This window comes from Mobula birostris, chromosome 9, assembly GCF_030028105.1.
Source record: "Mobula birostris isolate sMobBir1 chromosome 9, sMobBir1.hap1, whole genome shotgun sequence".
Taxonomy (NCBI): domain Eukaryota; kingdom Metazoa; phylum Chordata; class Chondrichthyes; order Myliobatiformes; family Myliobatidae; genus Mobula; species Mobula birostris.
The window spans coordinates 126,492,747-126,636,925 of record NC_092378.1 but is presented as its reverse complement, the minus strand read 5'-3'; the positions used below and the strand labels follow the sequence as shown (position 1 = coordinate 126,636,925).

Genomic DNA, 144,179 nt, shown 5'->3' with positions numbered 1-144,179 from the left:
TTTCTGTCTGTAGGGGACCTACATTTGTCTTCACCAGTCTTTTCCTTTTTACATACCTAGAAAAGCTTTTACAGTCAGTTTTTATGTTCCCTGCCAGTTTTCTCTCATAATCTTTTTTCCCCTTCCTAATTAAGCCCTTTGTCCTCCTCTGCTGAACTCTGAATTTCTCCCAGTCCTCAGGTGAGCCACTTTCTCTGGCTAATTTGTATGCTGCTTCTTTGGAATTGATACTATCCCTAATTTCTCTTGTCAGCCACGGGTGCACTACCTTCCTTGATTTATTCTTTTGCCAAACTGGGATGAACAATTGTTGTAGTTCATCCATGCAACCTTTAAATGCTTGCCATTGCATATCCACCGTCAATCCTTTAAGTGTCATTTGCCAGTCTATCTTAGCTAATTCACGTCTCATACCTTCAAAGTTACTCCTCTTCAAGTTCAGAACCTTTGTTTCTGAATTAACTATGTCACTCTCCATCTTAATGAAGAATTCCACCATATTATGGTCACTCTTACCCAAAGGGCCTCTCATGACAAGATTGCTAATTAACCCTTCCTCATTGCTCAAAACCCAGTCTAGAATAGCCTGCTCTCTAGTTGGTTCCTCGACATGTTGGTTCAAAAAACCATCCCGCATACGTTCCAAGAAATCCTGTTCCTCAGCACCTTTACCAATTTGGTTTACCCAATCTACATGTAGATTGAAGTCACCCATTATAACTGCTGTTCCTTTATTGCACACATTTCTAATTTCCTGTTTAATACCATCTCCGACCTCACTACTACTGTTCCTCTAGTCTCTCATCCTTGAAGATTGCATAGCGTCGCTCACCAATCTCATATGCCTTCATCAGGTCGAAGCCAATGTCCTTGGGGGCTGCCTTTGCCGTATAGATGCTAATGAGGTCTTGCTCCTCTGCAAATAGGTTGACCCATTCATGTATGAGGCTAACCACTGCTGAAACTGCTTCCTCATCTTTCTGGATTCGTGGCTGCTGTAGCTCCGCATGACAAAGCTCTGATTTGTTGCCTTGCACCATCTCCCTGAACTGTCCCAGGAATGCACTGCGGTGCTCAGCTGTTATGTAGTAACGCTTGATAGCTCCAGCATTCAGGCTGAACTGTGATGTGCCTCCAGGAGTCTGTGCGTCTTTGTTCACTGTGGCTTCAATAGCCTGGTCCACAGGGATCTGCCCAAAGGGGTTGTTACTTGACAACTGCACTGAGAATTGGCCTGTCTTGAAGGCCTCACACACAGAAGGATTCTTCTCTGGGAGGTTCATCATCTGAGCAAAGTTAGGGGACAGGTACCTGGCATAATTCATTTTAACATAGGCAAAGCACCATGGGATCATGGTTCGTATAGCATGGAGGTTACCATGCAAGCTACCACCGATGCAATGCTATCACATATTTTCTAGCACTAGGGGTGTACACCTTGCCAAAAATCACTATAAGAATTATTCCTCCCAAATGGTACCAGTGGCCCAAATTTGGGGTCCTGGCTCACAGACTAATAATGAATTATGTGGAAAGGATAGAACATAGGAAAGTTTTGATTGGGAGATAGACTCTCTTTATAGCCTTCCACTTTCCAGTTCCTGCATAGTGTTTCACAGGTTCTTCCTCCTCTTCAGCTTTCCCTTTCTTTTTATTTTCCTGCTCAAGCTATTCCACCTTTGGCAACTTTCATTTGATTGGGAAACTGTTGGCCATGCAGATAAACAACATCAGATTTAATTCTTTGCTCCATTTACAGAGTAGCCCAGGCAACAGATCAGTTGCTGCAGGACATTAATGTTATATTTAATCAGAGTGTTTGTTGTTGCCTGTCACTCAGAATTTTGTTACTCCACATTTGTGCCCATGGTTTTTGACAGGGTCAAGGTTGGTTAATGAGGACATGCCTTGCAATCTGGTATGTGCTGATCTGAGTGGAGCACAAGGCTGTATGTGGTTTGGCACCATGTGAGAGCCTCATTGCCTTCTGAAGACACAAACTAGATGAGCATTTAGTAAATGGAAGCTCATCGTGTTGCAAAGCAGAGCCGGTTCAGGATGAGTAACCTGTTACTTCCCAGTTTCTTGGAATCAGAATCAGAATCAGGTTTGTTATCACTGACATACAGGTATGTCGTGAAATTTATTGTTTTGCGCAACACATATATAAAAAATAAGTTACAATAAGAAACACAGTAGATTCTGGTTAATTGGGCCATTGATTAATCAGGGCATCTGCTTATTTGGGACAACACTTAAAGAACCAAAACCAGTTGAGAAAGTGGCTGGGATTCCATTTGTTTATTTGGGACACTATGCTGCTTAATTTGGACAGTAGACTGTTGCTGAACAGTTTCTAACTAGCGTCACTTGTGTGGTTATTAGATACTACATCGTGCTTAGAGCGAACAGTTTTCAATTGCATCAGTTGTGTGGGTTTGGTTCAAAAAAAGCAGTGAATTTTGCCACTGATAGTTGGTAAGAAATAATCAATAAGACAATTCAGAACTGTTTTGCTCATTGCAGTGTCAAACATTCAGGCTGGAGATGCTAGAAATGCCTAGGAGTGAAAATGAAGCCATTTCAGTGCTTCAGCAAGTTAGGAACTACGGAAAATTTGAATGTATCTTGAATATTACAACAAAATGAAGATTTGGAGGATGCAATCATTGAAAGTATTGTATGAAGACAGTCCATTATCTGCACTAGGTGTCTATGCTGATTTTGTTCATTTTAGAATTTATCTAACTCTTACAACCATCCCACAAAGTGAGGGAGTAAAAATCTTTGCGTTATGACTTCGTTGCAATGTACAGACATGTGAATTTAAGAGTCCAATGGCTTGTAGAAATAAGCTACAGACAATGCAAAGAACATGGCAGCACACACTCGATGGGTTCCTCTGTTGATAGCTATTACGAACTAATACACAGTTTTATAGTACTGTAGTAGTATTGGTACTGTTCTAGTTTGTTATGCATTTCATTAAAATACATAATTTGTTACTCAGTTAAATAGTATTTTGTCTTTCTTTTATACCTTTTTCACTATTTCCATGAAATTTTGGTCAATTTGAGCAGTTGCTTAATTGGCCAAAATGTACAGGCTCCGACGTGTCCCAATTTACTGGAATTCATTGTACATGTATATAAAAAAGTAGTCTAAAAAGAGAGCAAAAGGCTAAGTAGTGTTTGTTCATGGTCTGTTGAGAAATCTAAATATTGAGTGTGTGCCTTTAGGCTCCTGTACCTCCTCCCTGACAGCAGCAATGAGAAGAGGGCATGCCCTGGATGATGGGGTCCTTAGTTATGAATACTGCTTCATTCTCTCCACCTCCCCCTTCACCTGGTTTCACCTATCATCTCAATACACACAAAATGTTGGAGGAAAATGAGGAGATACCCGGTGTCCCTCTCCCAGTTGCTTCCACATCTACGAGATTCTCTCTCCACCACCTCCAATGGACCTGTCAGATTCCTCCAGCGTTCTCTGTAACGTTCCTTTGATTTCCAGCATCTGCAGATTATCTTGTGTTTGTGGTTCACCTACAGTATGATCTGCCTGCTTGTACTCTTCCCCTCCCCACCTTAACTTGCTTCCTCCTCCTTCCTTTCCAGTCCCAATGAAGAGTTCCGGCCTGAAATGTCTACTGTTCATTCCTCTCCATTGATGCTCTCTTGCCTGCTGAGCTCTTGCAGTGTTTAGTGTGTGTATGTTTGACTGCCACTGACCTTTTTAAAATTAACTTTTGTTTTTAATGCTCTTGTATTAGAAAGACTCATTTTTTTTCCTTCATTCAAAACATTGAGGGCCTTTGCTGCAGCAATGTTCCTAATTTTGGAGTTTCAGTGGTAATTACTGCAAAATTTTGCAAGTCAGAAAGAAAAGTCCATGAAACAAGCATGGTACACACAAACCCTTAATACAAATGTATTAAATGAACAGCTGCCAAATCAATAACAAATGTGGATCAAACATTCCTTATAGATATACTTTAAAGATGAGAGCATTCTGTTAAATACCCCTTGTGAAATTGCTTGCTAATTGTTGCAATCATTGTTTCTCAGTCTGCCTTTCTTCTGCATCAACACTTGTATCTAAATAACCTGGAGAGGGAACATACAACATCAATTCAGTGAGAGCTCACTCAACTGGAGTGCATTGTTGAATTTGGACAAACTTGTCATGTGATTTCACTTTTCCTTTCAAAATTTTTATATAAATTTCAGTTGATTTAAAGAAGATAATTCAATCAAACAGAAAATATGAGAACATAATAGTCAACACACATCAAAGTTGCTGGTGAACGCAGCAGGCAAGGCAGCATCTCTAGGAAGAGGTACAGTCGACGTTTCAGGCCAAGGCCCTTCGTCAGGACGAACTAAAGGAAGAGTTAGTAAGAGATTTGAAAGTGGGAGGGGAAGGGCGAGATCCAAAATGATAGGAGAAGACAGGAGTGGGAGGGATGGAGCCAAGAGCTGGACAGGTGATTGGCAAAGGGGATATGAGAGGATCATGGGACAGGAGGTCCGGGAAGAAAGACAAGGGGGGGGGGAACCCAGAGGATGGGCAAGGGGTATATTCAGAGGGACAGAGGGAGAAAAAGGAGAGTGAGAGAAAGAATGTGTGTATAAAAATAAATAACAGATGGGGTACGAGGGGGAGGTGGGGCATTAGCGGAAGTTAGAGAAGTCAGTGTTCATGCCATCAGGTTGGAGGCGACCCCGACGGAATATAAGGTGTTGTTCCTCCAACCTGAGTGTGGCTTCATCTTTACAGTAGAGGAGGCCGTGGATAGACATGTCAGAATGGGAATGGGATGTGGAATTAAAATGTGTGGCCACTGGGAGATCCTGCTTTCTCTGGCGGACAGAGCATAGGTGTTCAGCAAAGCGGTCTCCCAGTCTGCGTCATGTCTCGCCAATATATAGAAGGCCGCATCAGGAGCATCGGACGCAGTATATTACCCCAGCCGACTCACAGGTGAAGTGTTGCCTCACCTGGAAGGACTGTCTGGGGCCCTGAATGGTGGTAAGGGAGGAAGTGTAAGGGCATGTGTAGCACTTGTTCCGCTTACAAGGATAAGTACCAGGAGGGAGATCAGTGGGGAGGGATGGGGGGGACGAATGGACAAGGGAGTCACGTAGGGAGCGATCCCTGTGGAAAGCAGAGACAGTGGGGGAGGGAAAGATGGGCTTAGTGGTGGGATCCCGTTGGAGGTGGCGGAAGTTATGGAGAATAATATGTTGGACCCACCACTAAGCACATCTTTCCCTCCCCCCCCCGCTTTCCGCAGGGATCGCTCCCTACGCAACTCCCTTGTTCATTCGTCCCCCCCAATCCCTCCCCACTGATCTCCTTCCTGGCACCTATCCTTGTAAGCGGAACAAGTGCTACACATGCCCTTACACTTCCTCCCTTACCACTATTCAGGGCCCCAGACAGTCCTTCCATGTGAGGCGACACTTCACCTGTGAGTCGGCTGGGGTGATATATTGCATCCGGTGCTCCCGATGTGGCCTTTTATATATTGGCGAGACCCGACGCAGACTGGGAGACTGCTTTGCTGAACACCTACGCTCTGTCCGCCAGAGAAAGCAGGATCTCCCAGTGGCCACACATTTTAATTCCACATCCCATTCCCATTCTGACATGTCTATCCACGGCCCCCTCTACTATAAAGATGAAGCCACACTCAGGTTGGAGGAACAACACCTTATACCCCGTCTGGGTAGCCTCCAACCTGATGGCATGAACATCGACTTCTCTAACTTCCGCTAATGCCCCACCTCCCCCTCGTATCCCATCCGTTATTTATTTTTATACACACATACTTTCTTTCACTCTCCTTTTTCTCCCTCTGTTCCTCTGACTATACCCCTTGCCCATCCCCTGGGTCCCCCCCGCCCCCGGTCATTCTCCCCGGACCTCCTGTCCCATGATCCTCTCATATCCCCTTTGCCAATCACCTGCCCAGCTCTTGGCTCCATCTCTCCCCCTCCTGTCTTCTCCTATCATTTTGGATCTCCCCCTCCCCTCCCCCTCCCATTTTCAAATCCCTTACTAACTCTTCCTTCAGTTAGTCCTGACGAAGGGTCTCGGCCTGAAACGTCGACTGTACCTCTTCCTAGAGATGCTGCCTGGCCTGCTGCGTTCACCAGCAACTTTGATGTGTGTTGCTTGAATTTCCAGTATCTGCAGAATTCCTGTTGAGAACATAATAGTCATATATTTCAAAAAGAGAACAGTTTCTCTATGAAATTAAGAATAGACTTGCGAGGCAAGTCTGAAAGAGATGATTGAAATGCACATACGTAGGTATGAAGTTAATGCCTTTTTAATTGTAGTGCTGGGATCTTATTATCAGATAGAAATAATGCTTTTGATTTCTGTAAATAACTATTGCAGGTGCCTACCAAGAAATTGGGTCAATAAAACATCACAATGATGTCTGGCTGTGGGGTATTCATTTTATACTCAGTGCGATTCAACCCAGCTTTTCTCAAGTATATTGAATGTCATTGATGTGAGAGAAAAAGAAAATAAAAATATTATTAAAAGTGACTGATTCTTATTACTAAAATTTCCAAATATGTTAATTACCTACTGTAAAGATATGTTAGTTGAAAATATTGTTGTCAGATAGGTTGAAACATAATTTTGTGTAGAATTTGTTAAAATTTCAAAATCAAGGTAAATTTTTGTACACCATTTACAAAAGGATGAAGCCGCCATCATAATATTGGCTCTTAAAGCTTTCTTTATTTTCACTTCATCTGGCTGGAACTTCCTCTCAGCTAATTTCTAGCCTTCAGCTATTTAACTTCTGCATCTGGTCAAGGTTCATTGAATCAACAGATACAGTTTCGAAGACCTGTGAGATGACCAATGTTCCTAAAAGAGGTCAAATTTTAAATATTGTCATGGTACCATCATGCCTTGCAGAGGTTCTTACTCAGACTGTGACAGCAGTTTGGTCACGTAGATGGTGGAGAAAATTGGCAGTCTGCCAAATGTACATGATCATTTGTGTCCATTGTTATTGTAATTAATTGTGACTGAATAGTTTACAAATGAAGATCAGGAGGGATTGTGCAGCAAAAGCCTTTTACTTCAAGATGAAAATGACATTACTATATTTACTCAAAATTGCAATCATAGGTGTGTGAATAATAAGACTTAAATGACTATGTTACTGTTTTATTCTGAGAATGTAAATATAGAACTACAAACGTTTGTAGGTACCCTTCTGCTGAGATGTTTCATTTGACTTTCATAATTTAACTAAGACCTTTCCAAAGTTTTCAGAAGGTGTTTTGTGAAGCCAACCCACTTTGTGATATTATAATGGAGGAAGAAACAGGTCAATGTATTTCTTTGTGCAGAATGATCCATGGGTCCTTTGCTACCCTGCTGAGAAGATTGTTGTTAAAAGTTTTTGCTTCTGCATTGGGCTTGACTATGTAGCAAAGAGGTCAGTGAAAAGGTTAGTCTATTTTCCAGGGAACTACATGGAGCTCTCTGCAACTTAAGTACGAGAACAGGAAAGGTTTGCACACATGAAATCACTAACAATAGAGGAATCCACAATATTAAGCTTTTAGCCAAACTGCAGCATTTAAGACAGGTGATATGATGGCTTAATGGATTTTCAAAATATTCAGTTATGTCCTCAAGGGCTTCTATGACTCAATAGAAGGGATCACAGAGGTCCTTCTCAACCATGTGAACTGAAAGGGATCTTATTCCATGCAGGTGCTAGTGTGACACCACTCAAAAGATCCACTTGGTGCACCTTTGAACTTTTTTATTACATTTATGAGATCGTTAAACTAGAAAGAGTACAGAGAAGATTTATGAGGATACTGCCAGGAGTCGAGGGCCTGAATTACAGGAAAAGATTGGGCAGGCTAAGACTCTTTTCTGTGAAATATATGAGACTGAAGGGTGACAATTTAGAAATGTATAAAATGGTGAGGGATGTATATCAAGTGGACACTTTTATTGAATATCTTGTTGATATCAAAGCAGAACATTAAACAAGTGCAGACATATCTGCCAAGGTGAAATGTTTAAGGGGAACATGAGGGGAAACTTCTTCACTTCAGAGGATGGTGAGAGTGTAAGTGGAAGAATCGGGTTCATTTTCAACATTCAAGAGAAGTTTGGATAGGTATATGGGTGGGAGAGGTATGGAGGGCTACAGTGCAGGTGCAGGTTGATGGGACTGGGCGGAATAATAGTCTGGCATGGACTAGATGGGCTGAAGAGCCTGCTTCTGTGCTGTAGTGCTCTGTGACTCTATAACACACATGGTCCCTTTTCACAGGGAATGGAAACTAACAGGGCATGGGTTTAAGGTGAGGGGTGAAGGATTTAAAAGGGATCTGAGGAGAAACTTCTTCACACAGAGAGCAGTGCATTTATGCAGTATTGTGAGCAGTTTTGAGTCCTTTATCAAAGAAAGGCTGTGCCAACTTCAGACAGAGTCCAGAAGAGGTTTAGAAGGATAATTCTGGAATGAAAGGGTGAATGTATAAGGAGAATTTGATAGCTCTGGGCCTGTACTTGCTGGAATTTAGAAGAATGAGGGGGGATCTCATTGAAACTTTTCGAATACTGGAAGTCCTAAATAGAATGGATGTGGAGAGGGTGTTTTCTAAATTGGGGGATGGGGTTTGGGACAAGAGGCGTCAGAATAGAAAGACATACCTTTAGAACAGAGATGAAGAGGCATTTCTTTAGCCAGAGGGTGTTGAACCCGTGGAATTCATTGCCACTGACTCCTGTGGAGGCCAAGTCATTGAGTATATTTAAAGTGAAGGTTGATAGGTTCTTGATTAGTAAGGGCATCAAAGGTTACAAGGAGAAGGCAGGAGAATGGGATTGAGATGTATAATAAACCAGCCTTGATGGAATTGTGGAGCGTACTCCATGGACCAAATTGCCTAATTCTGCTTCTATGTCTTATGGTCTTACATATGTAATGACCTTCTAGGGAAAGTGATTTTCAGTGATTAGAATATCTTAAAGATATTTGGATAAATACATGAATAGGTGTTTTGAGAGGTATGGGTCAAACATAAGCAAATGGAATGGCTTGGTGTGCAACATGGTTGGCACTGACAATCTCCCTTTCTCCATTTTTGCACATTTACATCAATGGTAGAAACATGTCTGGTGAAGGGGCAAGCTCCTGCCCTATACCCTCTTCCCTTTCCCCCATTTTTCACTTTCTATTTCATTTGAAATCATCCAAATACTTTGTCCGGTGCCACCTGCTGATCCAAACCTCAGCTTGGAGTGCTTTGGCAATGATTTTAATGATGTTGGATTTCAGCGGCACAAGCTAAGTTTGTGACATTGTTGAAGATTAAAGAGACTGCAGATACTGGAATCTGGAACAAAAGTGAAATGCTGGAAAAACCCAGGAGATCAAACATCAGCCGAGGAGGCAAAAGGTGCAGAGTGACACTTCATGTCGTGTTCTTGCATCAGGATTAGATGCAGTGTCTTGACCTGAAACATAAACTTATACAGCTGCTGCTTCATCTGCTGAGTTATTTTGTTTTGTGTGTGATATCTATCTCTTGTTGTCCAGCAGTCACTTTTCTATATGTGCTTCCTGGTTCAAAGAGACCGGGGAGACTGGACAGCTGAAAGATAAAGGCATTACTTGCCCGGGACTCTCATGCACAGCTGACTAAAGAGTCTCATGGCTGTACAGCGGATGCACATTAAAAGGTTGTAAGCCCTTGCAATTGAGCAATATCCTAATTATTCCGAGGTTGCCTGGCCTGGCTTGCATATGAGGTCATTGACACCCTATGGAAAGCCATCATGAGGGCCCATTTATTCTGACTTGCTTCTTCGCAGGTACCAATCACCTGCCAGATTAGTTCTGTACATTGACAGGTCAGAATCCTCAGAGGATCTGAGGGTAAAAGTGCTGCGAGCTGATAGGTGAAAGAACCTACACATTCAAGCATATTATATTTGTGGATTCAACTCAGATAGTTCTTTTCATTGTTGTTATCCTACATGGAAAGACTAATGCACACCAAACTCTTTAACTTCAGCCACAACTCACACACTCATTGTTTGTTTTGTGCCTTGTTGATTTCATACACTGCTCACCCTGGTGATTGCTTCAAGGAGTCTGTTTCCATGTCAACAGATGATCACTCCATCCACATTTCCCTTGCAGTTGCTGAGGTTTAACTCTTCAGAAATCTCTACTTTGGAGGCGACGCTCACAAAAGGTATTTATAATGGAATATGGTAACTTTTGAAGGATTGGAGAATTGAGGGCTATGCAGAATTACCATGGAGGAGGGATTAGACCAAGGGTAGACCATCCACGACGATATTGAATGGGGCATGACAAGGATGGTGGGGATGGTGATAGTAGAGGTGGTACTGGCTTGAGTCCAGGTAGCCTACTTCTGATTTTGTTTTCTTGGACATACTCTGAACCTTTGTAATTTATTTTCCCACAATAATATAAGGTTATAAGATATAGGAGCAGAATTAGACCATTTGGCCCACTGAGTCTGCTCCACCATTTCATCATGGCTGATCCATTTTTCCACTCAGCCCCAGTCTCCTGCCCCTCTCCCATATCCCTTCATGCCCTAACAAATCAAGGATCTATCAACCTCTTCCTTAAACATACATGAAGACTTGGCCTCCACAGCAAAATGTGACATCGAATTCCACAGATCCACCACTCTTGGGGCTAAAGAAATTCCTCCTCATCTCTGTTCTGAAAGGACACCCCTCTACTCTGAGGCTGTCTCCTCTGGTCTTAGACTCTCTCACCACTCTATCAAGTCCTTTCACCATTCGATTAGCTTTCAATCAGGTCACCCCTCATTCTTCTGAATTCTAGTGGATGCAGGCCTAGAGCTCTTCATATGACAAGGCATTCAATCTTGGAATCATTTTCCTGAACCTCCTTTGAACCCTCTGCAGTTGTAACACATCCTTTCTAAGATAATGGGCCCAAAACTGCTCACAATACTCCAAGTGAGGCCTCACCAGAGCTTTATTAAGTCTCAACATTACATCCTTGCTTTTATATTTTTGTTCTCTTGAAATGGATGCTAACATTGCATTTGCTTTCCTCACAACAGACTTAACCTGCAAATTAATATCAAGGAACCCTGCACAAGGATTCCCATGTCTCTTTGTGCCTCAGAATTTTGTATTTTCTCTCCGTTTAGGAAGTAATTAACTCTTTCATTTCTTCTACCAAAGTGCAAGACCATACACTTTCAAAACTGTATTCCATCTGCCACTTCTTTTCCCATTCTTCTAATCTAAGTCCTCTGTTGCCTCTCTACTTCCTCAAAACTACCTGCCCCTCCACCTATCTTCATACTGTCTGCAAACTTTGCAACAAAGCCATCAATTCCATCATCTAAGTTATTGACAAATAACATGAAAAGAATCAGTTCCAACACAGACTGCTGTGGAACACCATTTGTCACCAACAGAAAAGGCTCCCTTTATTCTTTGCCTCCTGCCAATCAGCCACTGCTTTATCCATGCTAGAATCTTTCCTGTAATACCATGGACCTGTATCGTGTTAAGCAGCTTCATGTGTGGCACCTTGTCAAAGGCCTTCTGAAAATCCAAGTACACAACATCAACTGATTTTCCTTTGTCTATCCTGGTTGTTATTTTTTCAAAGAATTCCAAAAGGTTTGTCAGGCAAGATCTTCCCTTGCGGAAACTATGCTGACTATAGCCTATTTTATCATGTGCCTCCAAGTACCCCCAAATCACATCCTTAACAATCAACTCGCATATCTTCCCAATTACTGAGGTCAGACCAACTGGCCTATAATTTCCTTCCTTTTGCCTCTCTTCCTTTTTGAAGAGTGGAGTGACATTTGCAAATTTACAGTCTTCTGGAACCATTCCAGAATCTAGTGATTTTTGAAAGGTCATTACTAATGCTTCCACAATCTCTTCAGCCACCTCTTTCAGAACCCTGGGGTGTACACCATCTGGTCCAGGTGACTTAACTACCCTCAAACCTTTCAGTTTCCCGAGAACATTCTCTCAAGTAATGGTAACATCACACATTTCATGACCCCTGACATTTGGAACTTTCACCATACTGCTAGTGTCTTCCACAGTGAAGACTGATTTATTCCATTCATCCTCCATTTCGTCATCCCCCGTTACTACCTCTTCAGCATTGTTGAAAAACTAAGATATATGTCAGAGTTACTTTTCACAGAGAGTGATAACTCTTCAGAAATCTCTGCCTTGGAGGTGATGTTCACAGGAGGTATTTATATTGGAGTAGATTAATTTTTGAAGGATTGGAAAATTGAGGGCTAAGCAGAATTGCTATGGAGGAGAGATTAGACCTAGGGCAGACCAGTTGCAATGATATTGAATTGGGGATGACAGAGATAGTGGGGATGGTGGTGGTTCGGCTGGTACAAGCTTGAAGGTCCAGGTGCTTGCTTCTCCTGTTTTCTTGGGTGTTCCCTGAGTCTTTGTAGTTAATTTTCCCATAATAATATGATAATAATGGGGTTAAAAATGCTGTCATATAATCTTTAATTGTCATCACTTTCATGTAAGAGGCTGATATTGTGGCGACCCACTTTCCAGCGCACACGAACCGGCGCGCTCCGGCAGAGAGGCCGTCTTCACCAGCAGGGGGAAAATCCCGTGCGCAGGAAGGGTCTGTGAATATGCATTCCCCACAGCAGTCCCGCCCAGGGAGGGCGGGAACGGGAAGGCTTTAAAGGAGGCCGCGAAGTTTGAATAAATCTCTTTTATCGCAACTCCAACTCACCGACTGCGTTTCGTTATTCTAGCGTTGTGTGTAGCACACCATTACAATTGGTGACCCCGACGGCCCAAACGATATTTGGACCAGAGATGACTGACGCCACATCTGTTCACGCAGTTTCGTTAAAACTGCTAAGCCTCTGGACGCTACGACCCCGCTTATGGTTCGAACAAGCAGAAGCACAATTCCACATTTGGCAAATAACCTCGGATTCCACTCGTTACTACTACGTGGTGAGCTCCCTCGACCAGGAGACAGCTGCACAAGTTGAGGAGTTTATACAGTCACCCCCGAAGAACGGCAAATACACAGTATTTAAAGCCCTGCTCATAAGGACTTTTGGACTCTCACGGCGCGAACAAGCTGCCTGCTTACTGTACCTGGATGGTTTAGGAGACAGGCCGCTGTCAGCATTAATGAACTAAATGCTGGCCCTAGCTGAAGGACACAAACCCTGCCTCATGTTTGAGCAGGCGTTCCTAGAGCAACTGCCCGAAGATATATGCTTGCTGCTGTCCGACACAGATTTCTGTGACCCCCGGAAGGTGGTGGCCCGGGCAGATGTGCTGTGGAATGCCAGGAAAGAGAGAGGGGCGTCCGTCGCACAGATCACCAAGCCACGTGCCCAATGGCAGACCAGACCAGGCCCGGCAGCAGAACCCAACGAACAATGGTGCTTCTACCACCAGCGGTGGGGCACAGAGGCCCGCCGCTGTAGACCACCCTGCAAATTCCCGGGAAGCGCCAAGGACAGCCTCCTGTACGTCTGGGACAAGCAGTCCGGATGCCGCTCTTTGGTTGACACCGGAGCGGAGATCAGCGTCTTATCTCCAACAAGTTACCACACCCGCAACAGAGAACCAGGACCCACCCTGAGGGCCACAAATGGCAGCACAATACAGACCCATGGCACCCGCACGGTGCGGCTACAGTTCAGCTTCAGCCGGTTCACGTGGGACTTCACACTGGCCACTGTGGCCCAACCACTCCTGGGGGCGGATTTTCTTCGAGCCCACAGCCTGCTGGTCGACCTGCAAGGGAAGCGATTAGTCCACGCCAAGACTTTTCAAACATTCTCCCTGGGTGAAGCCAAGTTGCCCGCCTCACACCTGGACTCCATCACGCTGTCCAACGATGAATTCACCAGGGTCCTGGCGGATTTCCCATCAGTTCTGACACTGTAGTTCATGGTAGCCATGCCCAGACACGGAGTACAGCACCACATCCCGACCCAGGGACCACCCCTCCACGCCCGTACTCGAAGGCTTCCCCCGGACAAGCTCTGACTGGCGAAGGAGGAGTTCAAGATGATGGAGGAATTGGGGATCATGCGACTGTCCGATAGCCCATGGGTCTCCCCCCTGCACATGGTGTCCAAGGCAACGGGGGGGCTGGAGACCATGCGGCGACTACCGCAGACTGAACGAGGCTACAACGCCAGACCGTTACCCTGTGCCGCACATTCAAAACTTCGCAGCAAACCTACAAGGCGCAAGGATCTTTTCCAAGGTAGACCTAGTCCGGGAATACCATCGGATCCCAGTACATCCAGACGACATCCCCAAAACAGCACCCATCACCCCGTTCGGCCTTTTCGAATTCCTCTGAATGCCGTTTGGCCTAAAGAATGCCGCACAGACGTTCCAGCAGCTAATGGACGTGGTGGGACACAACCTGGACTTTGTATTCATCTATCTGGACAAAATCCTCACAGCCAGCAGTAGTGGTCAGGAGCATCTGTCCCACCTCCGTCAACTCTACTCCCGACTGAGCGAATTCAGCCTTACAATCAACCCAGCCAAATGACAGTTCAGACTCGACACCATCAACTTCCTGGGCTACAGGATTACTAAAGATGGGGCAACCCCTCTGCCCGCCAAGGTAGACGCGGTCTGCCACTCCCCCCGACCCAACACAACCAAAGGCCTGCAGGAATTTGTGGGTATGGTGAATTTCTACCACCGTTTCCTCCCCTCAGCAGCCTGAATCATGCGCCCCCTGTTCACCCTGATGTTGGGTAAGGGCAAGGATATTACCTGGGACGAAGAGGCCACAGCCGCTTTCGTTAAAACCAAAGAAGCCTTGGCAAACGCCACGATGCTAGTGCACCCCAGAACGGACGTTCCTACTGCCCTCATGGTGGACGCATCCAACACAGCAGTCGGTGGAGTGCTGGAGCAACTCATCGAGGGTCGCTGGCAACCCCTGGTGTACTTCAGCAAACACCTACGACCACCCGAACTCAAATACAGTGTTTTCGACCGGGAGCTATTGGCACTATACCTGGCAATCCGGCATTTCAGGTACTTCTTAGAAGGTAGACCCTTCGCCGTGTTCACTGACCACAAACCGCTTACCTTTGCGTTCACTAAGGTGTCCGATCCCTGGTCATCCGGCCAGCAGCGACATCTGTCCTACATCTCCGAATACACAATGGACATCCAGCATGTCTCGGGAAAGGACAACGTCGTGGCGGACGCACTATCCAGACTTACCATACAGGCCCTGTCCCAGGGAGTAGACTATGCAGCGCTGGCGGAGGCACAGCAGGCAGACGATGAGATCCCTAGTTACAGAACTGCAGTCTCCGGTTTGCAGCTCCAAGACCTCCCCGTAGGCCCAGGTGAGAGGACCCTCCTGTGTGACGTAGCTACCAGCCAACCCCGCCCCGTCGTCCCAGCAACCTGGCGGTGGCGAATTTTCAACTCCATTCACAACTTAGCGCACCCCTCCATCAGGACAACTGTCTGGCTGGTCTCCAACAGATTCGTGTGGCATGGACTTCGTAAACAGGTCAGTGAATGGGCCAAAACGCGCATGCCGTGCCAAACGGCCAAGGTGCAGCGGCACACCAAAGCCCCACCGCATCAGTTCAAACCCACCCGCCAGAGGTTCGACCACATTCATGTGGATATCGTGGGGCCCCTGCCAGTGCCACGTGGAGCGCGGTACCTCCTAACTATGATAGACCGGTTCACCAGATGGCCAGAGGCGGTCCCGCTCACTGACACCAACACCGATTCCTGCGCCCGAGCACTGATCGCAACCTGGGTAGCCCGCTTCGGGGTACCAGCCCACATTACCTCCGACAGGGGCACCCAGTTCACCTCCAGCCTGTGGTCAGCTATGGCCAGCCTTTTAGGAACACAGCTACACCACACAACTGCCTACCACCCACAGTCGAACGGACTAGTGGAGCGTTTCCACCGTCACCTGAAGTCGGCTCTCATGGCCTGCCTGGAGGGGCCTAACTGGGTGGATGAACTTCCCTGGGTCCTGCTCGGAATCCGCACGGCGCCCAGAGAGGATCCCTGGTAGTCCCAGGAGAGTTCATACCAGCCTAAAGGGGGCAAGAGGAAGAACCCCCAGCAGTCCTGGACAGACTACGTGAGAGGCTCGGTAACCTGGCCCCCATACCCACTTCACAGCACGGACAGAGCCCGACCTGCGTACCCAAAAACCTGCAGAACTGTAAGTTTCTTTTTGTACGACAGGGCGGACACCGGGCACCGCTACAGCGGCCCTACGAGGGGCCGTTTAAAGTGATCAGGAACTGGACATTGGGGGGAGAGAGGACCGACTCAAACCGGCCCATGTGGACTTCGGCGCAGCCGGTCCGTGCTCAGGCACCGCGGCGCAGGGGCAAACCTCCCAAACAGAGGCCGACCTCCGAAACAGTGGCCGATCCAGACTGTGGACATTGGGGGATGTATCGCCGGTTCTGGGGGGGTTATGTGGCGACCCACTTTCTAGCGCACACGAACCGGTGCGCGCCGGCAGAGAGGCCAGCCCCATACAGGGCGCCAGGCCATCTTCACCAGCAGGGGGAAAATCCCACGCACGGGAAGGGTCTGCGAATATGCATTCCACACAGCAGTCCCGCCCAGGGAGGGCGGGAATGGGAAGGCTTTAAAGCAGGCCGCGAGGTTTGAATAAATCTCTTATCGCAACTCCAACTCACCGACTGCGTGTCGTTATTCTAGCGCTGTGTGTAGCACATCGCTACAATATCTTCATTGAAGTATAATTTTTTTTTCTTTTTGACAATAAATCTGTGTTTGGACAATAAAGCTGTTAGTCTCATTAAATTACTGTCCTCTAAAACAGTTCCGAGGGCTCCATTCCAATTCTCCAATTTGCAATATGGTTTATCTCAAAGCAAAAGGTGAGAAACAGGCTGAAGTCCCCTGAGTTGATGCTGAAGTTAGGTTTTGGCCACTAACATCTCTTCTCTTCCGATGGAATAGAAATCTGCATTTTCCCAACCCGGGCCATCACTGCATCCCACCTGAAATAATTAAAGAAAGTTGAAGAGTAGATTTACCTATTTCTATATTTATTCACTCTGTTGTTCCAAAGCATGCTTTGAACTATAGAATCTGCTGTGCTCTGATTTCTGCTCCACAGCTCAGAGAGAAATAATATGACCCTTCAGTGTCAATACTTCACAATCACATTTTTCTTATATACTAGAGTAATCTGTAGGGAATAAGAAAAAACAGAACAAAATATCTGAATTAGAGGCAGGTTAAAAGTTCAAAAAACTGAGGATTTTGAACACCAGAATGAACAGCTAGGGGAAGAACATGCTTTTTTTTAATGTAACCTATTGAATCACTGAAAACATTTTCCAAAAACTGTTGTCATCATTTTTTTCTCAGCAACTGTGAATTACACTATTTGCAATAACATTTTAATGTTCACTAAAATTATCGATTTGCTCATTAAAGACTCTGCCTGTTATATCATTGTTTGCTTTACCCATGTTGTATGTAATACATTTTATCTGATTTCAGAGTATCATATTAAAGCAGCAGGCTATGTTGTACTTCATGCAAATCAATGTCTTTTTCGCTGGTTTGCAGAAAGATTAAATTAAAGTTAAGTGAGAAGTAAAACTTGGTTGCCATGGGAGATGGTCTTCTCATTGTAATTAAGTTCACAGCTTTTATCTTGAATGCGTTTTCCCATCAGTAATCAGCAATTAATGTAATACACTTCATAGAGTCATAGAAAAGTACTGCACGGAAACAGGCCCTTTGGCTCATCTAGTCCATACCGAACCATTTAAATCACCTACTCCCATCGACCTGTGCCTGGACTATAGCTCTCCAGACCCTTGCCATCCATGTACCCATCCAAACTTCTCTTAAATGTTGAAATTGAGCTTGCATGCATCAATCACTTCGACTGGCAGCTTGTTCCACATTCTTACGACCCTCTAAATGATGAAGTTTCTCCTCATGTTCCCCTTAAACTTTTCATCTTTCACCCTTAACCCATGACCTCTAGTTGTAGTCCCACCCAACCTTAGTGGGAAAAGCCCGCTTGCATTTACCTTAATTGTATCCCTCATAATTTTGTATACCTCTATCAAATCTCCTCTCAATCTTCTACATTCCCAGGAATAAAGTCCTAACCTATTCTATCTTTCTTTAAAACTCAGGTCCTCCAGTCATAGCAACATGCTTGTAAATTTCCTCTGTATTCTTTCATCCTTATTTACATCTTTCCTCTAGGGAGGTGTTGAAAACTGCACACAAAACTTCAAATTAGGCCTCATAAACGTCTTATACTACTTCAACATAACATCCCATTTCCTGTACTCAATACTTCTATTTATGAAGGCCAACATGGCAAAATCTTTCTTTATGACCCTATCTACCTGTGCCACTACGTTCAATGAATTGTGGATTAGTAATCCCAGATACTCAGGGCCCTACTGTTTACTGTATAAGACCTACCCTGGTTGGTCCTATCGAAGCGCAAAACCTTGCACTTGTCTACATTAAGTTCCATCTCCAATTTTTCAGTCTATTTTTCCAAGATCCTGCTGCAAGCTTTGATACTTCCTTGCTGACAACTACACCTCCAATCTTGGTGTCATCCACAAATTTACAGATTCAGTTTACCACATTATCATCCAGATCATTGATACAGATGATAAACAACAATAGACCCCAGCACCGATCCCTTCAGCTCTCCACTAGTCACAGGCCTCCAGTCAGGGACACAACCACCTGCTACCACTCTCTGGCCTCTTCCACAAAGCCAATGTCCAATCCAATTTGCTACCTCATCTTGAATGCCATGTGATGGCAATTTTTGAGCAACTTCCCATACGGGACCTTATCAAAAGCCACATTAAAGTCCACATAGACAACATCCACTGCCTTGCCTTCATCAACTTCCCTGGTAACTTCCTCAAAAATTCTATAAGATTAGTTAGCAATGACCTACCATGCACAAAGCCATGTTGACTATCCCTAACCAGTCCATGTCCATCCAAATACTCATAGATAACCTTCCTATAGCTTTCCCACCTCTAATGTCAGGCTCACCGGCCTATAATCCCCTGGTTTATTTTTAGAGCTGTTCTTAAACAGTGGAACAACATTAGAACATAGAACATAGAAATCTACAGCACATTACAGGCCCTTTGGCCCACAGTATTGTGCCGACCATGCAACCTACTCTAGAAACTGCCTAGAATTTCCCTAGCACATAGCCGTCCATTTTACTAAGCTCCATGTACCTTTCTGAGAGGCTCTTAAAAGACCATCTTGTATCTGCTTCCACCACCATTCTGGCAGTGAATTCCACGCAGCCACCACTCTCTGTGTGACAAACTTACCCCTGATATCTCCTCGGTACCCATTTCCAAGCACCTTAAAGCTATGCCCCCTCAAGTTAGCCATTTCAGCCCTGGGAAATCAATACAATCAATGCCTCTCATCATCTTATACACCACCATCAGGTCACCTCTCATCCTCTGTCACTCCAAGGAGAAAAGGCCATGATCACTCAACCTATTTTCGTAAGTTACACCCTCCAATCCTGGCAACATCCTTGTAAATCTCCTCTGCACTCTCTCTATAATATCCACATCCTTCTTGGAGTGGGGTGACCAGAAGTGATCACAGTATTCCAAGTGGGGTCTGACCAAGGTCTTATATAGCTGTAACATTACCTCACAGCTCTTGAACTCAAATCCCACGGTTGATGAATGCCAACACACCATACACCTTCCTAACAGCACTGTCAACCTGTGCAGCAGCTTTGAGTATCCTATGGACAAGGACCCCAAGATCTCTCAGATCCTCCACACTGCCAAGATGCTTACGTTTAATATTATATTCTGTCTTCAGATTGGACCTACCAAAATGAATCACTTCACACTTATCTGGGTTGAAGTTCATCTGTCATTTCTCAGCCCAGTTCTGCATCCTATCGATGTCCAGCTGTAACCTCTGACTACCTACCAGACTATCCACAACACCCCCAACCTTTGTGTCATCAGCAAACTTACTACCCCACTCTTCCACTTCCTCATCCAGGTCATTTATAAAAATCAGAAAGGGGAGGGGGGGGGGTGGTCCTGGAACAGATCTCTGTGAAATACCACTGGTCGTTGACCTCCATGTAGAATACGAACCATAGCTATCCTCCAATCCTCTGGTATCTCACCTGTCACTTAGGATGATTTAAATATCTCTGCTAGGGCTGCTCCACTTACCTCCTTCAGATTTTGAGGGAACATCTGGTCAAACCCTGGGGATTTATTCACCTTAATTTGCCTCAGGACAGCAAACACCTCCTCCTTTATAATCTGTACAGGGCCCATGATCTTGTTGCTGCCTTGCCTCATCTATAATTTCTGTGTCCATCTCCTGAGTAAATACAGAAGTAAAAAAATCTTTTTAAGAGCTCCCCCTTTATCTTTGTCCTATTTTTCTGCTTGTGCAGAACATGACAACTTTGGATGCAGAGGAGTACGAAATAATGGTTGAATAAGCTCCCTCCTGTGCCAAGTTATGTGATACCGTACCCAGGAGGACTGGAACTTTTACAATGCCTTTATCCAAGAAGAGACTGGTTTACAGTAAGGACATGGATTGAAGCCCATGAATTTAAAAACTCTTATCTTCAGAGGATGTGTACATAAATTAGTATGGGGGTTGTTTATGTGGCATTTGGACACAGCTGTAAATGACTTAGGACATATAGCCTTTTCCCCTGCTGTGCACAGGATGTAAGGATAACCTTGATGTGATTTAGTAGATTAACTTGCTGCATCCTGGGAACTTTATGTTCTTTGTTCATCTAGTTCATGGCAATCTGAGGGGGTGGGAGGTGCAAAGTGTTTGAAGGCAATGAATGAGTCAGAGGGAGAACCAGGTAACTAGCACAAAGAGGAAGATGAAGAGTCTGCTCACGGTCAGTGAGGGCATGCAGTGCTTCAGTGGAGTACAGCAGGTGGCACCTCATCCACAACCATATCCATAGCACTCTTCGATCAACGTCAGCAGTAGTGAGATATCTACCATTCACGCAAGTGTAGTGACATCTTTGAAGGATTTTCTATGGAGACCTGTGCATGCCAAGCATAGGGTTATATGTCAAGCATTAAAAAGATTATTCTAGTTTATAAAACAGATTTGTAAATGACTTAAAATAGTTCACTAACTTCCAAAAGTTATTTTCAGGTCATTTAAAAAGAAATACCCTTTTCACCCTCTCATGGCAGACCACAGTACGTGTGCTTGCAACACTGTGTGTCTGACAGAGTGATCAGCAGCACTGGGGCTCCACAGGGGACTGTCTTGTCTCCCTTTCTCTTCACCATTTACACCTCAGACTTCAACTACTGCACAGAGTCTTGTCATCTTCAGAAGTTTTCAGATGACTCTGCCATAGTTGGCTGCATCAGCAAGGGAGATGAGGCTGAGTACAGGGCTACGGTAGGAAACTTTGTTACATGGTGTGAGCAGAATTATCTGCAGCTAAATGTGAAAAAGACTAAGGAGCTGGTGGTAGACCTGAGGAGAGCTAAGGTACCGGTGACCCCTGTTTCCATCCAGGGGGTCAGTGTGGACATGGTGGAGGATTACAAATACCTGGGGATACAAATTGACAATAAACTGGACTGATCAAAGAACACTGAGGCTATCTACAAGAGGGGTCAGAGCCATTTCTATTTCCTGAGGAGACTGAGGTCCTTTAATATCTGCCAGACGCTGCTGAGGATGTTCTACGAGTCTGTGGTGGCCAGTGCTATCATGTTTGCTGTTGTGTGCAGGGGCAGCAGGCTGAGGGTAGCAGACACCAGCAAAATCAACAAACTCATTCTGTCATAAGGGCGGTGGCTGGGAACAGACCCAAATGCAAGACACAGACACTGAAGTACTAGGGACAGGACTAGGATTCAGGGCGATGGCAAGGACATGGACAGGAAAACCGGGAACCTGGAACAGGACTGAACAAGGAAGCTAGGAGCCCAGGCTTGGACTCTGAGCCAAAGACTGGACAAGGACCCAGTACCTGGATCTTGCCTCTGGTTCAGGCCCCAGAACTAGACAAGGACGAGGCTTGGCAGGCAGGCAGGATGAGGCAGAAATCTAGAGGCTAGAGGCGTGGAAAGTCTGGCTCCTCCTGGGCAGGGCACAGATCACCACCTAACAGAGGCAAGGGACAGGAAGGGACAGAACCAACCCCAGGTAACAGCAGGACAGCCTGGCTTACCTGGGCAGAGGCAAGGGACAGGAAGGGACAGAACCAATCCCAGGTAACGGCAAGATGGCCTGGCCTACCTGGGCAGAGGCAAGGGACAGAACCAACCCCAGGTAATGGCAAGACAGCCTGGCCTACCTGGGCAGAGGCAAGGGACAGAACCAACCCCAGGTAATGGCAAGACGGCCTGGCCTACCTGGGCAGAGGCAAGGGACAGAACCAACCCCAGGTAACAGCAAGACGGCCTGGCTTACCTGGGCAGAGGCAAGGGACAGGAAAGGAGCTAGGAACAGGGTGGCTCCAGAACAAGACTGTAGGCAAGAGTTTCCGGCGAGGCAAGGAAACAGAAGACTGAGCAAGGGATCCAAGGAGTAGAGATAAGCATACCCTGGTCTCTGGAGGTATTTATGCAGCCAGCCCCAATTAGCATCAGCTGCCTTATTTAGCTCAACAAGGACAGAACAGGGTAGAAAGGAAAACCTGGAGCAAGGGTCGATGGACCGGACCATAAACCAGAATATGGACTTCACGGACCGGACTGTGACACATTTGTAAGGCTAGTGATGTTGTGGGGATGGAACTGGACTTTCTCACAGTGGTGTCTGGAAAGAGGATGCTGTCTAAGTTGCATGCCATCTTGGTCAATGTCTCACACCCACTACATAATGTTCTGGATAGGCACAGGAGTACATTCAGCCAGAGACTCATTCCACCGAGATGCAGCACGGAGCGTCATAGGAAGTCATTCCTGCCTGTGGCCATCAAACTTTACAACTCCTCCCTTGGAGGGTCAGACACCCTGAGCCAATAGGCTGGTCCTGGACTTATTTCATAATTTACATATTACTATTTAACTACTTATGGTTCTATTACTATTTATTATTTATGGTGCAACTGTAACAAAAACCAATTTCCCCCTGGATCAATAAAGTATGACTATGACTATGGCCAGTTCTTAACTTAGTCCCCATCTTGATCTTTTATTATGGCATATATCTGAAGGCCTCAAATGACTATTGACCCTTCTCATTGTTACGTCTTTTCACTATTGCCGCAATTTAAATCAGTGAAGGAAGAAAATCCATTTCACAACATTCACTACAACTTGCTCTGCTCCAGCAGCTTCTGCACTGATTTTACACCTAAATCACAGCAAAAAAAATGCATAACCAATTCTATTCCTATTCCGTCAATCCTTCCTGCATTTATTTTCATCCTTTTTCCCCGTATCAATAGGCTATGGGTTCTGGTCCCTGTTTTATTGCTTATCTTTACTTTCTCCATTTGCTATTGCTGATTTTCACTTTCATTTTCTCTCCATTCAGTTCCAATCTGAAAGAGGTGAACAGAAAAGACTTGTGGAAAAAATTTGAAATTAGGTTAATGTTCACACAAAATAATCTGCAGATGCTGCGGTCAAAGCAACACTCACAACACGCTGGAGGAACTCAGCAGGTTGGACAGCATCTGTGGAAAAGATTGGTCAACGTTTCGGGCCGGAACCCTTCGTCAGGACTGTAGGGGGAAGGGGCAGAGGCCCTATAAAGAAGGTGGGGGGAGGGTGGGAAGGAGAAGGCTGGTAGGTTCCAGGTGAAAAACCAGTAAGGGGAAAGATCAAGGGGTGGGGGAAGGGAGGCAGGGAGGTGATAGGCAGGAAAGGTGAAGAAAGAATAGGGGAAAACACAGTGGGTAGTAGAAGGAGGCGGAACCAAGAGGGAGGTGGTAGGCAGCTGGGGGAGGGGGCAGAGTGACATAGGGATAGGGGAAGGGAGGGGGAGGGAATTACCAGAAGTTGGAGAATTCTATGTTTGTACCAAGGGGCTGGAGACTACCTAGACGGTATATGAGGTGTTGCTCCTCCAACCTGAGTTTAGCCTCATCATGGCAATTAGAGGAGGCCATGTATGGACATATCTGAATGGGAGTGGGAAGCAGAGTTGTAGCTATGGGAACTCGCATGGGCCCTAGTTATGCCTGCCCCTTCATTGGTTATGTGGAACAGTCTGTGCTCCAAACCTATTCTGGTACTGCTCCCCAACTTTTCCTTCGGTACATTGACAACTACATTGGTGCTGCTTCCTGCACCCTTGCTGAGCTCGTCAATTTCATCGACTTTACTTCAAACTTCCACCCAGCCCTCAAATTCACTTGGTCTATCTCGGACACTTCTCTCCCCTTTCTCGATCTCTCAGTCTCCATCTCTGGAGACAGACTGTCCACTGACATCTTCTACAAGCCCACTGACTCTCATAACTACCTCAACTGTACCTTCTTCCACCCCACCACATGCAAAAATGCCATTCCCTGTTCCCAGTTCCTCCGTCTCCGCCGCATCTGCTCTGAGGATGAGGTTTTCCGTTCCAGGACATCTCAAATGTCCTCTTTCTTTAAGGATCCTGGTTTCCCTTCTGCTGTCATCAATAATGCCCTCACCCACATATCCTCCATTTCCTGCACTTTGGCTCTCACCCCATCCTCCCGCCACCACAACAAGGACAGAGTTCTCCTTGTCCTCACCTACCACCCCACTAGCCTCCGGATCCAACACGTTATCCTCCGCAACTTCCGCCACCTTCAACAGGACCCCACCATTAAGCACATCTTTCCCTCTCCACCCCTCTCCGCCTTCCGCAGGGATCGGTCCCTCTGCTCTCCCTGGTCCATACGTCCCTCCCCACAGATCTCCCACCTGGCACTTATCCCTGTAAGCGCAAGTGCTACACCTGTCCCTACACCTCCTCTCTTGCCACCATTCAGGGCCCCAAACAGTACTTCCAAGTGAGGCAACACTTTACTTGTGAGTCTGTTGGGGTCATCTATTGCATCCGGTGCTCCCGGTGCGGCTTCCTCTACATCGGTGAAACCTGACGCAGATTGGGGGACCGCTTCGTTGAGCACCTCCGCTCCGTCCGCCGCAACAGACAGGATCTCCCAGTAGCCACCCACTTCCACTCTGCTTCCCACTCCCATTCAGATATATCCGTACATGGCCTCCTCTACTGCCATGATGAGGCTAAACTCAGGTTGGAGGAGCAACACCTCATATACCGTCTGGGTAGTCTCCAGCCCCTTGGTATGAACATAGAATTCTCCAACTTCCGGTAATTCCCTCCCCCTCCCTTCCCCTATCCCTATGTCACTCTGCTCCCTCACCCACCTGCCTATCACCTCCCTCATGGTCCCGCCTCCTTCTACTACCCATTGTGTTTTTCCCTATTCTTTCTTCACCTTTCCTGCCTATCACCTCCCTGGCTTCCCTCCCCCACCCCTTTATCTTTCCACTTACTGGTTTTTCACCTGGAACCTACCAGCCTTCTCCTTCCCACCCTCCCCCCCACCTTCTTTATAGGGCCTCTGCCCCTTCCCTCTACAGTCCTGACGAAGGGTTCCGACCCGAAACGTCGACTGATCTTTTCCACGGATGCTGCCCGACCTGCTGAGTTCCTCCAGCAGTTGTGAATGTTGCTAGGTTAATGTTCTTATTTTTGGTAAAATGGGAAATGTTGCCACAGAGAATACAATGCTTTCTGGCATTGATCACCTAAGGAGGAACAGGGATGGTTTATTAATGTTGTGATGAAGTTCTCCTATTCATTTATGATGATTATGCTGAAAACTGTTGTAACATGAACTCTATTCCAGTAGAGAGATGGGAAATTTAGCTTAAAGCTATAGCTGAAACCTTTCTATTGAAGCAGGCCTAACATCAGACAAAAAAGGTACAACAGAAGCTGCTTTCGTGCATCAGCCCCTGGCTTACTTCAGAGGCTAATGCAGCATTTCTATTGTTTTAGGATAAGCCTGGAATTACATAGAACATAGAACATATAGACCAGTTCAGCATAGTAGCGGCTTTTTGGCTCACAATATTATACCAAACTTTTTAACCTACTCCAAAATCAACCTAACCCTTCCTTCCTACATCATCATACAACTTTTGTTTATCATGTGCCTTTCTCATAAATGACCCAAATGTATCTGCCTGTCCCATCACCTGGCAGTGCGTTTCATGCACTTACCACTCTATATGTAAAAAACCTATCTTTGACATCTCCGCTATGCTTTCCTCCAATCACTTATAAACTATGCTCTCTTGAATTAGCCATTGTTAATCTGGGGAAAAAAAAGATGCTGTATGTCTGCTCTATCTATGTTTCTTATCATCTTATTCACTTCTTACAAGCCATCTCTCATCCTCCTTTGCTCCAAATAGAAAAACCCTTGCTCGCTCATCTTTCCCTCATAAGACATCCACTCTAATCCAGATGGCATTGTGGTAAATCCCTCTAAAGTTTCCACAGCCTTCTATAAAAAGGGGACCAAAACAGAATACAATATTCCAAGTGTGGTCTAACCAGTTTTATAGAGCTGCAACATTATCTTTTGGCTCTTCAATTCATTCCACTGATTAATGAAGGGCAACTTTCCATATACCTTCTTAACTTGTGACTGAACTTTGAGGGATCTATGCACATAGACTCCAAGATCCTTCTGTTTCTCCGCACTGTTAAAAATTTTGCCATTAACCTTATACTATGCCTTCAAGTTCAAACTTCCAAAGTGAATCACTTCACATTTTTCTAGACTGAACTCCATATGCCGTTTCTAAGCCCAGTTCTGCATTCTGTCAATTGGTACAAACACTGTACTGATGCCACAACCTACAGATGCACTTCCAAGCACTCCAGAGCTCATGTCTCAATATAATCTATCTATCTATTTTTTCATACTTGTACCGTTTACCTTCTTTTATCCTTTGGTTGTTTGTCAGCCTTTGTGTGTAGTTTTTCACTGATTCTTTTGTATTTCTTTGTCGACTGTAACTGTCCACAAGAATCTCAAGGTAGCATATGGTGACATATATGTACATTGATAATAACTTTACTTTGAACTTTAATCTATATTCTATAGTTCCTCAGTGACTACACCTACAAAACTCTCCATTGGCTGTAAAACATTCTTGGAATGCAATGGGCATTGAAAGCTTACTCATGAGTAGAAACCTTACTCGCTCAGGTTACATTCGGACATCATGGGACATGAAAGGCTTTGTAACTACATGGAGATGTGAAAGATGTTATAAAGATACCACGCATCCTCCTTTTATTTTACTATTTAACACACATAAAGTATGATAAAGTACATATGTTTTAATTCTCCATCTCCTTACCATTCCTGAAAGCCAAGACCAGTATAGACAAACATTGAAATACCAGGGATGCCAGATGGCAAAAATATAATCACGTATTTCTGCAGAAATTCACAGTAAAATGAAAAGAAAAACTGAATGTTTTGAACATGGTTCTTCCTTCATTATCACAGAGGAGGATGATGTGACTATTTAATTGTACTACATGGATCCCACTGTGCTTAAACTGACAGCGTACATTACAGTGGGAACCAAATTCTAAATAGTTTGTAAGCTGCTCTGAGATGTCATGAAATTGTAAAAAGATGCTTTACAAAAGGCAAATCAATTCCTTCTTTCCAGCACTTTATTTAAAAAAAACAATATCCATATATTCTACACTGTAAAATACAGAAGCATTAAAGACATATACAACTGTCAAATATACTGTATTCATAATTTAAATCAATTCAATATTAAATGTTCAGATATTTTGTTTAATGCACAAGCCCCACATCTTAGTCTACTGACATTTTTCATTCAGTACGGTTTTTATTCATAACAGCATGTGATAATAAGAACACAGTAATTTAATTCAAAGACTAATTTCTGTAAAATGCCTGTCTGAAGTACGCAGGAGCAGCAATGTTAAGTAATCCATGAGAGGAAAGAATGTACATAGCGAAACATGGATACGTTCTATTGATAATGTTTTGTTATGGCTCTTCTTTTTCTATCTCTATTATTGATATTTAGTTTACAATTTACAACAGTGGAGTCCCAGGCAATTGGAGGATCCATGAATAATCTGGAGATACCTAGCTGTTATTGATATCTATAGATGTTGATATCCTAATGATATACATCATCTAATGGGACCCTAAAAGGATATTAATAATATACTTTCTGTAACTGATTAATATTGAAAAAGTTCACAATTATATTTTATGCCCTTTTTTATATTTTGCAATCAACTTTAAATGTACTCTTTTGGCAACAATTGGAAAAGTCTTTGTTCATTGATGCCAGTACCTTGAAATAATGCAATATAATACTACCCATTTCACATTCTGTTCAATACATCCACAGTATAAAATATGCAAAACATTTAGATCCAAGCATATTGTTATAACGTATTCTGTAAATATATGATACTTTAAACAGATGATTTTAATCATTTAGAAAAGAAGTTCACTATATGCTTATATTTGGTGATTTGCAGTGGGGAGTGTACCAAATGCCAGGTTTTGTTTTAAAATTAAAATATGCACTCCCATGCTGACTGGAAAAATTTCTCTACAAACACAATAGTTAGGTTAGAAAGTAAATTCACATGTTCAGTTCTGATCAAGTTTAAAATGTTCCCAGACTAAAATGATCGAGTTCAATACATGAGCAAAAGGAGATTTGAATGTCAGAGAAGTATGACCAAACAAAGGCAATTAACTCTGACTCGGTGTAATTTGTGAAAGTGTAGGCTTTGGTATCTCTTAACAGCAAAAATCTAGCTTATGCGAATCCTATTTCCAAATTAAAAAAATGTTTACAATTAAGGCAATAAAATCATTTAAACTACTAATAGTAGCCTCTAGGCAAAAAATTAACATTTAGTGAATATATAAAATCTTTCAGCTACCATTCTTTTAAGTTTATTGTGCAAATTGTCATAAGCAAGAATAATAGTGTTCAACGATCACAGTGCATTCACATTACAACTATTATTTACTTTGTTACAAACAAGTATTTAAAGTCTTATTCTCATTTTATGGACGTTGTGAGTACGGGAGAGAATATACAATCTTTTCAACATGTGCAGAACTAAATCCTGTACCCATTCTGCACTATTTCAACCTTTTAAAAATAAGATTACTGGATTATTATGTAAATGGAATACAGATGAGAGTGTTGCAGCAGACTGGAACTACCATTGAGCTCTTTTATTTTCTAATTATAAAATGAGCACAAATATTATACTTCACAATTTTGTAAATAACACGATTACAAAATCTGTACTTCAGTAAACGTCTGAAGTGCTGCTAACAGATCAATCACGTCTCAAGTTTTCAAAGTGCAACTGGTGTTTGCTGACAAACTGTTTCTAATTGATTGTTACGAAAAGTTCAATAAACTCCTGTATTCAGGATAAACAATCAAAGACAAACTCTTTGCCTCTATCTAGAATGTCGACACAACTGTTAAAATACATTCTCTGAAAATGAATCTTTGTCTTTGTAAAACAATAGATTACAATAAATTGCTGTGCACTGCTCCATGAGCAGCTGTCAACTGTTACTAATTTGCTTAACCTTTCAGAACACAAATTGTAAGTGGCTCTGCGACATCCCTTTATATAATTCATTGTTAAAGCAAATTTCTCCGAATTTGCAGAAAATACATATTTAAAAACTCAAATTAAAACAGACCAGGCAACACTTTTAAATTTACTCAAATATTTCACCTGAGTGCATCCCTAAACAATTCAAATAACATAATAAATTGACTATGTAATACATTAGCAGAAAGCATTCTCCTATATCTGCACTGTAGATCTTGACAAATTTCATCAGTTTAAATTGTACTATAAAATCCTTAGCATCTCTAGAGAATACATAGCATACAATCTTTTGGTATATGTTTGTAAATTACAATCTAAGTAAGGTTATGCAGTCTGTTATTAGTTCGCAAGTATTTTTGCTACCTCTTCCACACATTTCTTTTTTGCTCTGTTATTCATGCAAAGATCTCACAGTGACTTCCTGTCAATGCAAATTTGCTCTTGGAGAAGTTGCTATTAATGCCAAATGTGTAGAAGTTGTTAATAGCTCAAAGGTGCACCAAGTTGTGTTATAATGGTGGAAGAGGTAGAAGTTGACATTAAACTATGCAATCATTTGAATGTTAAATGATTGAATACTGTGATCTTCAACCAACAATTCAGATTAGTTTCCCACTTAGACAGCAACCTTTCAGCTCATGGAGATATCTTCAGAGGCTTTCCATCCTTATCATATTGGTATACAAGCATCTTAATGCAATGGGAGTTGGCAGGTGAGATCCATGGACTGCTGGTGATTGAGAAATTATGGTTTGTATAAAATTGCACCGGCTGTTTCTGGCACTTAATGAAGGCCTTTAGTGTTCCAGCTGCCATTGTGCGGAAACGTTTACTGATGAAGCAATATAGGAAGAAATTGATGGCTGTATTCAGGAAAGCAAGCATGTTGGCTATGTCTGATACTATGTGCACCAACCATCCATTGTTTATAGGCAAAACGTAGAGGTGGTAGAGAATCATCACCATTCTTGGGGCCCAGAGTATTGCAAAAATGGTTGTTATAGTGAGCAAAATAGCTGTTGTCTTCCCTGTGGAGTAGCCTCGCATGCGAAAGTTGCTTTTCCTTTTCAGTTTGTGGATAATGATTGAATTCAGAACAAAGAATATGGAGCATGGGATCAGGTATACGGTAAAACAATGAACCCAAATCAGAATTTGATGCATGGAAGTACTTGTATAGTTTTCAGTCCAAATATTTGGCCACCAGTAATATGGAATACTGGTCAAAAAACATGTGACATAGACACTCATTATAACTTTCCGGGTGCGTGCAGGATAAGACACTGTATGATACTTAAGTGGATGACATACAGCAATATATCTGTCAATGGTTAAAGGAACCGTTATCCAGATAGATGTGTGATTAGCAGAGAACTCCAGGACTCCGATGATCTTATCCAGAACTTGAGGCATCTGCTGGCCGAGAATGAAGTCTTCGAGCAGAAAATCAAGAAAGACAATGAAGAAAAGGATGAATATGTCAGCAGCAGCCAGAGCCAGGAGATAATTGTAGGAGGACTTCTGTCTCCGAGCTACCAAGCGAGAGAGGATGATCACTGTGAGTATGTTAGCTGGGGGAAGAAACAAAAAAAGTTTATTTACTCATTCATACACTGCAATAGAAATTAATATTTTAAAGATTTTACTGCCTTGTGATTGCTCTATTTACCTGAAGAGGAACTAAAGGGTCAAATGTGTAATGTGTGCATTAAATTTAGAGTGCTTATCTTTGTTTCTGCAAATGGAATTTCAAAAGTAGAATTGTGCTTGGAAAACTGCATTAAAAATAGTACATATCTCCATCTTTGCTTTGAGGTAATAAAGTTTGTTTGGCTGCTCCCTGAAACTGCATACACTAGAAGGCTAATAGCGGTATTAATTTCTGGGCCCAACGTATTGATGCAATTACAAAGAGGGCACAGCAGTGGCTATATTTTCATTAGGAGCTTGAGGAGATTTGGCATGTCAGCAAATACTTTAGAACATTTCAAGAGATGTCATGGTAAGAGCATTGTAGCTGGTCGCATCACCATCTGGTATGGATGGGCTACTGTACAGAGTGGATAAAGCTGCAGAAGGTTGTAGGCTCAGCATTTCTATCATGGGCACTAGCCGCCCCACCATTGAGGGCAACTTCATAAGGTGATGCCTCAAAAAACCAGCATCCATCATTAAGTACACCCACCACCTAGGACATGTCCTCTTCCCATTGCTTCCATCAGACAGGAGGTAAAGGAGCTTAAAGACACATACTCAACAAACGGATTCTCTTCCACCACCTTTAGATCTCTGAATGGACAATGTACCCATGAAAACATCATCATCATCATCGTCACCTCACCATTTTGCTCTCTTTTAGTACTTAGCTCTTTCATATATATTTCTTATTACGATTTCTCACAAATTTTATATATTACACTGTACTCCTGCTGTAAAGCAACACATTTCACGATGTGAGTTAGTGATAACACACCTGATTCTGGTATTATTACCATTAGTGCCTTGGAATATTGGCCTTTCTGTTTATGTAGGTCAGTCTCATATTTTTGGAAATGTTGCTCCAGTTCTCACTTGTAACTATAACTAACTAATTACTCTCAGCCTAGAAATAATTGGTGAAACAGTTAATAATATAAGAAAAGAGTGCTTAAGAGTGCTTAAAAGAATCCCAGAGTGCTTAAGGAAGTAGCCCAAGAAATAGTGAATGCATTAGTGATAATTTTTCAAAACTCCTCAGATTCTGGATTAGTTCCTGAGGATTGGAGGGTGGCTAATGTAACGCTGCTTTTTAAAAAAGGAGGGAGAGAGAAACCGGGGAATTATAGACCGGTTAACCTGACATCGGTGGTGGGGAAAATGCTAGAGTCAGTTATCAAAGATGTGATAATAGCACATTTGGAAAGCAGCGAAATCATCGGACAAAGTCAGCATGGATTTGTGAAAGGAAAATCATGTCTGAGGAATCTCATAGAATTTTTTGAGGATGTAACTAGTAGAGTGGATAGGGGAGAACCTGTGGATGTGGTATATTTGGATTTTCAAAAGGCTTTTGACAAGGTCCCACACAGGAGATTAGTGTGCAAACTTAAAGAACATGGTATTGGGGGTACGGTATTGATGTGGATAGAGAATTGGATGGCCGACAGGAAGCAGAGAGTGGGAATAAACGGGACCTTTTCAGAATGGCAGGCAGTGACTAGTGAGGTACTGCAAGACTCAGTGCTGGGACCCCAGTGGTTTACAATATATATTAATGACTCAGACGACGGAATTAAATATAGCATCTCCAAGTCTGCGGATGACACGAAGCTGGGCAGCAGTGTTAGCTGTGAGGAGGATGCTAAGAGGATGCAGGGTGACTTGGATAGGTTAGGTGAGTGGGCAAATTCATGGCAGATGGAATTTAATGTGGATAAATGTGAAGTTATCCACTTTGGTGGCAAGAACAGGAAAACAGATTATTATCTGTATGGTGGCCGATTAGGAAAAGGGGAGGTGCGACGAGACCTGGGTGTTATTGTACACCAGTCATTGAAAGTGGGCATGCAGGTACAGCAGGCGGTGAAAAAGGCGAATGGTATGCTGGCATTCATAGCAAGAGGATTCGAGTATGGGAGCAGGGAGGTTCTACTGCCAACCCCAAATAGGAGTTGAGGATGCCATCATCTACCTGCTGAACAGTGTCTACGCCCACCTGGACAAGCCAGCGAGCACTGTGAGGGTCATGCCTTTTGACTTCTCCGGTGCGTTCAACACCATCCACCCTGCTCTGCTGGGGGAGAAGCTGACAGCGATGCAGGTGGATGCTTCCCTGGTGTCATGGATTCTTGATAACCTGACTGGCAGACCACAGTACATGTGCTTGCAACACTGTGTGTCCGACGGAGTGATCAGCAACACTGGGGCTCCACAGGGGACTGTCTTGTCTCCCTTTCTCTTCACACTTACACCTCGGACTTCAACTACTGCACAGAGTCTTGTCATCTTCAGAAGTTTTCGGATGACTCTGCCATAGTTGGATGCATTAGCAAGGGAAATGAAGCTGAGTACAGGGCTACTGTAGGAAACTATGTCACATGGTGTGAGCAGAATTATCTGCAGCTTAATGTGAAAAAGACTAAGGAGCTGCTGGTAGACCTGAGGAGAGCTAAGGTACCGGTGACCCCTGTTTCCATCCAGGGGGTCAGTGTGGACATGGTGGAGGATTACAAGTACCTGGGGATACGAATTGACAATAAATTGGACTGGTCAAAGAACACTGAGGCTGTCTACAAGAAGGGTCAGAGCCGTCTCTATTTCCTGAGGAGACTGAGGTCCTTTAACATCTGCCAGATGATGCTGAGGATGTTCTACGAGTCTGTGGTGGCCAGTGCTATCATGTTTGCTGTTGTGTGCTGGGGCAGCAGGCTGAGGGTAGCAGACACCAACAGAATCAACAAACTCATCCGTAAGGCCAGTGATGTTGTGGGGATGGAACCAGACTCTCTCACGGTGGTGTCTGAAAAGAGGATGCTACCTAAGTTGCATGCCATCTTGGTCAATGTTTCCCATCCACTACATAATGTATTGGGTGGGCACAGGAGTACATTCAGCCAGAGACTCATTCCACTGAGATGCAGCACAGAGCGTCATAGGAAGTCATTCCTGCCTGTGGCTATCAAACTTTACAACTCCTCCCTTGGAGGGTCAGACACCCTGAGCCAATAGGCTGGTCCTGGACTTATTTCATAATTTACATATTACTATTTAACTATTTATGGTTCTATTACTATTTATTATTTATGGTGCAACTGTAACAAAAACCAATTTCCCCCGGGATCAATAAAGTATGACTATGACTAGTTGTACAAGGCCTTGGTGAGAGCACACCTGGAGTATTGTGTGCAGTTTTGGCCCCTAATCTGAGGAAAGACATTCTTGCCATAGAGGGAGTACAAAGAAGGTTCACCAGATTGATTCCTGGGATGGCAGGACTTTCATATGAAGAAAGACTGGATTGACTAGGCTTATACTTGCTAGAATTTAGAAGATTGAGGGGGGATCTTATTGAACGTATAAAATTCTAAAGGGATTGGACAGGCTAGATGCAGGAAGATTGTTCCTGATGCTGGGGAAGTCCAGAGTGAGGGGTTACAGTTTAAGGATAAAGGGGAAGCCTTTTAGGACTGAGATGAGGAAAAACTTCATCACACAGAGAGTGGTGAATCCGTGGAATTCTCTGCCACAGGAAACAGTTGAAGCCAGTTCATTGGCTATATTTAAGAGGGAGTTAGATATGGCCCTTGTGACTAAAGGGATCAGGGGGTATGGAGAGAAAGCAGGTACAAGGTTCTGAGCTGGATGATCAGCCATGATCATACTGAATGGCGGTGCAGGCTTGAAGGGCCGAATGGCCTACTCTTGCACCTGTTTTCTATGTTTCTATGTAAAAAAAAAGCTTAAACATCATTGGTGCAGTTATTTCTCTTTCTTGGACAGTCCCAGTAGGATCACTGGAATCCAAATGGGTTTGGTTACACCTCTCTTAATTAGGTGTAAAACATCCAAAATTCCAGCAGATTATACTGATTTCTCACTGACCCAAAATACCAGAAATCTTTGATGAAATTCAGTGAAAATTGCTAATTAGTTTACAAAATGTTTTGTGGTAGTTTGAAAAATAAACTGGCTTGCGAATTATAGCACTGGCCAAATTCCCAGATGTAACTAATGAATTTCAGCTAATTCCTCACACCTTTGCTTTGTCATAGTGCCTAGAAAGGATAAACTGATTTTTCTTGGGCACATATTTATTAAAAAAACAACTGAGTATTATTTTATTTTTACCTGCTCTCAGAATCTGACTGTTGTAAACTCATAACATGCAACTAATTCTGTATAATGTCATAAAGTCATTTTCAGTTATTTAATTCAGCTTCCATTCAGAGATGTCTGAACATTTTTTGATAAACACATTTTAGCTATATTAACCAAACTACACCAAGATAATACACTTAATATAAAGTGAATTTTTGTTTTGCAGAAATTATATTCTAAAACAATAACCAGGAACACTAGTTTGCAGTGGAAATTGTATCCAGTGATAATGCAATTGCATTTGAGTGGAAACAAGCAATGAAACCACTTATTTTGGGCACAGTTGAAAATTAATTAGTAGTTAATGACTAGCTTACCACTGGTGGCCCAAAATGAAAACTCTGTTCTGTTGAAGGAGGACTCAGCGATGAGGATCCTGAACATAAATTGAATTTTAAATGGAGGATCAAAAATATATCTCCCAATTTTTCTTTAACAGTCGCATTTTGATAAGACATGAAGTATTTTGCCAAAGGCACCAAGAGTATCAATATAAAAGGAATCACTAGAACTGAAACCTATAATTACTGATTAGCTTTGGGTCTGACAAATTAACTCCAGTTGGCAATTTGCTCTCAAAAGCAATGTATAATTTATTACCAACAATTTTAGTGACAGAATTGTGACCGAAGATATTTATTTGACCGACAACCCAAGTGATCTTTTAGTATTAGTTCAAGATGAATGTGGAGACTGAGAGAATTGCAGTGAGGGAGGGATGAGACAGGACAGATATTATAGTATGATCATAATATTAACTTTTTATTGGTCCAAGTGGGGAAGTTGTCCCTGTTGTTAGAGGGTTGGTGGTCTGTGGAGTGGGATGAGGGGAAGGTAGGAGGACCCCTTTCATTCTGCATCTCTCTGGCAGAAGACTGGGACAAGAAGAGTAGGCATAAGTCTCTTATCCAAAATATGCAGAACTGGATGTAGATTGATATCAGTGTGTAGAACTTTATGTAGATAGTCCAAAAGTGGACCTGTTGTAAGGTAATGATCCTGGACAGGTGACTGATCTTTCAGTGGGAGAACAGTTAAGGAACAGTAATCACTACTTGTTAAGTTTTAAGATAGCTATAGATAAGCATATGTGTGAAACTTGCATAAAAGTATTAAATTGGAGCGCGGAAAATATGACAGTATTAGGCAGGAAATAGTGAAAATTAATTGGGAATGGTTGTTTTTGGGCAAGTCCAAATCTGACACGTGGATGGTGCTTGAAGACCAACAGTACAAAGTACAAGTCAGGTATGTTCCAATAAGAAGGAAGCACAAGGATAGCAAAGTAAGGGAACCTTGGAATTTAAGACAATCTAACATGGACCCACACCTCCTCACTAGTCAAAAGGGCACAGTAGCATCGACACTTTCTAAGGAGACTGAGGATTGCAAGGCTCCCCACCCCCATCAGTTATAAATGTCAATAAACTGGACATAACTTTGACTTATGAGGTTTTGGGAAATCCTTGCCTGATTAAGAACAGCAGCATGTCTTTGTGCAGGGAAGGTCACGTGTTACTAATTTGATTAAGTTCAAGGAAGCGATGAAGGTGATTGGTAAAAAGTAGAATTGTGCAGGCAGAAGGGATTCATTTAGTTGGCATTTGATTACTAATTAATGAGTCCTGCATGCCATTGTCGGAGGAAGGTCGGTTCCTGTGCTATTCTGTTCCATGTCCTATGCACTAACAGAACTGGAGGAATGATAATTTAGTAATGCAGCTTAGGGCAATAGTCTTCCATATTGGCAAGACAGAAACAAACTGCTGGCTCTGTGTTGGGGAAGGGTGACAGTGGTAGGCTTACAACTTACCAAGAACTCCAAAGACTATTATGATCACCTTTTCCCAGTATTCAGTATGAGAAGTACCCCTGAGAAATTCAGGTGATGTTAAGAGAGCGGAATGCCAATAAACATTGTGGAGAGGACAGATACTGCTGCATGGAAGTTCCATTGAGCATCTTCACTCCATCCCCCACAACAGGCAGGCTTTCCCAGTGGCTATCTATTTTGATTTTCTCCCCATTCTCATTCCAACATATCAGCTCTCTACTGCCACAATGCAGCATCGCTCAGGGTGGAGGAGCAACTCCTCATATTCCGTCTGTTTATTTGCCAACCTGAACATTAATCTCTCTCACATCTGGTGTCCCCTTTCTTCTTCATTTTCTCATTCTGGCTCCCCTGTTATCCCTTCTCTTCTCCTCACCTGCTCATCAACTCCTTCTGCTGCCCCTCCTCCTTCCCTTTCTCCATGGCCTACTCTTCACTCCTATCAGATCCTTTCTTCTTCAACCTTCTACCTCTTCCACCTCCCATCTTCTCACTTCTTCCCCTCTTCTCCACACATCCACCTTCCCCCCTCTCCTGGCTTCACTTATCACCTGCCAGCTTGCACCCCATGCCCCACCCCACCTTCTTATTCTTGATTCTTCCCCCTTCTTTTCCTGTCCTGGAGAAGGGTCTCGCCCTCAAATGTCAAATGTTCATTCCTCTACAAAGACGCTGCCTGACCTGTTGAATTCCTCCTAATTTTCATGTGTATTGCTCTGGATTTCCGGTATCTGCATATTCTCTTGCGTTGTGCGATTTTCTAGCAAACACAATTTCTTTTCCTCTTTTAGTTTAGCCCTTCCAAGTATTAAAGCAACACTGGAATTTGGGCGCCATAGTAACGTACCAGTTATTGCGATGTTATTACAGTTTTCTGGAGTTCAGAGTTCAACTCAAGCACTGTCTGTAAGGTGTTTGTACGATCTGCCCATGAAACTCATGTGCTTCCTCTGGGTGCTCCAGTTTCTTCCCAGAGTCCAACGACAGACCGGTTAGTAGGTAAATTGACTATGATTAGGTTAGGTTTAAGTAGGTGAGATGCTGGGTGGTGTGCTCACTGGACCGGGAGGGCCTGTTCTGCCCTATATCGCTAAATAAATAAAGAACAAAATAACTAAATTAAGTTTGAGAAATCAAAAAAAAGCTGCAGGTGCTGAAAATCAGAAAATGCAGTAAACTCTCAGCAGGTTCGGGTCAGGCCACATGCTGTGGGAAGAGAAACGGAGGTAATATTTTGGACTGAAGGCTATTTGTCAGAGGGAAAAGGAGACAAAAGGAATTTGATAAGCTGTAACTCAGAATCAGAATCAGGCTTAATAACACTAGCATATTTCATGAAATATGCTGTTTTGTGGCATAAAGAACTATAAATTACGATAAGAAATTATATATATTGAATTAAATCAGTAGTGTAAAAAGAGAGCAGAATAAAAAGGTGAGTTAGTGTACAGGGGTTCAAAAATCAGATGGCGGAGGGGAAGAAGCTGTTCCTGAAACGTTGAGTGTGTCTTCAGGCCCCTGTACCTCCTCCTTGATGGGTAGCAATGAGAAGAGGGCAGGTCCTGGGTGATGGAGGTCCTTAATGACAGATGCCACATTTTTGTGAGCCTGATGAACAGTCTCGGACCGGAACACTGACAATTGACACTTTGTTCATTTCCATCGATGTTACCTGACTGGTTGTGTTCTTCCAGCACTTCGTGTGTGTTGATAAGCTGCAGTTTTCTGCCTTCTCCATTTGCCTCCTCAACACCCAAGTTTGAATATCTCGTATGCAAAGCACCTCTGACAGTATAAACAGTCAGTTTTATTGTGTTTATTTGTTTATTTGTATTTTAAATCACATACATTAATTTTTAGTATTTATTATCTATTGTGAGTATTTCATGTTATGTTTAACTCTATGTAGTGTGGTGCTGTGTATCTTCAGTTCCTGGCACTGCACAAATGAAGTTCCTCGCGGAAAATAAAGTGAATTGACTGAAGGTGGGGTGTCCACAACAAGGCAAATCTGGAATTATTATGGAGATAAGGTAATCAATGTTTATCTGGTCAGTGGGTGAATGGGAACAGTGTCAGGGAGGGAACACAGCCAAAAAAATATTGTCAACAAAATCAGAATCAGATTTATTATCACCGCCATGTGTTGTGAAATTTGTTAACTTAGCAGCAGCAGTTCAATGCAATACATAATATAGAAGAAAAAATAATAAATAAATAAGTAAATCAATTACATTATTGTATATTGAATAGATTGAAACTCATGCAAAAACAGAAATAATATATACTGAAAAAGTGAGGTAGTGTTCACGAGTTCAATGTCCATTTAGGAATCAGATAGCAGAGGGGAAGAAGCTGTTCCTGAATCGCTGAGTGTGTGCCTTCAGGCTTCTGTACCTCCTACCTGATGGTAACAGTGAGAAAATGGCATGCACTGGGTGCTGGGGGTCCTTAATAATGGATGCTGGCTTTCTGAGACACCACTCCCTAAAGATGTCCTGGGTACTTTATAGGCTAGTACCCAAGATGGAGCTGACTAAATTTACAACCCTCTGCAGTTACTTTCGGTATTGTGCAGTAGCCCCCCCCCCAACCCCCATACCAGACTGTGATGCAGCCTGTCAGAATGCTCTCCACTGTACATTTATGGACGTTTTTGCGTGTTTTTGTTACAATACCAAATCTCTTCAAACTCCTAATGAAGTATAATCACTGTCTTGCCTTCTTTATAACTGCATCTATATGTTGGGACCAGGTTAGGTCCTCAGAGATCTTGAAACCCAGGAGCTTGAAGCTGCTCACTCTCTCCACTTCTGATCCCTCTATGAGGATTGCAATGCGTTCCTTTGTCTTACCCTTCCTGAAGTCCACAATCAGTTCTTTCGTCTTACTGATGTTTAGTGCCAGGTTGTTGCTACGGCACCATTCCACTCGTTGGCATATCTCACTCCTGTGTGCCCTCTCGCCACCACCTGAGATTCTACCAACAATCGTTGTATAATCAGCAAATTTATGGATGGTATTTGAGCTATGCCTAGCCGCACAGTCATGTGTATAGACAAATGTAGGAACTGCAAAATGCAAAGCAGGAAACCATGCTCAGCAGGTCAGGCAGGGAATATCCTTCACTCCCAGAAGAAACAAAATATGGAAAAACAAAACTGGCCACATTGCAGCCTTCTGCACTTTATATTGAATTCTCTAATTACAGGCAGCTTGATTTCTCTGCCTTTTTCAGTTCATCTGTGATGTTGACTTAGATTGATTTTTTTACTCCTTTTTACCAATCTGAGAGTGAGGGGCGTGCTCTGTCTGACCTGACAAGCATGTCCTCCTGCTCTGCATTTTGCAATTCCTACGTTCTTTTGTCTATGTTCTCTCACACTCTCTCACACTGCTCCTATCGACTCTTTGACTAGCTTATCTGCAAAGTTTTACACTGTCCGACATCCCGCCTTCTTCCATCCTCTTTGCAGCTTTACAGGCTTCTATTCTCTCCTGGAAATGATTAGCCGCTGGAGGAACTCAGTGAGTAAAGTAGGAACTATGGAGGCAAAGGGACAGTCAATGTTTCAGGTCCAGACCCTGCCTTACACAGGATCACAGCCTGAAAATTTGATTATCCCCTTCTCTCCACAGATGCTGCCTGACCCATTGAGTTCTTCCAGCAGTTGCTTTTTCTTTGCTCCAGATTTCTGCATTCACAGTCTCTTCTGTCTCCTTTTCTTTAGCCTCCTTCCCAGTTTTAATGAAATGTCTTCAACTTGAAATATTAACTTTGTTTCTCTTCTGACAAATGGAGCTGGACCTGTTGAGTATCTTCAGCATTTTTTGCTTTTATACTCAAATGAAGTTCTAGTGGAGATGGCAGACACCATATAGTAGGTGTCTGAAGGATTTAATTGCAAACTGCTTCAAAATAGTTCCATAAAAATGTCATCCCGGTTCTGAACCAAGTGATTTAGATTATTTGCAACAGGATTTAGAGAATAATAGATGTTTAGCAAGGAACAGAAGGCAGCAGTTTGATTGAGCTGTTTAGATGTCCTCATAAACAATTGTGTAGTGTTGAATCAATTTATGAATGCCAGTTCAGCTCTTCGTTATTACTGCATAAGAATGGTTTGCAACATGCGCCATTCAACTTCTTCGATCTCTCTACAGTGGGATTAGTTTGGCACCTTTTGAATAATAGTGGTAACATGGAAACAGTTCTTGACAGAACTCTGAAGAATATAGCAATGTTAATATTTAAAAATCTAGCCAGAAGTTTCTTAGACAGCTTTCAAAATGCAGTTGACATATATCGTATAGCCAGTGAAAAGCCATCAGTCTGAAGTGAGCTTACATCCATGTCTCACAGCATGAATATACTGCTAATTATTCAACTGTGTTACTTATATCACCCAGATATATAGTACTGGAAGCTCATACTTACAGGACCAGGGAGCAAACAACTAGAGTAACACACAAAAAACACTAGAGGAACTTAGCAGATCAGGCAGCATTTACAGAGGGAAATAAACAGGTGACATTTCAGCCTGAGACCCTTAATCTGATGACCATTCATCCTATTATGGGTCTCAACTGTTTACTTCCCTCCACTGATGCTGCCTGACCTGCTGAGTTACTCCAGCATTTTGTGTGTGTTGCTCAAGATTTCCTTCATCTGCAGAATCTCTTATATCTTTGCCAAACTAGAGGTGAGGCAGAAAGATAGGATATCCATTTGTCTCCAGGTGTTCTATGTTGGTATTGGATCTCCAATAAATCTGAGCTGCCAAGCCCAATTTTTTTACAGAATTTATTTCTGCTATGGATTTCTGTCCTACCTTCCAGACTCCAGCTTATTTCTTGCTACCTTGACAGAGAAGGAAATATAATCATAATAATCTAGATACCAGAATATTCTATTCAGAAAATATTTTAATTAAGAGCCTGAATGTCTCCTAGACATTCAAAATATCTTAAATAGTTGAAAACATGACAGCAAATGAAAACATAGCAATGAAATTGTGTGTCTAAGGTGTACCCTTCTCCCTCACAACCATTCCTCTCCATTCAATGGACAAGCTGTTGTAACGTCGGTTTTGTGGTTTGGTCCCCAGTGTAACTGAGTGTTTAATCAGAATGTTTGGAACATATGTGACTTAAATCTCCTGATGAATGGCATCAGTTAGATGTAGAATGGCCAATATTTCTAAATAAGTTCTGGCAATATGTTAAATGTACTTAAAAAATAAGATAAGCCCAAGCCGATAATATATTAACACATTTCCATTTAAAGTTCATTAGTTAAAGGAGGACGTCTATCCTTTTAAGTTCCTCCAGAATCAATTTCAGTAGTTTCATGCCTCGAGATGGACTGCAGCCACTCTAGAGTTATACAGACAATGAAGTAACATTGTGCTTATGTTACTAGACTAATAAATATAATTTTTTATTATTATTTATACGATTAAATAGATGTGTGGATGTAAAGTCCAGCGATATGAGCCAAAAGTAATCCCATAATAACATCAGCAGCATTTAATTAAGTAGATTATAAATAAGAGGCTAGTTACCAAGAATTAGTGTATATCTGGATTGTTACCAACCAGTAGACTGTATGGTTACATCGATGCATTATAATGTCACCAAAATATTTAGCTTTGAAGCCAATGAACTGAATTTTAAACACAGAGGATAATTTGCTAAGGATCAGTACTACAAACCAGAAATCAATTTCTAAGCAAATATCAGTGACGGTGACTGTGAATCTAGGATATTGATGTAAAACAAAGACAGGTTCACTCCTGTCCTTTGATAGTGGAAATCTCAGTCATTATATGAATCCAGGCCTGTAGTAAAGAGATGAATCAGAGCTGCAAGTCATTCAGTTTATGAGCAGCTATGGATGGCTGATTGTTACACACTGAAGAAAAAAAAAGGGGAATTTCAGCTCATCCTCCCTTTCCTGCTTTTTGAAAGCCAGACCCAGCCAATCTGTTGGATAGACTTGAGTGATAAGGCTGGCCAAATTGGCATGCACCTGGGCAATGCACAACATTTTTACTTACTTATGTGTGAAGAGGGATTTAAATAAAGTTGAAGTAAATAATATTTGATATAGCTCCAATAGTTTCTAAGATTTTTTTATTTAGCAGTATAAATATGCCAAGAGGAACATATTGCTCAGATTTCTGCAATCATTTAATGAAACTATCAACCTATTCTCTACCATTTGTCAAACTCATTTATCCTTAATCACAACTATCACCCTCAAACTAGATTTCTGCATCTTCACATCACTGATCCATAACTACTGTATCAAGGGCAGTTCACAATTATAATCTTTAATGGGCATCCAGCGGCTCGATTTCTTAGGAAATGTTAACTGATCACTTATCCTGACCATTGTCTGCTGGTAATTTTCCACTATTTATTATTCTTCACGTAAACTTATTTCTCTAAAAGTCAAACAATTTTAACTACTTACTTCAAAGTTCAAAGTGAATTTATTTTCAAAGTGCATATATGTCACCATATACAACCCTGAGATTCATTTTCGTGCAGGCATACTCAATAAATCCATAATAGAATTATAACCATAATAGAATCAATGAAAGACTGCACCAACTTCGGTGTTTCACCAGTACGCAAAAAACAACAAACTGTGCAAATACAAACAGAAAAAAAAACAATAAATATTGAGAACATGAGATGAATAGTCCTTGAAAGTGAGTCCATAGGTTGTGGAAATAGTTTGGTGATGGGGAATGTGAAGTTGAGAGAAGTTATCCCCTCTGGTTCAAGAGCCTGATGGTTGAAGGATAATAACTGTTCCTAAAGTGAAGGAGGAGAGCCCTGAGACCCCTGTACCATCTTCCCAACAGCAGGAGTGAGAAAAGAGCATGTCCTGGGTGGTAGGGTTCCTGATGAAGGATGCTGTTTTCCTGCGACAATGTTTCGTGCAGATGTGCTCAGTGGTGGGAGAGCTTTACCTGTGATGGACTGGGCCATATCTACTACATTTTGTAAGATTTTCTGTTCAAGGACATTGGTGATTACGTACCAGGCTGTGATCCAGCCAATCAATGTACTCTGCATAGGATGGTGAACGCTTGGAACTCTGTACCACAGAGGACTCTAGAAGACAGGTTGTTGAATATGTTGAATAAGGGGACTTTTGGACATATAAAGCATCACTTGGTGTGTGGAGAGAGCAGGAACATGGTATAGATAAAGTATCAACCAAGTGGGCTATAGGTAACCCTTGGTAATTTCTAAAGTAAGTACATGTTCGGTATAGCATTGTGGACCGAAGGGCTTGTATGAAGAATAAATGTGCTGTAGGTTTTCTATGTTTCTATGATCATACTGATGGTGGATCAGGCTCAAAGGACTAATTAGCTTATTTCTACTGTATTTTTCCATGTTTCACCTTCTAAAAAATAGAATTATTCACAGGTTTCACCTATGGTATGTGTGCTTAGCCTACTGCTCTGCTTTCTCCACACTCTTGACTGTATGGCCAGACACAAATCAAATGCTATCTCTAAACTTGCAGAGTTTCAGATGGTGGCGACAACAGTGTACACGAGCGAGATAGATCAGCTAGTTGAGTGGTATTGTAGCAACACCTTTGCACTCAACATCTGTAAGACCAAAGAACTGATTGTGGACCAGAAAAGGGATTCAGAAGTGGAAAGAGTGAGCGATATTCAAGTGCCAATATCTGTAAGGATCTATCATATCCTACCATATCATATCATATCTATCCTGGACCCAACGTATTAATGCAGTTACAAAGAAAGCACGACAGTGACTATATTTACAGTAATTAGGAGTTTGATGAGATATGGTATGTCACCAAAGACACTCGCAAATTTCTACAGATGTACTGTGGAGAGCATTCCAATTGGCTGCATCACCATCTGGTATGGGGAGAGGCAGTATTGAAGTAAGCTGCAGAGAGTCGTAAACTTAGTCAGCTCCATCATGGGCACTAGCTTCCAAAGTATCCAGCACATCTTCAAGGAATGATGTCTCAAAAAGGCAGCATTCATAAGGACCTCCATCACCCAGGTCTTGCCTTGTTCTCATACAGGAGGAGGTACAGAAGCCTGAAGGCACACACTCAATGGTCCAGAAACAGCTTCTTCCCCTCTGCCACCCAGTTTCTGAACTGACATTTGACCCACGAACTTTACCCTACTACTTTCTTATTTTCACATTTGCACTACTCATATATGTACATACTTACTGCAATTCATGGTTTTTCTATTATTATGTATTGCACTGCTGCCGCAAAGACAACACTTATCACAACATATGTCGGTCATATTAAACCTGTCTTGGATTCTGGGGTCTGAGCATACCTATGTATATATATACATATTTAAGTGTATAATGAACAATGGAATATATTCATACAATTTTTACAGGTTTGCTGAGTGGAACTTTGGGAATCTAAAAGAACATGTAAAGTAAAATCATTGAGTTGTTTATTCAGATCCAACACTTAAGAGACTGGCGACATGGGTCGAAGTGATAGTAGAGCACTTCCTAAATTGAGGGCTGCTCTAACTATCCAGTTAGGACTCAGGCAGGACTCTTATTAAACTATACATCACTATGATGTACGTACACACATTGGACACTTTATTAGCTACACCTGCTCGTTTATGCAAATATCTAATCAGCCAATCATGTGGCAGGAACTCAAAGCATGAGAGCATGCAGACATGGTCAAGAGATTCAGTTGTTGTTCAGATCAAACATTAGAATGGGGAAGAAATATGGTTTTGACTGTGGAATGATTGTTGGTGCCAGACAGGGTGGTTTGAGTATCTCAGAAACTGCCTATTTCCTGGGATATTCATGCATAACAGTCTTTAGAGCTCACAGAAAATGGTGCAAAAAAACATCCAGTGAGCAACAGTTCTGTGGGCAAAACAGTGTTAATAAGAGAGGTCAGAGGTCAGAGGAGAAAGGCCAGACTAGTTCCAGCTGACAGGAAGGCAACAGTAACTCAAATAACCATGCATTATAATAGTGATGTGTAGAAGAGCATCTCAGAATGCCGAACTTTGAAGTGGATGGACTACAACAGCAGAAGACCATGAACATACACTCAGTGGCCACTTTATTGGGTACATGAGTGTAAGATCTCAGTACAATCTCAAGCTTAGACTATTCTGTCTCTGAACTCTCCTTGAGGGAATCCAACAGATAGCATGGCAGCACAATGCCTTGATCATCGCATACTGTATATTCTGCAAGCTCCATCTGCTGTACTGGGCATTGACTGCCTTCAAAAATGATCTTACAGTGACTGATGTTAAATGCTCCTAAAGCAGTCAAGAGTTTTTTTCTCTAGCCAATAGCTTTTTCCTGGTTCTCTGAAATTGAAAATGAGTTCTCTTTCCCTCTCTCTCCTCTCTGATGACAAACAGCTCCATGGCATTGCTCATTCATAGCGAGCAACTCGCTGGGAGATGGAACTGAATCTTAGGTTTCTTAGATAGCATGCCTAGATAGCTGGCACACCTGCTGTTTGCTGCCTGCCCATTCCCAACTGGTTGTCAATGTTTCCTTCCAATTGATTTACAAATTTTCATAAGTATATATTTATCTTCACGCATAACAGAAAATTGGCAGCCCATTTTGTATTTTGCCTGAATTTGTTTCACATTTATTTACATCAAGCTGTGTGACTTTTTGCTAGTGCACATTCACACTGGATGAATATATACGTTGCTGGAACACGCCTGACATGCAGAGCATCTTTAGAAACTTGTTAATTATTTTTCAATTTTTTCTGTTTTGAAGGTTAGAAATTCTGCTTCTTTGGGCTTATGCATAATTAGGCTCAGCTGACCTCTGTGTTTCCTACAAATGGCATAGCCTTTAAACTTCCCCGTCACAACCAGTTTGCCAATTTAATATAGTTGTTAAAGGTTGTTGGTTGGCAGTCAAGATTATAACTCTTAAAGGGGAAGAAATACCCAGACTGCTGGAGAATAGTTGATCTTTTGGGTCATAACCCTGTATCAGGGCTTTATCCCTTTACGTCCATAGGTGCTGTCCGGCTCACTGAGTTCCTCCATTAGCTTGATGTTTGATCCAGATTTCAGCATCTGCAGTCAATTGTGTCTCCATTATAAATCTTAAAGATGCCTCGTTATTTTTTGAAGTTATTTTGTGGCAAGAAATGGGCAAAGAAATACTTTCACATTGTACAATGATTTTATGCTCCACCTGATTCAATTTTATCAAGAATCTAATTTATGCACGATGACATCACTCAAGCGACTGTTCAGCATATGCTGATACTGGTGATACCAGTATACCTGTACTGACTTGACTCGGGGCCTACGAGTCAGCCAGAGGAACTACAACTTCAATCGTTTTCGATGTTCCAGAGATCATACATGTTGAACTAAGTGAATCAATTATTTTAGCTATTAGTGGGCTGGAGGAGGGTTTGCAGGTGCATGACCCCCATAAACATGCCTGCCTCTGTCAGCAGAAGTTCCTATTTGCTGTACAATTGTTGCTGTAGGAGGACAGTGCTGGTCGTCATTTCACCCTCACCGCAAAGATTGTGGGCAGCTCTGTCCCAAAGTAGCACCACTGGTTAAACCAACTCATTGCTGGAATCCAAGCTTAGAAAAAAATCCATGGTGCTAGTTTGTGGGGTCATTTTTGTGCTTCTATTCTCTTATGTGTGATTAGCCTCTGGGATTTGCTGATCTAGCACCTACAATGTGTTATATATTATGTGGGGTAAAATCTTTATACATTACACTTTATTGTCGCCAAACAATTGATACTAGAGCGTACAATCATCACAACGATATTTGATTTTGTGCTTCCCGCTCCCTGGAGTACAAATCGATAGTAAATATAAAAAATTTAAATTAGAAGTCATAAATAGAAAATAGAAAATAGAAAGTAAGGTAGTGCAAAAAAACCGAGAGGCAGGTCCAGATATTTGGAGGGTACGGCCCAGATCCGGGTCAGGATCCGTTCAGCAGTCTTATCACAGTTGGAAAGAAGCTGTTCCCAAATCTGGCCGTATGAGTCTTCAAGCTCCTGAGCCTTCTCCTGGAGGGAAGAGGGATGAAAAGTTGGTGGGTCATGTCCTTGATTATCCTGGTAGCACTGCTCCGACAGTGTACGGTGTAAAGTGAGTCCAAGGACGGAAGATTGGTTTGTGTGATGTGCTGGGCTGTGTTCATGATCTTCTGCAGCTTCTTCTGGTCTTGGACAGGACAACTTCCATACCAGGTTGTGATGCACCCTAGAAGAATGCTTTCTACAGTGCATCTGTAAAAATTAGTGAGGGTTTTAGGGGACAGGCCAAATTTCTTTAACTTTCTCAGGAAGTAAGGGCACTGGTGGGCCTTCTTGGCAATGGACTCTGCTTGGCTGAACCAAGTCAGGTCACTTGTGATATTGACCCCAAGGAAATTTTGACCTGTTCCACTTGTGCACCACTGATGTAAATGGGGTCATGCGGTCCGCTACTCCTTCTGAAGTCAACAACCAATTCCTTCGTCTTGCTGATGTCGAGGGACAGGTTATTGTCTTCGCACCATGCCACCAGGTTCTTAATTTCCTCTCTGTACTCAAACTCATCATTACCCGAGATACGGCCTAAAATTGTTGTGTCATCAGCAAACTTGCGCCTTCAAACCAGACCGGTGTAGGTTTCTTTTATGGCACAGCTTTCAAGCCATTTTCATCCACGAGAAATTATCAAGCCATGGGGAAGTGCAGCAGTTATAGTGTTTGATGATTGATGTTAAAAGGAATGTTGAATGTGGAGTCATGTCGCCTTTATCTCCCATCACACATTCAACTTGATCCGTGGGCTCTGGCTCAGCAATGTAGCAGAGACAAGGGGAAATTATTGCAGTACACAAAAGGCTGGTACACATTCTGCAGGAGTGGTATAACTACCCCCTTTTTCAAAGTAATGATAGCTGACTATGGACACTGCAATACTGCATTTCATGCAAACAGTTACTTGGAGTCCCAGCTGAGAGCTGCATGGCAGGTGGGGACCAAAAGTGGACGAGCTGCCTCTGGCTGGAGGATGAAAAGCCCACCACCAGAGGCGCTACCCCTCCCTGGACATCGCACATCCCAGTAAACCAGGTGAGGGTGGCAGGGTACCTCTAACCCCGGCGAGATAGGAATATGCCTACCCCAGCATGCAAAGCCGGTTGCGGCAGACTGGGTGGATGAGGTCAACCACAAGATCCAATGGCCAAAAAGGCGGTGCTGCAACGCTTCGTGGAGATCGAAGGGCATAACAAGGCACAGAAGGTGTCATGGCTATTCATTGCAGCCGAGGAAGTCTCCAGTCATGGTAGAGGCAAGTATATTAGAGGCTTTTAAGAGATGTTTAGATAGGCATTTGAATGTGAGGAAGATGGAGGGATAAGGACATAGGGTAGGTAGGAGGGATTAGTTATTTTGGGGAGGGGGTTGATTTATTTTTTGGCTGGTTTCGCACAACACTGAGGGTCAAAGGGTTTGTTGCTGTGCTGTACTATTCTATGTTCTATGTAAATGACCTGGATGAGGAAGTGGAGGGATGGGCTAGTAAATTTGCTGATGACACAAAGGTTGGGGGTGATATGGATGGTGTGGCGGGCTCACAGAGGTTACAGAGGTTACAGTGGGACATCGATAGCATGCAAAACTGGGCTGAGAAGTGGCAGATGGAGTTCAACCCAGATAAGTGTGAGGTGGTTCATTTTGGTAGGACAAATATGATGGAAGAATATAGTATTAATGGTAAGGCTCTTGGTAGTGTGGAGGATCAGAGGGATCTTGGGGTCTGAATCCATAGGACACTCAAAGCTGCTGCGCAGGTTGGCTCTGTGATTAAGAAGGCATACAGTGCATTGGCCTTCATCAACCATGGGACTGTGTTTAAGAGTCGAGAGGTAATGTTCCAGCTATATCGGACCCTGGTCAGACCCCACTTGGAGTACTGTGCTCAGTTCTGGTCACCTCACTACAGGAAAGACGTGGAAACTGTAGAAAGGGTGCAGAGGAGATTTACAAGGATGTTACCTGGATTGGGGAGCATGCTTTATGAGAATAGGTTGAGTAAACTCAGCCTTTTCTCCTTGGAGCGGTGGAGGATGAGAGGTGATCTGATAGAGGTGTATAAGATGATGAGAGTCTATGATTGTGTGGATAGTCAGAGACTTTTTCTTAGGTCTGAAATGGCTAACATGAGAGGGCACAATTTTAAGGTGCTTGGAAGTAGGTGCAGAGGAGATGTCAGGGGTAAGTTTTTTACGCAGAGTGGTGAGTGTGTGGAATGGGCTGCCGGCAACGGTGGTGGAGGCAGATACAATAGGGTCTTTTAAGAGACTCCTGGATAGGTACATGGAGTTTAGGAAAAATAGAGGGCTATGGGTAACCCTAGGTAATTTCTAAAGTAAGTACACATTTGGCACAGCATTGTGGGCCGAAGGGCCTGTATTGTGCCGTAGGTTTTCTATGTTCAATGTTCTATGTAACACATGTGGCACATTCTAATTCTGTTGGTTCTATTGAAGTCAACTAAGAGTGATTTTTAACCAGAAGTGTTAATGATTGCTTCCAATTGGCCAACCTGCAACCCTTCCTCTGTACTGCCAGCTGAACTTGCACCTTCTAAGCAGAGAGACTGAAATAATTTCCAGTGTGAAATGATTTTAGATTTAATTTTGAAATATACAATGACTTTGTTCCCATATTGATTTGTATTCAAAAGAAGAATTTAATTTGATGAAATATGAGCATAATTTGTGGGTTCTAAGGATGTACTTTGTGTTAGACAATATGGGATAGATAATTGCTGTATAAATCTGCAGGAAAATATTATCTAATATATTATTAGTCTGACGCTAACCTCTCTGACAATAACGTCTTAATAATTTCTTTCCAAGGAGGGTGATTAAAACTTGGTTATTATTTATCTATGGATGGAATGTGATTTTTACTATCATCCAATAAAAATTCTAATGCAGCAAAAGCAGAGACAGTGTCAATGGATCCATTTTAAATCCAATATTGTAAAAATAAAGTTAAGAAATTAATAGTTCTCTAAGTATTAGATTCTATTTACCTTTTCTAATTGTAGTCTGATCTCTTATCATGAAACACAGTTCGAGGCTTTAATATCTTTTCAAAATCAGCTGGTAGCTTGTAGTTCTGAGGAAGTAAATGAGTCTGCATGTACCTTAGAGTTATCAATACCCTCTATCTCTCTCTCACAACAGGACTGAAATCAATACTGTAGGTGAACTCTATGAAACACTCATTCTGTGCTGGAATAGCCTATTTAATTTTATTTGTGGGAGCCATTCACATTTTCATTTCCTTCTTCCTTCTACCCCCATCACAGAAGTCTTGATCACAGTGTGTGGCTTGTCTGTATGGATCACCAAACATACTCCTAAACTTTCCCGAGATGAATCACACTGATTGTTATCTTTTCTTTTGTACAGCATTGTACTGGTCGATAATTCAGCCAAAGAGGAAAGACTCCTCAGTCTTCCCCAATTCATTGCCAACTAAGTTATCAAATAAATCCCCATTGACTAAGCCAAATAACATTTTTGATTTGAATGTTGTTTTGTTGTAGAATGCTTAGGAGTTTTTGCATTCTTCTGTTTCAATTTTAAAAAGTTATTCTGAATTAACAACGGAACACAGGGAAAACTTTATGCCGTTCGGTTCGTATAAATCCATGTGTAAGAGAATAGAATATTGTTTGAAAGGCAGAGATATGCAAATGTAGAGGCTGAATAGTCAGGTATGATGATGATTTCTTATATTTGCACAGTAATTTTAAATGATAGTTGAGCTGATGTGTAATACAAGATAAAAACAGGCCCTTCTGCCCACTGAAGTTACACTGACCATGAAGTACCTAGCTACACTAACCTACCAGTTTTGTTTTATTCACCTGCACATTCTAACAGCAGATTCTATTCACAGATCAGAAGCCTGTGTTCAATCCTGAATTAGGGTGCTCTCTGTATGGAGGCTGCAGAGTCTCCCTGTTACAATGTGGGTTTCTATTTGTAAATGGACGGCTGATGCTGATGTTCAGCATGCACTCAGTAGGCTGAAGTACTGGTTTTTATACAGTATCTCTCCCTGATTACTACTACACTAACTTACACAGTAGAAGCAAATTACAGTGGGTAATTAACCCACCAACTAGTATGTCTTTACCAGGTGGAAAGAAACATGATGCAGGCAGCTCCAGAGGTCAGGACTGATTATATGAGTAGGAAACACACACAAAATTCTGGATGAACTCAGCAGACCAGGCAGCATCTATGGAAAAAAGTACAGTCGGCTCGAAACGTCAACTGTACTTTTTTCCATAGATGTTGCCTGGCCTGCTGAGTTCCTCCAGCATTTTGTGTGTGTGTTGCTCCGATTTCCAGTACCTGCAGATTTTCTTTTCCATATGAATAGGAATAGTTTTTTTGCTTATCAAATTAAAATTAATAAAGCAGCATAAATTCATATCACCCAGTAGCTTAGATGTTCAATTTTATAACATTATGTTTTTCTGCACTATGTATTTGAAAATTTTTTAAAGTAAAATGTAATCTTGACCACCTCTGACCTGGATCACATCACTGTTCCTGGGATAAGTCACTCTTGCACCCCTCATGTGATTTCTGGGTTGAGGATATGTTAAGTCTGGCAAGCCAAGAAGATTTCAGGGTCAAGGGGATTGAAAGAGATGTATGGAGTGATATAATTCCCCATCCTTTTGAAATATTGTGGAGGTGTTCAGATTAATTTATCCCAGGATAGCTAGGGCCTCTTAATGCAACAATGGAGTGGGAGTTAGTCTCTGTCTCTCTCTCAGATACTGAAAGGCAGTGATTCAAATTGACAACAAGGATATTTCAGAGAACTTCACCACGAAGGACAGTTATAGCTCAGTTCTAGGTTGGCATGTTGCTTCTGCCCAGAACTACTACCAATCTTGAAGAGATAGGCACCCAAGGTTACATAATCTACATGTACTCAGTGGCCACATTATTAGGTACCTAAGTGAATGTTTATGTTCTTCTGCTGCTGTAGTTCGTTCAGTTGAAGGTTTGACATGTTTTTTGTTCACACATGCTGTTCTGCACACCACTGTTGTAATGTGTGGTAATTTGAGCTACTGTTGCTTTCCTGTCAGGTTGAACCAGCCTGGTCATTCCCCTTTGATCTTTTCTATTAACAAGATATTTTTGCCAACAGAATTGCAGCTCACTGGATATTTTTTTAAATTTTTCGTATCATTCTCTGTAAACTCGAGACTGTTGTACATGAATATCCAAGGAGATTTGCAGCTTCTGAGATACTTACACCATCCCGAATGGCACCAACAATCACTTCACAGTCAAAGTCCATTATATAACATTTCCTCCCCATTCTGACGTTTGAACAACTGAACCTCTTGACTATGTCTACATGCATTTATGAATTGATTTACTGCCACATGATTGGCTGATTAGATGTTTACATTAGCAAGCAGGTGTACAGATGTACCTAATAAAGTAGCCAGTGAGTCTAAAATACAAGACAAATTTACATTTCTGGTTTGGCTGATCTCCACAATGCAAAGGTCCTGACCATCACTTGATGTTGCTCTTAAACTCTTGGCAACCTAACTTTGACCCACAACCCTCCTTCACCCCACCTCTCCAGTTCTTCCTAACTTCCTGGAGCCACTGATACACGGATCTCTCAAGGCCTCAATCTCCATCACAAATGCCTAACCCCTCCTTAATTCATCATCATAGTGGATCCCAACAACAGATCCCTCACATCCTTGCCTTTCTAACACAATCCACTACAACATGTTGTCCTGACGAAGGGTCTCGGCCTGAAACGTCGACTACACCTCTTCCTACAGATGCTGCCTGGCCTGCTGCGTTCACCAGCAACTTTGATGTGTGTTGCTTGAATTTCCAGCATCTGCAGAATTCCTGTTGTTTGCGGTTAAAAAAACAACTTGTTACTTGTCTTTATCCTACATCTCAGTTCATGAAAGTGACGATGCTAGATCTCCTCCCCTCCTTAATTTCCAGACCATCTCTTCCCATCCATTGACCCAGGGTTTTGATTGTACTCACCCCTCCCACTTCTTCTCAGAACATGACCTCAGTTCCAATTACCTGGCAGCTGAATATGAAAATATGCAATGCAAGTGCAGTTGCACTATGACCATTAGTGATGTTCATTGAGAAATCAAGTGTCTGGGATATTACTTCTAACCACAGGAAGAATGATGACCTCAGCTCAATAAGGCAATTCCAATGGACAGCAATAGCAGTGCAACAGAGAACCAGAAATTCTGCTTAAGTGTCCAGAAAGGGACTTAAACTTGTTGACAGAGGTAAATGTCATACCAACTGAGTCGTGGCTAACTATAATTACTGCACATTAGAATTCGTATTCAAATAAGGTAAGTTAGTTCATATTTTTTACACTACAGCTCTTGCGAAAGGTCAGAAAAGAGCTTCATACAGAATATAGCGATGTAATTTGAAATATTTAAATTACTGTGATTTCGATTAACTCAGCAGATACTTTGCATGATAATTCCATGTCATCTGTATTCACCTGAACAACTGGACTGTAAAGATAGCAGGTTAGTTAAAAGAATAAAACCTGTCACTTGAACACTGGAGTATTCACTCAGAGATGAAACTCACTCACATTTATCGTATCAAGGTTTTTATATATTAATAAATTAGTGCAGAACAATTTATTAATATAATAGCTTTTTAGTGCCGATTCATTGGTATAGCATTGGTATCTACAGAATAAAGCAATGATTTTGAATTCTAAATACTGTGAACTATGATGGATTTTGTCCCACCTGCTTTCTCCAAGAACATCTAGAGTGTCAATTAGCCTATGCATTTGGAGATTATCCATGGAAATCCTTTCAAAATATGTGCTTCACCAGTTATTCTTTGAATGTTTGAGGAGTTCTAAACTATTAATATTCCATGTTTGGTATGGTTGACTGAATCAGAAAGTCAGCAACAACAAATGAGGAGGAGTTTTATCGAATGGATATCCACCTACTTTAAGTGTCTCCTTGTAATAGGATACTTCAATCTTTGTTTAAATATACATTTGTTGGTTTCCTTCATGAGTATATTTTTCCTAATGGCCAAATGTACAGAATTTCAATTATATTAACAGATTGCACTATCATAGATGGGTACAAGTCCCACAACAGAGGCTCAGACTTAAAATTTAAACTGTCACCTTAATAAGCATTGAGTATTACACTGATGGAACAAGATGATAAACTGAAATCCTTAAAGGGGCATGGCAGTCTTTTGAGAGGGACAAGGAGAACTATTCCTGGTCAATGTTTATCCCCCATTCAACATCATTGAAGTACCACATTAACATTCTGGAATCTTGCCAAGTTCAGCTTGCCAACTGAGACATTTCAGAACAGTGCCTAGTTGGCTGCAAATGCCCTTTGAAGTGCCCTGTGGTCATAGAGCACTCACCGATTATCTATGGCGTCCCCTATCTCGTGTCAAGAGCTGAGAATGGACTCCACCAAATAAACACAGCCCTACTGCGCACTGCCATACTCAGCTGAGAGACCTCTAATGAGATTGCTAACAGGGCTGCTTGGTCACTGCCCACTACTTACTGTGAGCGCTAGCACTGCGCGTTGTGCGAAGTTCAAAGACCGATGTTTATATTTTTTAATCATGATCGCTCCTGGGGCCCCTAGCAACCTTGCGCGGATCCCTGGGCTACATCAATCTTTATTTATATATACATTTGTTGATACCCTTCATGACATATACAGAAAACTTTTTTTTGTGAAATGGTCAGGGAATTTGTGTAATATAAATATAATCAAGCTCAGTGTAATTTTGATAATATTTGATAAAAGAAAAGAATGGGAATGGTGGCACTGAAGGATATTAATAACTTTACTCTGATTTTTGGGGGGACAATTTCAGCCAATTATTACATGGTTATTGTGCCTAACCCACTGCAATAAAAATCTGGAACTAGCTGCACATCTCCACATAATACAAAGAATTACTATTTATATACAACATAAAGAAGCTCTAAGCACATAATATGAAGACTGTATTTGTCTTAATACTGTTGCATTGCTACTTAATAAAGATTGGTATAATAAAGAAAGGTACCAGAGTAATGTTACAATCTAGAAAAGGGGTTCCCAATCTGGCATCCACAGACCCTTCTGTTAATGTTGGGGTCCATCGTGATCTTGGGTGAATCTTTAGTTTTGGAGCATGAAATCATTTTCAGATGAAGTATTATTGCTGCTATGGGTTTTCACACGTTTCATGCTACTTTAAATTGCATTCAGCTGTTCTGCTCTGCTTCCTGACTCCAGACAGTGAGCTGCCTACTGGGTTTCATGCTCTCTGCTTATTGTTCATCAACTGCAAAACAATGGGATCTCATAACAAAATCAATAGTATCAACACTCATTCCACCACGCTGGTTGATTAACATGGTACATCAAAATCAACCCTGCAACATTATAATCAAGAACCTCACAATTAGTGTAAGATTAACTTATACGTCTGAATTTATATGAAAAAATAAAAGGCAAAGTAACAAAACTGAATTTCAACAATACTGCTTTTTTCCCTAAAGGCATAAAATATGTTACTATTAATGTCAAATATCAGTTAATGCAATGTTTGAATCTTACCATGATTTCAGTGAAACTTGGCTTAGTGCCAAAATATTTGATTCTGTTTGAGAAGCCAAGGTGCGTACTACACATTTAGCAGGTTACCAACTAATGAGCAAGAGTGATAATCTAAAATTTTTGGAAAAGCAGCTGCATTTCTACGCCAAAGAAAACTCGGCAGGGTCTACAGTCAGAGAAAGTGAAAACATAAAAATGTTCTAAATCACACTTTTGGCCTAGGTATTTGGGTAGAGTCCATTCATAACATAGAGGGAGGTGTATGACAAATAAACTCTTCTCAGGCTTCCAGCCAGGTACAGGTATTGATTTTAAGCAATGTTTTGAAAGACAAACTCTGCCATCTTCATCAGGAATGACACATGGGCATGTCCAGTCTGATGGTATTTATACCTCTGTCGTCCATTCCTCCTGATGGGTTAGACCACATCCAATTAGGTTTCCACTGTCCCACCTTGTTTACAATCAAATTCTAGTTCTTACTCAGAGCGAGGCCTTCACCTTTGTTAAAATTCTTTCCCTCTAGTTTTATTTCAATGGCTTCCTTTACCAGACAGTCCCAAAAGCCATTGGAGTGGCACAGTGGCTTTGTGCCGTCAAACTCAATCCTATGGCCATTGTGAATGCAAGATTCTGCTACTGCTAATTTCTCCAGGTAACCCAAAAGGTGTGTTCCATCTGGCTGACATATGATGCTTTGCTTTCACAGGGAATCCTGCAAACGCCAGTCGTCTTGAGTCCCAGGTCATCTCTGACCTGCATAAGCTTACATCAATGCACTTCCTCTCTGGTGTTTCATATACTGGCCAGATGGGATGCACGGTGGACACCTGCATCAAGGAGCACGGGAGGTGTATCTGTTTGGGTTACCCAGAGAAATCAGCAGTAGCGCAACACTGCATTCACAATGGCCATAGGATTGACTTCGATGGCACAAAACTACTGTGCCATGCCAATAGCTTTTGGGAATACCTGATGAAGGAAGCCATTGAAATAAACTAGTGGAAAAGAATTTTAACAAAGGCAAAGGTCTCGCACTGGGTAAGAACTGGAATTCGATTACAAACAAGGTGGGACAGCAAAAACCTGATTGGATGAGGACTAACCAATCAGGAGGGATGGATGACGGAGGTATAAATACCACTGGACTAGACATGCCCAGGCATCATCCCTGATGAAGGTGGTAACGTTTGTCATTGGTTAAAATCAACGCCTGTACCCGAGGAGAGTTTATTCATCATGTACGGCGGGAAAACACTAGATCAAAGGTGGTCAACTTTTCACATTCCATGCATCAATTTTTTCACTCACGAGTTCAGATGTGCCATACAACTCTTGTACCCCCATTCAATTCTTGTAAAAATATGTTAATGTAGAATTTGTGCATGAAAAAATTGATGCATGGAATGTAAGAGGTTGGCCATCTCTGTACTAGATCCTTTTTCTTTCAAGTGATGATTGGACTTACACTTCCATCACATTGCAAATAATAAAAGCAAGGGACATATCATTAAGGACAGTCCTAGAAATTGAATACTCTTTATGCTTAAAGTGTGAAGTCAGTTAGCACTATGATTGGTTTTCAACATATAGTGCCGTATTATAAAATAGCAGTGAATCAGCTAAAAAAAGGTGTAAAACATTGGCCTCTTTCTTTCAACGTTGCAAAATTGTGTGTGCCTTATTTGATTTGTTCATCTTCATTCATTTTTCAGGATAATTGTGAAGCTTTAAGTCACTTGAATTAGGTCTGTGTAGATTTTTGCAGATAAGGCTGTGCAATGAATTCAAAATAAAATTCAAATCTGCATATCTCAGATTAGCATGATATGATCATATTCATTAAGAAAGTAATGAGGGGAAAAAATGTTAAATATTTACTGAGCAACAATATGCTTGAAAGCCAGTACATGGTCAGAAGGAATTTGTCTTTAATTCTGGCACGGTACTTACTGAATTTAAATTATCTCAAAATACATTTGTACATTGTTGGGACTCCCTTGCTTTCAGAGGTACACTGTGGAGACGGGCCCAAGTTTGATAAATGCCTGAGGTTTTACTTTAATTAGTTCCCTTTCCATCAGGAAAACCCTGTCCATTACTGTGGCAACTTTCCTCATATGAAAGATGATGGACCAAAAAAAAATTGCAGTGGTGCAAATGGCCCCACAACAAATGAGGTAGAGCATAATGTCTATTCATTCTGGCAGTATGAGGCTGAAACAGCTTTGTTGTGAAGGCTGTGTAAATCCTACTGCGGAGGGTGAGAGGTGGGAACAGGAAAAGCAGAGTGTCAGATTCAAGACCAACTTTTCTGTGTCGCAGGCAATAGAGGGGGGGAAATGTAATGCAATAGACGAAATTAACACTTGATTCTTTTGCAATTGTAATGATTTCGATGCAAACAAAATAACAAAGAGCATTGGGGGGGGGAGAACGCCGACTCAGACCATGAGAGGCCTATGTCAGGCACTTTCATGCCTTACAAGGCGCAGATTGGAAGTCTGTGTGGGGCGCCACTCCTCGCACAGACTAGAGCAAGCACGAGGAAATCTGCAGATGCTGGAATTTCAAGCAACACACATAAGTGTTACTGGTGAACGCAGCAGGCCAGGCAGCATCTTTAGGAAGAGGTACAGTCGACATCCCGAAACATCAACTGTACCTCTTCCTAGAGATGCTACCTGGCCTGCTGCGTTCACTAGCAACTTCTATGTGTGTTGACAGACTAGAGCAATGTGTGATTAAGTGCCTTGCTCAAGGGCACAAACACGCTGCCACAGCTGAGGCTCGAACTAGCGACCTTGAGATAACTAGACGAACGCCTTAACCACTTGGCCGTGCAAAATCTTAAAACATGAGAAAAATACTGATGGAGGCTAACTCATTGAGCTCTGAAAGGACTTAGAAAGAAATATTAATTGTTTAAATCCACTTGTTCTTTTTGAAGACACCTGTAAGTATTTTTTTGTATGCTATGAAGCTATGCTGAGATGCAATGTACCAGTCTAATTAAGGTTTCAAGTGATTCTGATTTCATTGACTTTTCAAGGAATCTTTTGAGATCACCACATCTTAAAAATGTCTGCTAATTCTTCCAATGATTTTATATCTACATCCCTTGTCTACCACCAGAAACCATTTTCTGTATAACCACTTTATCAAAATACCTTATGATTTTAAATATCTCTCAAATTCATCATTAACTTTCCCTACACAGAGGAGATAACCTGAGTTTATGAAATTTCTCATTCCCAGCGCCATTCTGGTTAATCTGCTGGTGTCCCAACATGAACAGGATACTCTGGCTAAAATGTAACCAATGGCTTGGAAACACTTAGGATAATTCTATGCATTTTTACTCAATGCCTGTTTTTATAAAGTCCCACATCCCTTTATGTTTTCCTTTAGTAGTAGCTTTTCAACTTATCCAACCTATATTTAACCTATATTATCATTAGAGTGAGTTTTTGGGTAGATGATTCATTTACACTTAAATGACTCTGGCTACCAGTCTTCTGTTCTTTGACAAAGTACTGTGGATTGAGTTCATAACAATGCACTTCCTAAAAGCTGTGAATCCAGTTCATTTGTAACAATGCCATTCCTAAAAGCTGTGAATACCGGAATATGCTGCTGGCGCCTGGGGGTATTTTCGAAGACAGCCTTATCTATACTTTGTAAATATGGATTGTCCTTCATTTTAAGCACGTAAAATACCAAATAAATGTATTGTGGATTCAGTTTGGAACAATGGATTCCTGAATACCAGCCCGAATGCTGCTGGCACCGGTGGAACGGATTTAATCAAAAGGTGTGAAAGCTTCAAAAGAAAGCATTGTCTATAATTGTAAATATGAATTGTCCTTTGAGTTTAGCAAATAAATATCAAGCCCCATCACAGGGCTGACAGACCTTTCCACCAGAAGCGTCTCCGTCCGTATGATGCCTGCTGAACCTTGTTTTGTCGAATAAAGAAGCTGCTTTGTATCTACCAGTAACTTTCCGGTGATTTCATTCATGCTACAACGTTATAACCTGTCGTCCCTAGATTTCCACGGTTTCTGGGAGAGTCGCCAGGATCCTGAAGAAATACCGGATTAATACCATCCACAAACCCGTAAGGAAGCTCAAATCACAGCTTATGTGGGTCAAAGGTGACTTAGAACTCAGGTCATCTGGCGTTTACAGGATTCCCTGTGGATGCAGAGCAGCATATATTGGCCAGATGGGACGCACGGTGGAAACACACATCAAGGAGCATAATAGGTGTATCCGTTTGGGTTACCTGGAGAAATTGGCAGTAGCAGAACACTGCATTTGTAATGGCCATAGGATTAACTTCAACGGCACAAAACTACTGTGCCACACCAATGGCTTTTGGGACTGCCTGGTAAAGGAAGCCATTGAAATAAAACTAGAGGGAAAGAGTTTTAACAAAGACAAAGGTCTTCCTCTAAGTAAGAACTGGAATTAGATTGTAAGCAAAGTGGGAGAGTAGAAGGAAACCTGATTTGATGAGGACTAACCAATCAGGAGGGATGGGATACGGAGGTATAAATGCTACCAGACTAGACATGCCCAGGCATCATCCCTGAAGAAGATGTCAGAGTTTGTCATTAAATTTAGGTTATAATTGATATCTGTACCCAGCTGGAACCCTGAGACAGTTTTTTTTTATCCAACTTCCTTTAAAATTGTACTAATTTGCCCATATTGTGTTGCGCAATTTTCCTTCCAAAATACATATGTATTTGAATTAGTTCAATTGATTAGTGATTTTTCATGACATGAAACAACATAAAACTATAAGTTTATGAGAAAGAGCAGGAAATTCATGATCAAAGGGTTTTATTGATGAACTTCACCCTGAACACTAATTTGGATGCTTTTTGAATTGTGCATTATGCAATAGGATTGTGCATTGATTGGAAGCTGGACAAGTTCATTTTTTATTTGTTTTTGTATTCATTTGTATATAAAATTGCTGCTTTGATGGAAATGCTAGAAAAATGCATGCTCATAAACCGTGATCAGTACAGTTGCATTCTATAGTCAAGAGCTGTCCATGGTCAAGAACATAAAACTAAAACTGAAGTGTAATGGTGAGACTAAGGCAGTCAGTTCCTGTCTTTGTAATAGCCATTATTCACCTCAGTTCTGTCAGCCTGTAGATCCAAACAAAGAGAAGAACCATAAACAGAATAAAAACTGTCGTATTTCCAAATGATATGAGACAGGTAGATCTCATAGTTTAGAAGTTCATTCTGATATTGAGAAATGGGAATAGTCAAAAACCAGTGATTGCAGCAATAAGATTTTCAAGAACAGGTGCTGATTAGCAACCAAGCTGTGTTGGTCAATCTGATACTGCCACATCTAGTGCTAATATATCAAGAAACTTACTATTGACAGAAAGCACCCTCACATTAAAAACGTATCTTGTATAGATTTTACAAGATCTTATAGCACAGTCAGGAATTGGCAGGAATGATGTTGTGGGCATCGCTGAGTCATGGCTGAAAGAAGAGCACATCTTGGAGCTTAACATCCAAGGAGACACATCATATTGAACGGACAGCCAGGTGGACAGAGCAGTTAGAGCTGCTCTGTTGGTTCACAAAAATGAAAACAAACCCTTAGAAAGAAGTGGCATGGGATAAGGTGATGTCAAGTCATTGTGGGTAGGACTAAGAAACTGCAAGAGTAAAAAGACGCTGATGGGAGTTATATACAGGCTACTGAACAGTGTGAGGCACATATTTTAAGGGCATATGGAAAAGGCATGTAAAAATGACAATATTATGATTGTCACGAGGGGTTTCAATGTGCAGGTGAATTGAGGGGAAGTCAGATTAGTGCTGGATCCCAAGAAAAGGAATTTGTAGAATGCCCATAAGATAGTTTTTTAGAACAGCTTGTGGTTGAGCCTTCTGGGGGGAAAGCAATTCTGGACTGGTGTTGTGTAATTAATCCAGATTTGATTCGGGAGTTTAGGTAAAGGAATCCTTAGGAGACAGTGATCATAATATGATAGAATTCACTTTGCATTTGAAGAGGGAAAAGCTAAGACCAGATGCATTATATTGGTATTACAATGGAGTAAAGGAAACTACACAGACATGAGAGAGTTGCTGGCCAAAGTTGATTGGAAGGCTAGTGGCAGGGATGATAGTGGAGTAGAAGTGGAAGGAGTTTCTAAAAGTAATTCATAAGGTTTCGAATCAGTTCATCCCAAAGAAGAAGAAGCATTCAAAAGCAGAAATGAGGCAACTGTAGCTGACAAGAGAAATCAAAGACAGCAAAAATGCAAAAAAAAGCAGAAAATAGTGGGAAGCTAGATGATTGGGTAGCATTTAAAAATTAACAGAACGCAATTAAAAACAGCAATAAGAGAAAAGATTAAATCTGAAGGTAAGCTAGCCAACAATATAAAAGAGGGGCCTAATTGTTTATTTCAGATACCCTGTATAAAGAGTAAAAGAGAGACAGGAGTGCATATGGACCAATGGAAAATGGCGCTGGAGAGGTAGTACTAAGGGACGAAGAATTGGTGGATGAACTCAATAAGTACTTGGCTTATTGTCATCATTATGGAACACACCAGCAGTATGCTAGAAATGTGACAGTGTCAGGGGCAGAAGTGAGGGTATTTACTATTGCTAAGGAGAAGGAGCTTGGGAAGCTGCAAGGTCTGAAAATAGATAGGTCAGCTGTACCAGATGGACCATGCCCCAGGATTCTGAAAGAAGTAGCCGAAGAGATTATGAAAGCATTAGTAGTGATCTTTCAAGAATCACTAGGTTCTGGGATAGTTCCGGAGGGCTGGATAATTGAAAGTATCATTTCACTCTTTAAGAAGGGAGGGTGCCAAAAGACAGGAAATATAGAGCAGTTATCCATATTTCAGTAGCTGGCAAGATGTTAGAGTCCGTTATTAAGAATGTGGTTCAGAGGTATCCATATCATGGTCCTGATCGACTATTCCCTGGTTCCCTTTAAATTTCCTTTGTTTCACAATCGGGACAGCTGACTCCTTGTTTTCCTTTAATTCATTGTTTCTCCGTGTTTCTTGGGCTCTTTAATTAAAGGCACTTGATTCTCAGCTGAACAAGCAGTATTTAGTGTCCGGCTTACAGCTATTTGGCGCTAGACCGTCACCTAACGTCGTCTCACGTCACCGAAGCAAGTGCGAGCAAGTCACCTTGCTGGAGTGAGTCAAGTCACTTCGCCAGAGCAAGTCAAGTCTCCTCTCCAAAGCGAGTGCCAGTAAGTCGCCTCTCCTTGCCGGACCCAGCCTGTCAAGTTACCACGCCTGAGCAAGCCTGCTATGCTACATCACCAGAGCAGGTCCATCAAGTTAACCTGCCGGAGTGAGTCAAGAACCGCTGTCTGTAGTTCTGGGGCCGAGTCGCAAGCTCGCCGCTACTGTGCCAAGATAAAAGAACTGTCTATCGTTGTGTGGTTTTGTCTCTTCATGTCCTCGCCTCCGCTGGGCAGGTCTGGCCGTTTACCACTACCCTGAGTTGGAAACTGTCTCTTTGTGTCCTCACCTCCGCTGGGTAGGTCTGGCCATTTGCTGCTACGCTGAGTTGGGAACTGTCTCTTTATGTCCTTGTCTCCACTGGGTAGGTCCAGCCATTTGCTGCTACCCTGAGTGGGGAACTGTTTCTTCGTGTTCTGTGTTCTGCGTCCTGTATCCAATAAGAGTCCCGGCTCTGTGTCCTATATCCAAGGAAGAGTCCCGGCTTTGTATCCTGCGTCCAAGAAGAGTCCCAGCTCTGTGTCCTGTATCCAAGGAAGAGACCCGGCTCTGTGTCCTGCATCCAAGAAGAGTCCTGGCTCTGTGTCCTGTGTTCAATAAGGGTCCCAAGCTCTGTGTCCTGTATCCAAGAAAGAGTCCCGGCTCTGTATTCCGATGTTCCGAGTTCCAAGTCCAGGCTCCAATGTCCAGAATCCCAAGTCCAGGCTCCGATGTCCCGAGTTCCAAGTCCAGGCTCTGATGTTCCAAGTTCCAAGTTCAGGTTCCGATGTTCCGAGTTCCAAGTCCAAGTCTGGGTCCCGAGATCCCTGGCCAAGCCCAAGTCCAAGTCCAGGTCCCGAGTCCCAGGCCAAGCCCAGGCCATGAGTCACAGTCTAAGTCCAGGGTCCGAGCCTAACTCCAGCCACGCATATTCCCGCTTCCGCTTCATTCCCTCCTTGATGTCTGTCTGTACAATCCTTGCTTCCCTGCTTTCCTAGTAACTATTAATAAACTCTATTTTCGTTAACGCTACAAAACGTGTTTGTGTCCTGCGTTTGGGTCCACCCGTGCTCTGCACCTGTGACAATCCAACGAGATGACCTCTGTCATTGAAGCCAAATGTGCAACCCTGTGGGTATATGTTCACCAATTGAGAGGAGCCTACAGAGCCTCAGGGATGCTAGAAGTAAAGTTCAGCAGACTGCAGGGTGTTGTGCCAACGAGTATTGAATGCAACAGTGAAGACATCCAGACCACAGCACTAACAGGCAATATTAGGCGTACGAATGATGACATCAGGAAAGCCCTCGGCCCCTCTCAGAGCAAGATGTCCCTGCTCAAGTCCATCAGTGGGGAAGTAATCACAGGCAGGGGTAAACAGAAGGAGAGATGGCTATAACATTGCTCTGACCTCTACTCCAATGAGCAGTGTCACCACCTCAGGCTTGGACATCACTGAGTGCCTGCCGACAATGGAAGAATGGGATTAGCCGACCCTAGGTGAGCTCAGCAAGGCCATTGGCAGCTTGGATTCAGGGAAGGCACCAGGCAACAATGGAATTCCCCCAGACCTGATGAAGCACCTCGTGACTACCCTACTGCATGTGCTGTGTGAAGTCAGGTTTGCTGGGAAGGAACTGTACCACAGGGTATGAGGGATGCCAAGATCATTACCCTGTACAAAAAAAAGGTGGGAGAAGCAACTGTTACAATTACAGGGGCATCTTCCTCTTTGTTGACAGTGTTTGCTCGAGTCTTCTTGGTCTACCTACAGAAGTTGGCTGAAATTGCCTACTTGGAGTCGCAGAGTGTCTTCCGTGTTGGAAGGTCAACTGTAGACATGATTTTCTCTCTCTTCCAACTCCAGAAGTGCAGACAGCAAAATAAGCCGCTACATTGTCCTTATCGATTTCACCAGGGCATTTGACTTGGCTAGCAAAGTTGGGCTCTTTCAGATCCTTTCCAAGGTAGGATGTTCACCAACACTACAGAACCTGGTCAAATCGTTCCACAACAACACGAAGGGGACACTGCACTGCAACAGCAGCTCTTCAGAACCCTTCAACATAAGCAGCGGCATCAAGCAAGGCTGTGTACTCGCCCTAACGCTCTTTGGGATCTTCTTTGCCCTTCTCCTGAGGCACGCATTCGGCACTGCATCAGAGCTGATCTGCCTGCACACTAGACCAGATGGCAGGCTTTTTAACCTGGCTGCCTAACAGCCAGAACCCAAGTTTGTGAGGCTGTGATCAGTGACACGCTGCCTGCTGATGCCGCAGCAGTTGCGAACACCACTCCGCAGCACCTCCAGATCTTGATGGATCGCTTCTGCCAGGCCTGCAAGGAATTTTGTCTGACTATCAGCCTGAAAAATGCAAATGTGTTGGGATAAAACATGGAGGCATTTATACGATTGATAACTTCCATCTGGATGTTGTTGATCAGTTCTGGGGTCTATCATCAACGACAACCTCTCCTTGGATGCAAAAATCGACAAGTACATCAGGAAGGCTGCAACAACTCTTGTCCACTTCACTACATGTGTCTGGGAGAACTCCAAACTCCCAGTCAAAACAGTGATGGCAGTGTACAATGCTTGTGTCACCAGCACACTGTTGTATGGCAGTGTGGCCTAGACAACATATGTTAAACAAGAGAGAAGGCTCAAAACTTTCCATTTAAGGTGCCTTCATCACATATTGGGCATCTCCTGGAGAGACAGAGTGTCCAAAGCTAAGGCTCTCTCTCATGCCGGCCTTCCTAGCTCAGGCAGCATAGACTGCGGTGATTGGACCACATCTTCCGTGTGCAGGATGGCCGCATCCCAAAAGACATCCTCTAAGGTGAGCTGGCACTGGACCTCAACATTGAGTCCTGGAACGAGCTTACAGCTGACCACACTGGTTGGAGAAGCATCCTGAAGCAATGCCTTAAATCAGACAAAGAAAAACCCTTGAAAGCTGCAGGAGACTAATGAAAAAGGGAATGCTGCAGATCCAGCAGAGCTGATGAAGTTTATAGGTGGGACCTTTGCAATAGACATTGCCACTAGCACATTGGTCACAGATGCCGTTGCACCAACAACATAGTCATATAGGACTCAACCTCCATAACTGACTTCGACCAATGGAAGACCACCAATGGCGAAGGATTTGGTGAGACACCTCAAGCTGGAATGGAAGAAGGTTTCAGTATTAATGCTTCAGAGTCATACCTTGACAGCATTTTTGCAAATGTATGATAGCAAATAGATCCATGGGTTTCAGTGTACACATTCACATCAGTTTAGCTGCAAAGTCAGTTCTTTTCTACTATCTGTCTGACCCTCTATGCTTCAGCTGAGAAGGACTGGATAGGTCAAAATAAAGTGGTATGCTATTGAAAACCATCATAGTGGGAGTGCTATGCCAAGAATGTTTTGTGCTGAAGACAGGGCAATGGTATGAAGAGTAGAAACTTAGCTGTAGACAATGAATGTTATCGAGAAGCTGCTTCATTTGATTTGCATGCCAAACTAACTGGATCAAAGTTATTTACAAAATTAGGTCTTTGCCATGTCTATGTAAGATTGAACACAAACAAAATTGGACAACAAATATTGACTATAAACTTAGTCAAAGGACTCATTCATCTCCAACAATTCTTTATAGAGTCATGTGTTTCCCTAAAATTTTCTAAGCTTCATATGATAAAACCTTGCCATGACTGTCAGACCTTCTGTCATCTTATGTGCCTACATGCAAAAAAAAAGAATTTGACCTAAGATGTATTACCTTATGTCTATAATCAAGAGCCTCTACTGATCTCTGTCACATGAGGCTTTAAGGCTCAGTTGGTGCATAGATATATTTCTTGCATTCAACATTACATTCCCGAAAGCTCTTATTGAATTCTTTCAAGTCTTTTCCTCATCAGTAGGTAGCTAACCCACATTTCTATTATATCATTTCATTATCTCACAAGGACTAACGTCTGTTACATTGCATTATTCGCAAATGACTTCAATCCTTCAACCTGATTCAGTCACCATGAATGCTTTCGGGACCGAGAAGCCTACTAATGGAGCTTAATGAGGCCTGGTCATTCTTTTCTCCACTTGTGGGCTGTAATTACCCTTTCTGCAGTAGTGTTCTCCTACCAGCTTTAGTACCAGCTGGAAATTTGTTGGCTCCATTGAAGTTTATTATTAGGAAAGATAATCACTTGGAATAAAAGAACTTTGCTCCGAGATAAATCTTCTCTTCTGAATGTTTCTTTTTGCTCAATCTTCCATTTATTTTGGTTATTAATTTTAATTGGATGCAGTCATGCTGAATCAGGGTTGCTGGAGAATGAGCTGCTCCTTAAAATATTGGTAATCCTGCAGATTCTTCCCAAAATCCTCATAAACAGCTTAAGTTGTGAGGCTGATTTTATTTCCTTGCCACAGTTGCTTCCTGGTCACCCATTGCTGTTTTGTCAATTAAATTACAGAATGTCAAGTCTGCAAAGCTAGGGATGAAAGGCCTGAAGCATATATGATAAAGTAGAAACACTTCACCAATATAAATTAGGTTGCATCAGGTTGACTGAAGAAGTTAATTTAAAGAGCATCCATCTCCTGTCATTCTAAAGCAGAGATTTTTATGTACTTTTAATAACAGAGATATGAGTGAAGACATGAAGTCCAGATGTCGACTTGTTGTCTGAATCTATTAAATCCTTGATGAATTTTGTGGATCAGGTAAAAATGCACATGTGAATTTTAGGGTTATTTCTTCAGCGGTTTGATCAGGACACGACTGCGCAAGCACATGGACATCAGCCAGTGAGAACAGCAAGAAGAGTTTAAAAGGAGATGGTTATTTCTTCATCAGTCTGATTGGGGCACAACTGCGCAAGCGCATGGACATCAGCCAGTGAGAACAGAGAGAAGGGTTTAAAGAGATGACAGCTTTATAGAGTTGGAGACAGAATAGGAAGGCTTTGGCTCAATGGGGCTTAGGCGATAAAGGGTCGAGGTGAGGTAGGTTATCTGTGTAGAATACAGACAGAAAGTATGTGTGTGAGGCTGGTTTTCTGTGCTTGGTGTCAGATGTGGGAAGTCCTGGAGACTCCCAGCCTTCTGGACGGCCACATCTGCACCTGGTGCGTCGAGCTGCAGCTCCTTAGGGACCGCGTTAGGGAACTGGAGATGCAACTTGATGACCTTTGTCTGGTCAGGGAGAGTGAGGAGGTGATAGATAGGAGCTTTAGGCAGGTATTCACTATGGGGCCTTGGGAGACAGATAAGTGTGTTACAGTCAGGAGGGGGGTGCAAGAGGTAGATGCTAGAGAGTACCCCTGTGGCTGTGCCCCTTAACAATAAGTACTCCTGTTTGAGTACTGTTGGGGGAGACAGCGTACTTGGGGGAAACAATAGAGTGTGGCCCTGTGGCTCAGAAGGGTAGGGAAAGCAAAAGGATGGCAGCAGTGATAGGGGACTCTATAGTTAGGGGGTCAGACAGGTGATTCTGTGGACGCAAGAAAGAAACACAGACAGTAGTTTGCCTCCCAGGTGCCAGGGTCTGGGACGTTTCTGATTGCGTCCATGATATCCTGAAATGGGAAGGAGAACAGCCAGAGGTTGTGGTACATATTGGTACCAACAACATTAGGTAGGAAAAAGGAGGAGGTCCTGAAAACAGACTACAGGAAGTTAGGAAGGAAGTTGAGAAGCAGGACCTCAAAGGTAGTAATCTCGGGATTACTGCCTGTGTCACGTGACAGTGAGTATAGGAACAGAGTGAGGTGGATGATAAATGTGTGTCTGAGGGTTTGGAGCAGGGGGCAGGGATTCAGATTTCTGGATCATTGAGACCTCTTTTGAGGTAGGTGTGACCTGTACAAAAAGGACAGGTTGCACTTGAATCCCAGACAGACCAATATCCTGGCAAGGAGGTTTGCAAAGGTTATTGGGGAGAGTTTAAACTAGAGTTGCTGGGGGGGGTAGGGACCAAACTGAGGTGACGGAGGAAGGGGTGGCTGGCTCACAAATAGAGAAAGCTTGGAGACAGTGTGAGAGGGAGGATAGGCAGGTGATAGAGAAGGGATATGCTCAGATTAATGGTTTGAGATGTGTCTATTTTAATGCAAGAAGTATTATGAACAAACCTGATGAGCTTAGAATGCTTGGAGCTAAAATGTTGTGGCCATTACAGAGACTTGGATGGTGCAGGGGCAGGAATGGCTACTTCAAGTGCCAGGCTTTAGATGTTTCAGAAAGGACAAGGAGGGAGGCAAAGGAGGTGGGGGCATAGCACTGTTGATCAGAGATAGTGTCAGGGCTTCAGAAAAGGAGTAAGTCATGGAGGGATTCTTTACGGAGTCTCTGTGGGTGGAAGTTAGGAATAGGAAGGGGTCAATAATTCTACTGGGTGTTTTTTATAGAGCACCCAATAGTAACAGGGACATCGAGGAGCAGACAGGGAGACAGATTCTGGAAAGGAGTAATAATAACAGGATTGTTGTGGTGGGAAATTTTAATTTCCCAAATATTGATTGGCATCTTCCTGGAGTGAGGGGTTCAGATGGGGTGGAGTTTGTTAGGTGTGTTCAGGAAGGTTTCTTGACACAATATGTAGATAAACCTAGAAGAGGGGAGGTTGTACTTGATCTGCTATTGGGAAATGAACCTGATCAGGTGTCAAGTCTCTCAGTGGGAGAGCATTTTGGAGATAGTGATCACAATTCTATCTCCTTTACCATAGCATTGGAGAGGGATAGAAATAGACAAGGTAGGGAAGCGTTTAATTGGAGTAAGGGGAAATATGAGGCTATCAGGCAGGAACTTGGAAGCATAAATTGGAAACAGATGTTCTCAGGGAAATGTACGGAAGAAATGTGGCAAATGTTCAGAAGATAAGGAGGAGAAAGTTTTTTGAACCTTTTGTAAGCTCTTCTTTTCTTCTTGACTAGATTTACAACAGCCTTTGTACACCACAGTTCCTGTACCCTACCATCCTTTCCCTGTCTCATTGGAACGTGCCTAAGCAGAACCCCACACAAATACTAGGCAATGATAGAGATCTAGGAGGCTATAAGATTAGCAGGAAGGAGCTTAAGAATGAAATTAGGAGAGCTAGAAGGGGCCATGAGAAGGTCTTCATTGATAGGATTAAGGAAAACCCCAAGGCATTCTAAAAGTATGTGAAGAGCAAGAGGATAAAACGTGAGAGAACAGGACCAATCAAGTGTGGCAGTGGAAAAGTGTCTATGGAACTGGAGGAAATAGCAGAGGTACTTAATGAATACTTTGCTTCAGTACTCTCTACGGAAAAGGATCTTGGCAATTGTAGGGATGACTTGCAGTGGACTGAAAAGCTTGAGCATATAGATGTTAAAGAAAAGGATGTGCTGGATCTTTTGGGAAGCATCAAGTTGGATAAGTCACCGGGAATGGATGAGATGTACCCCAGGTTACTATGGGAGGTGAGGGAGGAGATTGCTGAGCCTCTGGCGATGATCTTTGCATCATCAATGAGGATGGGAGAGGTTCTGGAGGATTGCAAGGTTGTGGATGTTGTTCCCTTATTCAAGAAAGGGAGTAGAGATAGCCCAGGAAGTTATAAACCAGTGGGTCTTACTTCAGTGGTTGGTGAGTTGATGGAGAAGATCCTGAGATGCAGGATTTATGATCATTTGGAGAGGCATAATGTGATTAGGAATAGTTAACATGGCTTTGACAAAAGCAGGTTGTGCCTTACGAGCCTGATTGAATTTTTTGACGATGTGACTAAACACAGTGTTGAAGGTAGAGCCGTAGATGTTGTCTATATTGATTTCAGCAAGGCATTTGATAAGGTACCCCTTGCAAGGTTTATTGAGAAAGTAAGGAGGCATAGGATCCAAGGGGACATTGCTTTGTGGATCCAGAACTGGCTTGCCCACACAAGGCAAAATGTGGTTATAGACAGTTCATATTCTGCATGGAGGTCGGTGTAGTGTGCTTTAGTGATCTGTTTCGGGACCCCTTCTCTTCATGATTTTTATAAATGACCTGGATGAGGAAGTGGAGGGATGGGTTAGTAAATTTGCTAATGACACAAAGGTTGGGGCTGTTGTGGATAGTGTGGAAGACTGTCAGAGGTTACAGCAGGATTTCGATAGGACGCAAAACTGGGCTGAGAAGTGGCAGATGGAGTTCAACCCAGGTAAGTGTGAGGTGGTTCATTTTGGTAGGTCAAATATTATGGTAGAATATAGAATTAATGTTAAGACTCTTGGCAGTGCAGAGGATCAGAGGGATCTTGGAGTCTGAGTCCATAGGATATTCAAAGCTGCTATGCAGGTTGACTCTGTGGTTAAGAAGGCATACGGTGCATTGGCCTTCATCAACTGTGGTATTGAGTTATAGGGCTGAGAGGTAATGTTGCAGCTATGTAGGACCCTGGTCAGACCCCACTTGGAGTACTCTGCTCAATTCTGGTCGCCTCACTACAGGAAGGACATGGAAACCATAGAAAGGGTGCAGAGGAGATTTACAAGGATGTTGCCTGGATTGGGGAGCATGACTTATGAGTGAACTTGGCCTTTTCTCCTTGGAGCGATGGAGGATGAGAGGTGACCTGATAGAGGTGTACAAGATGATGAGAAGCATTGATCATGTGGATAGTCAGAGGCTTTTTCCCAGGGCTGAAATGGCTAGTCTGAGAGGGCATCATTTTAAGGTGCTTGGAAGTAGGTACAGATGAGATGTCAGGGGTAAGTTTTTTACACAGAGAATAGTGAGTGCGTGGAATGGGCTGCCGGCGGCTGTGGTAGAGGCGGAAACAATAGGGACTTTTGAGATTCTCCTGGACAGGTGCATGGAACTTAGAAAAATAGAGGGCTATGGTAAGCCTAGGTAATTTCTAAGGTCAGGACATGTTTGGCACAGCATTGTGGGCCGAAGGGTCTGTATTGCGCTGTAGGTTTTTCTATGTTTCTATGTTTCTATGTGTCTCAATTGATGTGGCCAGTCGTTATTTCAAAATGAGGACAAATTATTGAAGAAGAAATTAAGTCTATTCCAAAGTGTACCATTAAGTCCCTTTAAATCTGCAGAAAAAAGAAAAGTAAGTTAGAATTAAAAAAAGAGTGGAGATAGCAAAATTTATCACAATTGACAAAATGAGGGAAACCTATTATCCATTGGAAAGGGTTATATTCAGTCTGTAATTATTGACCATGCACTGGAGGTGTCTAGACAATATGAAGACACTATAAAACAAACTTTGCCACATCCCAGATGTCAATCAAGGGAGCTTGAAAATTAATTATTCCTTTTCAGTTAGGCAAGGAATTTTATGTGCTATATTTGCCATTCTGCCTTCAGTCTTAGACTAAGCAATTTCCTCTGTAAAACCTTATTAAGAATGGAAACACCATCATTGACTGCATCCTTGACTTCGAGTACCAAATCACTTTTTGACCATCATTCACTGATAAAACAGATTAGGTGACCATGAAGATGAGATGGGAAATGATGGACACTCAGTGAGCAATTTATTAGGTACACCTGTACACCTGCTTGTTAATGCAAATATCTAATCAGCCAATCTTATGGTAGTAGCTCAATGCATAAAAGCATGCAGACATGATCAAGAGGTTCAGTTGTTGTTCAGACCAAACATCAGAATGGGGAAGAAAATGTGATCTAAGTGACTTTCACCGTGAAATGATTGTTAGTGCCAGATGGGATGATTTAAGTATCTTAGAAACTGCCCACCCTGTGGGATGTTCACGTGCAACAGTCTCTGGTGTTTACATTGAATGGTGCAAGAAACAAAAAAAATCCAGAGAGCTGCAGTTCCATTTGCAGAAACAACTTATTAATGAGACATGTCAGAGGAGAAAGCCCAGGCTGGTTCAAGCTGACAGGAAGGTGACAACAGTAACTCATATAATCACACGTTACAGCAGTAGTGTGCAGAAGAGTGTTTCTGGATGCACAACATTTAGAAGCTTGAAGTGAGTGAGCTCTAGCAGCAGAAGACCATGAACATACACTCAGTGGCAACTTTAATAGGTATAGGAGGCACCAAATGAAGTGGCCAGTGAGTGTATTTTGTTTAAAATAAGGTAATATTTAATAAATAGTAGATGAATTGCTAAATACATTTGACAATTTGTGAGAAAATTATTTTGTACTAAAGGATAAAGAACTATAAACTAATACATCCATATTAATGAAAGAAAGTGGACATCTACATCAAAAGGTCAACTTAACATCAATGGCAGGAAGCATAATTGAGCTTCCATTAAAGGGAACTCCAGGGATAGTTGGCGTTGCTTTAACAAACCTTCTTTGATCTTTCTTTGAATTGGCAATGAAGTGCATGAGAGTAATGTCATGGAAGCAATTTACCCAGTTTAACTAGATTTCTAAAAAGCTCTGTGTAATACAGCAGAGCCTGCAGAGTCAATACGGATGGTTAGTTAGCTCACTGCATCAAGGAAAACAGAGTGCAAAATGTGAAGTGAGAGAAGATGGAAAGTTCAGCTTCAGGAATAATTTTTCTTAACATTCTTCAATGTGGAATCAGAAAACATTTTTCAAATTTGTGAATCATCCTAATAAGTTGGGTTGCACAGAGAAGGATTATAATGAATTACAAGATCCTACCTTTCTATAAGTCCAATGACAAAACGATTCACCATGCTCATAATTCATCACTCCATTCATATCTTCAACTCAGACTTACCATTCATGAAGCAAATTTGTACATTTTTTCTGCCTGACAGTTGCATTATAATCTATCATTACCAGCTTATTGTTGATACATTTGGTACAGATATTATGGAAAAAGTAGAATTTCCCAAGTTTTCATTCAGAGTTTACAAACGTGAAACAGATTTAATATAATTTTTTTTGTATTAAAATCATTCTTGATAGTAACTGTCTAATTTTAAACAGTGACCTCTAGCCCTTGAAGCCAAAGTTGATAGAAGAAATTCTTATATCCAAGTTCTATATACTCATGAACAAGAGAAAATCTGCAGATGCTGGAAGTCTGAGCAACACAAACAAAATGCTAAAGGGATTCAGCAGGCCAGGCAGCATATATGGAAAGGAGTACAGTCAACGCTTCAGGCCGAAAACCTTTGGCCAGACAAGCCGAAGGTGTTTTGGCCCGAAAAGGTGACTGTACTCCTTTCCATAGATGCTGCCTGGCCTGCAGAGTTCCTCCAGCATTTTGTGTGTGTTTCTTTGTATTCATGAGCATTTTAAACACTTCTGTCAAGACTTCTTCCCAGCACTTCTTTTGTCAAATTTTTTCTAAACACACACCTGAAGTTCAGGATTCAGATTCGTCTTTTGATAGAATTTCTTCCAGCAATACTACTACCTTGCTTCAGTTGGTGTCAGAGCCGAATAATATAACCCTGAGGTGGTCTACTAAAGGGAAAGTGCAATTTATTCATCATAATTTTATGATTCTGTGTCAGATCCTTAACTATGTATCCTAAAATTTAATTTGCTTTTAATATTAAACACCAGATTTCTTGCCTACTCTGAAAGTCAAAGCCAGGCATCATTGAGTTAATTTATAGTCTGGCAAGTTAATTCCATGAATTTAGTCAATCACATCATCTTTCTAAGCTATGAGCGATTGTCAGTTTGGATTAAATCTATTGTAAGATCAGGGGCTAGCTTTACAAATGTAAACAGAGCTGATCTGATGCTGCTCCTAACTAAATACTTACCTTTATAAAGCTTTTCTGGTCAAAGAAAATATAATTGGTCAAAGAGTTCTCTCCTCAAATCTACTTTATGAACTTTGCTTTTCAATTCAGAAGAATATGAATTACGCTTCATCCGCAATAAACCAGGAAACCTACATTCATTTTTGCCTTAAAATTAAAATAAATACTATGAAAAGGTTATGAGTATAGCATGTACCAATTCTCATTCTGAAAAGACCTGGATTAGATTTGGTGGTAAACATTCCTCAATGTCAGATTTTTGAAAATATATATTGCAATTAAATGATTGTCTTAGGCATTTTTATTGTGACCGCATAACTCTGTCGGACATTGATAATGTAGAATACTGCAAGTCTGGTTCACTGGTTCATTGGCAAGACCATCGGTGGGGGAGTTGCATTGCCTTGGATGATGCTGGGACCAGCCCTTCAGGCTGCAAGGGAGCCTGTTGAAGCCGCCCAGGAGAGGAGATGCCAGAGGTGGTGTGGGAGAAAGCAGAGATCTCTGTGGGTGTGGTGGAATCCATACTGCATTGAGGGCTGTCCCCTCCCATTGGTGCTGTCCCCCAGTGTTCATTTGGTGGAAGACAAGCTGGACCAGGACAACAACCCATGTGCCATCAATCTACAGGCCATTCCACTCAAGGACTTGAGCTATTTTGTTTTTTTTGAGACTATATGTTTTTCTTCTATCGTAAGTATGGATCTATTTCTTTTCGAACAATAAACCCCTTAAAACTATGTACTGGTCTATTGACTACGCATCTGCATTGTTTTCTCTCTCTTGCTGCCAAAATGAATACACCAGTTACAGCTATCTCCTGCACGTGTGCCTTTATTTAATTGATACGTAGTTGTGCACAGACAGAACAAATTGGCAACAAGTTTGATCCAGAATGTCAGACAACTTGACCGGTTATGTAAGGAAACAGAGTGTTAAACAGTATGGAGAAGGCCATCACAGACACTAACAAAGGGATATGTGAGAAACTACCTGCATTTCACACAGTGAAAGGTGCACTGAATTAAAGTGAAAATAATGTGGCAATGGCTTCAGTCAGGAAAGCTGACAAAATTGATAGGTCTAATGAAGGCTGGGAGTCGTATATCGAGAGAGTGGAACCGTATTGTAATGCAGACAATGTGGAGGAGCAAAGGAAAGCCCTTACTCTTTTTAGCTTAATGGGCCCAAGGATGTAGTCTCTTCCACAACTTCATAACCCCTGCAAAGCCTGCAAGCAAGATGTTTGATTAAATTGTTACAATTTTACAAAATCTCATGAGCCCTAAACTGCTGGCAAAAGCTGAGATATTTAGATTTTACAAAAGGAACCTGTCAAAAGATGAAAGCATTACTGAATACATTGCAGAACAATACAAATTTTCCCAGTAGCACTCACAACGTGCTGGAGGAACTCAGCAGGTCGGGCAGCATCCGTGGAAATGATCAGTCAACGTTTCGGGCCGGGACCCTTCATCAGGACTGTAGGGGGAAGGGGCCGAGGCCCTATAAAGAAGGTGGGGGGAGGGTGGGAAGGAGAAGGCTGGTAAGTTCCAGGTGAAAAACCAGTAAGGGGAAAGATAAAGGGGTGGGGGAAGGGAGGCAGGGAGGTGATAGGCAGGAAAGGTGAAGAAAGAATAGGGGAAAACACAATGGGTAGTAGAAGGAGGCGGAACCATGAGGGAGGTGATAGGCAGCTGGGGGAGGGGGCAGAGTGAAATAGGGATAGGGGAAGGGAGGGGGAGGGAATTACTGGAAGTTGGAGAATTCTATGTTCATACCAAGGGGCTGGAGACTACCCAGACAGTATATGAAATGTTGCTCCTCCAACCTGAGTTTAGCCTCATCATGGCAGTAGAGGAGGCCATGTATGGACATATCCAAATGGGAATGTGAAGCAGAGTTGAAGTGGGTGGCAACCGGGAGATCCTGTCTGTTGTGGCGGATGGAGCGGAGGTGCTCGACAAAACGGTCCCCCAATCTGTGTCGGGTTTCACCAATGTAGGGGAGGACACACCGGGAGCACAGGATGCAATAGATGACCCCAAAAGACTCACAATGAAGTGTTGTCCCACCTGGAAGGACTGTTTGGGGCCCTGAATGGTGGCGAGAGAGGAGGTGTAGGGACAGGTGTATCACTTACCCTTACAGGGATAAGTGCCGGGTGGAAGATCTGTGGGGAGGGACGTATGGATCAGGGAGTCACGGAGGGACCGATCCCTGCGGAAAGCAGAGAGGGGTGGAGAGGGAAAGATGTGTTTAGTGGTGGGGTCCTGTTGAAGATGGCGGAAGCTGCGGAGGATAATGTGCTGGATCCGGAGGCTGATGGGGTGGTAGGTAAGGACAAGGGGAACTCTGTCCCTGTTGTAGTGGCGGGAGGATGGGGTGAGGGCTGAAGTGCGGGAAATGGAGGAGATGCGGGTGAGGGCATCAATGATGACAGCAGAAGGGAAACCATGATCCTTAAAGAAAGAGGACATTTGAGATGTCCTGGAATGGAAAGCCTCATCCTGGGAGCAGATGCGGCGGAGACGGAGGAACTGGGAAAAGGGAATGGCATTTTTGCATGTGGCAGGGTGGGAAGAGGTATGGTCGAGGTAGTTATGAGAGTCAGTGGGCTTGTAGCTTGTAGAAGATGTCAGTGGACAGTCTGTCTCCAGAGATGGAGACCGAGAGATCGAGGAAGGGGAGAGAAGTATCCAAGATAGACCAAGTGAATTTTTGGGCTGGGTGGAAGTTAGAAGTAAAGTCAATGAAATTGACGAGCTCAGCATGGGTGCAGGAAGCAGCACCGATGTAGTCGTCAATGTACCGAAGGAAAAGTTGGGGAGCAGTATCAGAATAGGTTTGGAGCACAGACTGTTCCACATAACAAACGAAGAGGCAGGCATAGCTGGGGCCCATGCGAGTGCCCATAGCTACACCTTTGGTCTGAAGAAAGTGGGAAGAGCCAAAAGAGAGGTTATTAAGTGTGAGTACCAGTTCCACCAACCGGAGGAGGGTAGTTGTGGTGGGGAACTGGTGAGGTTTATTATACAGAAAGTAGCGGAGGGCTTTGACGCCTTCTTGATGGGGAATGGAAGTGTATAACGATTGGACATCCATAGTGAAAATGAAGCAGATGGGACCAGGGAACTGGAAGTTATTGAAGAGGTGGAGGGCATGGGATGTATCCTGGACGTAGGTGGGGAGGGACTGAACTATAGGTGACAAAATGAAGTCCGGGTAGGCAGATACAGGTTCGGTGGGGCCAGTGCAGGCAGAAACTATGGGTCTACCGGGACAGTCAGGCTTGTGGATCTTGGGGGGGAGGTAAAACCAAGCGGTATGGGGTGTGGGAAATATGAGTTTAGCAGCTGAGGATGGAAGGTCTCCGGCGTTGATAAGGGCCGTGATGGTACGGGAGACAATGGTTTGATGTTTTTTGGTGGGGTTCCGTTCCATGGGTAAGTAAGAAGAGGTATCAGAGAGCTGCCGTTTGGCCTCAGTGAGATAGAGGTCCGTCCGCCAGACTACTTTCCCAGTACTGTGACTTTAGAAATGGACTTTCTAATGCATTAATGGACAGGCTTGTGTGTGGCAAAAAAGGCTATTATTCCAAAAGAGACATAGAAGCATAGAGACATAGAAAACCTACAGCACAATACATGCCCTTCAGCCCACAAAGTTGTGCTGAACATGTCCCTACCTTAGAAAATACTAGGATTACCCATAGCCCTCTATTTTTCTAAGCTCCATGTACCTATCCAAAAGTCTCTGAAAAGACCCTATTGTATCCGCCTCCACCACCGTTGCCGGCAGCCCATTCCATGCACTCACCACTCTGCGTAAAAAACTTACCCCTGACATCTCTTCTGTACCTACTCCCAAGCACCTTAAACCTGTGCCATCTCGTGTTAGCCATTTCAGCCCTGGGAAAAAGCCTCTGAATATCCACACGATCAATGCCTCTCATCATCTTATACATCTCTATCAGGTCACCTTTCATCCTCCGTCGCTCCAAGGAGAAAAGGCTGAGTTCACTCAACCTGTTTTCATAAGGCAAGCTCCCCAATCCAGGCAACATCCTTGTAAATCTCCTCCACACCCTTTCTATGGTTTCCATATCCTTCCTGTAGTGAGGCGACCAGAACAGAGCACAGTATTCCAAGTGGGGTCTGACCAGGGTCCTATATAGCTGCAACATTACCTCTTGGCTCCTAAATTAAATTTCACGATTGTGAAGGCCAATACACCATACGCCTTCAATAACCGCAGAGTCAACCTGCGCAGCTGCTTTGAGCGTCCTATGGACTCGGACCCCAAAATCCCTCTGATCCTCCACACTGCCGGGAGTCTTACCATTAATACTATATTCTGCCATCATATTTGACCTACCAAAATGAACCAATTCACACTTATCAGGGTTGAACTCCATCTACCAATTCTCAGCACAGTTTTGCATCCTATCAATGTCCTGCTGCAACCTCTGACAGCCTTCCACACTATCCACAACACCCCCAATTTTATGTCATCAGCAAACGTGCTAACTCATCCCTCCACTTCCTCATCTAGGTCATTTGTAAAAATCATGAACAGTAAGGGTCCCAGAACAGATCCCTGAGGCACACCACTGGTCACCGACCTCCATGCATCCATGCAGAATATGACCCATCTACAACCACACTTTGGCTTCTGTGGACAGGCCAATTCTGGATCCACAAAGCAATGTCCCCTTGGATCCCATGCCTCCTTATTTTCTCAATAAGCCTTGCATGAGGTATCAAATGCTTTGCTGAAATCCATATACACTACATCTACTGCTCTTCCTTCATCAATGTGTTTAGTCACATCGTCAAAAAATTCAATCAGGCTCGTAAGGCATGACCTGCCCTTGACAAAGCCCCGCTGACTATTCCTAATCATATCATGCCTCTCTAAATGTTCATAAATTCTGCCTCTCAAGATCTTCTCCATCAACTTACTAACCACTGAAGTAAGACTCACTGGTCTATAATTTCCTGGGCTATCTCTACTCCCTTACTTGAATTAGGGAACAACATCCACAATCCTCCAATACTCCAGAACCTCTCACGTCCCTATTGATGATGCAAAGATCATCACCAGAGGCTCAGCAATCTCCTCTCTCGCTGTCACAGTAGCCTGGGGTACATCTCATCCGGTCCCGGTGATTTATCCAACTTGATGCTTTTCAAAAGCTCCAGCACATCCTCTTTCTGAATATGTACATGCTCAAGCTTTTCAGTCCGCTGCAAGTCATCACTACAATCACCAAGATCGTTTTCCATAGTGAATACTGAATTAAAGTATTCATTAAGTACCTCTGCTATTTCCTCCGGTTCCATACACACTTTCCCACTGTCACACTTGATAGGTCCTAGTCTTTCATGTGTTATCCTCTTGCTCTTCACATACTTGTAGAATGCCTTGGGGTCTTCCTTAATCATGCCTGCCAAGGCCTTCTCATGATCCTTTCTGGCTCTCCTAATTTCATTCTTAAGGTCCTTCCTGTTAGCCTTACAATCTTCGAGATCTCTAATATTACTTAGCTCTCTAAACTTTTCATAAGCTTTTCTTTTCTTCTTGACTAGATATACTACAGCCTTTGTACAGCATGGTTCCTGTACCCTACCATAACTTCCCTGTCTCATTGGAACGTACCTATGCAGAATTCCACACAAATATCCCCTGAACATTTGCCACATTTCTTCTGTACATTTCCCTGAGAACATCTGTTCCCAATTTAAGCTTCCAAGTTCCTGTCTGATAGCCTCATAATTCCCCCTACTCCAATTAATCACTTTTCTAACTTGTCTGTTCCTATCTCTCTCCAATGCTATTGTAAAGGAAATAGAATTATGATCATTATCTCCAAAATGCTCTCCCACTGAGAGATCTGACACCTGACCAGGTTCATTTCCCAATACCAGATCAAGTACAGTCTCTCCTCTTGTAGGCTTATCTACATATAGTGTCAAGAAACCTTCCTGAACACACCTAACAAACTCTACCCCATCTAAACCCCTTGCTCTAGGGAGATGCCAATCGATATTTGGGAAATTACAATCTCCCACCATGACAACTCTGTCATTATTGCACCTTTCCAGGTTCTGTTTCCCTATCTGCTCCTTGATATCCCTGTTACTATTGGGGCGGCCTATAAAAAACACCCGGTAGAATTATTGACCCCCTTCCTGTTCTTAACCTTCACCCACAGAGACTCCGTAGACAATCCCTTCATGACGTCCACCTTTTCCGTAGTCGTGACACTACATCTGATCAACAGTTCAACAGTTCCGTGCCCCCACCCCTATTGCCTCCCTCCCTGTCCTTTCTGAAACATCTAAAACCTGGTACCTGAGGGAACCATTCCTTTCCCTGAGCCATCCAAGTCTCTGTAATGGCCACCACATCATAGCTCCAAGTACTGATCCACAATCTAAGCTCATCCGCTTTGTTCACAATACTCCTTGCGTTAGAATAGACACGTCTCAAACCACCGGTCTGAGCACGTCCCCTCCTCTTCACTTGCCTATCCTCCCTCACACACTGTCTCCAAGTTTTCTCTATTTGTGAGCCAACTACCTCTTCCCCAGTCTCTTCAGTTCGGTTCCCACCCCCAACAATTCTAGTTAAACTCTCCCCTGTAGCCTTAGTAAACCTCTTCGCCAGGATATTGGTCCCACCTGGGATTCAAGTGCAACCTGTCCTTTTTGTACAGGTCACACCTGCCCCAGAAGAGGTCCCAATAATCCAGAAATCTGAATCTCTGCCCCTGCTCCAATCCCTGAGCCACGCATTTATCCTCCACCTCATTCTATTCCTATACTCACTGTCACATGGCACAAGCAGTAATCCCGAGATTACTACCTTTGCGGTCCTGCTTCTCAACTTCATCTCTAACTCCCTGTAGTCTGTTTTCAGGACCTCTTCCCTTTTCCTACCTATGTCATTGGTACCAATATGTACCATGACCTCTGGCTGTTCTCCCTCCCACTGCAGGATATCGTGGACATGATCTGAAACATCCCAGACCCTGGCACTTGGGAGGTAAACTACCATCCGAGTTTCTTTCCTGCGTCCACAGAATTGCCTGTTTGACCCCCTAACTATAGAGTCCCCTATCACTACTGCCTTTCTCTTCCTTTCCCTACACTTCTGAGCTACAGGGCCGGACTCTCTGCCAGAGGCACGGCCACTGTTGATTCCCCCACGTAGGTTGCCCCCCCCGCCCCAACAGTACTCAAATAGGAGACCTAACCTTAGAATGTGAACCACAGAAAAGGAGGTTAGAATTTGAAACGCATAAAATGTCTCTGAATAGTGCATAAAACCAAAGATGTTATTGATGTGACAAATCCTCCCATGATGCAAATGACTGGCGGTTCAAAGAAAAAGTCTGAAGAAATTGTCTCAGACAAAGTCACATAAAGAGAGTGTGCAAGGAGGACAAAAAGCCCAACCAAGTGAAAAGTCTCAAACACAAAATGAAGCAAATGCATAAAGTTACTGAATGTAAAACAGAATCAGACAACACAGAGTATGACAAAGGTGAGCTGTCATGCCTAGAACTGCATTGTATAACTGAAACAGACAACAAAATCACCTGGATTGCAATAGTTGTGTCCGGCATAAAACTAAAAATGGAGCTGGATACAGGGTTAGCTTTGTTCATAATTTCAGAGGCTGGCTGCAGCAGAGTGTTCCCTAAGATACTTTTAGAGAAGACCTCAATGATGCTAAAAGACGTACACAAGGGAAAAAGAGTCTCCCAAAGGCAAACTGAAAGTAAATGTAACATATGGAGGCTAAACCTAATAATTAGAGCTTTATGTACTGAGAAGTGGAGGACCAGCACATTTCGGACGTGAATGGTTGAGAAAAATCCAACTGGACTGGCACAATCAAAGCTCTCAGTATGACTTCACAGGCAATGGCAGCCCAAATGGTAACACTCACCAGGGACTGGGAATAGACAAACAGATTGAAGACTTGGCCAAAAGCAGTTCAAGATGCTAATAAGTTCAAAATGTACCCCCCACAGGCACTGTTACACCCGTGGGAGTGGCTGTCATCACCATGACAAAGAGTACCTATTGATTTTGGCGGCCGTTCATGGACCCCATGTTCCTGATGGCTGTGGATTCTCATTGGAAGTGGCCGGAGATCATACCAATGATGTCAACCACCTCAGCAAAGACTGTCTCCGCTCTGAGTACTACCTTTGCCGGAAATGGCTTACCAGAGCAAATTGTGAGTGACAATGGACCACAATACGTGTAAGAAGAATTCCAACTGTTCATAAAGAAAAATGGTATCAGACAATTCAAGTGTGCTCCTCACCACCCAGCAATGAATGGGTTAGCTGAAAAGTTTGTCCAAATCTTCAAAAAGTCCATTAAAGTAATGGACAAGGGGGACATTTCTTTACAGCACAAGGTAGACAACTTCCTTTTTGTGTGTCTGAACTCTGTTCATGCGATGAAAAATCAAACACCTGCAATACTGTTCATGAGCAGGAATCTGAAATTGCGCATAGACCTCCAGAAACCAGACCTCCAGAGGGAAGTGCAGAATAAACAGTTCAGCCAGTTTCCAAGTGAAGCACCAAGGAGTTTCGAGATTGGACAGGAATTCCTAGCACATTATTACCAAGGAGACAAGTGGACACCTGGTAAGATCGCTACAAGAACTGGACCACTGGCGTACGCAGTGGATGTTGGAGGTCAGACACGGAGGTGTCATGTGGACCAGATACTGGATGCTCAACTGAAGAACACACCTCAGTTAATTGAATCCAACAAGACAGACATTGCAGGTCACTGGACTTAACTTCCAGTGATGATGCCACTGACAGCGATATGACGCCAGAAACCGAACGTTGTCTTAGACAAGACATCTACTAAACCTGATACCATTCCACAGGTCCAGGGGCTCTATCCTATGAGAAACAGAGTGCCACTCAAAACACGGAATCTTTAGAACTGTGAAGTTAGTTATTGTGACTGCTATTTGAAAGCATGTTTATGTGGCTTATGGGTGTATGAAAGGGAAATTGAATGCTTTGTATATATGCAGTTTTATGTTGCATTAATCTAAAGGGGAAGTGTAATGTATGGATCTATCTATTTTAGAGTAATGACCCCCCCACACACCACTGCATATTGATCTGTTGTCTGTGCATGTGCTGTTGTCTACGCATGTGCATTGTTCTCTCTCGCTCTTGCTGTGATGTGAATGCACCAGTTAAAGTCATCTCCCACGTGTGTGCCTTTATTTGATTGATATGTAGTTGTGCATAGACACAAGAGTAAATATACATGCTATACATGCTATGTGTGTTATGTGCTGTTTTCACTATGGGCCCTGAAGGAATTTTGTTTGTCTGACCACATTCATGTGTATGGCTGAATGATAATTTAAACCTGAACTTGAACTTGTAGCTTTGTCAATATGTGTCAAAGCTGGGGACTGCAGCATAGCTTGTTTGACTTGGTAATAAATATGATTAAGACAAGACATAGCAGGCATTTAAAGTTGTAAATGGAGGCTTAGTATCCAGCTGATGAAATCCAGGAAGGGAGAGTGGATTTCTTCTATGCCTGATACTACAAAATGACTGTACAAAGTTGGATTTTGCAATATGGTTCATTGACTGCAACTCACTATACTTGCAGTGACGCTCTCTTTGTTAAATGAAGACGTAAATATCCCATGCCTTGTCCAAATTAAGTTTAACCTGGTCAAGTACTTACACTGTAGAAGGAAAACTGAATGTTTGATAACTTTCAGTAAGATCTGGCGCTCTCCATTGACACTTTATGGATGCTGATATTGTTGACCAAATGTTATCAGCACTCAGCATCCAGACCAGGATTGCCAGTTGACCACATGACCAGAAAACTCTCCTTGACTTAAGCTTATTTCTCAGTGACTTGGAGATGCCTTTATACAGAAGAAGTACAGAGTTAAATATTATTTTTCTTTGTGTTCTCAGAAAGCCAAATTAATGTAATAAATTATAGTTCTACTATACTTCATTTTCCTGCCCATTGATTCAGAATATCCAAAAGTTTACTCGTCTCAGACTAGAATGTGATGAAAGGCAAACCGTTCACACATCTCATCAGCAAGACTTTATGGCTCTTGTACTCTGAACACCCTGTAGTAAAATCGACTTGCCTTCCAATTTGCTTGCTTTATGTGTATGTGAACTTCATATGTTTCATGAACTCAGATCTCTATGCAGTTTCTCACAAGTTAAAAACTGCTTTTCTATTCTTCTTACTAAAATGAATAGTCTCATATCTTCCCAAATTATTCTTTATTACCCCGTGGTTCATCTAAGGTGTGTCTATAATGGCTCACTTTCCAATCTAGTTTTATGTCATCAGCAAGCATTGTCTTTTCATCCGCATGCATAAACACCTTAGAATATGAAAGTTAAAAATGGAATGATTTAGCTGTCTCCCTTATGAGGCAGTTGGAGAGTCCCATAGCTCAAATATTTCTTGATCCTTTTTCTCTTCATTGACCAGCATTTTCTGCTCTTATTTCTTTTTCAGATTATCTGCAATATTTTGTTTAGATTTTCCCTTCCTGGGCTGATAGGCCTCCATTTGTGCTTTATTATTCTGCGACTCTAAATAACTTGTGCAAATGGCTTCACAATTCCTGAGATCTGTAGGTAGGTTACTTTTTCCTCAGTTATGTAAAGAAACAAAAAACTTGTATTTATATGGAGCTTTTCTTGTTTTCAAGACATTTCAAAACAAGTTATTACTACATAATTTAATTTCAAATTATTGTCAATGTCATTTTGTAGGGAAAAATGAGATCCAATACTAATAAAACACAGACACAACCAGAAAATGAATCAATGATTTGATTAGTCCTGATGAAGGGTCTCAGCCTGAAACGCCGACTGCACCTCTTCCTAGAGATGCTGCCTGGCCTGCTGCGTTCACCAGCAACTTTGATGTGTGTTGCTTGAATTTCCAGCATCTGCAGAATTCCTGTTTTCAATGATTCGATTGTTCACTCTTCTTCAAAATACAAAATTCAGTAGATTTTGGTTTAATCCTACATCTGGAACATGGCTAACAAGAGAAAATCTGCAGATACTGGAAATCCAAGTAACACACATAAAATGCAAGAGGAATTCAGCAGGCCAGGCAGCACCTATGAAAAAGAGTACAGTCGACGTTTCGGGCTGAGATCCCTAATCACAACTGGAAAAAAAAGGTGAGGAGTGAGAGTAAGGAAGTCGGCTGAGGGGGGTGGGGGGGAAGAACCACAGGGTGACGGGTGAAACTGGGAAGGGGGTGGGGTGAAGTAAAGCACTGGGAAGTTAATTGGTGAAAGCGATACAAGGCTGGAGAAGGGGGACTCTGATAGGAGAAGATAGAATGCCATGGAAGAAAGTAAAGGGGGAGGACCACCAGAGGAAGGGAGGTGATATGCTGGTAAGGACTAAGGAGACAAGGTGAGAGGGAAGTGGGAATGAGGAATAGTGAAGGGGGGGGGGACATTACTGGAAGTTTGAGAAATTGTTGTCTTCCTTAAACAGTGTTTGTTAGATTAGGCACTGATGTGCTGTAATTAGACATCCATTGAAAACATCGATAATCATAATCTTTAAGTATATGGTGAAATTGTGAACTGTACAAATGATGCTTCTGGGCTATGGACATCTCACATTAATTGTTATCTGTGCCTATGCTTGCACAGCAATATATCCAGTCATTTGGGAAAGGAAATCGGAGAAGTTGTCCTATGAACTTAGCCCAATCCAAAAAAAAATGAATATGATATTTGCTTGGCTTTATTTTTGGAAGTTTAAGTATTTGTAGACTTGATTATTGTCTACTCATTGTGACTTTCCTGCTCCCAACCCCCAATGGCGCTCTATTGACGTGCATCTTCTGTTTCAATGTATCGGCCTTCAGTGTTTAAATGGATCTTTATGGAGTCCTCTATTTAAGAGACCTGGTGCCAATTGATGTGGTTGTCACTGTGTGGTTAGATTCCAGCAACCAGAGGTTTTAGTCACGGATAATCAGTTTTTATCTACAATCATACACTTCTCTATTTGGTGGTGATGTAATTCACAATCTACCCATGACACTAAGGCTCTAGAGTTTAAAAAGTATACAAGTCAGAATAGAAGGGACAACAAGACATTCAATACATCAAGCTACTTCTGCTTGGCACCTGCAGTATATTTTGCATCCAACCCCCATATGGTTAATTTCCTGAGAACGATGAAAACATTAAAATAGAAGATCATTCAAAAATTCTCTTCTGACTTCCTAAAACATGAACATGGGCTGTATTATATTTTATATTGAAGGTGACTTTTTCATCTCCCTTCCATGTTTGGAACCTATGCTGTTCCATAGTTTATAGTTATCTGTGTGAATGCTAATAAACTGCAATCATTTTCACAATCAGATATTAACCATCATCTTTTGTAAATAAATAATCAACATGCAATTCTTTTCATGTGGATCTGTTCTATATACCTTTTACTCTTATGGGGAGGGAAAAATACTGCTGTCTGTGATCCCTTTTAAAATTAGCTTGTTAAGTATTCAGTCTTTTTAATGCTCTGATCAAAGTTTAACTTTAGTATCTTGTTTGCATTTGCATTATCCAAACCGCGTAGCATTTAAAGACTTCAATCATTCGTTTTAAGCTTTGACCTTTTGTTCTCATTGCAAGCCCATCCCCATGTTTCTCTGAGCTTCTGATCATTTATTCATGTCCTGCTGTTGCCTTATATAGACTTAATGCTCTTTATTTGCAATTGTATTTTTTGTAGTCATGTTATTTTACATATGCTTAATTATTTCTTTAAAAGCACCTGAATCATGTCTCCTCTTTATCTTTTTTTCCCAACAATGAAAAAGGGTCTCAGCTCTGTGAAGTTATTGTGACAGCTCATGCATGGGAATTATCTGTGGGATACTAACAAAGGGTGTAGTTAAATCACATTAATTCTCTATCTCACCTGCTCTGACCTCTAAGTCTGTGGCCTTATTCAATGTTCAAACGAAGCTCACCAAAACCTTGAGGAAATGCCCCCCCATTTTCTGTCTGGGCATGTTGCAGCCTTCACAACTCGATAATGAATTTAACAACTTCAGACAGCCAGCTTTTCCAGGTTTCTGTCAGAACTGGCCTCTTCTGTTTTAAGACAGTTATCTGTTATATGAATTTTCTTCTCTCTCTATCACTCTCTAGCTCCCTGTCTCTATCTTTCTTTCTTTATCTCTCTCTGTCTCTATCTCTATTTCCAGGTGTTACCTGATCTATTGGATATTCACAGCAATCTTCATTTGCTATCAACTCTCAATAGATCCCTCAAAGTTGCTGCGCATGTTGATGGGGGGTTAAGAAGGCATATGGCGCGTTATTCTTCATTAGTCGGGGATTGAGTTGTGTCTGCCTAATTGATTAATGCTCATGAAGAAATCATTAATGTGTTTGACTCCCTGCATCAGCTGCCTCTTTGTGGTTTATCTCTCCTGGTGATTAAAGGTGGAACTTCAATTACTCCTCCATCTCCTTATCATGGTCGTCAGAGCACTTCTGGTTTTTCTTGGTAAAAGAGAAGTAAATGTGTTTTCAATGCCAATTGCTACAAGCTTCAGAGCAGTTGTGGACATTTGGTAGCTCCTGTAGCTCCTGTGAGCGGGGACTTGACAGGCTGTTCATTGAGCGCTGCCTGATATCAGCTGCCTCTGAGAGGTCTTTGCAAACTTTGACATTGATCTTCTCACAGCAGCACTCACGTTGAGGTTGATGTTTTAAGGTGAGCTGGAACAAAATAATAGGGAGGATGACCAGTCCAGCAGTCATTGATGCCTCTCAAGGTGAAGGCGATGAAAATAGCTGTGGATATTTGCTCAGATAATGATGTAATCTAACATGTGACAGTGCAATGGTCTCTAGTGTTGCCATGGCATCTTGATCTTCCTCCTCTAGTGAAATGGGGTGTGTATCTGGTCAGGTATATTTTTAAGGATAAAAAAGCTCAGTTATAGTCTTCACTACTCCTTTCTGACTCATCATGCCATGCCATGGGTTTATCCCTTTACCCCGGATTCTGAAATCGCCCAGGAGGATTGGATTCTGAAAATCCACCTGGTTCACTGGATGGATGTGAAGGATAAGCTCAACAATGACAGTGTTGTCTCCCTGGCCTACATCCTCAGCAGTCAGGCTCTGCGGCCCTGGTTACTGTCAAGTGACGACATAGGACTACATTAGGCTGACCACATCATTCGCAAGCCCATCACCAGGCTCCTGACACCAACACCCTACCCATATGTTATGAGCTCTTACAGAGGTGGAAAGAGAGAAAAATAATTTAAGGATGTGTCAAAGCATTCTTGAAGAACTATAACACTTGCACCAACTGCTCGTAACCTCTGGCCCATGACAGCTCAATGTGGAGAAGGAGCCTTCAGGATGGTGACAAGAACATTGATGCCAAGCATCAGGAGGACACAGTAAGCAGTGGAGGGAGTTACCACCTTCCATGTTAACCATGCACTCACTACCAATCAGCCATCTTCTATCCCATCTGTGAAGAGTACACATCGACTCATCAGCCACATCACTGCCCACAACGCTGAAGTGGAAGAGAGTCACCATCTGTCCTAAGGGATTGCCTAAGTGGAAGAACGTCAGCTGCTAAGATCTCTACTTTGTCCTCTATGTTGTTCTGCTTTAAAAATGACTTGGGGTCTCCTTGACAATTGGAAGAGAACGCATAGATAGAATAGTAAAGGGCAAGGAGCATGGCTAGGCCTAGAGCACACACGAGGCCCTCCCTCCCTGTGTATTTCATTCTCTGTGTGGAAACCACAGTTAATGAATGGACAGTGCACTTTCAGGTTGATATCCACTCAGCTTTGCATCAATAAGTCATTCAATTAGCATCAAATATGAGGCAACTGTTAGAAATTGCATAAATATTTTTTAGCTTGACAGAATAGGGGAAAATGATTTCAATAATAGTCGAAGTTTAATTGGTCCAGGGATTTTTAGGTACAATCTGTATCACGATTTTCCTTAATACATGTCATCTGTGGAGTCAAGAAACATAAGTTAAAATTGAAATCATTTCTTAATTTTTTCATATGAACTCTGTGATAGTGAGTTTTGGAGAGACTTGGAGAGTGATCAGTGAATTCTACAAGGACAACTTTTCATTATTCAAATAGCTGTAACATGGAGGTCGCCTGTATTAGCCTTTTGCAGATCATGCATCTGGACACACAGATTGTTCAGCAGCTTAGAACTCTGCAACTGTTCATCTTTGAGATAACCTGTGTTTATTTTTACTTTTCATCCAAAACTAGATTTTTCCCCATTTCCCACGTTATCTTCATTTTGTAAGATATTTGCCCTTCACTTAACCCATCCATATCCATTTAACAGTCTGCTTATCTTCTCTTCGCAACTTATTTTCCAAGCAACTATTACGTCCTCAGTAAATTTAACAACAACCCCTACAACAACTTTGGTCAAGTATTTGCAAACTGTGAAAACTTGAGGTCTCGGCACTAACCACCCAGAAAGACTCATCAAAGAAAATATTCATGCCAGAGGTAACTCTAGGCTCAGTATTCACATGGCCCAGAATTAATTCAGTATGGTCCGGGATGAATCATTAATTCCTTTTACAATATGCCCAAAATACTCAAAAGTTTCAAATGATCGATATCACTTGAACTTATTCAAGAGTCCATTAGGTCAGTCTGAAGCCACGGAGGTACTCACTGAAAAGTGGTCCTTGAGCCATAGTGACTGATCATTTGGAATGGGGCTCATGGTGTGGGTGAAGAATGACAAACAATTTTATTGTGAAGTTAGATGGGACTGATGGGACTGTCCCGATTCTCTAAAATCCACTTTAAATGATCTTAAGGACAATTAATTACCAGTTCTCAAGATAGCACAGCAAGTTCATGATAGAAAATTCCAGGGATCTGGAAAAACAGTGCACACACAATTTTACCAAACTTGACATAGACCTCCAAAAATCAAACCTGATTGACCTGATCTAAATTGGTGTACAGAACACTAGTCAGCCAATTTTATCAGCCAATGCACATATTCCCTCTGAACTCTTAAAAAAACTCATTTAAAATGTTTTTTTCATAATAATCAATTCTTCTCCTTTTGGTTATAGATCTCACTGCTTCCTTCACTATGTTATTGCTTTTATAATTAAAATTCATCTGCCTTTTCTCAGTCCTTTGCCTAATACCTCTGAGGCAAACTAAGACAATTCATCATTATCAGCTTTTTTAAATGGTATATCAATCTTTATTTATTTAATTGTTATTAGTGGGCTTCAATTGTCTTAAAAACCTGTAACTGCAGACATTTATAAAAAGACCTTTGTAAAGTTCTCCAACAACCTTTCATTTTAGAAAGTGCTCTTTCAAAAATGTTGCTACCTATACAAAAAAATAAATAAAGATAGTGTTTTTCACAGGTTCAGTGTATCCTCACCTCTGTGCAGTCAATAAAACACTCTTGATGTGCAGTCATTGAAGTGATGTAGTAAACATCACCTGTGGACTCCAAGAACCCACAAACAATAAAAATCATCGTGAGCAGAAACTATCTTTAACCATGTAGGTTGAAAGATAAATAAAAGACTGGAGAACTTTCATGAGCTCCTTTGAAGTTGTGAGAAAGGATCTATTAAATCCATACAACTCATCCAAAATGGAGGAACTCAGCATCTGCAGCTTTTCTCCTGTTTCTATTAAATCAATGAATAGTTTAAGTTCTTCTCAGAAGGATCTTACCGGTACCCCTGATAGTTCAGCAGTGTCCTAGTACTGCATTGAGTTCCTTTTTCTTAGAGATGCAGCATAGTAACAGGCCCTTGCAGCCCAATGAGTTTGTTCTACCTGATTACAACCATGGAACCAGTTAATCTACTAATTCATTTGTCGTTGGAATGAGGGAGGAAACTGGAGCACCTGGAGAAAACCCATCAGCCATGGGGAGAACATGCAATCTCCTTACAGGCAGTGGCAGAGTTGAACCCAGATCACTGATGCTGTAATAACGTTACACTAACCACAACACTACTGTGCTGCCCCACCCCACCTTTAAATTATGCTATTCAGTAAAATGCTCATACACATTCCACCAAATATCAATATTAAGGTAATCTGCTTTCATAAAGTTATTCTTTAACCCAATTTCGTTTTTGATCACAACTTAAGCCAGAATAGCTGTGGATGAAATGAAGTTAAGAGGACTCTCATTTCATATTATGCAAATGCATGCTCAGCCGTAATATTGGTTACTGTCTCCTAGCTGAGAAATCTGTGCCTTTGCATATCCTTACTTATTTAATCATACAGCGCAGAACAAGTCCTTCCAGCCCAACGAGCCGCACCGCCCAGCAACCCATCTATTTAACCCTAACCTAATCACAGGGCAGTTTACAATGACCAATTAACCTACTAACTGTTGTGTCTTTGGAATGTGGGAGGAAAATGAAGCACCTGGAGGAAATGTACACGTTCATGGGAAGGACGTACAAGTTCTTTAGAGAGGCCACAGGAAATGAACTCTGAACTCCAATGCTATAATAGCGTCAGGCTAACTGCTATACTATTGTAGACCCCATTTATATAATAATGTGGTGCAAACTGCACAGATGCCTGAATTTACCTTTGGGACAGGCATATGCAGATGGCAGGTGCATCCAGGTAAGATGACAATCAGTGGTTGATGTTTATTTTGGAAGCAGACCTTGCTGGTGGTTTTACTGGTTCAAGGAAAGCTGGGATGAAAGCACCGGAAATGAGAGACAGCTAAAAGAAGAACTCAAGCAAGTGCTCTTTGAAGTGTTCCGGGATTTTCACTTTTGCTCTGTGCTCATTCTGAAATCTAATGAAACAATAGATTTCTGACAGAATAGCAAAGTTCAATGCTTTTTTTTTTGAACATGAGAAATGGATCTTCATTTAAATATAGACGGAGGTTTTTATGTTACAAGTTTCTACAATCACTAGTTCCTTAGCATATATGGGAGTTTCGATGAAATAGTATGTTTTCACGAGAAGCATAAACAGGAAGTTCTAGAAATACTTAGCAAGTCAGACAGTGTCTATGGAAAGAGAGGCAGCCAAAATTTCAGACCTGTGACTTTTGTCAGAGTTGGGAAAGAGAGAGATGCACATAGCTTTGCAGTGGGAGAGAAGATAGGCGGAGGGATGCGTAGAACAAAGGGAATGTCTATGATAGGATTAGCAGAAATGGCTTAATGGGGGCAGTCATCAGCATGGAGCTACTGCTTTTCGGTGCAAAACATTTGGTATGTGAATTGATGTAACTGATTAAATTTTTTAAATCAGATACTTTGAAATGACTAAACCCGAAATGTAATTTTGCAAAATATGTTTTTTTCCCTAAGGAACTGCGTACTTGCTGGAAATTCAGTTGCAATACTCTTTGAAGGAATGGTAAGAGATGGGTGCTGGTTGAAAGCTCCATATCTATAATTTTCCTTTTACTGTCAGTATTTTCAAAAATAGACAAGATGGTGCTGAAATTTAAAGGGTGCGTGAGTGTGTTATTACTTATGTAATCTGTCAGTTTTAGTGTGGTTGTGTGAAGTCCCTATCAATCTTAAGCCTAAGATGAAGAAACAGATCTAGACTGCAGGAGTATAGTCTCACAGGGTGCATACTTCCAACCTGTAAGGAAATATCATTGACATCCATCTGTTCAGAAAGTCAATGCCAGAGACTTCCCTCTGTGACAAGAGGCCCAAAAGGAATTTCCACTTTCCTAACAAACTAAGAAAACTCTCTTTGGAATGTAAAAATTTTCCATGGAAGATCTATTTTATTGCAGTTCCTCTTGTAGCTGCCTTCACTTCCAGGTGTGAGATCTGCTGAGGCTCATGGCAAACATAAAGGACAGAATTCCTCAAGTAACCTGGAATTTCCACCTTGACAAGTTGAGCTGAAGATCTGTCCACAACTTACTGGAATGTAATAGGCCACAGTCAATGGGTAGAATTCTGATCTGAAAATTTGCTGGATTAAATTTATGGTATAAAGGCAGAAAATGTTTATTCAGTTCTGTCCAATCCCAACAAAGCAAAAAACTGTGACTGCTGGAAAGGTGAAGAACTACTGGAAACACCAAGAAGCTCAGCCAGCGTTAAAGAATGAGAGACAGTTTCATGTTGGTGACTTTTCTTCAGAACAGACCCACTGTTTTTATGTCCATAACTTTAGGCCTAATACTTTGGATAGAAGAAAGAACCTGTTTCCGTTGTTGCAACTTTACCTGTACTTTGATACCTTTCACTGATGCTCTCAAATTCCTTTTAGAGAAAATTAATGAATCTACTTCAAGCACAGTTTATGTTTTGGAACCTGTCACAATTTTCCAACAATCTGAACCCTTCCCATCCACAACTGGCTGTTAGTCATATACCTATCTTTAAAAAATTTTTGAAGCTTTTTTTTCCATTTAAGTACATCTATCTGATTGCATTTCTGTAAAACAGTGTTAATGTCTTTTTTCTTTCTACCACAAAATCACTTCCTGTCATCCCAACAGCATAAAATATTTTCTTCCAATTTATTCTCAGGCTCTTGTGTTGTATGATCTGACCAGTCTGGTCATGACTTTGCAGTCAGAGATTCGGGGCATGTCATATCAGCTTTGTAAGGAACTTCAGTTTTGGAGATGATGCCCTGACATCTGATCTTCATCTATTCATGAATTTGAATCTCGTCAAATTGCTAATAATAATTAACCTCATAACATTTCTAACATTACTAAATTTGAGGCCTGAATGTTAAATCTACCTGTAACTCCTGGAACGCTTAATGCAAACTCTGAATCATATTTAGATTTTGACAAGTGGCATGACCTCTGATTAACCTGCACTTTCCAATTGTTCTGTATGCTCTTTATTTTCTTCACGGTTTTTGAGAATCCTGTTTACAATGCTAATGAGTCTGTGGCTCCTATTGTGTTCATACTCATGAATCCCCTTCATACATAACGCACAGATTAAAAAATCTGCTGAGGCTAGAAATGTAAATTGAAACACAATAAATTGGGTGGTATTGTTTCAGATCGAAAATCCCACCAATCCCTTCAAATTTCTTTTATTTCCTTTTTAATTCCCACAAAAGATACCCAATCTGAAATGTTAACTCTGATTTTTTACCCTCAGATGTGGCCTAACCTGTTGAATATCTACAGCATTTTTCTGTTTTATTTTAGTTGTTGCTGGGCCATTGCTTACAATTTTCCTCTTTTTCATTCTACCTTAATGATGTTCTGAACTGTAAATCCGCCCAACGTCATCAGACCTCAAGCTACTGATTGTGTTTCTTGGGCTGTCTCTAACTGAGTGCTTCTGCCTACCTTGAATGGGTGCCTCCATGTTCCTCTTCACTTGTATGCATTCCATAAACTCAGAAACTTAAAACTCAATTTAGTCCATTTCCAGATATTTCTAATCTTTCTCTGTGACTGTCCAGAACATTTCACAGAATAAATATTCATAAAGTACTGAAGCTCAAACAATCTCAAATATCACAGTTAACTGTGTTCTGTATCAAACACTATTTCAGGCAAAAGTTCTGTATTTACCCAGCTGCCTTCTAATTCTCCCATCTCGAACATCTATCTCTTGTTTGTACAATTTGCTTCAACGTTTTTGAAAGAATGGCTAGCATAGACACATCCTTTCCTGCTCTAAAAAAACTTAGTCAGGTCAAATTCAAGGATGCACATTTAGTGGCCACTTCGTTAGTTAACTCCTGCATCTAACAAAGTGGCCACTGAGCGCATGTTCATGGCTTTCTGCTGCTGTCACCCACCCACTTCAAGTTTTGCCATGTTGTGCATTCAGAGATGCTCTTCTGCACACAACTGTGTGACATGTGGTTATTTGAGTTACTGTCACCTTCCTGTCAGCATGAACCAGCCTGGCCATTCTCCTCCGACCTCTCTCATTAACAAAGTGTTTTTGCCCACAGAACTGGTGCTCACTGGAATTTTTTATTTGTTTTTTACACCATTATCTGTAAACTTTAGAGACTGTTGTGTGAAAATCCCAGAGCTTCTGAGAACCTCAAACCACCCTCTCTGTCACCAACACTTATTCCACGGTCAAAGTCACTTAGACCACATTTCTTCCCCATTCTGATGTTTGAAGTGAACAACAACTGAGCCTTTTGACCATATCTGCATGCTTTTTATGCATTTAGCTGCTGCCACATGATTGGTTAATTAGATATCTGCACTAACAAGTAGGTGTACAGGCCTACCTAATAAAGTGGCCACTAAGTGCATTTCTCTCAACAGTGGCCATTGGTTATACTCCATAATCTCCTGCAAGCTTTTGTAGAATTGCCAGGACCTAATGGATTAACACACACAAAATGGTGGAGGAACTCAGCAGGCCAGACAGCATCGATGCCAAAGAATAAACAGTCACCATTTTGGGCTGAAGTCCTTCTCCAGAAGGAGTGGGGAAGATGCCAGAATCAGAATGTGGGGGTGGGGAAAGAGGCTGGCTGGAAGGTGATAGGTGAAGCCAGGTAGGAGGGAAAGATCGAGGGCTGGAGAAGAAAGAACCTGATAGGAGAGAATGGACCAGAGGAGAAAGGGAAGGAGGAGGGAACCTGAGGGAAGTAATAGGCAGGTGAGAAAGAGTAAAAAGTCAGAGTGAGGAATAGAGGAGGGGGTGGGGGGTGATTTGTTTAATCTGGACTGCTGAAAGAACTCAGCAGCTCTGGCAATGGCTGTGGAGGAAAATACTTTCCTTGAAGAAAAGTGAATAAAAGAGCTATTCAGAAACAATGCACCACAAAGCAATGTCAGATCCTGCTGAATATTTCTGACGGGAGCCTTTCCTGCAACCGAACCCACATTCAGCCACGTGACGTTAAAAGAGTTTCAGAGTAGGTGACATCAAGACCTGACAGGCTTTCATCATACCAAAGCACTCTCTCCAGTATAGAGGTGACATGGTTCACTCTATATTGTATGTGTGAAATATACGTTTCACCTGGAAGAATGATGTGATCTCACAGCATTCAGAAAATGAATGCTAAAAATACCACTCTGTCGTTGAAAATTCTAATTTCTTCAAAAACCACAATTCCATTTAACAACTATATTTCAGTAAATGACTTTCAAATAGCAACGTGACTATAAAGTGCAAGCATTAGCTTTAAATAGCAAATCCGGCAACTATCACAATTTTTGCCCATTCTATAAGCTACTTTATTCTAATTAAAACGTGATGTGAGAAACAAGGGCTGTGTCTTTGAAGGAAATCTGCAGGTCTGTGGTGACTCATCAGTTTTGGATTATTCATTGGCCACAGTTATGAGCAGATATGAAGTGTGTAGAAAATTAAAGGAACTGAAAATCAGTTTGGGACCACGAGGGTGCTTGGTGTTGGCTGGGGACAGACTGGCATTCACAGATGCTTTGAAGGTATATACAGCCACTTGCCTGTCCTCTATATTGAGGTCCAATTTGCCTGGGGTGGGAGAATACAAAAATATTAGCAATAATGAGTGATAAAATAAAACAAATTGAATTAATTTTGTATCCAATTTTCACACTTTGTGCTTTTCTCAAGAAAGACAAAGGTCAAAAAATATAATACCTTGATAGAATTAAACCTTAGTAAAATCAAAGGTAGACAATATTCCTGTTAATTTAGCAGTTCTTTAAGCTTCATGGTGGAAGCAATTTTAAGGGAAAAGGCAAATACACACTTGTAAGGATTAGAAACTGAATATTATTTACTGTGTGTTCAATGCTAAGGCTTGTAAATCTTCCCATTCTTTTCGCTAGTGGCCAGTGAATGCTTCAGCACCATTTCAATAACCTTATCTACTAAACAACTAAAAAATTTTCAAATTCTGGAAACCTGAAATAAAAACAAAAAATAATGGTAGAGGTGAATTGTTTTAATGTAAAACTTTTTTTATGCCATGGACCCTAACCATTAACCAAGGGGTTGGGAACCCCCGATGGAGAAAGATGTGAGATTATGCTGAGATTGAGCATGTGTGCATAGTATTGAGGAGTAACCAGAGAAGTCTGTGATTGGTCAGATTCGTGACCTCAGTTCTGATAGGTTTAGTTTCTAACCAAAACCTTCATTTCCTTGTAGTGATCACAGTTTTGGTGATGTTGTAATTTTTCTTCACAGCCAATGGCAATGGAAAAGGTGTGAGTTTGTAATTGGGAAAGGATTCCTCTCAACGTCCATAGATGGCTGGATGTTTAGGGTGGTATGCACCAATTGGGGTCTCTGAAAAATGGAAGATTTCTCCGCTCTATTACATTTTCAAAGTTTCCTTACTTCTTAGATATTCGGCTAGCCTATTTGCATCTCAGCTGGACCAATCTTACTTTCCTGTACATGTCATTTTGTTGCTCTTTCACTCTATTCAGTCATGTACCATCATTACTTCAGTCATTTAATTCTTCCTGCCCTCTAACCAATCATAGACCTTCCCTCTTTAAAGGTGAAGTACAGCTTTGCAACAAATATAAACCTATCCTTCCTCCAGATGTGCAGTTGCTATGAAGCTATACCTCTCCAGTTCTTTTCATTCCCAAAGGAAGGTCTTTGGAATGAAATACTGACGGCTGAAGCAGTTTATTGCTCGTGAATGGAGCTAAGGTAATTCAATGTTAGAAGGAGAATGTAGGTTTCAGTTTTAAACAAAACTGATTCATTGTTCAGGAAAAAGTTATTTCAATCCTACCAGGCAATAGAGCATTCAATTTTTGAAGCATTTAAAAGTCTTTTGAATAATGAAGGAAACTAATCTTATGTATTCATAATTATATGCCTTCTTTGCCTTGGAAAAACATTGAGAAACATATCCATATTGGTGAGGTCTTTTCCCATTTGCAGTAATTCATACTTCTTTATCTTTTAAAATATGATAAAATATACTGGAAGAACATAATTTTCAATTTTGCAAATACTGACTTGGGTCATTCATATATCAATATATTAGCCCATAACAACTACGTATTGAACACACATCTTTTTTTAAAAAAATAGAACAAATACATTTAAATACAAACTTTATTTTCAGTGACTATGTTGGTCCAGATAAAGTTGAAGTACCTTTTTCATTATAGATAGTTTGTAAGTAAAAGTAAGCCTATGGAATCCATGTATGTTCAGGGTTTTATCTGCATGGCTCCAGTACAATTTGAATTACCTACTGAGCAGACTGTGCTTTGGAACTCTCCACTTTATTGACAAGAAGGAAGTAAATCATAAGATTATTCTTTTTGTTGGGGGGAAAGATTCTCTGAAATGGAGTAATGTGAGCCCTTACAGCTCTGAGAACTCGCATCACTGAAGTGGTGCATCCCAGCAGCTCACCTCCATCCCACTTCCCCTGCTCCCCAGTTCAGAGCCCCCATAGCTTTCAGCTCCATCTTCTCAAGGGACCAACTAGGTGCGAGGCACATTTGCATGTGGATGTTAATAAGGTCCACTCTTCAGAATGAACAAAACCTCAGGTAACCAGCATAGAATCATAAAATTAAGATAGCAATGAAGGACACCATTCAGCCCATCAATTCTGTAAAAGCTCCTTTGTAGAGCAATCCAGTTAGTTCCACTTAGTTTTTGTGTTTGTTTTCCATGTACTGCAGTTATTTTTCTCTTTGACTTGGCTGACCAATTCTATATTGAAAAGAACTATTGATTCTGTATTCTCAATCCTATGAGGCAGTCCATTTGGAATTCAAATACTTCTGTGAAAAAGATTCACTCAGCTTCTGCAGTTCATAATATTAATAGGTCCACTGCCTGGGTGTTAGAATGCATCCCTTAACACCATTGTGTCGGATCTACCAATAAGGTATATTCAAGAAATAACAATATCTGTCTTCTGTGAAATTAACTACTTAAAAAAGGTAAACATAAATCATCCCTTTATACTGTCCTCTGGTGCTGTAGAATTTTAATATTAAATGAAACCAATGAAATGATGATCAATTTCTAAGTCATTATGACCATTTATACCAACAAAATAATCATGTAAATGAAACTAATTACATTTTTACTCTGTTTTTACTAATGAAAAGATCAGATTCAATATGCTGTGATCAGCAATTCATGTCACATCTCCCAGCCTGATGGATGCTAGAATTATTAAAGCTTTTCTCTGTTTTGCACTGATTGCCACCTTTGCCATAAATTACTTTTACATATGTCATCTTTCATGCATGAAAACAGAGGGTCATACTCCCTCTGTAATGTCTAAATCTGAGGCACATTTTATGTTTTATTGTTAAGCAATTATTACCATTCATGAATTAAATTAGTTGTATGTTCACTATTATTCAGTCTATGTCTAAAATTTTGCAATGATTTGAAGTACCCATGTACTAATTCCGCAATGTGAAATGTTCTCTCTAATAGTGAAAAGAAAAATGCATCAATAAATGGCAATTTAAATCATGCTGGGACTTCTGATTTTCAGAGATCTAAAAGAAAACCCTGACCTTTTATTAAGCTTTGACATTTCCTTTTAAATCTTCTATTCATTAATCGGATTAGATTTAATTGAAAATGTAGTGCTTTCTGTAACCTTTTATAAATTATTTTATCCCACTTAATGATTTCCAATTTAAATGAAATGTTCATATTTTATAAGAAATAAAATAGAGACTGACAAACATATTTTATACGTATATTTTAGACCATTAGTAAATACAAGTTTCTATTGTAAAATAATGGATTTACAATCTTAATCACAATTTCTAGCAAAGGTAAAATTCATGTAAGTGTTAGCACAGTAAGGCAATATTATATGTGAAGGTTCTTTTGCAGAGACACTCTTCCCAATCAGATAAAAATGTGCACTCACCTGGCAAACCTAAACAGAGAAGAAAACTGTAGTAGATAACACGCACATATCCTAAACCACAGCCGTACTGCTTTCCATTGTGGGAGAGTAGAGTACTGTTGATGGTGAAAATATGATTGTGCTCCATGGACTTTTCTTGTCAGCTGGCTCAGACTGAAGAAGAACATAGACAATGAGTGCCGGCACTTTCGCTGAGGTTCTGTATCCAGTCTCAACCTCTATCCTTCAGCACATGTTTATCTTTGGATTCTTCCACCTGCTGCTTGCTGCTAGTGTGGCATAATTAGGAGAAAGTGCAATGGTTTAGCTGTCTCACTCTTAAGGGAACTGCATTGAAGTGTCATTAAAGAAGGTAAATTAATAAATTAAAATTTGATGATGTATAGTCACTTGGCAGCATCTCTGGAGTATAATTCATACAGTGCTGAAGCAGTACCTCATCTTAACCGGTTTGCTGCTTAGTAAGCTACACGGTACAGTAATTGGAATACGGGTTGTGGTTTAAAAACAGTTCATTCATTTCCTTTGCTGCTACAAATGCTTTTAACTGAAGCACTTACCTTAAGGCAGTGAAGTAGGCACTGAATGTTTATAAGAAAATAACAATTTTCCTTAAAACAAGTAAAATGAAATAAATCTTTCTGAAGATTGTAGGGCTATTATACATTGCCTACAGCAACAGTAGACTTCTATCAAGTGTCATTCTCACTGTGTCTTGCCTATCCACGTGACAAATGGTTTGAGAATGGTAAGCATGAAAGATTACAATGACGTACCACAGAAACACGTTGCAGCTGCAGATAATAAACTATATGCTTGTTTGCACAATTTCTGTGGCCATGACATATAGAATAATTAAGAGTATTCACAGCATTCTTTGGCTCTGATTTTATACTTAATACGGGAATAAATGGCAGAATCAACATGAATTAAATGGATCAAAAGTTCTTAATTTTATTTTTTTAAATATGAATTTTGTCACTACAGAATTGTTCTGGAAATGGAATTGGCAGTTCTCATCCCAACAAGGTTGCCCTCTTGGTGTTTGACAGTAAATGTGTAATTGAAGGAAGGAGGCATCTATTTTGTGCCCTTGTGTCATCTGGACTCTTGCTTGTGATGGTTTCGTGACAGTAATGTGGGGCTGAATCTGTCTCCGATTTTTGTAACATCTTCTTTTAATGTAAGTCATTAAGCTGAGTGTTAGGATGGATTTTCAATCTCTGTGCAGGTACTAATGTAGAAACATGGAGTTAGGTATTTTGGGGATAAAAGGGATTTTTTTTTCTCTCTGCCGTTTTGATTTCCTAGCAACATTGTACAAATAGACGCTTCTAAGATTTATGGATTTTTGAGTGTAACATTTTGTTGGCAGTAGGCAGTTGAAGTCTGGCAGAGTACTTCATCAGCAGCAATAAATCTTTAAAGTGTTTCAGGTAGCTAATTGTCTGCTCAACTGGTATAAAGTTCATTAGTTCTGATGTGGCATGCACATGCTATTGCTAACAATGCTTCAGTGTCAACTAGAAAAATTCTGACTTTTTCTGAGGAGTCCCTATGTGAACTAGTAACTTCTGCTGTAGGGGAAAAATGAAAAGAAGATATACATGCTTCCTAATCATGCTTTATATCCCTTTCAGACATCCTAAAGAAATAGGGCCATTTTTACAATGCAGGAAATACAGCAGTCAGTTTTCATACAACAATCTCCTGCAAACAACAACATGGTAGCAAATAGAAATTATGTTATAGCAATGTTGAATGAGCTGAGAATACTCAGCTTAACTTGCCGGCTCTTGGAAATGATTCCATGAAATATCTGTGATCATTTGAGCAAGCACAAAGTTAACAGCTCACTCAAAAGTTCCCAATTATGTGTATCATATGTTCCACTCTGTGGAAAAATTGTCATTTTAAATAGGTCAATAAGGTAACAAGATGGGAATAAAAGTAAACAAAAACACTGCAAAAGGTGGAAATTCTCAATAAAACAACTGCTGGAGAGTCTGCATCTATGATAAAATAAACCAAGTGAACGTTTAAGGTTAAAGATCCTTGGTCTGGGGGAATGAACCATTTACATATTGAACTACATGTCAGTTACTCGATAGAATGAGATATTTGACTTAAACGAAAACACAAAGGTACAATTTCAACATTATTTACTCTAAGCATGCTTTATTTACTCTATACATATGTCCTGTGTTCCTCCTATGCAATAACATATAATCACTTGGTTGTGATGTAGTTATGCAAATCAAGATGGGAGAGATAAGTATAATTCTGGATTGAAACCCTGCATACCACCATAACCACAGTCACCCTCCCCCCATCTGGTTCTACCAACCCACCAGCTTCTCTCCATCTGCTTCTGCCTAGTAACCACCAGCCTCCACCTCGGCAACAGCCACCACTATCCTGTACTAATATACACTGGCAATCTTTGCTCTTCCCTTGCTGAGGTCTCCATCCGAAATGTTGATTTACTCCTTTTGGCTCCCGAGATTGTGATTGATCCACTTAGTCTTCCAGCATTCTATGTTTTGGTTCAGTGCAGTCCTAACCTTGCCAGCTTTTTTGTGGAAATATTCTGGCCATTCGCTGCAGAACCGTCTATATTTATTAGCACAATGTGGCCTCAGCCATAATTGTGCATCAATTTGTACTGATGTAATATTTTCAAAGCAGAACAAATGCCCAATGCTTGTCATAACTGTATTATCAGAAATACAGGATGACGAGTTGTGCAGTTTGTTAACAAACATAGAGTATTTGGTTTTAAAAAGTAGATTTTCAGTGAGATGTTAAACAAACATTGGAAAGGTGAGAGTGCACTAGAATCAGGGTTATTATCCCTGTCTACAAGTGCTAAATTTGGCAGTGGTACAATGCAAAGACATAAATCATTGTAAATTAGAGAATAAATAAATAGTGCCAAAGAAAAGGAATAACAAAGTAATATTCAAGAAATGTTTAGAAATCTGGTGCTGGAGGGGAAGAAGCTGTTCCTAAATTATTGAATCTTCAGCCTCCTGTACCCCCTTCCCGTTGGCAGTTAACACAATGAGACCATGTTCTGGATGGTAACGGTCCTCAGTGATGGATGCTGCCTTCTTAAAGCACTGTCTGCAGAAAATATCCTTGATGGTGGGGAGGGTGGTGCCCATTATGGAGTCTGCTCAGTCTACAACCCAAAGAATGAATGACAGATAAACGTAAGAACCCCAAAGTCCTCCCAGCTTCCCTCCTTCCTGCACGTAAACGGCAGCGAGCAACAATCCCCCTCCCCACGATAAAAAAAGCAGGCATCAGCACCACAAACAAGCATTCAAGTGTGAGCAAAGCAATAGCATAGACACAGACTTGCAGTTACCCCAAAGAATTCACGTTACACCCAGCATTCGACATACCGCAGATCCTCTCTCTCTAATAAGGGAGAAGAAGGTGTCTCCATTTATAACAAACAACTCGCTGGTTTACAATTTTAAAAAGTCCATTATGTTGCTTTTCATGGATGTTTGCAAAGAAAAAGCATTTCAGGATGTATATTGTATACATTTCTCTGGCATTAAATTGGACCTTTGAATCTTTGAAAGTATATTGCAACCAACAACATACATCTGAAAGCGCAGTCTTTGCTTTAACATGTGATGACAGATTTGGACAGGAATAAGATGTTGATCGAGTAATCTATTTTTTATGATGTTGGCTGAAGGATTAATATCAGGCAGGACTAATTTCCCTGCTCTTTTATCCATAGAAAAAAATGTTACTGAGCCACCTAAGAGAGAAGTTAGGACCTTGGTTAAATATTTGATTTGAAAAGAATTTTTAGGCAATGCTATACTCTGTGATTACTGGTTTCAGTGCTTAGTTCTCTGGTGCAGGGTTTGACCATGCAGAGATTTGATTTGGAGATGAGAGCACGACCGAGTGAGCCCCAGCTGACATCACTATTAAATGTGAAGCATTGTAGGGAAGGGAAGATATACCAGTGGGATATGACACAGGCAGCAAAAGTTTAGATGAGATAATGTTTACCAATTGTAACAGGTAGGACTCTTGCCAGGAGAGTGAGTTACAACTGTTAAATTTGAAAATACTGGAAGTATAGATGGGAGTTTTGGCATCAGATGAACTGAGCAGGACAGTGGGGGATGATTACAGGGATAGTCTCACTCATTGTGAGCATATGAATTTGGAATCTCTGCTCTGCATCAATAAAAAATGTCAATGTTGCAAAGAGTCTGGTTCAATCTAAAACAGTGATAATTGGAGAATGAAGTTACTGATAATGGATAATAGTGTAATGTTTACGTCAGAGCAGTAATTACAGCTATTTTTTCATTTGTTCATAGAAAATTGGTTTTGTTGGCAAAGACAGGAGTTAATTTCCATTGCTAATCGTTCTTGAACTGAGTGATTGGCTTGTGTTTCTGTTACTGTGGGTTTAGTATCACAAACCCTGAAGACTTACACTCATTGTTTTAGGAACAGCATCTTCCCCTATGCCATCCGATTTATGAGTGATACATGAACCCACGAACGCCACCTTATTATTCCTCTTCGGCACTCTCTTTTGTGATTTATAGCAATTTCTATGTCTTGCTCTGTACTGCTGTCACATAAAAACACATGTCAATGATTATAAACCTGATTCTGACATGGAGGTAAAATCAGGCAAGGACAGCAAATCCTCCCCACCTCCCCACAGGACATAATTAAACAATAATCCAGCATTTCATTCATGATTACCATTCCAAATTATATTTAATTAACAATTTAAATGCAATCATTAATATAATGGGATTTGAATTTATCTTTCTAGGTCATCAGTTCAGACCATTTCCATTGCTACCGGTTGAATTATTTAACTAAGGTATACTCCATTTGGGTTTTCCATTGTTTACTAGGAAACAATTATGAGTTATGAAATGCTGAATATCAGATAATCAGAGCAAGAACAGGGAGCAATAGAGAGTACAAAAATCCTGGGCATTACAAGTGTTACTACATGAATATTTATCACCAGTCAGCTCAGTTAAGCTAAATGCCCTGGACATCAGGGAAGTATTCAACTGGGCTAGCTTGAAGAATTTGCACCAATATGTCACCTGCAGAACCAGAGGAGTCAACACACCCAATCGACAATATACACTTTAATAGGTACACCTGTACACCTGCTCATTAATGCAAATATCAAATCCATTAATCATGTTGCAGTATCTCAATGTATAAAAACTTTCAGATATGGTCAAGAGGTTCAGTTGTTGTTCAGAACAAACATCAGAATGGGGAAGGAATAAGTGACTTTGACCATGGAAGTATTATTGGTGCCAGATGGGGTGGTTTGAGTATCTCAGAAACTACTGATTTCCTTGGATGTTCACACACAATAGTTTCTAGAGGTTACAGAGAATAGTGTGAAAAATGAAGATTCAGTGAGCAGCAATTCTGTGGGCGAAAATGCTTTGTTCACGAGAGGGGTCAGAGGAGGATGGCCAGAATGGTTCAAACTGACAGGAAGGCGAAAGTAACTCAGATGATCATGTGTTACAGCAGTAGTGTGTAGCAGAGCATTTCTGAATGCACAACACATCGAACATTGAAGTGAGTGGGTTACAAGGGCAGAAGACTCAGTGGCCACTTCATTAGATACGGGAGGTACCTTATAAAATATCCACGGCGTATACCACCACCAAGAATTCATATACTCAGACCATTTTATTTAGGTACCTAATAAAATATCCACTAAGTGTACGGCCATCTTAGCGTGCCTGTACTTTGACAAGTCTGATCACCTGCATTTACTTCTACACGCTGCAGAAACTGAAAGACCCCAGTGCCCACGGTGAGGACCATGATCAAAGGAGGTGGAGGAATGTCTGCAGGACTGCTTTGATTTGGTGGACTGGATCATATTCAGGGATTCATGTTCAGATCTGAATAAATATGCCACCACCATCATCAACTTCATCAAGACCTCCGTGTGACTTTGAGAACATATTGAGTCTTCCCAAATCAGAAGCCCTGGAGGAGCCAGCAGATTCAGTCTGCTGAGGGCTAGATTTGTGGCATTCAAGAATCCTACAAGGAGTCTGGATATGACTTGAAAAGGCAACTCTGAGTGAAGCTAGAGCCAGATTCACCTATATGGCAGTTGTGGCATGCTATTACTTTCTATAAGGCAAGATCTGACAGCAGAAATGGTCATTGATGTTTCATTTTCTGATGAGCTCAGCACCTTTTATGCACACTTTGAAAGGGAGAATAACTACTACACCTGTCTACTACACCTGTGCAAATCCCCACAGCATCTGGTGACCCTGTGATGTCTGCCTTGGAGGCCAATGTCCAAACATCCTTAAGAGATTGAATGCATCAAGACATCAGCCTCCAATGGTATACCTCACCAGGTACCAAAAAGCTGTGCTGACCAACTGGTTAGAGTACTCAATCTCTCACTGCTGCAGTATGAGATTCCCACCTGCTTCAAAAGGGCAGCAATCATTTCAGTGCCCGAGAAGAACAGGGTGAGCTGCTTCATTGACTATCACCCAGTAGCACTCACATCTACATAATGATATGTTTTTGAGAAGTTGATTGTGACTTCAAATCCTGGGCCTCTGTATCTCCCTCTGCAGCTGGTTTCTTGACTTCCTTATTGGGAAGTAAAAGCAGCTCCCACTCATTGACTATCAACACTGGCAAAATCCATGGATGCATACGCTGCTCTGCTCACTCTAAACAGGACAGTATGGCTAAGCATAGCTCAAATGCCATCTCTAATTTAGCAAGGACACCACTGTTCTTGGTATCATCTCAGAAGGCTCATGGGAGTGAGGTAGATTGGCTAATTGAGTGGTGTCACGTTAACAATCTCCCACGCAACAACAGTAAAACCAAGAAACTGATTGTGAACTTCAGGAAGGAGAAGTTGGGAGAACACACACCAATCCTCACTGAGGGGTGAATAGTGGAAAGGGTGAGCAGCTTCAAGTTCCTGGGTATCAACATTTCAGAAGGTCTATCCTGGACCTAATGCATTGGTGCATTCATATCATTGACATGTTAGAGCTGCCAATATCATGGCAAGATTTTTATGGCTTTGCACAGCACTGTAGCCACAAAACAACATATTTCATGTCATATGTCAGTGATAATAAATTTGATTCTGAAATCAGCACTTGTACTGTGCCTCAGAAATTTCCAGAGTAATTCCTTTATTTGGCCAGTTGTGAAAACTGAAAATTCTCTTTTTTGGAAAGTTGTAGACAATCAGTGTTCTAGTTCAGAGGTCAGAGGATCTTTGAACACCAAGTCAATCAAAAGATAATGGAAGTAGGGGACAATTGGGTGGAAAATTAACTTGTGAAAATGAACTGCCTTGGAATTGGCTCAGAACTCTTACGTATCCAGTATATTTGATTAGAAGCATGTAAAAAAGTAAGAATCTTATTCGTGTTTATCATATTTGCTAAATATGTTATGATGTTAAATCTGAATTTTTGCTTTGTGATATCGTTATGAATACAGTAAGTAGATTCTCCTTCTTTGACATGGTAATAATGTGACCTGGTGACAATGCAGGAAGAACTAATATCTTCTCCACCTTCCATATCCTTGCCACTTTCACCTGCTACACACTATGATGCTTAAGAGCAATTGCTTTCACCAGAACACAGACCACCGAACGAGTTTAATTCAGAGTAATTTAACTATCTGGCTGCATAGGACCTGGAATGCCTTTGAGTTGTACTTCATAATCTGCATTTATAATTCAGCATGGAAGACTCACACCACTTTCTGCCCTCTTATGCATAAGATTAAGTTAGTACAGAAATTGCAGTTGTATACAATGTGAAATTTAATGATTTCTTTAAAGTTAGTACAAAGATACTAACTTATACCACTTTCTATAACTGAACATAACAAATGATTATTTAAACTTAAATTGTTTCTTTGTATCTTCTAATCCTCTAGATGCTTTATTTAAATAATGCATGACACAATTTATCATTTCATAATTGTTTTACTGTACTGAAGTGATGTGATGAATTATCTGTATGATGTGTTTCCTGAACTGAAGTGATTCATTTTGAAGATAATTAAGTTCTGACTTTATTATAATTGTAGTTGATCTTTCCAGAACAAGGAATATAAACAGGGTGTAAGGATAGTTAATTTGACAAAGATTCATTTGGATGATCAATAGCTCTGCTCGTTTCCCTATTTTGGTTGAAAGCAAATGATCTGTTTGGAGTGGTCTTCTGATGATTAAAGTTAAGAATTTTATTATAACTTGGAATGCTGGCATTTTTCACAGTGAGGATGCACTATGCTATCAAAAGAAAGGGCAGCTTATACCATATAAGCCATGATTTTAGCAACTCTAAAGTGTCAATGATATGAAAAATGCTGTTGTTCAAAGATTTCTCACCAGTTCTTCAGGGAATGATTAGGGGTGGACATGATATAGTGTAGAAATATGCCCTTAATCATATACACTGAATTGCAATGTAATTGCACCAGTTGAAATTTCATTATATTGACTACAATGGAGCTAGATTTCAGTACAGAATGTAATGTGCTAAGTATCTTTTTCATTTAGATAAACCAACTGTGGATAAATTCTACCTTATTATGTATTCTATTTGCTGTACTATAAGTGGGTCTTTTCCCTGAATCATCTGTTAATCTGCAAGCTGCAAGCGGAAGAACACTTCCCGCATCGGAATGACTGTCACAAGCTGTCAAGGTTTTAGTCTTTTCCAACTGTATTGTGGCAGAATACAGTCAGGACTAACCTTCAGTGTACAGATGTAGCAAACCAATAGCTGGCACATTGTCTGTCAAAGGGCAAGGAAATCACCACACTGAGAACTTCAGAGTGATATACAGGACCAGAAAAGACCAATTTGATTCACCTAGCCAATGTCAGTTCAGAAACGGAATACAAGCTTCACTATAATTTCCAGCAGCCAGCAGTAGGAACCCCTGCTGCAAGGTAGAATTATCATCAGCGTAGGAAATAATTGACTGTACTCATAGGACCTTGCATGCCCTCCAGTCTGAATAGTACACCATTCATTATGGGAAAAGGATACAATTACATCGATATACAGAGTTTGTACCGAAGGGAACAGAATCAGAGACATGGATGCTTGCTTCCCTATTATCCTTCAGCAGCCAAAGCTACTAACATTATTTGAAATGCCAAAATGACTCCAGAGGTTATTCTTCCTTGTTATGTCGCTATGGCTCATAGCCTCAAGGTAACACCTCACTCAGTTGATGTAACCAGGGCCCGTCAAACACATATCCACTAGATTTAAATTACCTCAATTCTGATCTCTGGATAGGGACCAGATGAGCAGGACCAAGAGAGATGGCAACCATTCCAGACCTCAGCACTGCAGTTCACAGCAGCTTTATACTCCTCGGGCTTTATTTCTTTAGCTTCTGTTTAGCTTCATTCCCTAAATGGTGGAATGTTGCAGTAAGCTGCTAGGATAATGCTAATGAAGGAATGGATTTGTTTATTGATTTATTGAGATACAGCATGGAATAGGCCTTCCCGACCCTTCGGCCCACGTTGCCCAGCAACCCCTGATTTTAAATGACCAATTAACCTATCAACCTATCTTTGGAGTGTGGGAGGAAACTGGAAATCCAGGCAGTTACGGGGAAAATATACAAACTCCTTACAGGCAGCGATGGGAAATGAACCTGGGGCACTTGCACTATAAGCTGTTGTGCTATCCACTACACTGCTGTGCTGCCCCCTGCAGCATTAAGAAGATAAAAAGGCTCAGCAGTTACCTCTGAATCGGTGGGTAGTAGGAGACTTGGGGCAGTTTCAGGAAATCCTCACAAAATGCGAAGCTTTACTTGTGTTGGGGGTCACATCCTTGCTCCGGATGGCCTGACAAATAAAGTTCAAACAGATGATGTTGATCTCATGGTATTTTCCTTGCCTAGGACAAGGGTGTTGATAATGCCAAACAAACAAATTAAAATGCCTGCCCATTGGTTTTGCAGAGCAGGCAGGGTCAAACCCATTGCTTATATCTGTATTGTCAAGCATTGGAACCGAAGTGTCATTGCTTGGACCAATCAGGCAGATGCTATATTATGGGCTGGCTGTTGCTGTCAGTTGCCTCCAAATCAAAGCTGAAGGGGAAAAAAAAACACATCAATGTACAGAAAGGACAGCAGGGAGGCAGAGGAAAAGATGAGCCAAGCACACCCAGAAAGTACTGTCTGCACAAGTGACTGCAGTCAACAGACAAGACTGAGCAGGTTGTATTCTCCACACCACGCCTCTCTATGGTTAAAGGTCAAGAGTGCAAAGATGCACTCAGCAGCGTCCTTTTACTCTGGATGCCACAGTATACACAATCCAGATCAGCCAGAATCCATTTGGTAAAGTATTGGTGTGTTTTCCCCTTAACAGCCACCATGAGCTTGCAGAAAAAGAGCAGATTATGCCATTGTGTTCACCCTCTGATTTTTGATTTCTACTCCCCACCCTAAACTAGAAGCAACATTAAGGACACACTGCCAGTGCTACCCAAAGGGATAATTCACTACTCATCTAACTGCTTTGTTTTTTTTTAAATCACAGATTCACTTTCAAGGATTCTTTGCAACTCGTTCTCAGTATTATTTTTGATTTGCATAATTTCGACTTTTGCACATTGCATTCAGATTCAGATCCACATCCAGTTATTTATCACACGTACAGTGAAATCTGTGGTTTATGTTGACAAGCAACATACCCAAGGATGTGCTGGGGGGTGGCCTGCAAATGTTGCCACACCTTCCAGTGCCAACATAGCATGCCCACAATGCTTGGCAGAAAACAGAACACAATAAGCAACAAATGCAAAACAAACCCCTTTCCTCCCTCCTACCCACCCACCCACATACAGACAGTACTCTAAGCCTAGGCCTCTGTGTCTTCAGTTTCCAGGCTTCAGTCATTGGGAAGTCGATCTTTGGGCTTCGATCTTCAGTATTGACCCCTGGACTAGCTGATGATGGGCCTCTGACTCACTGGACCTGATGCCTGCTGTTTACATGGACATCTGATTGCAGGACCCACTGACCTGACATACACAGATGTCCTTTGTCACCCATCCACGTCACTGGCCTTTGAGCACAGAGCAGACGCCTGGACTTTGGATGTCCTTTGTCACCCATCCACGTACTGGCCTGCGAGCACAGAGCGTAGGCCTGGACTTTGGGTGTCCTTTGTCACCCATCCACGTGCCGGCCTCCAAGCACAAAATGGAGCAGCAAAACCCGGAACATTGGTGTTTGACATTGGTTGTTGGTCAGTCGTTGCTTCTGTGTTGATTTTTATTTAGCTGTAAATGCATGCAAGAAGATAAATCTCAAGGTAGCATCCGTTAACATACAGTATATGAACTTGATAATAAATTTACTTTGAATTTTGAACATTGAATTTTGCTGCAATAATACTGGTGTTTGATGCTTTCTAAAGTTGTTTCAGTTTCAAGAAAGAGTGAATGAAGTAACAAGCATTAATGCTGCAGATTAAGGCTAGTTATCCCCTGACATGTGTGATTTAATGGACTTTCCTCTTGAAATAAAGCATAAGCTGTTAATGAGCAGAATTCATGCAGATTCAGACAAGCTGGAAGGACCGTTAGTAGGAAGTCAATTCCACTCGAGGTTTTCAGGAAGCAAAACATCTAGCAAAGTCCCAGTGAAGAAAACACGTGAGGTGGCTATGTATCCATAAGGCCAGACATACTGATCTGCCATCAGTCACAAGATTTTAAAGCAGGACTAGGACTATCTTGTCAGTGACTGTCAATCTGGTCACTTTAGTGGATGTTGACATGGTTGACATCTGCCCACTCATTTTTCCCACCTAATCCTTACGACGTCGCTGAAACACATTATTCAAAGAGGAGCACCTTAATGCTTTATTCTTTTCTCCCAGGAAGCAGAGAGTGTGCAGATCTTTACAAGGATAAGAGGCTTTCCTTAGAGCACAGTGTTGCTAATTGCTGGTTTTCACTTGGATCATTGCCAAGGGTATCGGAATCACTTGGATTTTACACAGGGGATCCTAGAGTGCAGCAGTCTCAAAGTGTAAGAACATAAGAAGTAGCAGGAGTAGGCCATTTGGCCCATCGAGCCTGCCCCGCCATTCAATAAGATCATGGCCGATCTGTCTGTAAACTCAGCTCCATCTACCTGCCTTTTCCCCATTACCCTCAATTCCCTTACTATGTAAAAACCTATCTAACTGTATCTTAAATATATTTCGTGAGGAAGCCTCAACTGCTTCCCTGGGCAGAGATTTCCACAGATTCACCACTCTCTGGGAAAAAACAGTTTCTCCTCATTTTCATCCTAAATCTTCGCCCCTGAATCTTGAGGCAATGTCCTCTAGTTCTAGTCTCACCTACCAACGGAAACAACTTTCCTACTTCTATCCTATCTATCTCTTTCAAAAGTTTGTATGTTTCTGTAAGATCCCCTCTCATTCTTCTGAATTCCAGAGAGTATAGTCCCAGGCGACTCAATCTCTCCTCATAGGTTAACCCCTTCATCCCTGGAATCAACCTGGTGAACGCCCCCCCCCCCCCCCCCGGAACTGTCTCCAAAGCCAGTATATCCTTGCTCAAGTATGGAGACCAGAACTGCACACAGTACTCCAGGTGCGGCCTCACCAGTACCCTGTATAGTTGCAGCATGACCTCCTTGCTCTTGAATTCAATCCCTCTAGCAATGAAGGCCAACATTCCGTTTGCCTTCTTAATAACCTATTGTACCTGCAAGCCAACGTTTTGCTATTCATGAACAAGCACTCCCAAGTCCCTCTGCTCAACAGCATGCTGCAATCTTTCACCATTTAAATATTAATCTGCTCTTCTTCCAAAGTGGATATCTTGCATTTACCAACATTGTATTCCACCTGCCAGACCTTGGCCCACTCATTTGACGTATCTATATCCGTCTGCAGATTCTCCACATCCTCTGTACAATTTGCTTTTCCACTCAGTTTAGTGTCATCAGTAAATTTTGCTACGCTACACTCAGTCCCCTCTTCCAAATCATCAATGTAAATGGTAAACAACAGTGGGCCCAACACAGACCCCTGCGGCACCCCACTCACCACTGACTGCCAACTGGAGAAACACCCATTTATACCAACTCTCTGCCTTCTATTGGTTAACGAATCCACTATCCATGCCAATACACTTCCTCTGACTCCATGCATCCATATCTTATTTATAAGTCTCTTCTGCGGCACCTTATCGTACGCTTTCTGGAAATCCACGTATACGACATCCACGTGTTCCCCTCTATCCACTGAACTCATTATGCCCTCAAAGAACTCCAGTAAGTTTGTCAAACAGGACCTGCCCTTTCTGAATCCATGCTGCATCTGTCTAATGGTACCATTCCTTCCTAAATGTTTCGCTATTTCTTCCTTAATGACAGCTTCAAGTATTTTCCCGACTACAGACGTTAAGCTGGAGGGTGGTGAATAAAGGATTTCAGTGAGGAGGGTGATGGCTGAATATCAACAGGAGGGTATTTCTACTCTTTAATTCTCTAAATAGAAAATTAAGGTGATTGGAGGAAAGTACACAGAGGATGTCAGAGGTAAATTCTTTACTTAGAGAGTGTAGAACTCTCTGCCAGGGGTACTAGTAGAGGCAGATATACTAGAGGCATTTAAGAAATTATTGAATAGACACATGAATGATAGAAAAATGGAGATTTATGTAAGAGGGGAGAGTTACATTGATGTTAGAGTAGGTGATAAGGTCAGTTCTAGATCATGGTCCAAAAGGCCTCTACTGTGTTGTAATGTTCCATCCTGAGTTCTAAAAGTAAATGAAAGGGCTTCCAGTTGTAGAAGGTTTTACTCTGAGTTGAGTAATTAGTTATTCCTTTTAATTTAGATTGCTGAGGTAATTCAAGGATAATCTACGGCCAGGGAACTCAACTACAGTGTGGGATGTGTGTCCAGATGCAGCTCCTAACTGGCCGTATAATGCATCTGGAGTTGTGGATGAATTCAGAAAGGAGTATGTTGAAGTCATGGTACACAGCATGTTTACTGGACTGGCGGCTGCACATTATTGGCTGCACATGCTGAAAAATCATTGGGTGACTATCAGCTCGTGTCATCGGCATGAGCAGGTTATGCAGCAGAATCTGCAGTGGCTGATCACTCCTCAAAGTGACTTTTGTTTTTGGGGTAGGGTGGTAGCTTCGTAGTTAGTGTAACACTGTTATTGCGACAACAACCTAGGTTCAATTCCGCCTCTGCCTGCAAGGGGTTTGTGTGTTCTCCCTGTGATCTCATGGATTTCCACTGGGTGCTTCAGTTTCCACCCACATTCCAAAGTTGTACGGGTTAGTAGGTTACATGGGTGTAATTGGACAGGATGGGCTCGGTGAAACAGAAGGGGCTGTTACTGTGCTGTATCCCTAAATAAGAAATAAAATAAAATTATATCATGCTTTGGATACTTTGGGGGTGAGGAGTTGAAGGGAGACTAGCTTTCTACAGGAAAGTAGCAACGGTCAAGGTTGAGGCACCACAGTTGGCTCTACTGCTCAAGAAGGATATCATTCCTCTTCACCTTTGTCATTAGTAGCTATATGGACCATGACCTTTGTCCCTTTGCCTTCCAATTTAGAGAGTAAAACTAAGTGATTCCTTTGGAAAAGTAGCAGCCAGGCTTTTTTTTTACGACTGCAAATGTGACTCTCAAACAGAAATTTGCTTCCTTAGTGTCAGGGCTAGAGATGCTTCAGAGCATCTGCAGGGGAAGGCAAGTAGCCGAAGATGATGGTCTATATGGCTGTGTCATAAGGGGGGCATCGGTGCAGACCCAAATGTAAGACAAAGACACTGAAGTACTAGGAACAGGACTTGACTAGAGAGCTGGGACAATAACACAGACTTGGGCTAGGACATCAGTTAGGCAAGCAGGACCAGGACCAGAACTGGGAACTAGGAGCCTGGGCTCAGACTCTGAGCCAGAGACTGGACAAGGACCCAGAATCTGGTTCTGACTCAGGCTCCAGGACAAGTGGCACATGGCCTTGTCTTGGTACTCAGGAACTGCCAAGCCTTGGACTTGGGAAGACAGGAACCTCATAACCTTGGATGACAGGAACGCAGTACACAGAGCCTTGGTCTAGAGCACAGGAACATGGAACCTTGGACTTGAGAGACAGGAACAGAGGGACATGGAACACAGAGCCAGGACCCCTCCTTGGGAACAGGATTTAAGGCCAGGACTCATACACAGAACACAGAGCCAGGACCCCTCCTTGTGAACAGGACTCTACACAGAATGCTGAACACGACAAGACGGTTCTCAACACTAGGTAGTGGCAAACGGCCAGACCTACCTAGCAAAGGCATGGATACAGATGGTTCCAACTCAACGTTAGACAGTTCTCACAGGTGGCAGGGCAAGGCTCCAGAAGGAAGGGGAAGGGAAGGGAACAGTCCAGCCTCAGGGTAACAGCAAAGACAGCCTGGCTTACCCAACAGAGGCAAGGACAGGAAGGGACAGATCCAACCGCAGGGTAACGGCAAAGACAGCCTGACTTACCCTACAGAGGCAAGGACAGGATACTGAAGAGACAAACCAGCAGCCACACTCAAACCCAGGGCCACTTATATTCCCAGCCCCAAGACGAGAATCAAGTGCCTATGATTAAGCCCAAATGAAACAAGGGACAGCCGGAAGACCCGGAGTCCGGAGTCCACGGACCAGACTGTGAACCGGAACGTGGAGTTTACAGACCGGACCATGACAGGCTGCCAACAACAGATATATGAAAAGGAGAACGCAGTACAAAAAGATCAAGAGCTGGGTCATGAATTATGGAACAGGATCTCTGACGTAGTAATCCCTGAATTACTTACAGTGCCACATGCTAATGAGATTAGGAATAGAAAGATAGATCAGAAAAATGAAGGGATAGCATGGGAGGGAGAGTGTTAGATTTTTGGATCAGTGTGATTGTTTGCAGGGAAGGTAGAATCTGTTCAACTAGTTATTCAGTGGTAATATGATCACCAAATCCTCTGCCAACACTTCTTGACAATCACCACTCAGCTGAATCAGGAATATAAATACCATGGCTATCAGTTATTCTGTGATGAATGAAATTAGGCATGTTTTAACTTCCCAGACTCTTGTGACAATCTGCAAAGTGTGTTTGGAAAGTGATGAAGTACTTCGTACTTGCAAGGATTAGCGTAGCTCCATAAAAGACTATATACCACCCAGGAGAAAAACGGGCTTCTTAACTTGGCAAAAATCTTACTTTCAAACCCACATGAGGTTCAAAACCATGGGGACAAGAAGAGCAAGGTGAACAGGCACACAAGAATGCCATGGATTCCAACTTCCTAAAGAGAGACATATGATTTTGTTTTGGAAACATGGCGCCATCTGTAACATGTCATAGCAAGAACAGTGGAAATTCCTACCCTAAAGCAGGGGTCCCCAACCTTTTGCGCACCACGGACCGGTTTAATATTGACAATATTCTTGTGGACTGCCTGACGGGTGGGGAGGGGGTGGGTGTTCAAGTTCAAGTTCAACAGTGCGTGACAGGGAATGAGAAACGGTGCAGCTGACTCGTATCTTTTCATGTCGCCAAATCATATCGTTTCCGCGCAGCCCGGTGGTTGGGGACCACTGCCCTAAAGCATTGCCTTAAGAATAACAGCTTACTGTAATCTTCCCAGAGATGTTTAGGATGGGCACAAAATGCTGATGTTGAATTAAATCCATCACCTGCCAGAAGTGAGCAAAATACAGTAAGACTGATAATTTGGCGCACTCAGGACTTTGGTGATGCTGCACCGGCAAAGATTTCAGACTATTGGATGCTACTCCATTTAATACATATTTTTATTAAATATGTATGTGACACAGTACAGTATTATAATAAATAACTTAGCAAGGCAGATAAGTTTAAAAGGATCTTGGAAAATAGGACCCAGTGATTGGAAAGGAAGCTCAGGAACTGGAGATTTGCTGAGTGGGATGGGATTGTATGAATCAGAGCTTTGGCAGTGGGAAGGGAATGTAGGGATCTGGTGAGCTGGAAGTGGGCATAGAAACTCAAGGCCTGGTGATTGGAAAGGGAGTGCAGCAAACCTCACATAGTAGGCTAGATAGTAAATCATCAGTCCTGATGAAGGCTCTTGGCCCAAAACCTTGACTGTTTTCTCTTTTCCTGGCCTGCTGAGTTCCTCCAGCATCCTGTGTGTGTTGCATAGGATTTTAAAATAGTCATTTAGTAGCTTATCAGAGTTTTACGGAACCACAGATGTGATTTGATCAGTCTTCTCCTTGAGCTAGTTTGTGACAGATGTGTTCAATAATCTGCAAAAAAAAAGCCACTCTCAGATTGGCTCAAATTTAGACTTAATTTATACTTGGTGTACAGATTTCATCCAAAACAGAAATTCAACCTATTCATTGCATTTTGATTTTGTAACATCTACCTGTACATCAATTTGCTTTTGATTGTGTTACATGTGTTTTCTTGTAGATATAAGACACTGTGCTTTACCTCCCCAATCCATTTCACTGATGTCAGTGGACTTGAAGGCAGACTTCGTCATGTCAGTATGCCTATGCTGTGCATTCAGGACTAACAATGGAGGCTGATTTTTCAGGCCACAGGCTCTTGTACTTGCTAACTCTGTACTCCTTCCAGACCATTGCCCCGTAGCTCACTGGAAAGCTACTGCCATAAATGGATTATTTATATTACAGTTTTCATATTATTGTGAGTCATTATTAATTCTTCAAGTTTTGCTATGGTTACATTTTGTTATACAGGAAAATTACCATGAGCTGGTAAGGTTCTGTTAAACCAGATGTGAATTTTTGCAATGTTCCCGGAATACTGAACTCTTACCAGTAAAGCATTTACTTTTAATAGACTGAAGTGAGTTCTAATGTTGTCACATTTTGTATTGGATAATAATCGAATTACTGACTCAATCCTGATTGAGCTGTGTAGAAGGAGGACGCATCAGCAGATTGTACTAGGAACATTAGCCCCGCATGAGCATCAGCTGACTTCATTGTACTGGCAAAGGCGAAAGTGATGGGATATAAATATGTGGAGCATAGTTACTGTTAGAATGGAACAGAGCAGATGACTGTCAGACTGGAACAAAACAGAGTGTGCTAAAGTCTACTCTTAACAACTATTGGTACTTCCTGTATTTTGAAAGGAAAATGTGTGAGCTTGTTCAGCAGGGATCTTTAAATTTCCTCCAGGAATGCTGGTGCTTGGTTGGCTTGCTGAATGTACCTGTCCCTAGGTTTTTAATCCTCTGTTTTGGTTTTGAAAAGAAAACTTCACAATACCCAAGGTAGGAAATCCCAGAACACATATGTTCAAAAAGTATAGCAAGAGTTGAAATGATGCAATATGAGGGAACGAATGATGACACCATGGACCCCTTGGTTCTGGCCCATGGTATGAAAAAGGTTGGGAACCACCATGTAAATCTCCACCATGATGTGTATTGCTTTCATGGGAATTAAAAAACATTGAATATCATGCCTTCATTAATCGCAACTTCACTCAATACTTCAAGCACACTCTTTTATGTATCTGAAGAGGACAATCTGAGAATGGAGTTAATAAAAATAGTCTAATTTTTACCACAGCCCATTAGCAGCATGTGAAATTGTGTTTGGAAAGACATAATGTGGAATAATATTTGGAACTCGGTACTTGTCCCACTTAAAGCGTATGTAAGCACCACACTGAGAATATTGTGATTCAGAAAATCTGTACATTTACAGGGACCAGCTGTTGATCAAATACACTGCATCTTTTTATGATGATATCGAGTTTAACAATAAGGATTAATAAAGGAATCTGGGCAAAGCACCCTTCTATGTCCTCTGTCATTATGTTTACCTTGTCAACTGTATGTGGGCTACAAATTATTCTGTGCTTTCCAAGATTGGTCATACAAGACACCGTGCTTATCTCATAGTGTAAAGGAAAAAAAAAGTGACACAGGTATTCCTGAATTGTGTATAGATAAAATGTCTTCATTAGTATGGTTCATCCCCAAGAGGAAAGAAGTAGAGCTGGATTTAGTTCTAGAGAGGAAAAAGGAGTGAGTAAATTATATAGTAATAACCATGATTCCTTTATCGTGCCTTGTGGTGCATTGGGTGGCACTTTTGCCATAACCATAGCACTTGGACTGTGTTTGAAAGGCCAAATTGCTAACTCAATACGCAACCCAGCACAGATGGAAAGTGTGCAAGGAGCCAGCTGGACATGAACTTGTCCAGAAGGTCCTGTGCTGGTGCCACTACACCACCCACCAGCACATGGAGCATCAAGGTGAGGAGAACTTGGGGAGAACTGAACATAAGGCAATTAGGTTTAGAATAGTTATGGCAAAGAACAAGGGCAAATTAAATGGATGTACTAATTTCAGGAGATCAATTTTGGGGGATTGAAGTCAAAGATTTACAGGTAAAACCACAAATGAGCAAAGAAAATGGAAGGTCCAGGTGCAGAATAGACAATATCATATGAAGTAAAAGCAAAAAACATCCAAATCCAGAGTTTTTTGAATAATCAACTTTTCTCAGGTTAATGTAAATCAAAAAGGGTGCCTTATGACAAATTTTAGATTCATAACTTGATAGTGTTAAGATGGATAAACAAAGCATAAAATTAGTCTTTTACATTAAAAATAAACCATAAAATAGTAGACAAAAAATGATATTCTTTATGGTCCTAGTAGGAGATATCTTACTGGAAGCACAAGGTATGACTAAAATATTAATTGAACACTTTGCATTTATATTAGCTAAAGATGATGCTGCCAGCCTCTCTAAAGAAAGACGTAAAGCAGCAATCGAATAATGTGGCATCACCCAAAGTATGCAGTAAAACTCTCCTGATCCATTTGGTATGCGTGCCAGGTTCTCAGCAAGGTAAATTGAAATGACAGATGCTCTGATCACAATCTCAGACCTCCTCAGTCTTGAGAGAGACATTTGAGGATCTGGAGAATTGCATATGTTACTATGCTAATCAAAAATCAGGACAAAAGGGATAAACACAGTAATTGTAAATACTACAACCTAATGTAGATGGTAAAAAAATACTTCATGCACAAGAAGGCAGGAGAAAATGAATTGACGGTTGTATAAATATGTGTTAGTAATTAAAAATCACATCCCATGCTAAAAAGCAAATAATATTGAGATAACTTCATAGATTCATAGACTCAGAGTAACGAGCACCACAGCTCACCAGGACCATTCTGATCTTTGTCTCCATCTATACTAATTCCACTTGCCTACATTAAAACTGCATTGATTGACTTTTTTCAAGAAGACATGCTGCAACTTTATTAAACTTTGGTTAGGCCGCATCTGGAGTATTGCATACAGTTCTAGTCAACAATAGGACCCTGGTCAGACCCCACTTGCAGTACTGTGCTCAGTTCTGGTGACCTCACTACAGGAAGGATGGGCATACTATAGAAAGGTACAGAGGAGATTTACAAGGATGTCGCCTGGATTGTGGAGCATGCCTTATGAGAAAAGATTGAGTGAACTCGGCCTTTTCTCCTTGGAGTGTCAGAGGATGAGAGATGACCTGATAGAGGTGTATATGATGATGATATGCATTAATCTTGTGGATAGTCCAAGGCTTTTTCCCAAGGCTGAAATGGCTAACATGAGAGGGCACAGTTTTAAGGTGCTTGGAAATAGGTATAGAGGAGATGTCAGAGGTAGGCTTTTTATGCAGAGTGGTGATTGCGTGGAATGGGCTGCCGGCAACGGTGGTGGAGGTGGATACAATAGGGTCTTTTAAGAGACTCCTGGATAGGTACATGGAGCTTAGAAAAATAGAGGACTATGAGTAACCCTAGGTAATTTGTAAAGTAAGTACATATGCGGCACAGCATTGTGGGCCGAAGGGCCTGTATTGTGCTGTAGGTTTTCTATGTTCAATGTTTCTAACAGTTCTAGAAGAATGTTGAGGCTTTCAAGAGGGTGCAGAAACAATTTACCAGGACGTTGTCTGGTTTACAGCGTACATGCTGTCATGAAAGGCTGGATAAATTTGGGTTGTTTGCTCTGAAGTGGTAGAGGCTAAGGGCAGATCATGATGAGATAATGCGAGACATAGATAGAGTGGACAGAGAGTATCTCTTTCCCATGGTTGAAATCTCTAATACCAGGGGGTATGGCTTGAAGGTGAGAGTGGGCAGTTTCAGAGAGGGTGTGAGGGGTAAGTTTTTTCCTCAGAGAGTGGTGTATGCCTGGAATACGCTGCCTGGTATGGTGGTAGAGGCAAATAATTAGAGGCTTTTTCAGAGATGTTTAGATAGGCACATGAATGTGAGGAAGATGGAAGGATATGGGCATTGTGTAGGTAGGAGGGATTTTTTTTGGGTGTTTTTAATTTGCTTTTTAGCTGTTTTGGCTCAACTTTGTGGGACGAATGGCCTGTTTCTGTGCTGTACTGTTCTGTGTTCTAAGGTATAATGGAAAATGTGGAAAAGGGTTTAGATCTCAGAATGTATGTAAGACTCCTGGTAGAGCAGTTACATAATAGATTATTTGGCAAAATTGATACCTGAGGTATTAGAGAGATAGAAGGTTATATGAAATTAGCTAAGGGATGGAAAGTAAAGTATAGGTGGATATGTTAAATGTTCTCAGGAGTCATGGTGGAGCCTTTATAGATATATAAAGTACAATTATGTTTTATATATCTACAGTATATGCAGGCCACCAATATACATCTGAGATACGGCTCTTTGTGATGAATATTAATGGCCTGCAAACAGATATATAAAACATAATTTTGAGGCTTACAGAACTTAGTAACCACTATGGATAATAGCAATAGGCTTTGGAAGGACACTGAGAACAGACCCTGTTTAATGTGGGTAACTGATTCATGGGTTAATAAAAAATGAAGATTGCTGACATAGTATTGAAAGGGGCACAAGAACAGATACCCGTGGGAGTATATATCCAAGACTGTGGAGGTGGTAGGATAAAGTGAGAAGTCTGTCAAGATAATCTGTAAAAGATCCATCACCTGACTAATAGAGAAAAGAGTATCAAAGTAATGAAGTTTTGCCAAGTACTGTGGTTAGACATCATCAGGAATATTGAGGTCAATGTTGAACACTACAGTTTATGTAATCTTTTTCAGCCATACATCCCCGCCCCCAGACATCAGTGTTCCTCTTTGACATTTCCAATTTTAAAGGCTCTAAGAATGCTGATCATATTCTCAGCTAGCAAATCTCTGGTCTCTACATTTGCTTCCTAAACCTACTTCACTTTTCTCCAATATATCACTTCTTAAAAGCTACTACTTCAACTAGCTTTTTGTTATTTTCCCGAGTATTCCTTCATCCCTTTATGTAGCACAGCATCATCTTTTGTTTGATGACATTGCTATTTTGCAGCTTGTGAAGATTTGCTAAGCTGAAGATGTCATAAGAATAAATCTTGTGTAAAACAGATAACAGTTCAATGTTGTTTTTCAATTCTCTCCATTTTTATTTAACTAACAATAATCAGCGATGGAGTCTAGTCTATATTTGAGTCTGACCTCTGACATCACTTAGAACAACATACATGTGATTTGAACATAAGTCAGAAGTCAAATGAAAAGAATGAAATCTGCAGATGCAGGGCATCTAAAACAAAAGCTGAATCTGTTGGAAGTACTTGGCAGGCCAGGCAGCATCTGTGGAAAGGAAAAGTTAAGGATTCAGATCAAGGATCCTTCATAGAAACATAGAAAATAGGTGCAGGAGTAGGCCATTCGGCCCTTCGAGCCTGCACGGCCATTCAGTATGATCATGGCTGATCATCCAACTCAGAACCCTGTACCTGCCTTCTCTCCGTACCTCCGATCCCTTTAGCCACAAGGGCCATATCTAAGTCCCTCTTAAATATAGTCAATGAACTGGCCTCAACTGTTTCCTGTGGCAGAGAATTCCACAGATTCACCACTCTCTGTGTGAAGAAGTTTTACTTCATCTCGGTCCTAAAATGCTTCCTCTTTATCCTTAAACTGTGACCTCTCGTTCTGGACTTCCCCAACATCGGGAACAATCTTCCTGCATCTAGCCTGTCCAATCCCTTTACAACTTTATACGTTTCAATAAGATCCCCCCTCAATCTTCTAAATTCATCTAACAGCCCGTGTTGTATAAGTTACCTGGGATATTGTAGAGAGGAGTTTCATTCAGTTGTGATTCATTCATAATATTTTGACCTTTATACTTGCAAAGTCATAGAGGTATGGCCATGTCTTTAGAAATATTATTTATGCCAAATTAATTTTAATGTAGAATATTTTTCCAATGTATTCTAACATTTTCACTTTCTGAAATAATAAGGTTTCGGTATGCCTAGCAGACATTCATTCCTGTTTTCATAGTTCTTTGATATTTGTTTTCTTTGAAGACTGCTTTCTACTGAATTCATTACCTCAATCAACATTCTGTACACAACTAATTCAAACTCAGACACTTCTGTGAAATCTATCCAGGAAATGACAGCAAGTTACGTAGCAGAATTCATTGAAAGTTATATGCAAGGATACAGAAATCCAATATTACAACTTACGACATTTTTTGTACAAATTTCTCTCTTGTGTTTTGTTGGTTCAGCATTTTTTAAATACTGTGAAAGCAATTTTATTAAGCTTAGATAAAATACAATAATCAAAAATGCAATTCAGCCAATTAATTCATAGTCATAGTCATAGTCATAGTCATACTTTATTGATCTCAGGGGAAATAGGTTTTCGTTACAGTTGCACCATAAATAATTAAATAGTAATAAAACCATAAATAGTTAAATAGTAATATGTAAATTATGCCAGGAAATAAGTCCAGGACCAGCCTATTGGCTCAGGGTGTCTGACCCTCCAAGGGAGGAGTTGTAAAGTTTGATGGCCACAGGCAGGAATGACTTCCTATGACGTTCTGTGTTGCATCTCGGTGGAATGAGTCTCTGGCTGAATATACTCCTGTGCCCAACCAGTACATTATGTAGTGGATGGGAGACATTGTCCAAGATGGCATGCAACTTGGACAGCATCCTCTTTTCAGATACCACCGTCAGAGAGTCCAGTTCCATCCCCACAACATCACTGGCTTTACGAATGAGTTTGTTGATTCCGTTGGTGTCTGCTACCGTCAGCCTGCTGCCCCAGCACACAACAGCAAACATGATCGCACTGGCCACCACAGACTCGTAGAACATCCTCAGCGTCGTCTGGCAGATGTTAAAGGACCTCAGTCTCCTCAGGAAATAGAGACGGCTCTGACCCTTCTTGTAGACAGCCTCAGTGCTCTTTGACCAGTCCAGTTTATTGTCAATTCGTATCCCCAGGTATTTGTAATCCTCCACCATGTCCAAACTGACCCCCTGGATGGAAACAGTGGTCACCGGTACCTTAGCTCTCCTCAGGTCTATTACCAGCTCCTTAGTCTTTTTCACATTAAGCTGCAGATAATTCTGCTCACACCATGTGGCAAAGTTTCCGACCGTAGCCCTGTACTCAGCCTCATCTCCCTTGCTGATGCATCCAACTATGGCAGAGTCATCAGAAAACTTCTGAAGATGACAAGACTCTGTGCAGTAGTTGAAGTCTGAGGTGTAAATGGTGAAGAGAAAGGGAGACAAGACAGTCCCCTGTGGAGCCCCAGTGCTGCTGATCACTCTGTCGGACACACAGTGTTGCAAGCACACGTACTGTGGTCTGCCAGTCAGGTAATCAAGAATCCATGACACCAGGAAAGCATCCACCTGCATCGCTGTCAGCTTCTCCCCCAGCAGAGCAGGGCGGATGGTGTTGAACGCACTGGAGAAGTCAAAAAACATGACCCTCACAGTGCTCGCTGGCTTGTCCAGGTGGGTGTAGACACGGTTCAGCAGGTAGACGATGGCATCCTCAACTTCTAGTCGGGGCTGGTAGGCGAACTGAAGGGGATTTAAGTGTGGCCTGACCATAGGCCGGAGCAGCTCCAGAACAAGTCTCTCCAGGGTCTTCATGATGTGGGAGGTCAAAGCCACTGGTCTGTAGTCATTGAGGCCGCTGGGGCACGGTGTTTTCGGCACAGGGACGAGGCAGGACGTATTCCACAGCACAGAAACCCTCCGGAGCCTCAGGCTCAGGTTGAAGACATGGCAAAGTACTCCACATAGCTGAGGGGCACAGGCTTTGAGCACCCTGGTACTGACACCATCCGGTCCTGCAGCCTTGCTTGGGTTGAGACGTTTCAGCTGTCTTCTCACCTGTCAGCTGTGAAGCCCACCATGGTGGTTTCGTGTGGGGAAGGAGTATAGTCATGAGAGCAGGGTGGGGAACTGTGAGGAGGGGTAGGAGGGGAGAGTGGAATATGTGTTGGTTGGGGGCCGACAACAGATGACTCATGTGGGGGATGGGAAGGGGCCACAATGTCAAATCTGTTAAAGAACAGGTTAAGTTCATTGGCCCTGTCCACACTGCCTTCAGCTCCTCTGTTGCTAGTTTGCCAGAACCCAGTGATAGTCCTCATCTCACTCTAGACCTCCCTCATGTTGTTCTGCTGGAGTTTCCACTCAAGCTTCCTCCTGTACCTGTCTTTAGCCTCCCTGATCCTGGCTTTCAGGTCCCTCTGTATTGCCCTCAGCTCCTCCCTATTTTCATCTCTAAACACCCTCGCTTTAGCATTCAGGACGTCCTTAACATCCTTTGTTATCCATGGCTTGTTATTTGAATAACAAAGGACAATTCTTGTCGGAACATTGCAGTCCACACAGAAGTTGATGTAATCAGTGATGCACTCTGTGAGCCCATCAATATCCTCTCCATGTGGCTCACAGAGTGCCTGCCAGTCTGCCACCTCAAAACAACCCTGGAGCGCCTCATAAGCCTCCTCCGACCATTTCCTCACTGTCCTCGATGTTGCAGGTTTACTCTTCACCAGAGGCACGTAGCAGGGTTTTAGATGCACCAGGTTGTGATCTGACCTTCCCAGTGGGGGGAGGGGAGAGAAGCTGTATGCATCCTTAACATTAGCATACATCAAATCCAGAGTCCTCTCCCCTCTGGTTGTACAGCTCACATACTGCGTGACGTTGGGCAGTGTTTCAGCCATGGTAACATGGTTGAAGTCACCTGAGATGGTAATGAGGGCACTCGGGTGCTGGGTTTGTAATCTGGCTATGATGGTGTAAATGATGTTACACGCTGATGTCGGGTTGGCAGAGGGAGGGATGTACACAACAACCACAATTGCATGCGAGATTTCCCTTGGCAAGTAGTATGGCCGGAGTCCAACAGCAAAAAGTTCAATATCCGGGCTACAAACACATTCCTTGATCGTAATATGACCAGGATTGCACCATCTGTTGTTTACCAGAACCGCAAGCCCACCTCGTTTACGCTCACCGCTCTCAGTGCAATTCTGGTCAGCTCGAGTGATCTGGAAGCCCTCTATGGAAACGCTATGATCGGGTATGTCCTCGTGCAGCCATGTTTCAGTAAAACACATGACACTGCTCTCCCGAAATGTTCTCTGACTCCTGACAAGCGCTGTCAATTCGTCCATTTTATTACCCAGTGATCTCACATTGCCCATGATGAGAGAGGGGAGACACGGCTTATAACTTCTCTTCTCCATAAGCTTCTGTTGTCTCGACCTGGTCCTCTCCCCTCGCCTTTTTGATCCCCCTCTGCATCCTCTGTATTAATTCATCTATATTAATCTGTAAAGCTTTTGGTATGCCAGTAATAATTTCTAGTTCTAATGTCAATATTTATATATTTGGAACAACTAGTAGACTGATATTTAACTATTAATGATTTTGCAGAAAATTTAGCAATACTTGGCATTAAACTCATATTTTTTGAGTCTCAGTTATTAGATAAAATTATGCTTCTAGCAGTAACACTAAAGTCTTCTCTGTCACTGTTGTCAAGAGCTCTTTGTGAATGAGTTTTTATAATTTCAGTTTGCTTGAAGATATCAGAACATGATACTTACCCACAGTAATTTGTGAGGTAACTGCAGAAAGGTGGTGGAAATACCAGCAAATCAGGCACCAGCTGTGGAGAAAGAAACAGAGTTAACATTTATGATTTACCATCTTCTGGTGAAAAGGTTAATTTGAGTGGTGTCTTCTCCATCCTTTCTCCTCACTCAAAAAGAAAGATGAACATAATCCATTGTGTTGAATAGTCACTCCATCCACCATCAACACATCATGGTTGTATCATGTTTTATCTACAAGTCCCACAACCACACCTCTATGTAATTTCCTCAACAATATCTCAGAAGCACACACACTTTAATACTGAAAAGGATGAATGCTAAATGATTACCTGCAAGTTTCCCTCCAAGTCACAAACCATTCTCCCCTCGAAATACGTTTGTTATCTTTATTACATTCACAATGGTTGAGTATTCTGAAGGACTACAAAATAACAGGTTGGGAGTACTCAGTACACATACTTCTTTATGTGTTTACGTTTTTAAGTGGAAATTAACGATTAGCACTAAATAATGACTTTGCTGGCAAAGGCCACATTCCACGAATTAAAAACAGAACTTTTTATTGTACTTGTTTGCAGTACTCCTGCTTTAATATACACTGGATTCTGGTTTACTGGGACACATCAAGGCCAGTACATTTTGGCCCAATTAAGCCGCTGCCCTAATTAACCAAAGTTTCATAGAAATAATTAAAAAGTATAAAAAAGACAAATTATCATTTGACTCAGTGACAATTTATGCATTTAAATGAAATACAGAACAAATCAGAACACTACCAATACCTCGACACTACTATACAACTGTGTATTAGTTCCTAATTGTTATGGATGGAGGAATTCATTCTGCCATGTTCTTATGATGGACTGTAAGTGAACAAAGTCAGTGCAGGCACCTCGTGCGGACAATGGATTGCCTTCATACAATGCTCTAGGTGATTGCATCATCCAAATTCTTCATAATTCGTAACTTGTTGAAATCGTGAACTTGTTTCATTTTCATTCCTGGCCATTTCTGACATCTTCAAGTCTGAATACTTGAAACCGAAGTGAACAAAACAGTTCTGAATTGTCTTGCTGCTTATTTCTCACCAACTATTTGTGACAAAAATCATTGCCTTTTGAACACAAATACATGTAACTGACACTATTTAAAAACTGATCGCTCTAGGCATGGAGCGGTGTCTAATGACCATGAAAATACACGCGACTGATGCTGCTTAGAAACTGCTCAGCAACAGTCCACTGCTGTAATTTAATGGCATCATGCCCCAAATGAATGATGGGAATCCCAGGTATTTTCTCAATGTAAATTTTATTCTTGAAGAGTTGTCCCAAATAGATGGCTGCTCCGATGGACTAGTGGTGCAATTAACCAGAATCCACTGTATTTATTTATTATTTAGAGATGCAGCAGGGAACAGGACCTTCTGCCCCAATGAGTTGCACAGGCCAGCAACCATGGGACAATTTGCAATAATCAATTAATCGGTACCTCTTTGGACTGTGGGAGGAAACCAAAGGACCAGGAGGAAATTCAGGTGCTCATGGGAAGAACATGCAGATTTCTTACAGACGGCATATGAACTGAACTCCAACACCCCAAGGCTGTATAGCGTTGTGCTAGCTGCATGTTCCCATAGTGAATTAAGCTACCTGGTTACCTGGGGGAAATCATATAGTCTGAGGTGAATAAGAACACTGCACACAGGTAGCACCAGAGGTCAGGAGTGAATCTGAAGCATTTACTGCTGTCTTGCCCCTTTCATTTTCTAAGTATTTCCTCAAATGTGGTTGACTAGGATCTAGAAGATCTTTCAGAGGAGCAAACATTACCAGACAATTCTTGGTTAAATGAACAGTACCTTCTATGTCTGTGTGAGGAGTGGCCCACCACACAGTCTTTCATTCCGCACCTTGTAAGGCATGCAAATGTCTGACGCTGGCCTCTTAGGCCTGAGTCGACAATCCCTCCCCTCCCACTTTCTCTGGATAGTTCAACAATTTATTGTGAAGTGAATTTTGACAACAGACATAAAAGTAGGACCCTCCCAGCACCTCCTCCACCCATTGGCGTGTAACTTAATGGACAGAGCAGGATGTATCACCTTCTTAGTTCTTCCTAAAGAAGTACCTTTATCTGCAAGATTAGGCAATGTCTCAGCATTATAGCCTGTATTTTTCCTCATTCATCCAGCCTCGCTTTAAGATTAGAATTAGACAATACCCCATTGGCAGCACTGTGGAATATTCTATTACTCCAATAAAGCATTGAGTACAGGTACGTTTTATCCAGGAGTCAAAACAAAGTGGGAAAAAACTATAATTATCATTGTTTCGTTCCTTGGGAAACCCATCTTTAAAGAAATATGATGAGGCAATTTAATCAAAATTTCTGGTGGGAAGAGAAATAATGTCAACTGTTCATGAAATGATGCTATTGTGAACTCCAGCTTCTTAGCATCTTATTAGCCCGTGAAATCTATGGTAATCTTTTCTGCCAGGTATTCATTGTATGGTTCTGACCTTATTCATGATTAATAAGAGGCATATTATCTCACTTTTAAGTGGCTAAGTCTTCACAGTTCTAAAGCCTAGGAAGTGTTTTAGAGAAAATTTGTTTGCAGCACTTCTATATACCAAAATGCAAAAAGTTTATAATATTTATATATATTTCATGGTGAAATATCACCCACTGGAAATCAGACCGGGCCTGATTCTTCTCAATGCCACCATCATTTCCCCACAAAAGTGGCCCCCATTCTTAATAATTTCTCCCATTCCAATTAAATACTAAGTGGCAGACTTTGTAAAGAGGCTTGCAAGAGTCAGTAAATATGTTTGATAAACCTCTTGAACTGGGGAATGTTTTGGCTGAAGCTGCACAAGGAATTCAGAAGGTGGGGGGAAGCTATATATTCACATGTACCATCAGGGAGGAACTTTTCCGAGAGATTCAAACCCACTCCACTCCTATTTCCCACCTATTGCTTTTTTTCTGTAACCTCCCTGCCTCCCCATACTTTGTTCTTCACCTACTCTACACTACAATGAAGTAACTACCATCTTGCTTTTGAACAGTTCGGGCTGTAAGGCTCTTAAAGGTGAATATAAACCATGATGACAATTTCGTGCAACAAGGATATTGTTCACCCATAAGAGGTAGAAATAAAGTGATATGTGACCTGGAGTGAACATCCTTTGGGAATTCTCAACATTAACTGAGGAATCAACAAAGTCCCATGACATGTCAAACATGAACAAGGAAACTTCCTTACTCACTCTTCTTTCAGTTAGTCCTGACGAAGGGTCTCGGCCTGAAACGTCAACTGCACCTCTTCCTGCAGATGCTGCCTGGCCTGCTGCGTTCACCAGCAACTTTGATGTGTGTTGCAAGGAAACTTCCTCCTGATTCCCACATACAGCTGTTGAACAATGGTTCCTCCATGTCTTATGGAATTTTGATGAAACTATGAAGGTAACAAAGTGACAAAATGTTCTCTGAGTTGTGGAACTTCCATCACCAAGAGTATCTTGGTAGCACCACCAAGTGACCAAGCCTCAAGGACATGATCTATCACGTTGGGACTACAGTGTGAATGTTTGAGGCAATACAAGGGATAAATCTACTTGCCGCTGTCCTTGCCGAGTGTCCTGTTGCAGGCGTATCTCAAAGACAGCACTGGAGACAAAGTCACCCCTTTACCCTAAGGATGCCTTCCAGGATTTTGTGTGGCTTTATAATCATGCTAAATCTGGCTGCTCAGAAATAAGCATTTACAGCTGGCCTGCTGAGTATTTTGAGTGTTTTCTATTTCTCAGGTTTATTGAGGCTTAGTATGATTTATATTGCCTGTTGTAACATTATGTTTGTTTCATAACTGAGTCTGCAGGTTGTATAGATATTGAACGTGATCATTCTATGTCTGTGACATAATAATCGAATTCTATCATATACTCAGTATTCATCCTCTTTCCCATCATACAGCATTTTGTACCTTTCAGCTTTAACCTAGTTTGTTTCATCTTCTTTACGTAAATGAAAAACAATCAATCTGCTCTCTAAAGATGAAATCTATACCTCATTTGTTTCAGACTCTTCATTGTAGGATCATCTTAAACTAACACACTTTCATGCCTATACAAAGGGCTTTAAGCTCTGGAGTCCATTATAGTCCACAACTTCAGGCTAACATTTCTTCTTTCATCAATGGTCTCTCCAACATTTGGTATAATTTTTTCCACACTTAACCTTTTTATTTTCATAGGCAGTCTCTCACCCAAAATATAAAACCTCAAAATAACACACCTAAGTTATTTACTACCCTTATAATTTTAAAGGATTTGAGGAAATTTGTCAAGCAGATGCTATCCCTCTGAATCTATACAGGTGAATGCATATTCAGCATTGTCACATACTTAATGCTTCAGCCAATGCTTCATAATGTTTCAATTATTTTACCCAGTAATAATCTTCAATAATTTTCAGTTGATCCATAACTTTAATCTTATAATCCTTAAAGTGTGAATTTAGCGCAGTTGGTAGCTCAATCTTTTAGAATCGCAGCAGGACTAGGAACATATCCTATGTTGCCAGTGTTTTCTGATGAATTCATAAACTTCATATAAGCCTTTAAAATAACATTCTGCCTGGATATGTATGTAGGTAGAGATTTGCATGACACTCTTTTAGCTGTTACTGATCTTCTTTATATATTGCACAATGTTCACTTTCCAACTATTTGCATCAAAACCCTTGATTTATCTTATTTTTGTAATTTACTGGTCACATTTGCTAACTTTACAACCTTGGCTTCATTTTTAAAGTTAATAAGATAGACACAAAATGCTCTTGAATGTTCTGAGAAAAGGAGAGGTGTTAAACAATTTCTTTTTTTTCTCTTTTGTAAGGAAGCCCAACCTCTACATCCCATAGTTAAAATGTACGATTCCAATAATGGCTGGTCATGCGCCTGTTATATATTGCAAACAAATATGATCCTGAACTATGGAGACAATCTTTGGGAGAAGCACTGAGACCCTTCATCCCATTCAACTTCAGACATCGATAGCAGCTGAAAGCATGGTTGCCTCTTTTACCTCCTGGAGCTTCAATCCAGCCTTCAATTTTGCTGTGGAGCACCATTTTTGCTGTTGGTTTAAAAATGTTTATATTTGTAAAAATTTGATATCATGACGATAAGTTATCATTATATCAACCTCTGTAGCTGTTGTTCATATCCCTTTAACTTTGACCTAGATGCCAACTTCCTTTCCTACCATTAATTTGCTCTTTGAAGTTACTTGAAGAAGTGAAAATGTATTGTTTTTTTATTGTCTAGTGATAGGTGCTATTCCCATGAATAAGTATATCTATTATCCAATGACTAGAAGAAGATCTTCTCCAATTGCTGATATATTATTCGTAGTTTTTTTGCCATTGCCTGTGGTGAATTTGATCATGTTTTTTTTCAAACATTAGGGATATTTGTGCTATGTTGTACACAATAAAGGTTAGAGCTTTATGCTGATTGAAATGGTCACAATTTATTTTTATTGCCATTTGATATCTATGAATCACTGTGTTTCAATGTTTTTATTTTGAAAAGTATCAGTTTATAAAGTTTACATCAGCAAAAGAATATAATTGCTTAAAACTAAGCATTCTAGGTCCAATATCAACTACAACAACAGCAAGTTTATGCATTAAAGGGTAAAATGTCCTAAAGAACTTCACAAAAGCGTTATCCAGTGAAACCTGACATCCATTCCTTGTTAGGACAGAAACAGGCAAAAATTGTTCTAAGAGCCATTTTAACAAAGGAATAAAGTGTGGAAAAGTGGAGGGAACTTTAGGTCACAAACTCCAGAATTCATTTGAAATGATTACGTGCTGTGAATATAATTTCCTCTGAATAATTAACACCCGTTTAGTGTTAGGCAAATGTGAACTGATTTCATTCAGATCCTTGATGTATACATTTGGAAATACACACTCAGTGGCCACTTTATTAGGTACCTTCTGTACTGAATAAAGTAGCCACAGAGTGTATGCTTGTGGTCTTCTGCTGCTGTAGCCAATCCACTTCAATATTTGACATATTGTGCATTCAGAGACGCTCTTCCTTACTCCCCTGTTGTAATGCATGATTATTTGAGGTACTGTCACCTTCTTATTAACTTGAAGCAGCCTGGCCATTCTCCTCTAACCTCTCTGATTAACAATGTGTTCTTGCCCACAGAACTGCAGCTCACTGGATGTTTTTTCCCACCATTCTCTATAAACTCTAGAGACTGCTGTGTGTGAAAATCCCAGGAGATCAGCAGTTTCTGAGATAATCAGAGCGCCGACTGGCACCAACAAACATTCCATGGTCAAAGTCGCTTAAATCATATTTCTTCCCCATTTTGATGTTTGGTCTGAACAACAACTGAACGTCTTGACCATGTTTGTATTCCTTTATGCGTTGAGTAGCTGCCACATAATTGGCTGATTAGATATTTGCATTAACGAGCAGGCGTTCAGGCACAACCATAGGATTCCACATTTGTGAAATTACTTTGATTTCCATTCATAGGGTACATACAGAAGGAGCTGTAAATTCGCAAAATAAGAAGACCATATAGAGAGTGATTGAGATTGTGGTCAAACAGTGCTACAACAACCTCTCACTCATCGTCACCAAAGCAAAAATCTGATTATCAACTAGAGGGGGAAGAAGTCGGAAGTCCATGATGCAGTCCTCATTAGGGGACAAAGGTAGAGAGGGTCAGTAACATAAAATTCCTTGACCTTGTCCTATCAGAGAATCTGTCCTGGAACCAGCACAGAATTGCCATCGCAAAGAAGGCACGACTGTGCCCCTACTTTTTAGAAGTTTGCGTAGATTTGGTATGTCACCTAAAACTTTGACAATCTTCTATAGTTGCCCAGTGAAGCATATCGTAACTAGCTGCTTCATGGCCTGGTATGGAAAGCCCAATGCCCAGGAATGAAATAGACAGAAAGTGCTGGATACAGCCCAGTCCACCACAGGAAAAGCCATTCACACCACTGTGCACATTGAGTGCTGTCGCAAGAACGTAGCATCCATCGTCAAGGAGCACCACCATCCAGGTCTTGTTCCCCTCTCACTACCATCGGGCAGGAGGTACAGGAGCCTTAGGTCCCACACCACCAGATTCAGGAACAGCTATTCCTCTACAACCATCAACTTCTGAATAGAAGGTAACCTCATTTGCCACAATCCTGAACTAATTCTACAATTAACTAAGACTCATTTTCAAGGACTCTCTAACTAATGTTCTCATTATTAATTTTTTAAACATTGTACAATTTGTCTTTGTTTTCAGATTGGTTGCTTGTAACTTTTTAATGTATAGTTTTCATAAATTCTATTTTATTTCTTCACTATCCTGTAAAAGCTATTTTTCATGAACAAGATGGTGCCTGTGAACCATGGCGATATGTTGCAGGTTGCTTACAAAGCTTCTAAGTATACCTCTCCTGAACTACTCTCACTGTAATCACTTTGAAAACACTGGATACATCGGTAAGATCCGAAGGCTTCTTGATACACAGGATAGACCAATCTGCTGAATCAGAGAAGTCAAAAGGCAGGGGTCTGTGCTTCATGATAAACTCTCAGTTTTATCGTACTCTTTTAAGGGACAGGATAAAGAGTTGGATTATACTTTCCTCAGAAAGCTGAAAGAGAAGAACAAGGGAAAGATGATGGTCAAGGTCATGCTGTGACCATATGGATTTCCTCCAGGTGCGCTGGATTGCAGCTACAAAGAAGGCACGACTACAGCTATATTTCATTAGGAACTTGAGGAGATTTGGTATGTCACCAAAGGAAAGGAAAGGTATGTCGCATCCGGAGTTTCTCCGGTTAACGGATGATTTCCCTCCACACCTCTCTGACGTAGTGGGGAACTGTGTACGAGGCAAGTTACAGCAGTGGTTTGCCATTGCCTTCTGCCAGGTGAGTTTCCAAAGAGATCACCAGCTCGTAACCCAGCACGGATGGAAAGCATGCAGGGGAGCCGGCTGGATTTGAACTCGGGACCTTTCGTCCCGAAGTCCGACGCTGATGCCACTATGCCACCAGCTGGGTCACATGTCACCAAAGACATGCAAATTTCTACAGATGTACTATGGAAAGTATTCTAACTGGCTGTAACACCACCTGGTATGGGGGGAGGGGCTACTGTACAGGATTGAAATAAACTGCAGAGAGTTGTAAATTTAGTCAGCTGCATCATAGGTACTAGCTTCTGTAGTGTCTCAGACACCTGCAAGAAGTGATGCCTCAAAAAGGGGCATCCATCATTCCTTAAGGGCCCTCCATCACCCAGCCTTGTTCTCATTGCTACTTTCAGGATGGAGGTACAGAAGGCACACACTCAATAATTCAGGAACAGCTTCTTGCCGTCTGCCATCCGATTTCTGAATGGACATTGAACATATGCTGGTAATAATAAATCTGATTCTGATTCTGACATCTGGACTGGGAATTTTACAAGAGTGAGCAGTGAGAGAATAAGAAGTGAATAAGTAGAAAATTAGCTATGAAGAAAAACTGACAAGTCATATCAAAACAAACAACCGGGGATCTTATGGATCTACTATATAAAAACAGAAGAGGCTAGTTAGGACCAGTGTTAAATCCTAGGAGGGTGAGGCTGGGGAGTTTAGAAGGTATGTTGAATCAATACTTTGCATCAGACTTCATGGCTAAAGACACTGCAAATATTCCAGAAATTGCTGATGAGCTAGTTTGAAATAATATCGAAGTGTCAGGAAATGTAGAGAAGGGTTGACCCAAATGCAGCGCAGCAGAGACAATTCAGCAGTAAATGATAACTTTAATAATAAACTGCAAAATAATAAGTCACAAAGGCCTCAAAACAAGTGAACAGATAACAAACACAACAGGCAATAAAGCAACAAGGATCTGAAAGCTAGGAGCAACTGGTTCAGGCTGATTGTTCAATGGCTGAATAACAACTGTGACTGAGAATTGGGTTTAAATAGGCTGCAGGTGATGAGTTGGAAATGAGTGACAGGTGATGCCTGTGAGGTGGGTGGAGAGTGGGACATGCCTGTCTGTGCAGGCCTGACAAGGAGAAATGGTGACAATCACTGTCAGGAGGAATAATGGGGGCATACAAGAGTAGATATTGAAATATCTTCTCTAGTGGGAGAATTTCAAGTGAGACAACAGTCTCAAGATTAGTGGAAGGCCTTTTGTAAACGAGGAGCTTACAGAACACATCAGTTGTAAATCAAGGTGATACATCTCTGGAATTCTCTGCCCCAGAGAGTTCTGAAGGCTAGATCACTGGGAGTATGTAAACAAGAGGTAGAAACTTCTTTGGGGACTGGCAGAGAAGAGACAGTGGAACTGGAATGGATCAGGAATGATTGCATTGAAAGTTAAGGCAGGTGTGATGGGCTAAGTGTCTATTCCTGCTTCACATTTCTTACGTTGTTGTGTTCTGGCAATGTTGTTCCAGTATCCCCACAGCAGCAGATCTACTCACCTTCTCATTCTCAGTTGAGGCTGGGTCTTATTGATTTATCACGCCACGCCTTTACACGGGAATTTTGTTAAAAAGTCGATCATGTGGCACAGGTCCTAATTGAAGTAGCATTTCTTTCTCTTAAAAATATCCAATAGTTGTTTGGGAAATAAAAATATTAAAGAAGTGGACTTTGAGCAAGAAAGCAAGTTCAGACTTATTAGCCTACATCGAAAATAATCTCACTTCCCACTCAGCAACTGAAAACGCTGTTTACATGATGTAACCTTTTAAATCTATCTCTGTTGTAATCTTTTAATGTATTAATTCTCAGATATAGCAAAAGATTGTTCACCATTGAAAATATTTGCGAACAAGATTGTAGACAATGGCTTTCTTTTTCTGGGGTTTGTAAATCTAGTTAAAGTGCTTTTCCCCCTCTGTAAAGTGCTTTTCTAGCTGCATCCCGAACAATTTAATCCTGAAGTTTCAAACTGTATTTCAATATGAGCACAAGAGATTCTGCAGTTGCTGGAAATCCAGATTAGCATATACAAAATGCTGGAGGAACGCAGCAGGCTAGGCAGCATCCATGGAAATGAATAAACAGTCAACATTTCAGGCTCTGACCCTTCTTCAGGGCTGGAAATGAAGGCAGAAGATGCCAGATTAAAAAGGTGGAGAGAGGAGAAGGAGGACTAGCTAGAAATTAGGGCACCATAGTAGTGTAGTGGTTAGCCCAACACTATAACAGCTTGGGGTGTTTCAGAGTTTGGTGTTCAATTCTGGCGCCTTTTCTGTAAGAACCCTCTGTACATATTCCCCATGGAATGCATAGGTTTTCTCCAATTCCTCTGGTTTCCTCCCAATGTCCAAAGGCGTACCAGGTAAGTTAACTGGTCATTGTAAATTGTCCTGTGATTAGGTTAGGGTTAATCAGGTTTGTTAGGGGTTGCTGGGACGGCATGGCTTGAAGGGACAGAATGGCCTACGCTACGCTGTATCGCTAAATAAATAAAATAAATACATAAATAAGGTTGAAGGCAAGTGGGAGAGAAAGGTAAAGGGCTAGAGGAGAAAGAATCTGATAGGAGTGGAGAGTGGACCATGAGAGAAAAGGAAGAAAGAAGGGCACTGGGGGAGATGATAGGCAAGTGAGGAGAAGAATTAAGAGGTTAGAGTAGGAAATAGAAGAAGAGAGAAGGGTGAGGGAAAGAATTTACCAGAAGGAGAAATAAATGTTCATGCCATGAGGTTGGAGACTACCCAGAGGGAATATGATGTACCGCTCCTTATATTCTGTCTGACTAACTTCCAAACTGAAGGTCTAGCCTCCTCTCCTACCAGCTTCCTTCTTTTCCAATTCCTTTACCTTTTCCACCTACCTAGCTTCACCTATCACTCTCTATCTAGTTCTCCTTCCCTCCCCACACCTTTTCATTCTGGAGTCTCCCCCAATCCTTAACAGTCCCAAAGAAGGGTCTCGGCCCAAAATGTTGGCTGCTTATTAATTTCCATAGATTCTATCTCACTTGCGGAATTCCTCTGGCATCTTGTGAAAGTTATAATGTGCTTGTTTGCAAGGAGAGTAATCCTCAGCATTTTCAGATTCACAGCATCTTTCTGAAATTGTACAGAAGTCAAACAAAATTGATGAGTCATATTCCACAGGTAATATGCCTTAAAAAGAACTTCCTATAACATGTCCTTGCTTGTCTGCTTGAGGGCACCTTGTGTCACTGGCTAATTTACACAGGCTTCCTCTGCAGAGCAGGATGTGCATGTTTGAAGGTTGGGAATTGTTAATGCAAGGAAGTGTCAGAGACAATGACAGTCTGCAGTTCGCAATGATTTATAGCCAGGGTCTACCGGTTCTGCTGTAGCTTCCTTCCACAAGCTGTGGCTTTGCAAGGCGAAGGTAATGTTTGTTCAGTAGTTTGTACCCAATCCTAAATTATAAAATCATTCTCAAACAAAATGATATGTAGACCCAGACCAGGGTATGAGAAATCTGGGGCAAACAAGAGTATATCTTCCTAAAACATCTAATAATTACGGTTGTTGTGGAGTCATAAATATGCCTGCACCTTTACACTACTTATGTTCCTGCACTTGCTCTGGATGCTGACAACAACTGGGAGATTCAGGACGTGAAGCTGATGCTGTCTGGGAACCCTAAAAAGACAGATCAGTTGTATTCTTTTCCATAGATGCTGCCTGGTCTGATGAGTTCCTCCAGCATTTTGTGTGTGTTGCTCAGCGCAGTTGGCAATTATTCTTTAATCTAGTCAGTTAGGTCCGATGATACTGAAGTGCATTCAAGGTTTGATGGTTATGTGTGACTGGATGCAATGAGCTGATGCAGTCGGTACTCCACTTTTTAAAACGACAGCCCAAAGATTACGTTTGGATTTGATAAAGAGTGAGTCGTCATGAAAACATATTCTAGGTTGCCAAAACCTGTGCATGTTTCCTTGATGCCTTCTCTGGAGCACTAATGGAAGCAACTGGATTCAGATATTCTTCATCACCAATGGAAATCAAAAAGCAGCCCGGCAGATTAGCAGAGAAGTTGGTGTTTCTCTCTTGAATAGGACATAGGAAACATTTTAGTAACCTATCCAGATCAGTATAGGCTCATACAGAGGTACATGGACTTAAATCATGTTGTGTGCACGTCCACAGCCCCCCACCTTGCCACAACAGACCTACCGTACTATATCATGTAGGTGTGCAGGGCAAATATTTTTTTGACACAGAGATTGATGGATGCCTGGAATGTGCTGCACCTGGTCCATAGCGTTCTTCCAGATTGCAAGGGTAGTTGCTACTTGAAAAACAGGCCTACTATAGTGATAAAGCCCGCTGTGAGTGTTTATGGTGAGAAACACTTTGGACTCTTCTTACATTTCTATCTGTAGATAAGCCTCAGCTAAGTCCACTTTGCTGAAATGTTTCCTACCAGGAAGGTTTGCAAAGATATCCTCTATACTGGGCAGAAGGCATTGATCTACTTTCAGTAATGGGTTGATGGTGACCTTAAAATCACCATCGATGCATGCGGACTTGATTTCAATGTATAATAGAAGTCTGAATAGGTAGATAGATGGTGGGGGAATGGAGGGCTATAGTCCTGGTGTAGGTTGATAGGAATAGGCAGTTTAAATGGTTTCAGCATGGACTAGATGGGCCAAAGGGCCTGTTTCTGGGCTGTACTTTTCTATGACTCCATGACTATATTTTAACACGCCCATCCTTATTAGCTACTGGGACCAGTGGCATTGCCCATGGGCCCCATTCAACCTTAGAAAGAATTCCTTCAGCCTCCATGCAGTCTAGCTCACTGGCGACTTTATCACAGATGATATAAGAAACCAGACAGGCTTTGTAAAACCTGGGTGTGGCATTTTCATTTAACACTATTTTACCCTGATATGTTTGAGTTTTCCAATGCCATCCTTGAACACTTCTATGGCATCATCCAGTACATTTCTTAATTCACTTTCAGCTGATTCTATTGCAGGGCATTTGGCATGCAAACGGTGGATGGCTCTCCAATCAAGTTGTAGTTGTCTCAGCAAATCAGGACCCCACAATGCTGGCCCTCCTGTTTTTACCGCTTTCAAGCCCAATGTGCCTTACTGGTTGTTGTATTTCACTGTTACAAGTATCATTCCCACTGGAGTTCTCTTTCCTTCAGTATAAGTTCTTAGTTTGATATCTGCAAGCTTCAATTCAATATCTTTGAAATGCTGCACAAATTCATTTTGTGAAATGACTGAAACAGCCAAGCCAGTGACTAATTCCATTTTAATAAATTTGCCTCTCAGTTTCAGTTCTTGTGTAAGCCGTATTGCTTGTCTATTGTTAGTTTTCACATGGTATATCTTAAGGCTACTTAGTCTTTTCTCACTCTCATCATTATCAGGTTTTTAACCAAAACACAGAGATTACTGCTCTGTTTGAAACTGCAACTTGGCTTTTTCTCTTCCTTCTGCAGTCAATTTATTTTTGTCTGCCTGACTTGCTCATTGTACTACTTGCTCATGTGGCCTACTTTCTTGCATTTTCTTTTTCACCTTTAAACATTGGTCTTGTGTATGTGAGCCCCTTCCACATCGGCAATACAACTTACTCGGCCAGGCATGTTCACATGTTGCAATTTTGTTCACACTCACTTTCATTCCTGACTGCAACTCAATGGTAACTCTATGTGCTGTTTCTATTGATACAGCGATTTCAACTGCGTACTTGAATTTAAGTTGTACTTCAGTTAGGAGCCATTTTTGAATGCTTTCTGTAAGATCCCACATGATGATTTCCAAGTGCAATATTAAACCCATCATTGAACTGACAATGCTCAGCCAACTTCTTCAATTCAGCTACATAAGCTGAAATGGACGCCCCTTCTTCTTAATTCCGTTTATGCAATCTAAAACATTCTGAAATCAACAGTGGTTTTAGTTCTAAATATTCCAGCATTACGTTCACGATATCAGCAAAGCCCATCTTACCTGGTTCAGTTGAAGCTGTTAAACCTCTAAGCATACTGTATGCTTCTCTACCTATTGTACTCAGAAACACCAGCAGTCATTTTTATTACCCATTTTATTTGCTTCAAAATTCTACTCAATTCATGCAAATAATCATCATTCAGTTATCTGTTGTGCAATCGAATGCATCTCTTTCTGATGTAGCTAGCCATTTCTGCTTTTTAAAATTTATTATTATTATTATTAGCCAGTACTCACGGTGTCATAAGGAGGTGGCTGGGAATGGACCCAAGTGCAAGACACAGACACTGAAGGACTAGGGACAGGACTAGGATACAGGGTGAGAGCAAGGACATGGACACGAAAACCCGGAACCCAGAACAGGACAGGACAAGAGAGCTAGGAGCCTGGGCTTGGACTCTGAGCCAGAGACTGGACAAGAACCCAGTACCTGGGTCTTGCCTCTGGCTTGGACCCCAGATCTAGGCAAGGACGAGGCTTGGCTGGCAGGCAGGACGAGGCTGGAGCCTTCAGGCTTGAGGCTAGAGACTAGAGGTGAGGCTTGGCAGGAGGCAGGAGGCTGGAGTCTTCAGGCTTGAGGCTAGAGGCTAGGGACTAGAGGCGAGGCTTGGTAGGAGGCAGGAGGCTGGAGTCTTCAGGCTTGAAGCTAGAGACGAGGCGAGGCTTGGCAGGAGGCTGGGGACTAGAGACTTGAGGCGAGGCTTGGCAGGAGGCTGGAGGCCAGAAACTTGAGGCGAGGCTTGGCAGGAGGCTGGAGGCCAGAAACTTGAGGCGAGGCTTGGCAGCAGATTGGAGGCTAGAGGCTGGAGGCTCCTCCTGGGTAGGGCGCGGTTCTCCTGGGCAGGGCGCGGTTCTCCACCCGATGGAGGCAAGGGACAGGAAGGGACAGAACCAACCGCAGGTAACGGCAAGACGG

The 144,179-nt window shown here is 41.8% G+C and overlaps 1 protein-coding gene across 1 annotated transcript; it reads right to left on the bottom strand.

Moving 5' to 3' along the window:
* Positions 1-30,426: 30,426 nt before the first annotated feature.
* gpr139 (G protein-coupled receptor 139) lies at positions 30,427-102,243 on the bottom strand. Its single transcript, XM_072269521.1, has 2 exons — positions 102,117-102,243; positions 30,427-31,361 (listed from the first exon to the last, which is right to left on the bottom strand). Exons 1-2 carry the CDS (start codon positions 102,241-102,243, stop codon positions 30,427-30,429), a joined length of 1,062 nt encoding a protein of 353 aa, XP_072125622.1.
* Between the last annotated feature and the right edge of the window lie 41,936 nt (positions 102,244-144,179).

Coding starts and splice junctions, on each gene's coding strand:
- gpr139 (XM_072269521.1), bottom strand. CDS start 102,243: ATGGAGCACAATCATATTTTCACCATCAACAGTACTCTACTCTCCCAC. Junction 31,362..102,116: donor TCTCTGTTTAGGTTTGCCAG/GTGAGTGCACAT, acceptor TTCTTCCCCCAG/CTAACATACTCACAGTGATC.